General features: G+C 38.6%; 4 protein-coding genes and 2 non-coding genes across 8 annotated transcripts; 1 reads left to right on the top strand and 5 right to left on the bottom strand.

Moving 5' to 3' along the window:
* Positions 1–20,256: 20,256 nt before the first annotated feature.
* Positions 20,257–22,534, bottom strand: MARS2 (methionyl-tRNA synthetase 2, mitochondrial). Its single transcript, XM_065880904.1, has one exon. The coding sequence runs from the start codon at positions 22,502–22,504 to the stop codon at positions 20,723–20,725; it is 1,782 nt and encodes a 593-aa protein (XP_065736976.1). The 5' UTR covers positions 22,505–22,534; the 3' UTR covers positions 20,257–20,722.
* A 10,264-nt stretch (positions 22,535–32,798) lies between these two features.
* RFTN2 (raftlin family member 2) lies at positions 32,799–92,412 on the top strand. Of its 2 annotated transcripts, none has more exons than XM_065880777.1 (9): positions 32,799–33,169; positions 45,932–46,115; positions 47,686–47,800; positions 51,502–51,781; positions 54,773–54,976; positions 63,678–63,799; positions 65,605–65,708; positions 79,374–79,452; positions 92,087–92,412. In XM_065880777.1, the coding sequence occupies exons 1-9, from the start codon at positions 33,031–33,033 to the stop codon at positions 92,357–92,359; spliced, it is 1,500 nt and encodes a 499-aa protein (XP_065736849.1). In that variant the 5' UTR covers positions 32,799–33,030; the 3' UTR covers positions 92,360–92,412. The 2 variants fall into 2 exon arrangements, with proteins under 2 accessions (XP_065736849.1, XP_065736848.1); XM_065880776.1 differs by having other exon boundaries at positions 54,767–54,976.
* LOC136125736 (small ribosomal subunit protein eS1-like) lies at positions 90,505–91,301 on the bottom strand. Its single transcript, XM_065880681.1, is given in 2 exon segments — positions 90,505–91,133; positions 91,136–91,301. Coding segments are annotated over 2 exon segments (795 nt in total).
* A 12,735-nt stretch (positions 92,413–105,147) lies between the features above and the next one.
* MOB4 (MOB family member 4, phocein) lies at positions 105,148–130,884 on the bottom strand. Of its 2 annotated transcripts, XM_065880027.1 has the most exons (8): positions 130,796–130,884; positions 127,145–127,207; positions 117,939–118,039; positions 114,401–114,443; positions 114,125–114,211; positions 108,820–108,899; positions 107,346–107,457; positions 105,148–107,215 (listed from the first exon to the last, which is right to left on the bottom strand). In XM_065880027.1, exons 1-8 carry the CDS (start codon positions 130,853–130,855, stop codon positions 107,084–107,086), a joined length of 678 nt encoding a protein of 225 aa, XP_065736099.1. In that variant the 5' UTR covers positions 130,856–130,884; the 3' UTR covers positions 105,148–107,083. The 2 variants fall into 2 exon arrangements, with proteins under 2 accessions (XP_065736099.1, XP_065736100.1); XM_065880028.1 differs by lacking the exon at positions 127,145–127,207 and having other exon boundaries at positions 106,938–107,215; positions 130,796–130,855.
* Positions 128,475–128,581, bottom strand: LOC136126193 (U6 spliceosomal RNA). Its single transcript, XR_010656083.1, has one exon. It is a non-coding gene; the product is annotated as a U6 spliceosomal RNA (small nuclear RNA).
* A 4,457-nt stretch (positions 130,885–135,341) lies between the features above and the next one.
* TRNAG-ACC (transfer RNA glycine (anticodon ACC)) lies at positions 135,342–135,413 on the bottom strand. The gene has a single exon. It is a non-coding gene; the product is annotated as a tRNA-Gly (tRNA).
* Positions 135,414–141,053: the final 5,640 nt, after the last annotated feature.

Here is a 141,053-nt window from a genome sequence, read left to right as displayed (position 1 = left end):
CAGGTGTGTTTTTCTACAGAGCTATATAGATTATATGTATGCACACATCTAATATATATACATAATATGCATACATATTTTATATATATACGTGCATATATAATTCATACATATAGACTTTCTTAGAATTTAGCTTTATTTTGAGAAGCTAATCAAAACTGTGGACTTTATTGAAACCTAAATATATGGAGGATATCATCAACCTTCTTCATGGCCTAGCTTGATAGCCCAAACATGTTTTTCTAAAAACAGATTAGGAGGATGAAAATTCTCCTGACATATACTACATAAAGCTCATTTTATTTTTTTCCTTTCTGTAGGTTTTTTGTTTTTTTGTCTTTTGGGGGTTTTTTTTGCCAGCGCCGTGCAGCTTGTGGGATCTTACTTCCCCTACCAGGGATCGAACCTGGGCCACAACAGTGAAAGCTCTGAGTCCTAATTCCCTGGCAGAATTCCCTGTAGTATATCTCCTATAGGTAAATTTGAAATGAAGTTTTTACTTACTTAGTACCCATTTTGAAAAGCCAATCTTAAGACAGCTGCAGTTCACTCTGTTTTAGAATGAAATGGGTAATACATTATTAGTCCCTGTACCAGAATCAGAAGGTAATAAATTTGCAACCTATTTTTCTAAAACCTCTAATACAATCAGAGATAGAAAGATGGTAGCATGTCAAAAGATAAAGCATCTTGGAAAATTAAGACTTTAACTTCCTCTCAGCTGAGTTACAGGATAGCTTAGAAAAAGATGTATGATTTAGTTTATAACATTGCTTTATAAATTTCTGCCAATAATGGCAGTACATTATTTTCAAACACGTTTATACATGATAACTCCCATATGTTAGGAGTGTGTTTCCTGGATTTATGCTATATTTAACTATAAAATAATGAATTGGGGTCACACAAAAATTCTTTGTATTTTTTCCAGAAGTAGTGCTTCAATAGTATTAAAATATAGAATCAAAGGACTAGAAAAAGTTTTAGGAGGGCATCCAATTCAACGTTGATATCATGCTTCAACATGCCCTATTGTTATAATAGTAAATTGCTGGACCCTGAACCTATACTTCAACTAAAATGTACTCTGAAATCCCTATAGACTTCAGGGGGAAAGAGCCAAATTATACACAAAGGATGGATATAATATTCATCTTTGGTACTGTTTCTTTCAACCCTATTCCGTGTTTTCATTCCTGTATATAAATTCCTAAAACTATGCTATCAGCTTCTGTACTTGCATGTTGAGTACTACTCTCTGATTAACAGCTACAGTTATTGCTGTTGTTGGACCTGCTATGTGTGTTTCTGTCTCTCTGCTTTTATGTATTGCATAAATTTGCTAATATTTTCTGCATCCTCCTGGTTCCTCTCAGAAATCAAGTACCATTCAAGATCATTTATTTTATTTAACATTGTCATTATTTCTCCTTTCCATGTGACATAATCCTTCTTCAGTTTTCTATATACAAGATTCATGGTTATCTTGATGTTACCTGCTTTCTGACCTGTCAGGATCCACAGATATAAAATAGAAGGTGTAGATTTCAAACTAGTGAAATAACACATTAAGGATTTCCCATTTTATCATTCTTTTTAGGCATGGTGCTTAAAATAGTATCAACTAATATAATGACAAGCCTAAATCTATCAAAGTAAAGATACACAGTAACAGTATGAATAGTCATTAAGACATTTTACTTAGGCTAGTGATACCATATTGACATCTGACTTATTTTTAAAACATGTAGTTTAAAATTTTTCCATTTACTGATTTGTCAGTTTTCCTCATTTGGTATGTATTTATTAGTTAAAAGAAGCCAATACTTGATTATTTACTCGTATTTTGGTGCATAATTTTCTTAGTGAAACTAGTATGTTAACCTCAGTTTTGCATTTCTGTCAAGGTGTGTACCCATGAGTAATGGTCATTCAGTTTTTCTCTAAAGGTGATATAAGTCATAAATATCGTTGTGCACTTTCTCCCCTTTGGAAAGAAGGGGTGTAAGAAGCCACCTCTCTATACACAGGGACTAAAGTCCTTCTCTTCCTCCCCTGCTAAGAGTCTTTTCCTCAATTCAGCCCTCTTATTTGTTGGTTTTTGTTCCTCATCAAAGAAAACTGGGGGGACCCTAGATCCTCACACTCCTTTGGGATATATGTACCTACAAGATTCCAGTATGCTCTTAGGCTTAAAGAGAGAATTTCTAAAAAGAGGTTATTTTATTAGACTCTAACTTTTTTCTTCATTTCTTTCTTTGTGGAATAGAGAGGGTAAAATACATCTCTGAGAGTTTTTCTTTCCTGGGGAAAATAACACTTTTCAGGAAATGGTAGTTCTTTTGTGTTATTTTGTTATTTAAAGTGACTCAAGTACAAAGGCTTCAAAGTAAATGTCTCAAAGTTCTTAGCATTTATTTTCCTCCCATTACTTACCATCAACAGGTTTTGTTGCATTCTCTCTAGGCCTTTGTCTTTAATAGGTTTCAGTGTTTTGCAGTTTTCCCTTTGGAAAATTACAAGTGAAAAATCAAACTACAATTAACCCTTAAACAACACGGGGATTAGGGACACCGACACACACACACACCCTGAGTATAATGCATAATTATGGCCCTCCATATCCACCATTCTGTATCCGTGGTTCCTCCCTTGTTCCTTATCTGTAAATTCAACCTATGGTGGATTAGTACTGTAGTTATTTATTGAAAAAAATCCACCTACCAATGGAGCCTCACAGTTCAAACCTGTGTGTCGTTCAAAAGTCAACTATATATTCTTCCTGTCCCTTGAATTCCCTAAGCCTACCAGTTGTACTCTTTTAATCTGGAAACAATTCACTGTCTATTCACCTGAATATCTCTTTTCCAACCTGTTTGCCAAGTACCATATCCTTGATGTTTGAATCAATTAAAAAAAAAAAAACCTGAGTGTGCTGGCCATGAGAAAGACCTCCCCCTCCATCTGGCTTTCCCCCTTCTGGCTCTTAGCATTCTGAGGACCTCTATTTTCTATTTTGGATAGAATTTCTCCAAATTTTTAGGGACCCTGAGTCTTTTCTTATCCACCCAATTCAATTAATTTTCTTTTTTTTCTTTCAGACAAACTTTTTTTTTTTTAATGCATGCTCTCCTGTCTTTTTATGGCTGCGTTGGGTCTTCATTGCTACATGTAGGCTTTCTCTAGTTGCCGCAAACGGGGGCTAACTCTTCGTTGCGGTGTGCAGGCTTCTCATTGTGGTGGCTCCTCTTGTTGCGGAGCACAGGCTCTAGGCACGTGGGCTTCAGTAGTTGTGGCTCACAGGCTCTAGAGCACAGGCTCAGTAGTTGTGGTGCACAGGCTTAGTTGCTCCGCAGCATGTGGGATCTTCCCGGACCAGGGCTTGAACCCATGTCCCCTGCATTGGCAGGTGGATTATTAACCACTGTGCCACCAGGGAAGCCCCCAATTAATTTTCATTGACTGAAAATGATAGAGCTTAAGTATATTTTCTATGTAGCCATTATATGTACACTGTCACCTCTGCTTTCATTTTCAAATATGGCTCTAAAATGAAAGAAAAGAAAGAAATCAAGCATACTTAATTTTGGAAGAGTTTTGCCAAATTCCAACCATATTACTGATGATATTTAAATTCACAAGATAGTCCCAGAAAAGATGTCAATATTGGGCTAAGTACGTAATCTAATAATACTAACCTGAATTCTAGATTTGCGGAATAAAAGAAAGGGAGAAAAAAGGATCTTTCTCCTCCTTGACTTCCCTAAGAATAAAGAGAATGTTAGTTAATGCAAACACTCAATCCAATTTAGTAGAATTTCCAACAGTATAATGTAACATGAAGAAATTCAGGCAATATGGGAACGATGTTTTGGCTTAAGGAATCCAGCTTACAAGTAGCTAATTCATACTTAAGAGAATGTCATTCTTGCTTTTTCACAGCTTCCTTCCTTCTTCCATTTCTGAACCCCTTGGTACTCTTTTTTTCTTTTTTTTGGCTGCATTGGGTCTTCATGTCTGTGCTCAGGCTTTCTCTAGTTGCAGCGAGGAGGGGCTACTCTTCATTGTGGTACACGAGCTTCTCATTGCAGTGGCTTCTCCTGTTTCGAAGCATGGGCTCTAGACACACAAGCTTCAGTAGTTGTGGCACACGGGCTCAGTAGTTGTGACTCACAAGCTCTAGAGCACAGGTTCAGTAGTTGTGGCACACAGGCATAGTTGTTTCGCGGCATATGGGATCTTCCCGGACCAGCGCTCGAACCCGTGTCCCCTGCATTGACAGGCGGATTCTTAACCACTGCACCACGAGGGAAGTTCCCACTGGTACTCCTTTTTTTTTTTTTTTAAGCTGCATTGGGTCTTCATTGCTGCACGCGGGCTTTCTCTAGTTGCAGCAAGCAGGGGCTACTCTTCTTTCTGGTGCGCAGGCTTCTCATTGCGGTGGCTTCCCTTGTTCCGGAGCACGATCTCTAGGCACACAGGCTTCAGTAGTTGTGGCACATGGACTTAGTTGCTCTGCGGCATGTGGGATCTTCCTGGACCAGGGCTCGAACCCGTGTCCCCTGCATTGGCAGGCGGATTCTTAACCACTGTGCCTCCAGGGAAGCACCCCCCATTGGTACTCTTAAAGCTCCATATTGCTCACAATGCTTCCTAATAATAACAGAGTGAGCACTTTGGAAGTATGAAAAAAAAAGAGAGAACCAGTATAGCTTCTGCTTGAACATGGAATGTTTTATCCTTTTCTTTCTTTTGCTTTATGTATTATAAACATTATAAAAGGAAACTTTGAAAGATGATGATCAACCACAGTTACGTTTGTGTCTAATTCCTAAAGATCAGATGAAATTAGAAATGATGATAGTTGACCAGAGGGCAGACAGCAGAAGCAAGAAGAACTACAATCCTGCAGCCTGTAGAACAAAAACCACAATCACAGAAAGACAGACAAGATGAAAAGGCAGAGGGCTATGTACCAGATGGAGGAACAAGATAAAACACCAGAAAAACAACTAAATGAAATGGAGATAGGCAATCTTCCAGAAAAAGAATTCAGAATGATAGTGAAGATGATCCAGGACCTTGGAAAAAGAATAGAGGCAAAGGGCTTCCCTGGTGGCGCAGTGGTTGAGAGTCCACCTGCCAATGCAGGGGACACAGATTCGTGCCCCAGTCTGGGAGGATCCCACATGCCGTGGAGCGGCTGGGCCTGTGAGCCATGGCTGCTGAGCCTACGCATCCGGAGCCTGTTGCTCCGCAACGGGAGAGGCCACAACAGTGAGAGGCCCGCGTACCGAAAAAAAAAAAAAAAAAAAAAATGATCATCTCAATACATGCAGAAAAAGCTTTTGACAAAATTCAACACCGATTTATGATAAAAAAAACTCTCCAGAAACTGGGCAAAGAGGGAAGCTACTTCAACATAATAAAGGCCATATATGACAAGCCCACAGGAAACATCATTCTCAATGGTGAAAAACTGAAAGCATTTCCTCTAAGATCAGGAACAAGACAAGGATGTCCACTCCCACCACTATTATTCAACATAGTTTTGGAAGTCCTAACCACGGCAATCAGAGAAGAAAAAGAAATAAAAGGAATACAAATTGGAAAAGAAGAAGTAAAACTGTCACTGTTTGCAGATGACATGATATTATACATAGAGAATCCTAAAAGTGCCACCAGAAAACTACTAGAGCTAATCAATGAATTTGATAAAGTTGCGGGATACAAAATTAATGCACAGAAATACACTAATGATGAAAAATCTGAACTAGAAAATAAGGAAACACTCCCATTTACCACTGCAACAAAAAGAATAAAATACCTAGGAATAAACCTACCTAGGGAGACAAAAGACCTGTATGCAGAAAACTATAAGACACTGATGAAAGAAATTAAAGATGATACCAACAGATGGAGAGATATACCATGTTCCTGGATTGGAAGAATCAATATTGTGAAAATGACTATACTACCCAAAGCAATCTACAGATTCAGTGCAATCCCTTTTAAATTACCAATGGCATTTTTTACAGAACTAGAACACAAAATCTTAAAATTTGTATGGACACACAAAAGACCCCGAATAGCCAAAGCAATCTTGAGGGAAAAAAACGGAGCTGGAGGAATCAGACTCCCTAACTTCAGACCATACTACAAAGCTACAGTAATCAAGCCAATATGGTACTGGCACAAAAACAGAAATATAGATTCATGGAACAGGATAGAAAGCCCAGAGATAAACCCACGCACCTATGGTCAACTAATCTATGACAAAGGAGGCAAGGATATACGGAGAAAAGACAGTCTCTTCAATAAGTGGTGCTGGGAAAACTGGACAGCTACATGCAAAAGAATGAAATTAAAACACTCCCTAACACCATACAGAAAAATAAACTCAAAATGGATTAGAGACCTAAATGTAAGGCCAGGCACTATAAAACTCTTAGAGGAAAACATAAGAAGAATACTCTTTGACATAAATCACAGCAAGATCTTTTTTGATCCACCTCCTAGAGTAATGGAAATAAAAACAAAAATAAACAAATGGGACCTAATGAAACTTCAAAGCTTTTGCACAGCAAAGGAAACCATAAACAAGATGAAAAGACAACCCTCAGAATGGGAGAAAATATTTGCAAACGAATCATTGGACAAAGGATTAATCTCCAAATTATATAAACAGCTCATGCAGCTCAATATTACAAAAAACAAACAACCCAATCCAAAACTGAGCAGAAGACCTAAATAGACATTTCTCCAAAGAAGACATACAGATGGCCAAGAAGCACATGAAAAGCTGCTCAACATCACTAATTATTAGAGAAATGCAAATCAAAACTACAATGAGGTATCACCTCACACCAGTTAGAATGGGCACCATCAGAAAATCTACAAACAACAAATGCTGGAGAGGATGTGGAGAGAAGGGAACCCTCTTGCACTGTTGGTGGGAATGAAAATTGATACAGCCACTATGGAGAACAGTATGGAGGTTCCTTAAAAAACTAAAATTAGAATTACCATATGACCCAGCAATCCCACTACTGGGCATATACCCAGAGAAAACCATAATTCAAAAAGACACATGCACCCCAATATTCATTGCAGCACTATTTACAATAACCAGGTCATGGAAGCAACCTAAATGCCCATTGACAGACAAATGGATAAAGAAGATGTGGCCCATACATACAATGGAATATTACTCAGTCGTAAAAAGGAACAAAATTGGGTCATTTGTAGAGACGTGGATGCATCTAGAGACTGTCACACAGAGTGAAGTTAAGTCAGAAACAGAAAAATAAATATCATGGCTTCCCTGGTGGTGCAGTGGTTGAGAGTCCACCTAAAAAAATCTAATTTTTTAGATTGTTGGTCAAAATTTTTCTTTAAAAGTGTTGTGCAATTCAGCACTCTGGGAAATATAAGGAACACAAGGTGAGAAAAGCCTTCCAGAAAAACTTAAATCCCTCTGAGAGCGAAAGATACCCACCTATAGGCAGTGCCATCTACTCTATATTTTGGGAACATGGCACATTTCCACGTTTTTGAGAACATAAAGTCCACCAACAAAAACAAATGAACCGTTGGTTGCTTTTCTTCTTCCTTTCTATTCTTCTTGCTAGTAACTGTAATATAGGCATTTATCAGTCTTTGTACAGACCCTCCATGTAGTGTTTGCTATTTGGGGTAAGGGTTATTCTAGTTTAGTTATCTTTTTTTACATCCTAATGACAAGTACCAAACTCATGCTACTTTTTATACTGATAAAATGTGTGATTCCAGGATAAATGGATCACTATCATAATTGCCTACTGAAGTCTCCTTAGCTCAAAAATTCTAACAGTGCCCACAGTTAAATACAGCTTAATAACACTGAAATGAATTTTCTCACAACACTTACTTTGGTAACTATCTTTTAATTTATTTTACAATACTTTATAAATGTTTCTTTTCTGGTTAGGAGACTATTTTGTACCTTCACAAAGTATCCTTAAGTGATACAGTAAACTTTGTGTAACTGCACAGTTTAAAACAGTTTAAACCCTAGAAGCATCTAGGTCTGATATGCCATTAAAATATTACCCATTGTTTTTATGACTTACTCCTGATAGTTAACTATTCTAGCGTTGGTAAATTGTTTCTACTAAATTGTTAGTAGACATGTTCAGTCTTAAGTCAAAAGAATGGCACATATGGCCAAATCCTGGAAAGTACAATAGGTAATCAACCATGCCTCTTTAGAGGAATGGGGCTTATCTTAGAAGCTTTAGTTCATTTCCCGTAACTAAATATAAATTGCTAGTTTTTAGAAGAACTACTAGAACACTTGTACCATTTCTGTTGTCACATTCAAGCTGGGCAATTGATTTGCCTACGTGCTACTTCCAGTGTTTTATTCAGCTTTATGAGATAAACTTGGCTCCTTGATACATTCTTCTTGAATCACAATATTTAAACTCAAATCATCTAAAGCAGGCAGAGCAAATGATGAGTTTTTTTTAGACAAAAGGATTTGTCTAAACACTGATGCTGTGAAGTAGGCATTTAGTCATTAGAGATGCCTTAGCTAACATTTTCCTATTCTCAAGTGCATTGAGAAAAGCAGTATCTCCAGCAATCCTTATGTTCAGCAGTGAATGAAATAAAAATCATTTGTTGGGACTTATTCTATTCATGGAAGTTTTACTTAACAGCAGGATGTCACTCTATTAACACAAAAGTTTATTAATAATTACCTGATTTTCTCTAGTTAGTCACTTTCTCAACCATAGGATCTGCCTTCTAATTTTGTATATCACTTAAGTACCTAAATCTTTTTTTTTTTTTAACAAATCTTTACCAAAATTCAGGGCTGGCACAAAGAAGGAAGTATAACCTAATAATTTAGAAATACCATTTGATGTGGCTATTCTCAGATCCTTTGTAGTGAGCCCTTTTTATAGCCCTAAGATGCCTCCCTGTCTAGCAGTAGGTTATAAGGTAACCTACTCTTCCTAGTGGGAATTTCCTAAAGTACACCTTCTCTCCTCAGAATGCAGGACCAGTTAATATTATTTTTTAAATCTTCCCCTTAGGTAATAATAAAATAAGAGCCATTTAAAGTGCATTAAAACCATTATTTTCTTTAAATCTCTTAATAGGAACCAAGGTTACATTCTGTGAGAAGAAGCTTTTCTCAACCTTCATCTGTAGGTTTGAAACCTCGATATTCTCGAAGCCCACACTTTCATCCTAGAAAAGATTTCAGAGCAGAGGATTCAATTCTTACTCCACCTTCCTCTACTGATTCTGTTAAGTAGAGTCTTGGATAACTATTTTATCCAATAATAGAAAACAACTAGCCCCATGTGTGGTCTGGTAACAAGTATGAGGTTTTGGATGTACTTAAGGTTAAATGTTTTTGCTTTTTTAAGGGAAGTAAAGAAATCTTAGTAGCCAGAACACTGGAGTTACAGAATAAAATCATGGTTTCCTTTATTAATTCACACACACTTAAGTAACACAGACTTATAATCTGTAACAAATAGAACAAAGGTTATATCTATAAAACAAGTATCTTGATAAAGTTTGAAAAATTTGGTCATCATCTGGCTATCTTATCAACATGATAATGTCATATGCAACCACTTAAAAACGTCTTTGGTGTTTGGATTTTACAGTTTTATTCCAGATGTTTTATAGTTTTTAGACACAGCATGGCATATACAGAATATACATAGCAACAAACCATTTGTTGTAACAAGGTAAATTCAAAAAAACACTATCTCGAGAATTAGGGAGATAATATGTATAGAAGATTCTAGCTTCCGCAGTATTTTGTTTTCAGTGTATCTAGGTTTGTGTATATTTTACTTATATTGTTTTTGATAAAACATTTCAAATTCTAGGTTTACATTAGAAATTTTGCCAGATATTAATATATATATATAATTTGTATATATAATATCTGGAAATCTGTCATATTATGACCATTTATTTTATATTAATTACTATGGCCAAAGTTGATACAATTCTTAAATGTACTTAAAGATATCTCCATATTTATTTCTGGCCCTCTTGTTATTCATACTAGAAGTATAAGGGTTCTTATAGCATCTTAGCAAGTATAAGCACTCACTGCATATATTATGTCCGATTCAATACATATTTCTTCCTTTAACACAGTGACACTGTCAATATTCCTTTTTATCTTTCATTCAGGTCTTAGTTTGTGAGGTCTTTAGACTTTAAAAACATTAACTGTGACTAAATAAAACTTAACCACATTATTTTTCATCTTTTAAATACAAAGCTTGAAAAAAACAAAATACAAAGCTTGATTGTCTGTTCTTACAGAATTGGAAAAGTTTATAATTTTAAAAAGTAGCACATTAAGTAGAACTTTTTAAATTAAAAAATGGTCATGCCAACTTTTCTTTAAATGCTACCTGTTTAATATATATCCCAACTTTCTTCTGCAAAAACATTATATTCCTTTTATAGAAGGTTGGGCTAATAATAAAGAATAAAAATTGTTATATAAGTAAGCAATATTTAAATTGACTACATGGAAATTATAGCATTTATTTAAATTTGATTGCACAATGCTAGGAGTCTTATTTTTTTCACTATTTTAATTTCATGTCCACTCAAAGAACTAGAGTTGGTTTGCACTTCTGTTAGGAAAGAATAAGAATTATTTATTTTTTTAAATTATACTTTAAAACTTTCTTACAATATTAGATAACCCAGTTATAACTTGAGTTAATTTTTTTTAACCCTGTCTCATAAAGAATAATGAACTATCCATTGATGTATATATTTTTGGAGTATATCACCAAAATGTTTCTGGGCTAAAATATTTATGTTGAGGAATAAAATGTAATAGCACAGTTATAGAATAAATAATATAAAGAATATTCTGGCACATCCAAAGGCCAGTCCACCTATTGAGAGTATTTTATTTTGCTACATTAATTTTGAAAGTAGCATGCTGTATGTTATGGTCCAGTGTTCTATAATTAGAGCCCTAGTCAAAAAGATCATAAAACAGGGGCTTCCCTGGTGGCGCAGTGGTTGGGAGTCCGCCTGCCGATGTAGGGGACACGGGTTCGTTCCCCGGTCCGGGAGGATCCCACATGCCACGGAGCAGCTGGGCCCGTGGGCCATGGCTGCTGAGCCTGCGCTCCACAACAGGAGAAGCCACAACAGTGAGAGGCCCGTGTACCGCAAAAAAAAAAAAAAGATCATGAAACAATATAATACTCCACCTGTCTGGTGTTTTCAGTATACATTTTAATCCCATATTTATAATTCAGGCTTATTCAGTATATAACAAGGCATTTTTATTCTAAAACTTTTATAAATTTCTAGAGTCCAAGAATTGCATTTTGCTTCAAAAAAAGATTTACATTGGTATTTATCTTAGCTAATATATTGTAGGCAGTTGTGCTCTTTACCAAAATGTTTTGATGTACTTCCACAGTGGATTCATTCAATTCTGTAAAGATTATTTCATTTTTCTCTCCAGATATAAAATACAGAAAAAATGGAGGTAGTATGAAAGTTAATGTACCCAAAAAAACCTGTTCTGCTTATATTGTGATGTTTTCCTCTTATTTTATAGCTAATATAACATATCCATGATAGCAAAAACAGCTTTAATAACTATGAGATCAACGTTTTAGCTTTTAATTATCAAGGTCCTTTTTATTATGCCCTGATATAAAAATGAACAAAGATAAGGAAACTAAACCCTCATGCTTAGCCTCATATAGTTCTGAAACAACCAATGACAGTACATAAAGGAAATAGTATTACCTAAGAAAGCATATCTTTTTTTTTTTCCTTTGGTATTTTGGAGAAAACATCTAAAGGATAACAATTCTAAAGTATACACTAACAATTTGAGGTTATTTTTAATACTTTCAATGTGTTTCTTGCTAATGATATTTAGGATTTTTGTTTTTAACATGTCTAACTTTGGTACCAAAGCAAAGAAAGCTACACAATATCCACTTACATATCTTTAGCAACACATAGAGCAAACTTCCTAAAATCCTTATTAGTATCTGATCTATTATGCAAACTATTTTTTAAAAGATACTAATAGATGTAAATCTTTCCTACCCTATACATACCCAAATACTGACTAGTAAAGTCAACCTTAGGGTTATTTTATTCAGGCAATATCCAATTGTTTGTGAGAATGGCTCTCAATAAAATAACACATTTAATATCCTAATGTCTGTGCCAAAGGAAAAATGAAAATAAACTCAGCAACAATTCTATGTTTACCAAATACATTTTTATGCCTGTGCCCTAGCTGTGTGTCTGTATTTAAAGAATGACTTGTTTAAAACTCAAGCTCAGACTTACCTGCCTTCACATATTGAATATTTAAAACATCTGCCTCTACAAACTTACCAATGATGGGTTTTGATAACTTAGCTGAACTTGGCTAGCCCCCTTAACACTACCTTAGATGTTAAGCAGTAAGTTTTCATTATTTTTCCTTTGTTTTTCTGTCTGAGATTAGGTTGATTTCCTAATTTTTACACTTAGCTACACAGTTATATATTTATACTGGTTTTTGTGCCCCATAACTCATAGCTTCACTTCTAGATGGTCTCCATGAACTATGGAAAAATAAAGAAGTGCTATATAGTCTCCTTAGGCTAGAAAACCAATTTTATGATATTATTTACATCCAAAGATGCTTTATTTAAAATTTGTTAGGAATTAATTACCTTCTAGAAGCTGATTTTTATGTGGACAACCTTTTAATAAGAAAAACTTTATTCTTTGAGGACTGATTATTAATAGATTTTTTTTAAATGGGTCAATGTCATAATGAATGTTAAAAATATTTCCTTTATACTCAGCAAAAAGTACTCCTAAATTTAAAATGGTGTGAAAATCCAACCATCAGCTTTCATGCACTTAACTATATATATTTTCAATAATTCATTTTATTTTAGTACTTAATGATCTTCTATAATACCAAAATGGGCTTCTTACACATTGTAACTTGATTTATTTAATTACATTCCAGTAATGAGCTGTAAAATGAAACTGAACTCAGGACTAAAAAGTTTTGTTTTTTAAAAATGTAGAGAGTTTCCATAAAATAATTTTTATAGAAATTTAAATATAAAAAGTTAATGCAATAATTTCAGTTTACCAGGATTGAAGGTTCTTTGCTTTAGGAATGCCTATATAAATTCCTTCAGCAAGTGATTTTTAAAGGTAATCTTAAAAATGCTATATGTAGGGTATTTTTTATAATACATCAGTCTGATTCTATAAGCAAGTCATAATCTACCATGCAAAAAATACTGGAAAAGTACCCATCATGCCTTGCTAACTATGGGATTATATAGCTTGAATTTAAACAGAGTTCTGAAGAAATTATTTAAAACGTAAAATAAAGGTGTAGATGTTCTTAGCTTCCAAGTTAGCAAGAACTTTAAAACCTTTTGATATATTTTTAAAAATATAATTCAGATGATAGCTAAGAGACCTATATACACATAGGTTTCATCCTGAACTTCTTCAAGGTGTAGCCCATGTCCAACTTTAGCTACATTTCATTTAAAAAGTAAAATATGACAGAGTATTCTTTATGCAATTCATAATAAAGTCTCTAATCTGTGGAAGTTAAAACATGTCTTGACCATCATATATGATATATATCAGATATAATTTACCAGGAATTATCCAGTATGTGGCATTTTAGCTAACAGGGTGGTATTTGCTTTGGTAATAACTAGAGTCAAGGGCATTTAATCTGGTTTCTGCAAGCTTGTTAGGAAAGATGTCATAAGAATATAGTAAGAGATGTTCAGTAAATTCATAGAACTTAAATTGTTAATAAATAGATGAGTCTTTTAATTAGTTCATTTGTATTAAAACTGTATGTATGAAATGAAAAAATTTCAGTGTTTGTGACCTCTAATAAAATTCTCTGGCTTTGTTACTTTAATAATTAATTCAAATAAAACTCTTAAATATTGATACGTTTTCATGTTTAGAGATAAATATATAAAGTGTTGATTAGTAAAATGTTATTTTTAAATACTTAGATTTATGAATTTATGACAACATACTTTCACTTAGGGAACTGTTGGATTCAAAAATTTGGAACACTTCTGAAAATAAGAAACAATAATCTTAAGGAAAAAGAAAAATAGAGACTATAGAGTTATTTAAATTTTTAACAATTTACACTAGAACACATAAGCAGGCTTCAAATACAAAGGAAACTTGAAAGCAAAAAAAGAAATATATTTCATGATAAGGTAAGCATTTTTTCTAAGTTTCATTTTTGGCACTCATATGTTTCATAATCTAGCTATCAAGAACCAATTCCTCTTCTTGAAACACTGAATGTATTTTAATTAAGTGTTCTTATTTAGACCTTTCATCTTCAGATCTTTGGATCTGATTTTACTGCTTCCTCTTCCCCACAGTACAGTTCCCTCAGTATACACTCAGGGATTGTCGTGGTGTTGATGTTAAGGATGGTGCTGAGGCTCTGGCACTATAACAAGTTTGAGTCTAGGCTCTCCTGTTTTATAAGCTGTATAACCTTAGCCAAGTTACTTAATGTCTCTGTGTCTCAATTTCCTATCAGTTAAACAGAGTTAGAATAATACTTCATAGGGTTGATGGAAAAAGTAAATGAGAGAACACAAATAAGGAACACAGAACTGGCGGTCCTCTTCCTTCATCTTCATTTATCTTCAAGTAGAAGATTTCTTCAATTAGAAAATCTGGCAGAATTATGGCCATGGGATCCTCCCCTTTTAACAATCCAGAGAGGACTCACTGAACACGTATATTTGCTGACATTTCTATTCAAAAATCAAGTTATTATTTTCGCAGAAGCATGCATGGAAAAGATAAGGTTTTAGAGTCACAAAACCTTACCTGCTATAAATTTTTCATTTTTTTCTACACAGTGATGATACACTTGGGTAGTGAGCATTAAAGATTGAAATGCTAATGTCTAGTATAAGTTATTAATTTTTACTTTCTCATTGCCTGGTTTCTCTGAACTCACAAATGGCAGTCTCATTTCTTTCCAAATTTGAACATTTCTTGTCATTTTCAGTTTTAACTTTTTATATTTTGAGGCTGTTGTTAGATTATACAAGTTTAATTGTTATAACTTATCGGTACATTATTCCTTTTATATTAAGTCTCACTTCATCTTTAGTAATGGTTTTCCCCTCAAAATAGATTGTCTACTATTAATATTATGATACCAGCTTTCTTTTGGTTAACATATGCCTAGTGTTTCTTCATGTCTTATTTTGTTATGTTTAAGTATATACCTTTTAACTACATATAGCTAACTTTAAGCTTGAATATTGCTGTCTTTTGACAGAAAGTCCATCCTATGATATTTTGTTTTATTATAATTACTGATATATTTATATGCATTTCTGCCATCTTATTATGGGTTTTCTTTTACCATATTTTTCATTTTTCTTTGCCCTTTTTTTCACCTTCCTGTCTTCTGTTGGACTGAGTTTTTTTAAACATTTCATCTGGCTAAGAAGAAATACATTCTAGTTGTATTATTTTAATGATTAACTAAATTGTGTAATATTTACACAATTAATATTTAATTATTTAATATTTATTATTTAATATTTACAGGCTTTTAACCAGTAGACATTTCTAGATTAGTTCAAAGGAAGTCAGATTACTGAAACTATCATATTTAATGTGTTCCAGAGTAAAGGTTATTACCCTTTTAAAAGTATTTTAATCAGGAAAAAATGTGTAATGAATCATATTTTTATTGAATGTATTAAATTAAGAGAATAGAACAATGATTCCAATCTGTAACAGTCAACCATAAACTAATTTTTGAAGGTTCATCTTCCTGTTCAATCCCACAAACCAGTGACTGTCAACCAATGAGGGGGTATATGTACAAGGCATGGCCTTAAGAGTGGTAGCATAGGGAGGCTGGTACCATTTTACCCCTACCATACACTAAGAAAATTAGCAACATCCATTTCCACAGTTATTCCTAGAGCTGTCCCTCCAGCTTACCCAGTGAATCTTCCAGGCCCTCTGCAGATGTTTCATCCAAAAATCCTTAATGAATTGAAGGCAGAGCTCATCTCTCCTTGGAGTTATTTTCTTCTTGCAGATCATACATTTGGTTTCCTGAAACATTCTGACATCTCATACCATACTGTTCTTAAGTGAGGAGCTGTGTGGACTTGAAAATCTATGGTGAGTAAACTGTGTCATAAACCAAATGGGAATGAAATAGTTCATAACCAAGGATGGAACTTCTATAATATAGTCTCACCTTACTTTGGTGAAGATCCAAGTAAGGCTGAAGCTCCCAATAGCTATTCATGAGAAGAGGCACAGTAGAGAGTTTATTGTTTGTAGTTGTCAAGGCCATAGGAAGATCCTCTTGGTGTGTACCTCTCTTCCCAATCTCCTTTACTCATCATGGAAATTCAAGTAGAAACTGATTAATGTGATATAATCTTAAGCAAGGTATTTTACATATGGTCAACTATTCCGTTAGATGGTTCCCCTTAATTCAGAGGATCTATACTGGGTAACCCAGGACTACCTAAAAAATAAGTCAGTTTCACCTCTAAGGTTACACTAATGCAGGCCAACACTGGTTAGTCCCTTCTTCTCAGCTCAAAGTAGTTCTTGATGATAGAAGAAAGCAGCTTAGGCTGGGCTTCTCCTATCCTCTATCTCAAAAAAGAAGTAAGACCCTCTTCTTGAAAGGCTAAAATCCCCACTAATTAACCTTAATTAACTTGGTTGTTACTATTCTGGCCCTTCCAGCAATGTTAACCTCCAAATTTAGTGTGTTCCTATTGATAGAAGTTAACCAGTCCTATCCAAAGCTCCTACAAGAAGGGGCAGGGCCAGCTGTGTTGTGCTGAAATGACATATTTCATACTGTCTTAGTTTTGCAAGGGGCTCCAAGGCTTTGTTCTAGAACTGAACCCCCTAACTTGTACTCTTGGCTACCTCACCCTGTGCCCTAGCTCCCCCCAGGCTCTCTGAACTAGGTAACTTTCTCAGCAAAAATAGACACACGACTGCCAGTAGGTCCATACCTTTTCAGATCCACTGATATTACTCATTCTGGCAAAAGATGAGGGCAAGGACCCATCAAGGTTTACAGCGTCCCAGACCTTACCAGCAAGAACAGTTGTTCTCCATCTGGTAGAACTATGGATAGCGGGGAACTGCCTCTAGGAGGCAATTATAGATTCTCAGACAGCAGCTTTATAGACCAAGTTTTAGTCAAGAGGCATGGCTGCTTCCCCACTGTAACTCAAGGTTACACTAATGCAGGCCAACACTGCAACTACACACTCACTTAGGGGTGAAACAGCCAGCCAGGAAACCATCCCTACCATAATGCCCAAGGAGTAATCTGTTGAATGGTTGGTACTGCCACCTGCTACCCAAGCTACTTCATGATTGTAAGTCTTCCTAGTCGGAGGCCCACAACCTGACCAACTTTACTTCAATTTCGGAACTTCCCAGATCTAAAGAGTTATGTGCCAATCATAGATACAGGTATAGGGGAAAAAGAAAAAAGGCCTGTGCCTCAGAGCCCATGTCTCAGCCTGTGCCTTCTTGAGCACATCAACTTAAAATTCAATTTATCAGGCTCTTCTCAGCCCTTATAGTCACACAGGTGCTTAAGAAAAATAATGAGGCCTACTTCCAGAGTAAGTGTGAGATTTCAATGAAATGAGACTGTAACTATTTCTTGTTCCTGCCTATTCTTGACCTCCACATAACCATAGGTCTTCTGACTTCTGAGGTGCCTAATCTACGAGTTCACTTGTGGAATAGCCCTCTAATATACAATGGTGCCACACATATACACTGCCCACAACTTCTTGCATGACTTCATAGTAGACTGTAGTCTACTGGGTTGACAGCTTATTATTACTTTAATGTGACATTCCATGAACACCTGAACAGTGCTCTATCACTCATGCAACACTGCCTCCAAGAATACTCGAAAATGAATAGTTGACAGCCTTAGGGTAGTACTTGGGAGAAACTTCCTTTCTGGTCAAGGAACCCACAAGATGCCAGATAAGGTGTTAGCAATTCTGGAATAGGGGACTTCTTAGATGTCTACAAGTTTATCATCATCTTCTCCCACAAGTGGTTAGGATGTCCTCTCTTGGAAGTGCATCCCTGCCAGTTTTAAGTCTCGCCTATCCTCCACTTGCCACTCTTAAACTGCTGGATTAAATAACACATCACCTCGGTACCCAAAGGGTATTTGCTTTACCTGTTTTGCCTCCTACAGAGAATCCAACTGGTTCATCTTCCATATCACCACAGAATAAGTCATATCCAACTTACCACACTTCTTCACTCAAAATATCCTGTCTTCTGTAAAAATTATGCCCTCTCCTCTTTGGTTTCCCTGTTTTCCTGTGTCCTCCAGTACCACAAATACTCTGGTAGAAGTTAAGTGCCTACACAAATGACAGACTGCACAAAAGGAACTCTATTAACACCCAGCAAGCCAATGTCCAGTGTACTGACCAGCATTAGGCCATAGGTAAGATCATTCCAGTGGAAGACACTGTCCCTCCGTTCATGATAGGAACTGTAAGACATAATGGCACTTCGAAGGCAGAAGTTATCAATGCTGGTTTTCCAAGTCTGTTTTCCTTCATCCATGTAAACACATCCCATCTCTTTCACTACTCTGCTGTCCAGTCCTGAGACATTACACTCCATCCTAGGTCCCAGTAATCTACCCTAGTAATCCCAGCAGGTAACTGGAATATGTCATATGGAAAGCCCAGGATTCCATTATGAAGAATAAGGAGGATCTAAAGGAACTGGTAGAAATGGTCCTTCCACCTTTAGAATGCCTTCAAGCATTCTTTTCTAAGCAATGTTTCCAAGTAACCAGAAATCTTTCGCCACACCAACTAATAAACAGAAACTGGAGCTGAACAGTAGCACCCAGAATAAATCTGGGGGAACTACCAGCACAGTTTACTTCATGGTGAGCCCTCTCTGCTTGCTACCATGCTTAGAATGGATATCTCAAGGCAAGTTCTCATTTTAAACTTTGCCCTAGCTGTCCAATCACCTATGAGATATAATGCTGGCTTACTATGTTGTAGTCATTGTATAAGTTGATACCTTAACATCTTCTCTGTGATGTTCTCTTATGGAGCCTTGGAGAGATCCCTAAATCCAGTTTGAGATTCCTGGAGCATTGATCATTTCCTCCCTTCACCATCACCTTCAACAAATGCAACAGAAGAGATCTGGATAAGGTACTCAGAAACTTTTAAACTTTAATAAGTTAAAGGAGCAAAGGGAAATTAGTAAAAACTACTTGAAAGTAAATGTATTAACATTTATATTAGCTATTCCACAATTTCTATATTGTATTATAGATCCTGACTGACCAAAAGAAATCATATAAGGTAAATTATGTATGTGGATAACAAAATTAAGACCAAAAAATATAAAGAAAATATTGCCCTTTTGAACTATCTACAGATTTTTAAAATCATACCTATAAACCTAATGTTATTAAAGTTTAAAAAATTTTTAACATACCAAGTACCTCAAAAGAGCTTAATAGGGGCTTTCCTGGTGGCGCAGTGATTGAGAGTCCGCCTGCCAATGCAGGGGACATGGGTTCGTGCCCCGGTCCGGGAAGAGCCCACATGCCGCGGAGCGGCTAGGCCCATGAGCCATGGCCGCTGAGCCTGCGCGTCCAGAGCCTGTGCTCCGCAACAGGAGAGGCCGCAACAGTAAGAGGCCCACGTACCATAAAAAAAAAAAAAAAAAAAAAAAAAAGAGCTTTATAATTCATCATAGTCCAAACAAACGTGATACCTTTACTTATTAGCTTACTAAACATTTAACAGAGTAAATGTCCTTTTTCAGTAGTCTGAAAAAAACTAAGGATTCTGATCTTTCTATTGCTTACTATAAAACAGCAGTGGTTGCAGTTATCCTTATTTTAAGGAAAGCAATAAAATTTTTTCTTTAAATTTAAATTTTGCAAAATTAGGAAGCAGAAAACCTATTCTAAATATTCTGAAACCTCAATGTTAAGTAATTAAATGTGTGAGACTAGAGCCATCTACTGGTTAAAGTGTAATGTTACAAAGCACAACTACTGGATTATTAACTAGCAAAGCAGGGAGTCATGGTTGTTAAGAATTGAGAATATAAACATAGGCAAAAATCATCTAGTCTAGGACACTGGTTTTTAAAGGTTTAATGAAACAACCTCTTTTTAACCGGAGACCCAACATATATAACAAAGTAAAAGCTGAGGGAGGGGGTCTCCAACCTCCACACGCACTAATTTGCCCAGCAGAGGCCAGGCCAGTGAAAAACAAACCATGAGAGGTAGTCTGGGCAAATAACTGTGGTTTGGACAGAGGCACAATGAGAAGGAGTAGTATCAGCCAAGTTGTCTCTTACCACCTTTCCCCTGGAGACATCTTAGAGACACTGGGGTGCAAAGGACAGTGGTTAATGGACACAGAGAACTGAAGAGTAGGGAGTAGGCTCCTGAAAGGCTACAAACCTCTTTTCACAGGGACATTACTTATGTGCTCATTTGATGCAACACTTCAGAAAGCATTAGTATAACTTTCCTGAAAATGAAGAATAAGAAAATAAGATGTTTGCATTTTTACCACAGCTAATAAGAACTGAGTTTCTAGGTCTTATGGGTTTTTACCAGCCAGGCCCTGGACTGGTCCAGTCTTGGAAACAAGACCCCAGTTTCAGGTCCCAGCCTCCTCCCTTCAAAAGGGCATGGATGTCCATAGAATCGAGGCAAGAAATGGAGCTCTCCAAGGCCCCTCTCTGTGGCAGAGACCCCCAACCTAGACAGCAGCTTGTCAGCTAGGCTTGGGGTGACAGGCTGGAGCAAAGTTCCAAAGACTCGCAAACATTCCAAGGCCACATGAAGCACAGTACCCAGCCAGGGAGCATCCACTGGGCTCTCCCAGTTCAACTTCCATGGTGCATGCCTTTGGACAAAGCCATTAGTTTGCCGGACACAGCTGGATACTGCCTCCAGGGCCTTATAGATCTGAAAGTTATCATAGTGGTCTGCCACCTGCTTGGGCAAAGTGGCCACTGCGCTCACCAGAGCATAGTCCTCTGCCTGAGCACGACCTGATGGCCCCACCAGCCCTGGCTCACTGGGAAAACAGGTAGTGCAAAAAGCCGGATAGGTCCCAGAAGGATTTATTCTCTTGGCAGTGCATCGGTTCAAGAGACCTCCCAAAGCAAATGCCAGCTCAGAATCCAACAACTTAACCACCTTTTCACCATAGTAATCACAGTCCCAGTTGGGGACGCCCTGACGAAGGAGAAAGTAGCGGAAGCCATCCACAGTATAGCGGTCAAGGCATGTCCTGGGATCCACCACGTTGCCCAAGCTCTTAGACATCTTTTGACCACAGACTGTCCAGTGGGAGTGAACATAGATGCGGTGTGGTGGGCTCATGCCGGCCCCTAAGAGGAGGGCAGGCCAATAGATAGCATGGAATTTGAGAATGTCCTTGCCTATGATATGAGAGGTGGTGGGCCACCAAGATTTGAACTCAGCGTTTGGGTAGCCAATTACAGTAAGGTAGTTGACCAAGGCATCCAGCCATACGTAGATGGTCTGCGAATCGTCCCCCGGCACCGGAATGCCCCAGTGCAAGTGGCTACTCCTTCGAGAGACGGATAGGTCAGGCAGCTCCTCTTCCAGCCACTGAAGGACTGCGTGATGGAATGGCTCCGGGGTGATGGCCTGAGGGTCGCCCCGCAGCCACCGCTGGAGCGGCTCCCGGAACTGGGAAAGCCTGAAAATGTAGTTTTCTTCCTTGGTCCAGGAGACGGGATGCCCGCTCTCCAGAGATACAGGACACAAATCCCCCGACGGGCCGGGCTGCCTGGTGACCTTGGCTTCAGGCAGGAAGCACTCGTCGGAGGCGCAATACCAACCTTCATAGAGCCCCTTGTAGAGAAGACCCCGAGCCTTCAGCACCCCCCAGAAATGCTGCACAGCCATCCGATGCCGGGCCTCAGTGGTGCGGATGAAGTCGGTGGAGGAGATGTCAGCCTCCCGGAAAAGCTGCTGGAACTGGGCAGAGACTCTGTCGCACAGCTCGGACGGAGCCAGGCCCGCAGCGGCTGCTGCCTGCTGAATCTTGAGGCCGTGCTCATCGGTACCAGTGGAGAATCGCGTGGCGGCGGCGCTGGGAACTCGGAGGCGATGGTGTCGGCACAGGGCGTCAGCCAGTAGCGCCGAGTACAGGTGCCCGATGTGCGGCGCCGCGTTCACGTAGAAGATGGGTGTGGTGAAATAGGCGCGCGCGTCGCGGGTATCGTCCCGGACACCGAGAGGGTCCGAACTGTAGTGGCGTAAGCTAAAGTCCTCCAGGAGCGAGAGCCTACTCGCCCCCGTGCGTCCTAGCAGCCGAAAGGCAGAAATCCGCAGCATGATGCCTGCGGAGCTGAAGCGGCGGTGGGGGCGTTCTGGAAGCACGTGTGAGGGGCGCATGCGCAGCCGAGCCGCACCGCCGCTTCCGTCCAGAGAGCCAATGAAGTCCGGCCCCGAGCGCCGGCCCTCCGCCGCTCCGCCCGCTCTCCCCCTCCGTGGGCCTCGGTTACAGCGGTTGTGAATTGCGGGAGCGAGCAAGAACGATAGCTTAGAGGAACTGGCTGGAGGAGAGGTTATGAAGCAGATAAATCTTTATCTTTCTATATCATACTGCGTGTCCTGCTTTGTAATTTTATATTTATGAATCTGGTTTTTTTCTCTAGACTGAGTTGCTTGTGGGCAAGAATTTTGTATTCAGGCATTTCTGAAACACCAGCCAGTGGCTGGCACATTGCAGGAGTGTGCCCTCTACGTAGGCTCTGGTAAACGTAGGGATCTGAAATATCATATACATTTCCTCTCAGAGCCTAGTGGGCACAATAAATCCAAAAGGGGGGGGGGGGAAGGGAAGGAAGAAAAACAATGACCTAAAGCACTTGAGTGAAGGATAAGAACTGAAAAAGTAAGAGAAATCCTTTCTCTAAACGCAGTTTTTGTTGAATCAACAAAAGAGGTAGGCTTGTGATGTTCCCAGTCTTTGCAAAGATTACTGAGATCCAGAAAGCTGGAATGCAGTACGTTGTCACTCTGCACCTAAGGAAAAAGCAGTCTTCAAATTTATTTCTCAATGTTGTTGTTAGTAATATTCTTTTTAAATCGTTTTGAAGTTCTTCTAGAGCAGTGTTTTTCAAGTTTGCTTTAGTAAGGGAACCCTAGCTCTTTTCGAAAAGGATGACTCGGGAGCCCAGAATTGGATTAATATTAATCCTTGCTTCTTGACATACTCTCATCTTTGGTCTATCTTTTTTTTCCCCCATTTAACTTAATAATTAAAATAATAATTTAGTAATAAAATAATTTTATTTGATTAATTTAATAATAAAATTTAATAATAAAATGGAATGGAACACCTGTGACCCCACAAGCCAACCTAAAAACTAGAAGTGGTTCTCTAAATGTGGTCCCAAAAGAACAGCATTAGCAGCACCTGGAACCTTGTTAGAAATGCATATTCTTAGGCCCCACACTCCCCTCCTGAATCAAAAACTCTGGGGGTGGTACCCAGCAGTCTAGGTTTTAATGAGTTTTCTAGGTGATTCTGATGCACACCAAAGTTTGAGAACCACTGAACTAGGAGATTACCAGTGATTTAGATCTATGTGCTCTGTTTCTCCTTGTCTTCCTGTCTTCCTCCCAGAGGTAATCATTGTCCTGAATTTTGTACTTTTGCATTTATGTTATTACATATAAAGTATGTCTAAGCAACATATTGTTTAATTTTGCTTGTATGAAACATTCTAAAAAAGGATATCATGGGAATTCCCTGGTGGTCCAGTGGTTAGGACTTGGCAGTGGCTGCAGTAGCTGGGGTTCAATCCCTGGTCCGGGAACTAAGATCGCAGAAGCCACACGGTACAGCCAAAAAACAAAAAAAGATACCATACCACATATAGTGTATTCATGTTTTTGCCAGTAACTAGTTAATTCATTTTGACTGCTGCATAATAATTTATGAATTGAGACATATGGTAAGTTGGATCTGATTTCCGTGGTGATATAGAAAGTAGACCAATCAAATGCTCTTTAGGATTTACAATAGATACAACAAATATCCTTTGGCTACTTAGTTAATGTGCTATTTGATCCAGCAGTTTAAGAAGGGCAAGAGAAGGATAGGTAAAACTTAAAACTGGAGGGTATGTACGGTACCCTCCAGAACTACGAGACAAACCCAGTTTAAGTATCTGAGAAATCAGTTTCTCCAGAAATTTTTTTTTCTCCCCCAATTCTTTTTTTCACCCTTGTCCATGGAATCAATTCTTCAATGTACAAACATGCTATTTTTTCTCCCATCTTAAAAAGAAAAAAATTCTCAATCTCCACTACTGCTGCATTTCTTTCCTCTCCTTTATAGTAGAGCTTCTTAAAAGAAATGGCTGGTAATGCACACTTGAGTGGTTCAAGTTTTTTGCTCTTAGAAATCGTACTGCTATTAATTTTCTCATCTACATATATCTCCTGGTACTTATATGCTAAAGTTTCTCATGGGTGTATACCTAGGAATGCTATTGCTTGATCGTAGAGGATGTGAAAGTTCAGTTTCACAAGATAATGCTATTTTCCAACATGATTAAACAAATTTACATTCCCATCAGCAACATACCCTTAAAGAGGTCTCCCTAATTCTTGATATCATCTACTTCTTAATTTTTTGTCAGCTCAACTAAGTATAAAATGAGTTATCTCGCTAATATTCATAGAAACACTAGTCTCAATAACCAAAAGACAGAAACAACCCAAACATCTATCATCTGATAACTAGATAAACAAATGTGGTATTGAATATAACCATGCAGTGGAATATTATTCAGCCATACAAAGTACCGAATGAAGTACTGATAAATGCCACCACATAGGTAAATCTTTATTTTTTTAATTTATTTATTTTATTTTTGGCTGTGTTGCTGCACGTGGGCTTTCTCTATTTGCAGTGAGTGAGGGCTACTCTTCAATGTGGTGTGCAGGCTTCTCATTGCGGTGGCTTCTCGTTGCGGAGCACAGGCTCTAGGCGCGTGGGCTTCAGTAGTTGTGGAACGTCGGCTCAGTAGTTGTGGCTCACGGGCACTAGAGCGGAGGCTCAGTAGTTGTGGAGCACGGGCTTAGTTGTTCCGCGGCATGCGGGATCTTCCCGGACCAGGGCTCGAACCCATGTTCCCTGCATTGGCAGGTGGATTCTTAACCACTGTGCCACCAGGGAAGTCCCTAGATAAATCTTTGAAAATAACCAGACACAAAAGACCATATGTTTTAGATTCCATTTATATGAAATATTCAGAATAGACAAATGCACAGAAACACAAAGAATATTAGTGGTTGTCAGGTGCTGGAGGAAGGTTGGAATAAAGAGTGAATGTTTAAAGGATATGAGTTTTCTTTTGGGGGTAATAAAAAAGTTCTAGAGCTAGATAATGATGATCATTGTAAAACACTGTGAATGTACGGTTGACTCTTGAACAGCATGGGTTTATCCACTTGTATGCAGATTTTTTTCAATAAATACATACTACTGGGGACTTCCCTGGTGGCGCAGTGGTTAAGAATCTGCCTGCCGATACAGGGGACACAGGTTCGAGCCCTGGTCCAGGAAGATCCAACATGCCACGGTGTGGCTAAGTCCGTGCACCACAACTACTGAGCCTGAGTGCCACAACTGCTGAGCCTGCACACCTAGAGCTGGTGCTCCACAACAAGAGAAGCCACCGCAATGAGAAGCATGTGCACCGCAACAAAGAGTATACCCCACTCGCTGCAACTAGAGAAAGCCCGCGCGCAGCAACGAAGACCCAACGCAGCCAAAGATTAATTAATTAATTAATTTTTTTAAATTATCTTTAAAAAAATAAATAAATACATACATACTACACAATCCACTGTTGGTTGAATTCACAGATGCAGAACGACTGATACAGAGGGGATACAGAGGGCTGACTATAAAGTTATACTCAAATTTTCCATCATATGGAGGGTCTGTGTCCCTAACCCCCATGTTGTTCAATGGTTAACTGTACTTAACTCACTGTACACTTTAAAATAGTTAAAATGGTAAATTTTTTACTTGAATTTTACTGCAATAAAATGTTATCTCACTTTGGTCTTGATTTGCATTTCCCTAAATAGAAGTAAAGTTGAGGATCTCTTCATATATTTATTAACTACATATGTTTCTTTGCCGGTGAAGTGCCTATTTATATTTTGTGTCTATTTTTATATTGGCTTGTCTTTTTATTTATTTGCAGGAGTTCTTTACATATTCTTGATATTGTTCCTTCAATGGTTGACAAATATCATCTACCATTTTGTATCTTGTCTTTTCACATTAAAGAGGCTTAATGAATAGAAGTTCTTAATTTTAATATAGAATTTATCAACATATATCTTATGGTTGTCACCTTACAATTAATCATTTAGGACTCTTTTATGATTATCTTTTTGCCTTAAAAATACTCTTAGTACTCTGATGTCAATAAATATTCATATTTTCATATAAAAGTATAACAGTTTTGCTTTTGATGTTCAAGTTGTTTCTGTAGAATTAAAATTTTTATATATGATATGAGATGGGGATCCAATTTCTTCTCCATATAGATAGCCGATTGTCCCAGCACCATTTCCCCACCATCTACCATGCCACCTCCATCATATGTTAAATTTCCACATATGTATGTTCCCGTTTCTAGGCTCTTTATGCTATTGGATTGGTTAATTTGTCTATGCCTTGCTAAAAATAGCTTTAATTACTATGGCTTTATAATAAGTCTTAATATATAGAGAACTAATCTCTCCTCATTCTTCTTCAGAAGTATCTTGGACTTTCTTGGCCCTTTTATCTTCCACATAAATATTAAAATCAACTTGACAGATTCCATGCAAGAAAAAAAAAAGCCTGTTGGGGTTAAGGTCACCATTGTATTAAATCTATAGCTCAGTGACAGGTGTTAAGAGCTGAGAGGGAGATATACTTACAGTATTTTTTGCTGTTGTTGTTGGGGGTAGGAGTTTATTAATTTATTTATTTATTTTTGCTGTGTTGAGTCTTCATTTCTGTGCGAGGGCTTTCTCTAGTTGTGGCAAGCGGGGGCCACTCTTCATCGCGGTGCACGGGCCTCTCACTATCGTGGCCTCTCTTGTTGTGGAGCACAGGCTCTAGACACGCAGGCTCAGTAGTTGTGGCTCACGGGCCTAGTTGCTCCGCGGCATGTGGGATCCTCCCAGACCAGGGCACGAACCCGTGTCCCCTGCATTGGCAGGCAGATTCTCAACCACTGCGCCACCAGGGAAGCCCTAAACTTAGAGTATTAAGTGTTCCTAAAAATAACTATGCATATCGCTCCATACGCTTAAGACTCCTTTAATGCTGTTATAGTTTTATAATTTTCTAAGTGCAAGTCTGGCTTATATTTTGGTAGATTTATTCCTAGAAACAGCATAGTTTATCAATAATGTAAATGGTGTCCTTTTCTGAAAATTATAATTTTCTTAATTGTCTGTTACTGGTATATGAAACTGATAAAATCTTAAGATATTCTGTTTGAAGAAAGAGTGGCAGGGGGACCCAGAGCCCTGCCTGCTCGGCCTCCCCACGTGATCAAAGCCTGCTCTCTTCACCAAAGGTGGCACCTCTTTGGAATCAGAAGGCTCTGTCATACATAGTTTCAAAACTTCTGATCTAGAAGAATAAATAGTTAAGAATAGTCAACATGTTTTAAAGAATAATAATATTGTCAACTGCTGGACATTGAAAGATTATAAAGCCATAAAAAAATTTTAATATGTAATGCTGAGAAGCCCAACTATAGAACAAAATGAAAAGTCAAAATATAATTCTTAAAAAAAATTTAAAAAATATATATATAATTCTTAGTCTATATAACTATTACGTATGTGATGAGTGTAGGATTTCTAATTATTAAAGAAAGAATGGCCCTTTCAATAAGTAGTGCTTTCAATAAGTCATTACTTAGGAAGTTTGACTACATTATGAAACTAATAGTACTTTAAATAGCTAAAACTCAATGCTGGTTTGCTAGCTTGTTAATTCTGGAGAGGATAAACTGGCTTTTTCATCTTTGTGTCCATGTAGTGCCTTACTATATAGTAGGCACTCCATAACACTGTTTAATTTATTTTTTTGGATCAGAGCCACATAAAATAGATTGGATTTAAAAATTACTATTATGCAAAAACTTTTTTCTGTAGGGAATGGGTTGAATGATACATATTATCTCTTTTTTTTTTCTCTTTTTTTTAGAAGATGTTGGGGGTGGGAGTTTATTTATTTATTTATTTATTTATTTACTTTTGCTGTGTTGGGTCTTCGTTTCTGTGCGAGGGCTTTCTCTAGTTGTGGCAAGTAGGGGCCACTCTTCATCGCGGTGTGCGGGCCTCCCACTATCGCGGCCTCTCTTCTTGCGGAGCACAGGCTCCAGACGCGCAGGCTCAGCAGTTGTGGCTCACGGGCCCAGTTGCTCCGCGGCATGTGGGATCCTCCCAGACCAGGGCTCGAGCCCATGTCTCCTGCATTAGCAGGCAGATTCTCAACCACTGCGCCACCAGGGAAGCCCCATATTATTTCTTAAAAGCTTTAAGACTTTGGTAAACTCAAGTGTTCCAAACTTGAGTAGTTACTATGAGAATAATATGCTACCAGTTATGGAGAATGTTTTCATAAGGTTCATTCATTCATTCAAGGACTAAGTGAGCTCATACTAGAACACAGATAAGAACTGGTACTATATCTCCATCATATCCAGCCACATAAGAGTCTGCACTTGGGGAAACCCCCTTTACAATACAGAACTAAAAGCTGTCCCTGAAATCTACAATTGGCAGCAAATGTAAATCAATACTGAAATAATGACCAATGTTAGAAAACATTTATTCCAAAAATTTATCCTAATTACTGTAAGTACTCAATATACGACAAGCCTGGGGACACACGATTAATAAAAGATTTTCTATGAAAACAAATGTAGTTGTGACAGCTGGATATCAGTGTACGGGGGTGCGGAGAACAGACTTAGATCCACATCTTATCGTGTGTACTACAATTGCCAGATACATCAGAGTTAAGCAAGAAGTAAGGGTGTGATGACAGTGAAAACTATTCTGTATGATTCTATAATGGTGGGTGTATGTCAATATATGTTTGTCAAAACCCATAGACAGTACAACACCAGGAATGAACCCTAATGTAAACTATGGACCCTGGGTAATAATGATGTGTCAGTGAAGGTTCATTGATTGTAACAAATGCACCACAGTGGTGCTGGATATTAGTGGAAGGTTGTGCATGAGTAGGGGTAAGGGGGTATGTGGGAACTTTCTGTACTTTCTGCTCAATTTTGCTGTGAACCTAATATTATTCTAAAATATCAAGCTTATTTATTTAAAAAACAAAATAAAAAAACAAAAAACAGACATTTGTTGCAAATGGAGAAATATGTTATTGAAGAAATGTACATATTTCTGGAGATGCAGAAAATTTTTTGACTAAAAGTGTTTGTCTAAAAATGTACAAGCATTAAAGTGGCATGGAGCAAATACATGTGATAACCAACAAAATCTTACTGCCCAAAATACAGTTTTAAAGGAAAAAAAAAATCTGGGACTTTCCTGAAGGTCCAGTATTAAGACTCCATGCTTCCAGTGTAGGGGGCACGTGTTCAATCCCTGGTCAAGGAACTAAGAATCCCACCTGCTGCAGAGTGTGGACAAAAGAAAAAAATAATAATAATAAGGTTAATATCTTAAACAGTTTATGGCCAACCACATATTTATGTAAGTAATGTAAATGAATTATTTACCCATTAGAATACATTTTCTCTGCTTATTACTTTCTAACTGATTTCCTTGTATGTAAACTCTTTCCTTTGACCATTTATGAAGTAAAATCTAAGTGTTCAGGAAATAATCCAATGTGGAGAAAAAAGTAATCTTTATAAAATTCTTTACCATGAAACTTTGAAAATAGCCAAAATGCTGCTTATTAAACATAATATTAATACAATGAAATCCCATATAATTGTTAAAATAGAGGGAATGTGTGCCATATGGACATGGAAATGTGTTTTGAGACATCATTAAGGGTCAAATAAAATTTTATTTTGTTGGATTTTTGGAGAGAAAAATGATTAAGTGATGGCTTAGTTGTGAACAAAAGGAAGTGCAGTTCCTTTCACTAGAGATAAAAGAAATTCTTTAAGGACATAATAATGCATCCTATTCATTCATTTGTTCAGTCATCAACTCAACTGGACTACTGCAATACTCTCCTGAATGACTAGTCTCCCCCCATTCTTGCTCCTATTAAGACCATCTTCCTCAAAGCAGCCATAGTAACCCATCAAAAACACAAACTTATGTCACTTGCCTATTTCAAGCTCCTCGTTTGAATTTTCCATTGGATTATTTGATTCTCATTTGCTGCCTACAAAATAAAGTCAAAATTCCTTTTATGCAGCATATAAAACCCATTACAACTGGCTCTTACCTCCCTTAGAGCTTAGTCTTCTTTCAAAGAAGACTACTAGAGACGTGTTCTAGTAATTATGTTACTAGACGTGTTCTAGTAATTATGTTACTTCTTTATGTTCTAGTAATTCTCAACTGCTTCATGTTCCTTCAAGTTCATGCCATACTGTTTCATGATTCCATAACATTGCTCATGCCTTTCCCTTTTCCTGGCACATGCTCCCCACATTTCTTTATCTATGTTATGCATATTCATCCTTCAAGACAGCTCAGATATCATCCTCCAAGCTGAGTTAGAGACCCCCTTCTAGGGTTTCTATAGCAACCTATGCATACTTCTATCTTAGCAGCTACCAAATCAAATTGAAATTACCTGTTTATAAGTCTGTCTTCTTCCCCATTAAGCCTTAAGTTTCTTTAGGGCAGAGGCCATGTTTAGTCAACTTGTGTACCCAAACAGCATCTAATTTAGTGCCTGGAATATAGCAGGCGCTTAATAAATATAATGAATGTTTCATAAATAATACTCCAGGCTCTGCAATAGGAACTAGTGAACTTCAAATATTCTATTTCTGCCATCCAGGAGCTCACAGCAAAAGAGGACATGAAAAATGACAGGCATGGAAGCACTGGGAATAGTCAAGTGAGTCACACTAGGTCAGAGTCTGCTGTCTTTTTAGCCAAATTTACCCAGAAATTGCTACCGCCAACCATGCTCACCCTTGAGAATGAAGGACTATGGAATTTTCCTCTGTTAAAAAACACTTCTGAAAAGTAAATTGTTAAAAACAAGGAGGTGGAAGGAAGAGACAAGAGGTCATAGTGATATACAAACTAAAGAATCCATACCCTTTTGAGAGTTTTCATGTGCACTCTTCAATGTAATTGAAAAATAATTTCAGGCTTGTGTTCTATAAAATCTGAAATGTGAGATTTATTTTGTAAATAATGGGAATGGTGGCAGAATCACTTCCCTTCTACTACTATTCTCAACGCTGTTTTATAATGTAAGCACATCAACAAATTTTTGCTATTTGCCAGGCATAATGTTAAGATATGAGATAAGATTATCTCATTTAACCTTCATAACAAGCCTATGAGGTAAGTATTATTATTAACTCCATTTAATAGGGGCGGAAATTGAAACTTGAAGAGGTCCAGTAAGTTGCCCAAGATCACGTCTCTAGTAGGCATTAGAAGCAGTATTTGAACCCAGGCGGTATGATTCCAGGGCTCACAGTTTTGATGGGTACACCACACCACATGATGCGTAAATAGTAAAATACAATAAACACTCATTACAATTGTTCCATTAGAAATTGTTCTTGACTTCAGGTAAATAGCAATTTATAAGACTGAGTGAATCAAGTTGTCAGTTTTGCTGTTGTTATTGTTGTTGTTTTTAATTAATGATACTCTGGGACCTGTGGAAGTGTTACTAGTTATTATCATAAGCCTTCTAATGGTAGAGTTTTTTAAACTTTATAAATGTTAGGGAAACTAATTATCCACATTACTGTCTCTTCTTTGCAATTAAATAAAGTCTTTTTATTATGATATTTAAATATAAACATTTTATATGCGGCAGTTTAACTAGTACATGATTTTTCCAACCAAAAAAAACCCTTCATTTGGAAAGAAATCCTCAAAAGTGCTATCTAAAGACTAAAAGTGGGTTGTTGTTTTTTTAACTTTAACTTTTCTCCTTTTAGACTCCAGAAACAGTTTCCTGACTTGCTTTCTGGAAATGATTTTTGTTTCCAACCATATTGAGAATCCTTTTTTTTTTTTTTTTTTTTTCCATTTTCTCTCTCTCTCTCTCTCTCTCTCTCTCTCTCTCCTCTTGCTTCCTTGGTAATAGCAGGGAGGAAGGGGGGGGCAGTGGGCACAGGAAAAAGGGAAAAGAGAAAACAGAAAAAGAATTGCACACCACTATGTCTGAATATAGCCTCTACTTGTAGATAATTCCATCTGATTTGCACTTTTGCCTTTTTATTTCCATTTTTGGACACCTCCTTTATCATCCAGCTAACTGGGATAGACAAAGCACTGTTGGTGCCCTGAGCGACAGAACTCTGGTAGGGGGCTGGCTGTAAATTGACGTGGCATGGAAATTCTCCGCTAAGTTGTAGCAGCTTGCATGTTTCTCCTAAGATCAAGCCCAGCCTCCCGGAGCTGTAGCTTAATCATCATGGGTTCAACGACTTTACAGAAAAATGGATAGAAAAAGTCTTCAGCTCCTTTCTTTGGACTCAAATGTTTTCTTTTTGAGTATCTATGGTTTAGCTGAAAAAATCAAAGCAGTTAAGTCTGTAACTTTCTTTTTGCAGCTTAAACAACAGAATTTGCTGGTCTCCCTCCCCTATCCTGCAATTTAATTCCTTACAGATTTTGCCATGGGGTGCGGACTTAGAAAGCTGGAAGACCCTGATGATAGCAGCCCTGGAAAAATATTTTCTACCCTGAAGAGACCGCAAGTGGAAACAAAGACAGAATTTGCTTACGAATATGTATTGCTGGATTTTACTTTACAAGGTACTTTTTGCTTCTATTTTATTTGTAAAATGAAAGATTTCAGAGATAAGGGACTTCTAGTTTTTTTAAGCGTTGGTTTGTGGATTTTTAAACTGTTCCTCATAATCAGATTGTACAATCAATCTAACAATAATGCTTTGTTTCTTAATTACACTCTGAAAGATTTTTGGTCTGTTTGGTTTTTGTAAATTTGGCTCATATGTACTTTATAAAATTAGAAAAACTGCTTGGAAATAGTCCTTTCATTTTTAAATCAAATGCTTATTTGTAGAAGGACACATGAAAAATGTTCGCTTTCCAGCCAAATAGGTCTAGCCTTAATGACAGTTTGTGTTTTGAAAAAGATCTGAAAGGCACAAGAAGGTAGCATGTAGGAAATATTACTTGCATCATGTGGAAGAGTATTTGCTAAGACAATTCTGAGGTTTCCAACTGCGTTAATGTTGTGATTGTGGTAGTCATTTGATATTTTTAGCCAAACTAAATTTGAAGTTTGAAAATACAGAAAAAAAGATAGTCTTCTGTAAGATACTTCCTTTGCTTGCCCTGTCCCTAACAGAGAAACTCCCTGTTCCAGAAAGTTGGAAACACAAATAAACAAGCCCAGATGGCAGCCCTGTGTAAGGAACAGAGGCAGCTCAACTTCACAAATACTTTACCTCACTTCTTTTGGAAACTTTACTGTACAATCGCATTGATAAAACTGAGTTTTTATTTTTATTTTATTTTATTTTTTTAAACTGAGTTTTTAAAAAGCAGAACTATATCTTTAATTACAGGGTATTAAAAATGAAATTGAGTATCCTGCTTGCTGTTAGAATTTCCAGATATCAGTATTTTAAGTTCTTATTACAAAGTTATGCTCTTAATTCTAATAAGCCGCACGTTTTATCAGTTAATAGAAAATTTATACTAAGTAGATTATCATGTTGTATATTAATTTCTTTTCAACTTAAACACAAATTCTCCATTTTTTTTGGTTTGCTCTGTGAACAGTGCATCTTTGTGCAAGAAGCAAGAGTAGCCCATTTTTCTTTGTCAAAAACTGAGCTAGCCAGCAAGCAAACTCCCTTCCAGAGACATACACAAAGTCTGTACATATACTTTTAACATATTTACATTTCCATTTTTACCTAAGGCTAAGGCTACCAAAGGGGAAAATGTCAATATTCTTAATTTTCTTTTTAATTATGGAAGTTAAAAGCAGATTTTTTTAAAAAAGTAGATTAAGATAATGGTGCCAATCAGAGAAGTAACCATGCAAATGAATTTTTTTCTATACTTTTTCAAAAAACATCATTTGAGAAAATATTTGTGATGTGGTCCTACGTTTTCTCCATTGATTGTCCTTGTCGATTATCTTTTAGGACAAGTTTTTGTAAATCCACAGGACGCAAACACATATTTTCCTTAACCTCAAAACCCTGTCTATTCATAAAGTTTAGGCCAGAGCCATTTTGATCTGTGCTTTAAGATTTGCTGCACGACCCCCATAGGTTTTAAAGTAACTTGAATTTTTTTTTTTTTGGATTTATTTCCACCCAACCATGTTAGCAATCTCAGACAAATTTGTATAAATGCAGCCATCCTTGGATCAGAAAGATCTACAACTTTCTTCAGAAGTCATTTTGGTTTTATTATTATCAGAAGCCCTTCTCTCTGTGAAAGGAGTAAAATTTCTACCTTCCACTCTAGGTGTGTGGAGGAGTATTACACTATAGAGTATTACACTAATACTCTATTAGAGTATTACACTATAAAGTGTAAGTATGGGCATAGTTTGCCTATGTTAACTCAGTAAGTAGGCACATATTTTAAAGTTGCACCTGGTTCCTATTTGGTCCAGGGGCCCAGTCTCCTGGTGTCCCTTTTCTCTACAATTCTTCCACATGTTTCTTGTTCTGTTTTGTTTTCATCTTTGCCTTTGCCTTTGCCTTTGCCTCTGCCTCAGAAGCCAAGACTCTGTATCAGCCCAGCTCCACAAACCACCTTCCTCTCTTCTGTTGTCTCTGACGCCCACCTATTCCTCCAGTGTGTAGAGAAGTGAGTCACATGGGGGTTAAAATATGCCAGCCTTCTTCGTATAGTCCTGGCCATTCTGACCTGGGGTTGCTGTGAGGACTACTAAATAGTGGCATCTCCTGCCTCTCAGAGACCACGTGCAGTGAGCAACCTTTCAGGAAACAAGTTGGTCTAGTGACAGCTGTGTGTGCTCACGAAGAGCACCTTGTTACCTTGTTTTCCTCTGTTTCTCCAAACAGAGGACATGGGACAGAGAGTCAAGTCCCAGTGGGGCAAGAGGAGACCCTTTGAAATTTCCAGTGCCCTGTGTTATGGTGGCTATAGTTATCTTGAAAAATTTATTGATTTTCCATTTAGTTCCATTCTCTGTGTGCGTGTGTGTGTGTGTGTGTGTGTGTGCCTTTCCCACACTTTTTTTTTTTTTTTTTTGGTGGGGGGTACTTTGAGCCATTACTTATATATCTCTATGGGAGAAATAATAGCCTAATCATTAAGTGCATAAGGCTCTGGAGTCAAGTTCCTGGGTTCTGAATCTAGGCTCTTTCACTCATTAACTTGGCAAGTTTATAAACTTTGCTGTATCTCAGTTTCCTCATCTATAAAATGGGGGTTCTGATGGTGCTTGCATAATAGAGTTATTTTAAAGATTAAAGGAGATTATACAAAATAATCTCCTTGAAAAAGTACCTGGCACTTAATAAAAGTTAACTATCCCTCCTGGCTTTGTGCCAGATCTACTAACCGCACTAGTGAGATTTCAGCACAATTTTTGTGATAAATTTTCTGGATTATTGTATAGTAATCTATACATGTGTATGTATGAGAGTGTGTCAGTATATATATGAGTACATCATAGAGTTTCTTGGTGAAAAGTTAAATTAACTCTGCAAATAATCCAGAAGGGTTGGTTTACCTTCTTGTGCAATCCCAGAAAACAATCTGAATAACCATGGCCTTAAGGATTTTTAGAGCATGTATAGCTTTATGATTAAAAACAAATTTCTACAGTATTAAAAACCCAACAGAAGGACAGATGGTAACTTCCTTATTTGACTTTCTAATAGAATCATGTAAAACACATTGAGTAAAATTTTCCTGGCCCCTAGCTTGCTTTCTTATTATGAGAACAAGAAACTCTCATTGTCTTTTACCATCACTGTAACAGTAGTAAATACATTGATGTATGGATTCTGTAGAAGATGCTGATAAGTAGTGAAAACACAAAAAGGAATAAGACATAGTCTCTGCCCTCCAATATTTTATATTCTGATTGGTCAAACTGGACAAGCTCATGAACTCCTCAAGGTCAGGAACTATGCCACATCCACCTTTGCACTGCTGTGTTTTGCACGGTGTTTGGCACATGACCAGTGGCCAATAAGTTGTGTTGAAGTAATGAATGAAAAATTGCAATACGAGATACAAGAGGTATCAGGAAAAGGAAAAATCAATTTTGAATAGGATAAGTTGGAATTCAAATTAGAACTTTAACTGAACCTGAAGAAAAAAATAGGGTTTATATTATCAGAAAAAGATTAAGAGTTTGAGGTACTTTCAAGGGCTATTGAAAGGAGAAGTGAGGGGGCGTCCCTGTAAGAGACATTACCAAGAGGGACTTAGCCTGTGGCTGGCTGGATATGAAGGGACAGAAAGAATGAGGAATCCAAGATGACTTCCCTGTTCTGAGCCTGAGAAACTGTGGAAATAATGATGCCTCTTACAGTAGGAGGGGCGCCCCACAGGGAGTCAGCTGGTGAAACAGCAATTCCATTCCAGGCACGTTGCATGTGAGGTGGCAGTGGAACATCCTGGCAGAGAGAGTTACAGGTGCACGGCAGAGATGATGACTTCCAGGAGGAATTGAAGTAGATAAAGTCTTAAAGAGGAGAATATGGGCAGAGCATAAGTGTCTTGGGCTGAATCATCAGGCATATTTAGCCATATTTAGGACAACTCAACAAAAATGAAATAGAATGAGGACAATTGCGACTGTATAGCACCAGAGAACACAAGGAAAAGGAGGGTTTCAAAAAGCAAGAAATGGTCAGTAATCGTAAATACTAGAGAACTTTCAAGAATAATGAAGATGCAGCACTGAAGAGAATGCATTTAAAAATCAACAAGAGATGAATAAAGTATCAGAAACGAGGGAAGGAAGGAAAGAAGGTCAGTCCAGCTAAATTTTCTATGTCTGTCTGAATCTAATAAGTTCTTGAGTATTTCCTCAAGCAGTCAAAAGATTTTCAAATGTAAAGTGCTATGTAAAAAGAAATTTATAATAAAGATGACTAAATTTACTCAAGCATCAACATAATCTCTGTCAGATAAAAAAAACCGCATAAGGACTTTCCTTTATTTTTTATTTATTTATTTATTTTATTTATTTTTGGCTGTGTTGGGTCTTTGTTGCTGCATGAGGGCTTTCTCTAGTTGTGGCAAGCGGAGGCTACTCTTCAGTTGCAGTGTGCGGGCTTCTCATTGCAGTGGCTTCTCTAGAGCATGGGCTCTAGGCGAGCAGGCTTCGGTAGTTGTGGCACATGGACTCAGTAGTTGTGGCTCTCGGGCTCTAGAGCACAGGCTCAGTAGTTGTGGCAAAAAAAAAACTTCACAATTTCGGACTGTTGGGGGAAAGAAAGATCCCATTCTGACCTGGGGGATAGGGAATCTCTGAAAATAGCAAACAGTTGACCCACTTAAATAAATATTGATGTTGGGAGAAAATACATTTCTACTGGCAATCTACGTTATATTGGGGGTTTTTCTTACATCTGGGCGGACATTTATTTATTCTTTTTTAAAATTTTTATTGGAGTATAGTTGCTTTACAATGTTGTGTTAGTTTCTACTGTACAGCAAAGTGAATCAGCCACACATATACATATAGCCCCTCTTTTTTTGGATTTCCTTCCCATTTAGGTCAGCACAGAGCATTGAGTAGAGTTCCCTGTGCTATACAGTAGGTTCTCATTAGTTATCTGTCTTATACATAGTGTCAATAGTGTACATATGTCAACCCCAGTCTCCCAATTCGTCTATTTATTTTTTGAACTAACACTTACTGAGCACCTACTGAGCTCCGAGTGAGGAATAAAGCCTAGTCCTTGACTTCTGTGAACCTGCATCCTAGTGAGCTTCCTGCTGAGGAGCCCTGAGGAATAACCATCTGTTTACAGTGCTTACACTCTATGCTGTGATGCAAACTTTGCTAGAAGTCTGAGAGTTATAGAAGCAGAAAGAAGAGCACCTCCACCCGATTGGTGGGATCCAGAAAGACTCCTTAAAAGAAGTGCCACCTCATCTGATCTAAAGAATGAGTGAGACTTAGACAAAGATTTATGTCCAGAATATACAAAATACAACTGAAAATCAAAAAAGGAAAAGACAACCCAATAGAAAAATGGACAAGGAACTTGGACAGGTGGCTGATGAAACAGGAAATCTAAATGGTCAGTAGACATATGAAACCGTGCTCAACCTCATTAGTAATCAGGAAAAATTCATGTTAAAACCACAGTGAGAAACCACTACAAATCATCCAAAATGGCTAAAATGTCAAGCTAATACCAGGTATTGGTACAACCATTTTGAAAAAACAAAAAATGCTTTGTCATTACCTAGTTAGCGAAGATACATATACCCAGTGGAAGCGTGCACACGCATGCACCATGCAGCACATACAAGAATGTTGATAGAAGTGCTATTTGTAATAACCCCAAAAGTGTGAACAACTCAGAAATCCACGAACAAGAGACTGGAAAAATAAATTGTGGTAAACTCATACAATGCAACACTGCACCACAGAAGTGAGCCAACTTATTCTGAAAAGGGCCAGATAGTAAATATTTTAGGCTTTGTGAGCCGTGTGGTCTCTGTCACAGCTACTCAGCTCGGCCAGTGAAGTGCCAACATACCATATGCAACAAAACAGGCCGTAGGCAGTACTTTGCTGTCCTCTACTATACTGCAATGAAAACGAACAAACTACAACTACACAAGCTGCCCAAGATTAATCTCACGACCTTAATGTTCAGTGAAAGAAAATAGACACAAAATACTGTATGATTCCATTTATATAAAGCTCACAAAATTGGCAAAACTGAGCTGTAGTGTTTGCTTGCATTCTTGCATAGTAAACTAAAAAGAGCAAGGAGTGAGGACCACAAAAGTCAAGGTTAAAAAAAAAAAAAAAAAGTCGAGGTAGCACAGAGCAGGAGAGGGGGATTGTGATTGAAACGGGCAGGAAGTGAGGCTTCTGGCGTGCCCACCATTTTCTGATTTTTGAATGGATGGTGGTTACCAAATGCTGGCAGTTTTAAGTATGTTTTGTGCACCCCGTTTGTACGTTACATTTCTACCCCCACACAAGATGTTTTTAAAGGTTAAAAAAAAAGGCTGAGTAAGGAAGTGGGGGTAAGGCAAACAAGGCTGAAAGACAAGCTGTACAGACTCAGAAACGAGAGAAAATCTCATGGTTTGTCTGGGAACTACAAGTAAAACCGAACAGGCAGAGTGCAGCACATGCAGGAGACAGCGGTGAAACACAAGGCTGCAGGAGTTTTCATGGTCATAATGCAATCTTTTGCATATCTGCCTGTAATTATGAGCTCTCTCGTCCCTTGGAGTTTGAGTGCATTTCAAAACCACAGTTGTATTACTTCAATTAAATATATTAATGAGTGACTACAAAGATGGCACCTTTATTGAGAACATACAATGTTATGTAATTTGGACGTTATTTATATAGTAGTTTATCTTTCTAAGTAACTTAAAACATTTTGATAAGTAAACTGGATACTCCTTTTAATATCTGTACATTAGATTGATTAACAATTTATAGTAGTCGAAAGCTTTAGCTCAGCTCATGTCTGAATCTTCACAAATTCTGAATTAGCAGTGATGCAAATCAATGAAGCTTTACTTTCCTGTCGGTGCTCAGATGTACTGGCTCTGGAGTCATTCTGTCTGGTTCAATTACAGCCTTACCGCTCACTAATAATTTGGGCAAGTTATCAAATCTCTCTCTTCCTGAGTTTCCTCATCTGAGAATAATGATAATATCTGCCTTGTGGAGTTTTTGTAAGGGCTAATTAAGATTAGGCATGTAAAGCACTTTGCATAATGCCTGGCACAAAATATGTACTTGGTACATGTTACTTATTATTTTTTACTATAATTGCTAGATATAACATGGGGTTTGACAGTCTGTTCCCTTTTGAAAATATGGTAGAATTGCTTGCCAGTGTTTGTACATCGTGCTTTTATCTGAGGAAACAATGTTTCATAAATATTTCAAAAATACATACCAATCTTCAGAAGTAAATTGGTAGAAAGAACATATATATGTCTTGGACTGGTTTCATACAGTTACATCATCAGAGCAAACCTTTTGACATTGAACAAGTTCTTAGCTTTTTACTAGAATGTGACTTTTTTGTATTTTTAAAATTTGATCTTTGTCTATAAAGCTTTTAAGCAAAGGACCATAAAAATACTCTACTGATATTTTATTTTGGAAACTATGAGGATAAATGATAGACTTGCTTAACCTTCAGCACGTTTCAGTTTTAATCAGAAAAGTCCACTCTGCATGTATATAGTTTTCAAAGCAACTACAAAATACTTTCCTTCACCAGTTCTTCACAATAGCCTTGTAAGGTGTAATAAAGCTTTTACAAATCGTGTAGCATTGATTGAACGGCAACCAACCCCACCCATTAATGCTGTCAACAACACCATTTGTTCCTTCTCCCAAGGAACTCGCAGCGGTTGGGGAGCTAAGAAGAGCAAGATGGCTTGCAGCTGCTGCTAACTGCCTGTGCTGTTCAGTTCTAGCCAAAACAACCACACCTCCCCCCTAATTTCCTGTGTTTAAAAAGTAATAGAGTCTCTGATATTACTGCCCCAGTGTAAGGACATCAAATCAAAGGCTTGGCTTCAAACACCAAGCCTATCTTGGAGACATAATTATTCACTCTGGTGAGCACTGATGAAAATGCCTCACTCTGTGTGCACAGCTTGCCCCTTCCTCACATCTCTAAGCTGAGTCAGGCTGCCAGTCTCTTTTCAGCACAGTTTAAAACATTATTAAGAATCGAGGGGATTACCTGAAGGGAAGTTCTCAACAAAATTCCCAGATTTATTTCACCTTTCCTTGCTCCTAGGTTTACCTTTCTTGAATGACACTGGCATGTTTAAAATAAATCACAATGTAGGATAAGAAGGGCAATTTGTTAACAGAATGAACCCCAGCCCTCCTATCACCATCACCCTCCTGTCCCCACTAATGAAGATTTGGATCACTTTCTGTGTCCTAGGATGCTGAACACTGTCTAAGATGGTCCGGGTGGCCTGGCCTGGACCTGGGCAGGCTCTGGTCTGCAGAATCCCTGGGGCGACCCAGAGGAGAAGCTGCAAACCAGCAAGACATGGGCCATATTCAGCCTTTAGACAGGTCTCGCTTGGTGTGTATAGTGTTAAGATATTTGAATTAACTGTCACTTTTTAAAGTTGGGAGATATTACATAAGAATCTGGATTTGGGGGTTTTCTTAAAAAAATAGAAGATCCAGCAACACTGGGCCGACATGACCACATGGCAGCACTGGACCAGGGCTGCTGCACTCTTGGATAAGGTATTAAGTCTTCCCCAGGTCCCTCCTTCAGCACAGCCTCTTTCCTTGTTTTATCAGGCTGATACCTTTGGACATTTGAGTCTGAGACTCAATGGAGCAGATCAGCGTGAGTTAGGGACTGTTATTTGGAGTGAGTTGGCAGGGGGGACACCTAATCTATAGGGTGAGTTAGGGACCTGAGATCTACAGCATGAGTTAGGGGCCTCTGATACAGAATTCTACAGATGGTGAGCCAGGCTGGGCTTTTGGAATAAATCCAGATCTCTACAATGATCTTCCTGGAGATGTTTTTAAACCAACAATGACGTCTCGGAGGGCAACTTCATTCGAAACTATCTTTCTAAGCTGGGCCACCAGCAGACAGGCACATCACTGATATTTGAGTGTTTACTTTGTACCAGGCCCTGGGCTCATGTTTTACAATTACTATGAAAGCAACTCTATGAAGTTAATACCATTGTTTGTCCCTGTCATCGCCTGTCTCAGACAGGCAAATTAACTGGTTCCAGATCTAGTAAATGGCATGAGCTGAGCCCAGGTGATTTGCTTCCAGATCCTAATGCTCTTAGGATAGTGTGCTGCCTCTCGTTCCACAGGGGAGGACTTCATTTAACAAAGCAACCAATAGTTGTATAGCACATGCTACATGCCAGATACTTTCTAGGAACACATATAAACTTATTTAATCCTAGCAACCCTATAGAGTAGACTCTATTATTATTCTTACCTTGAAGATGAGGAAACTGAGGCACGTGGGTGCAAAGTAGCTTGCCAGGCTAGTAAGTGGCAGAGCTGAGATTTGTATCCAGGCAGTCTGGTCCTAAGGTCTTTTTTTTTGGGCGTGGGGGGGCTTGTGGGATCTTAGTTCCCCCACCGGGATTGAACCCCGGCCCTCAGCAGTGAAAGCGAGGAGTCCTAACCACTGGACCACCAGGGAAGTCCCCCTAGAGTCTATTTTCTAAACTACTGCTCCATGAGCACCCTGGAGCTCTGTTCACTGAATATGTTAATGTTACAACCAATTTTTCATTCAGTTGGTCCTTTAACAAGTGTTTCTCAAGCACTTATCATAATTGTCATGTCTATGCCGAGTGCTATTTATCAAAAGACACAGACTTCCAAATAGAAGAACATGCACATTTGAGACAGTTGAATAATTAATGTAAAGCACTGGGCCCAAAATGACATGATCTTTACAAAAACTTATGTGTAAGATATGCTTATTAGTACTGATGTACAATTTTTTTTCTCCCTTTGTAACTTTACTGGATTTCTCAGTTTGTAATTCTTCTCAAAACTTCTGTGTGTGTGTCCTTGTGTTTCAGGCATTAACATTTCTTTTGCATTGAACTCAAGACAATAACCTTACTTTATCGAAAGTGCAAGAGGATGTAGATTAGACTAGAAAAGCTGGATTTGTTCCACTGACACAAAATTTCTCTGACATTGCCAGAGAACAAGGTGTTCCTTAGAAATACATTCTCTACCTGAACAGGAACCTCTTTAAGCACCAAAGTCCTTCTGTTATAGCTATCTTCTTGTGATTCTATTTAATGTGTTACAAAATTCTGCCTTTGAAAACCTTGTTCTGAAACAATAGAACGGAGGGAATGATTTCATTATCATTATCAATCGGGCCAATGAAGTGTAGAAAGTCCTTTAAGAGACCTCAGGCTGTAAAGTTTTTACAGTTCTTTTATCTAGTTTTATAATTCGTTTTATTCCCTCTGATGTCATCTGTCCCCCTTGCTGCCATCACTGTGTCCTTGCTACTTCTATCCCAGTAGGGGTTCCAAGCCTCCACCAAAAGACTTAGCACTAGACCTGAGATGCTTTTAAGTTGTACACACAAACACAGAATTAATAACATTGAATCTCATAGTCAGAAAGCTGTGCCCTTTTCAGTTCTTTTTAAGCCTTCCAATCAGGTTGGAGTTACTACGTCTTTAACACCTCCCTAATGGCTAATTCTCCCTTTCAACAAAGAGAGAGCAGGGCTGTGGCTCAGTCCTTGGCAGATAACAGTATCCAGCTAGAATTTGATAAGTATTTTCTTTTTGTTGTATTTATTTGTAGGTAATTTTCTACTTATGGTAAGTGATTCTGGTTTTATGCCTTTAAGGAATTCTCAGTCTAACAGCAGAGACAAACACATAAACAAGTATCTATAATACAGATTGATAAGGGAACTAGTAGAATGCCAGCACAGAGGAAGGAATGATTAACTCAACTTGGGGAGCAGGAAAGGAAACGAAGTTCTGGCAACATGAAACAGTGTGCCAGGCTCAGGAGCTCCCGTAGTTCAGTCCTGCCAAAGCAAGATGTACAAGGAAAAGGATGACAAGAGTGAAAGCTGAATAAGTAGACAGAGGCCAGACTATGAAGATTCTTTCGTATCATGCTAAGCATTTCCATTTTCTACTATAAGCAATGAGATCCATTAAAAGATGGAAATTTTCTTTAAATTTTTGTAGGATTAGTATATAGTTCTAAAAATAAGTTTAGGCTATGTTTCATTCCTTAGTCTTAACAGTTTATTCTGGTTTATAGTTTTTTAGTTCCTTTGTTTGGAAATCAGGGTTGATAGTTAAAATACTAAAAAAGTAAGACCAAATGAATCACAGAGTGATTGCCACACAACCATGCGGAACTGGGTCATTTTGCAATGAAATCCAGCTGTTTCTTCCAAAACCAGGATCAGTCTCTTTGTTTTTATTCCTATTCATAATGATGAAAATATATTGTAGATTAGCTTAAATCCAGAAGAGGATGAAAATTTGAGTAAATGGATTCATGCTGGTTTATATAACTTTTCTTTGAGTGCTTTATTTTCATTTGAGAAGTTGGCATGAACCCACGTGAATCCAAGTGGTGGATTTCTGTTCCATCACGTGGATATTAATGTAAGAGGAGGTAGGGATTTCCTCTGACCCTTCTTCCTTGTCTGCTTCTCAACCTACTTCCTGTGTTTGGGCAATTAACAGCAGCTATTTTCTGGACAGCACTGACCACACTGACAGAAGGCCAACAGCCAGCACTGCCCCTACCTGGAGTTCATTTCATATGTTTTGTTATTCAAGAGATAGCCAAACTGCAGCTCCATTTCTAGTTATTAAGTCTTGGTTGTTTTCCAGAAAATGAGAAATATTGTCACAGAAAATGAAGTTGCTTTTAAAATTAATACTGCTAGAACATTCATCTTCCCATATAACACACCCTTTTCCTTTTACTAAAAACTATACAGATTGTACTATTCTATAGTTTCTACAGATTTGCCCTGCTTCAAAGGAATGTTTCAACTGCATATCAATGTTGCGTTTAAATTTCCTGTGTATTTAGAATTCTTACTTATTAAGAAGAACTTCTGGTTGCCTTTACTTTTTCAATTTCTTTACTCAAGTATTTATATAAGTGCCGTAAGAAACTGTATTTTTAGTTTCCCAGAAAAACTTAAAACACGATTTTTTTGATCCTTGGTGGCGCAGTGGTTAAGAATCCACTTGCCAGTGCAGGGGACATGGGTTCAATCCCTGGTCCGGGAAGATCCCACATGCTGCGGAGCAACTAAGCCCGCGAGCCACAACTACTGAGCCTGCGTGCCCTAGAGCCTGCATGCCACAACTACTGAGCCCACGTGCTGCAACTACTGAAGCCCACACACCTAGAGCCCGTGCTCCACAGCAAGAGAAGCCACCACAATGAGAAGCCTGTGCACTACAACGAAAAGTAGCCCTGCTCACCACAACTAGAGAAAGCCCATCGTGCAGCAACGAAGACCCAACAGAGCCAAAAATAAATAAATTTTTTTAAAAATGTGTCTTTACATAAATAAATTAAATAAAACTGCCTTATTTGAAATATATATATAGGGCATTGTATTTCTACTTTAAGACATATTGGTAATACTAAATATCTGCCAGCTGCTAAGAGTACTTTTGCTTTTTCTGAAATTAAATTAGAAAATATATAATACCTGTTAGCATAACTTTATTTGAGATTAAATCATATGGATACGTTTCCTATTCATTAGTATTATCATACGTAGATAGAAATAATATGTAATTCAACTTTATGAATGTGCAAATCTCTCTTTGCATTTGATGTTTCAGCTTCGCCAAACCCAGAAGTAATCAAGATAAATTCAATTCTGGATATAGTAACAAAAGTGGAAGACTACTATCTTAAAGGATATATTGTTGGGGCTATTCATCCTGTTATACAACCTGTTGGGCAGCAAAAACACCTGCCTGCAAGTTACCTATACAGGGTGGTGCTATCACGCTTGAAATTAAGGTAAGCCTGACGCTCCAGAAAACTGTCATACTAAGAAGCTGTTGAGAGAGACAGTTTTCTTTGGCTAAAAGCAAAGCAAGTTTGAACAAAGTGATGGAGAATAAAGGATAATTCAGGGTTTTGGCTTAAGGCACATTTTCCAGCAGTTGAACCTCGATTGGGAGAAGGAAACTTAAATCTCCTTCCTTAAAACTTCTCATAGATTTAGCCCCTTGCAGACAAACAGGTCCTAGGTAAGGATGTCAATGAAAAATGGGAAAGGAAAATAGACTCAAGAAACACCTGAAAGCTGATATAGCAACTTCATCAGATGAGGGGGTATCAATTAGCTATATCCTATCACTGGGCTAAAAGAGCTGACTGAACAAGTCCACTTTCACTGAGCATTTTTTTTGAACTGTCCTGTATTGTTTTATTAATAGTGGCAACAGAAACTATCTCTAACTTCCAAAACTTTTACAGCAAAAAGGCCTACATGCCAAGTTCTCACAAACTGGATAGATCTCTTATCAGCTTTTTCCAAAAAATAGGATGGGAAAGCCAGAAAGCCATCCATTTTAGGTTCTTTTTTAACTTTTTTAATAGCTGTTTTTCCAAACAATACTACAAACGTTTTTGCCAACCAAGCTTGTATGTTTCATAATATTCAAAATACCGTTACTCCTTCCAGTGAAGAATGAAAATAACCAGACCAATGTCTTTGATTAACACATTAAATTTTTTTTACACAACTCTCCAACTGTATCAAAATCATCTCAAAGACCAGGGTAAAAACTGTGTTTTCTCTTTATAGCGACTTTAACTATGAAAGGGCTAAGCTGAGAAGGGAAAATGAAATAAGAGAAAAAGAGAGAAAACAGGAAAATTGGGAAAAAAAGAAGAGGCTTTTTAAAATCCCAGATGTGCTTTTTAGGGACACTGTCTGCTACTGAGTAACTAACTGCCCACTTACACATGTCTGAGAGGGCGTGTACACAAGCAGCTTTCACCATGACAGGGCACCTTATCAGATATTTACTAGTTCAAGCATTACTAAGGAAATATGCCATTTACCACACCATAGCAACACTTATGTCCTAATTACAAATCTTACAAACCAAGGATAAATTATTTTTCTCTTTTCGCATTACTTCAAATAGATTTAGCAGTGCCCTGCCAGGGCTAAGAATAATCAAGGGGTGAAGATCAGAAAAGAAGAAAAAGGAAAAAGACAGGACAATATTTATCTGCACTTAAATAGGATTGTTACTTGTGCTTTTGTACAATAATGAGGTATAACAGTGATCTAAAATCATTTCTCATAACTTATCAAAACAACAGACGTGGAGCTTTTCTTTCATGTTAAATTAGAAATTAAATTAATAGAGGTTTTAATTAAGGAAATCTAAATTAATAGAAGTTATAGTGTTTTTCCAATATTTTTACATAAGAAGACAGCCATTAGAGTCGAAATAACAAAGAAAAAGGATTGCCTTGAACTTACTTGTGAGTTACTCGCTCATTTTCACATGAGCATATTAGCTGAAAATCAGCAATTGGCTTCCAACCATAAACATATTCTCTGTTACAGCACGAAGCATTCGACAGCACCCAGTGGACAAAGACGCCCAAGGCTTGTGATTGAGGAATGTCCTCTAACTTTTGAGACACAAACAAATGACGTAGCAAAAGAACTGATAGAAAAGGTACTAAAAGTATACATTTTTTCATGGGATATTGAGAAATATTTCATATTTCTTCTTCATCAATTTCCTTTCCTACTTTAAAAAGAACGGGAAAATGATAGGTGACTTAGTCCACCAGAATTTAAAACAAATTGAAGCACAGGTACCAAATTGTAGAGTTAAAAACAGAAATACAGGCCAGTGAAACAGAATGGAAATGCCAGAAATAGATTTATACATATATAAGAAGTTTCATAACAAACCTGATGAAATAAAAATGGGGGAACAACCATTACTGCGTAAGTGCTGCTGGGAAAATGGGCAATTGTTCTATAGAAAATAGACTCCACACATTTCACATGAGTTAAAGAGGTAATTTTTTTCAAGTGCAAAAAATCTGAAAGAAAATGGAAGAGTGGACATATTTAATTATGAATAGATTGAGTAATTTGAGTTTGAATATATAAATATAAGTTATATACTAGGAAAAAAAGAATCGGGGGGAAATCTGCAGCAAATGTGTCTTATAGAAGCTTCATCTTCTGAATATATATGAAATGAATACAAACGCATGAAAGTATATTCAGTCTTGAATGGACAGACAGAATCCATGGACAGAAAGGAAACACAAATAACAAAGAGACATTTGGCAAAGGGTTCAACCTAACTAATAATTTTTAATGTAAATAACTACTGAGAAGTAATAACTTAGCAGTATTAACTGAGAAATTAAATTGAAAATATTAAATTCAATGTTGGAAAGACCTTTAAGAAAACATTCATATACAATGCAATTGGCATTGTAATAAATTAGTACAGAGTTTCTGAATACCAGTTTGGTAATAAAAGCCATAAATCTTGTTTTATTTTGTGACCCAGTAATTTCCTCTTTAGGAGTCCATTCCAAGAAATTAATTGAAAAGGGAAAAATCATGTTTATACAAAGATATTTTAATCAACAGTGAATAGGGGCCAAATTCTCAACAAGTGGACAACTGAGAAGGAAGCATTGGTCTATCAATATGATAGACTATTTTATGGGCATTGAACATGACAACTATCTTAACTGCTGAGAGAAAAAAGTCTATTCAATGGAACTTAATTGAACCTTAAATGAAAAATTGAACACTATATGTATATTGATTAAAACCAAAAAAAAAGAATTGTACATTCATAAGTATTCTAAACTGACAGGATTTGATGGTGAAAGTTTGGGTTTTTTTTTTTAATTTTAGTTGCATTGTCATATGTGTAAGGTTTAGCTTTTATTTAAATGCATACTGCCAAAAACCTAAGGCATTTCCTGTCAAATAAGAAACTGTGAAATTTGTTCGCTGTTTCTATTTTTCCCAAGCTTTAAATGACCGTGTGTATAAGATTATCTGTGGTTTGTGTTTAGCCAGTTAGAGCTGCCAATGATACTTCCCATTTAGATATAAAGTCACCATTTAATAGGGTTTTTCAGGAACAGTCTTTGAAACTAGATTTTTATAAACAAGGTACACATACTATTTACTACTACTATTCTGGGAAAAAAAATTTTTTTTTCTGGGAATAAATCCACTCCAGAAACAAAAATCTAACTGCTAATTTAGTCTCAATAGATCATCATGAGAGCATTCGTTTTGTATTTGACTTCCTGGACACAAAGATCTATTTAAACAGGAAAGTACTGTTATTTCAGCAATTAGAGTAATGGGGTTATTTTATGAAAAGAAAAGCTTCAGGAAAAATAGCACGTGAAATATTTGAACATTGCCCCGTGTATGAGCAAGAACAATAGATGAGTGCCAAATATTATTTTTGAACGGCTGCCTGATGTAAAGAGTTGATTGTTAAACAGCTAGATTTTAAGTCATTTTAACATTATGTCAATGTTTGCTCTTTTTTTTAATTTAGATTTACAAGTGTTTTCCCCAGGATTTTTAAATAAAAATCACATGAAAAACATCAATCTTGCAACTTAAAAAACGGAAAAGACAGTAATACTCTGTATCATACCAGCTTTTCCAGATAAAACTTTTTAGTAATAGAGAAAGCCTTCTGCAATTTTCCCCCCAAATCAACAAATAAGACCTAGAGAAAGCACTGGCATTAAATTTACCGGTTTTTACCTTCCTCCTCACCACCCCCTTCTCCTCTCCCGGGAAACCTGAAATAAAGGACAATTTATGGTTATTTTTAAGGCTTCTTGCAGTGTCACAGTCTTAATGTGTTAATTTATAGGAGTAAATGATATTGTGCCAGCAGTGTTTGTCCAAGCTCCATACACCCACACCCTCTGTCCGTCTCAGCTAAGTTACAGCAGCCTCCATTGCTGTCTGGTTTCACCCTGCTTCTTCCTGGCCTTTTTCATTCCATTTTATTTCTGACTATAGACGTTTGCACTTGCAACCTCCATCATAACTCTTTCTTCGCCTCCCAGGTGAATTTAAAACATTTAAAATGTTTAAAACAGTGGCCGTATAAAAGATGTTGCTATTTCTTCATTTTAACTTATTAACGAGTACTTATAGAGCACCTGTAGGTACAAAACATTGCAACACAAAAGTGAGTAAGATAGTGCCTGCCCTCAAAAGAATGGTCAGCTTAACACAGGAGAAAGACGTGGACACAAAAAGAACAAAGAAATGATGCAAAAGCAGAGAAAGAGAAAAGTGTTGAGCATGAAAGTAATCACTCTTAGGGTCTCAAATTATTTCACTGGCATTATTTCATGTGCTTCCGAACCCTATTCTTTAACTGATAGGACTGAATCTAATCATGCGTATTTGGCCCAGAAAGGAGATAATAGTACCAAGATATAAGCAAATCAGAAACTTCTTAAGAGTGGTAGTGTGAATTGGGCTTATGCATTATATGTATGCATTTGTCAAGAATTAGTCTTTTAACAGTTTTCTTTACACACAAGCAAGCAAAGCTGTATGTTTTCTGCTTTTAAATTAATGTCTCTTCTTTATTATTAAGATGTATTTGTTTTTTGTTTTTTTTTTAATGGAGGAGAAAGAAAGAGTGGCCTTATTTCTTCGCCAGGCAAAGAGGGAACACAGTAGCCTAGCGCCTCAAGAACTCTGCCCCTCTCCCTGGGGAATAGGAAGCAGTCAGTAATGTTATTTTTGAGGATTTCTTGGGATAGTTTTGAATTTTGCTTCAACTAGAGAAACCATTGTTAACAGGGCTGCAAAAATCATGCTATGGAATTATCAGTTCTTCCCAAATAGTAACCTCTTGGAGAAAATATAATTTTAAAATTAATTAATTAATTTACTTATTTGTTTGTTCGTTTATTTATTTATTTTGGCTGTGCTGGGTCTTGGTTGAGGCACGCGGGCTCTTCATTGCGGCGCAGGCTTCTCTAGTTGCCGCACGCGCGGGCTTAGCTGCAGTATATGGGATCTTAGTTCCCCAACCAGGGATCAAACCTGCATTGGTAGTGCAGAGTCTTCACTACTGGACCACCAGAGAAGTCCCGAAAATATAATTCTTGTTTTCACAGTTTCTAAAATGTATCAGTTCTGTTTGAAGAAACCACCAACATAGTGTGACAGGGTCTTAGGATTCTTGCTATATTAGAGGTCATTAATTTGTTTATGAATGGGTCTTTACTGGTCCATTTACTCCTTTTCTAATGGATTTCCTTAATAAGCCTGAAGGTTAATTGATAAAGCAATCAATGCAAATGAAGTTTACATTTTGTTCTACCGTGTCTTTTTAAACTTCAGATTAATGGAGGTGCTAAAAGAGGAATGAAATTTGTTGGATTCATATCACAGCACTGTCCACCACTTAAATTCTGCAATGGAACCAACCATGATGGAGATACAGAATCAGCACTACATGTGAGACACAGTTCAGAGGAAAACTGTAAAATTTGGAATGAAGGAACATTAAGTGGGCAATCATCTGAAAGTGGAATTGAGGAAGAACTACATCATGAAAGTGGACAGTGTCAAATGGAACGAGATGGCAGCCCCAGTTTCTCTAAATCAAGAAAGGGAGAAGGTAACAGACAAGATGAGTAGAAATAGAAATATTAGTTTAAATTTAGCAAAAATATGTTTTTAAGGGTTTTTTAACAAATATGAGGCAAATTAAATCTCTAATGATTATAAAGATGAAAAAACTAGTATAAACTTGTCTTGATATTTTTTAATTATTGCACCTGGAATAAGGTAGGGCAGTTTTCCGAACAGTTATCCCTAGCATGGTCATACAACACCATCCACATAACGAAACTTTGTGTTGAAAACTGGTTCCCATTTAGTCATACACCAACTCCTCTGTAAAATGGAGGCTGTGCATGTATACCAAAAAAGTGATTCTGTAAAGAAAGCTGCTCTGATTTATGTTTCTCCCTATAAACAGTGTGTGAGAATTTTAGTTATGGCCTTTCCCATTTCATGGGTACTTTTCACCTTTGAAGTTAATTGGCTTTATTTGATCACCAGTTAGAATATTAAAATGCACATCATGATGAAACAACTAATATAACAATAGTGCCTGCATTCTTCTTCTTTTTTTTAAATTTATTTTTGGCTGCACTGGGTCTTTGCTGCTGCACGGGAGCCTTCTCCAATTGCGGCGAGAAGGGGCCACTCCTCGCTGCGGCGCGCGGGCCTCTCATTGCAGTGGCTTCTCCCGTTGCAGAGCACGGGCTCTAGCCATGCAGGCTTCAGTAGCTGTAGCTTGTGGGCTCTAGAGCACAGGCTCAGTAGTTGTGGCTCACGGGCCTAGTCGCTCTGCGGCACATGGGATCATCCCGGACCAGGGCTCGAACCCCATGTCCCCCATATTGACAGGTAGATTCTTAACCAATGTGCCACCAGGGAAGCCCGTGCCTGCACTCTTAAATAACTTTAAACAATAGTTTTATTCTTCTTTGCAGCTAGCAAGGCTTCCAAGAAGTTGAGAGTATTTTTTAATGTATTTCGGACTGTTCTAAGTTTTCTGATACATTTACGGGCACGCTTTAAAAAGCACTAATAAAGAAAATCAAAGACTATGTACACCTTAGAGTTAAGAGTCTGCAGCCAGACTGCCTCAGTGTCTTTAATAGAAAGGGTGTTGTTGTGAGTAGACATGAGATGTCTACAAAGTGCTTAGCCCAGTGCCTGGCACAGAATAGACTATTAAGTTAGCTGCTATTAACTGATCCTTTGATCAGTGTTGGTGCTAAGGCCACACACACTGGTGGCATCGGCTTTCTGGGTTGTGATGAGATTGCTCAGTATTCGTGCATGGCAGAGACCCACTGGACCACGGTCAACACAGCCTCCTTAAGAAAGGACCCAGGGATTCCCTGGTGGCGCGGTGGTTGAGAGTCCGCCTGCCGATGCAGGGGACACGGCTTCGTGCCCCGGTCCGGGAAGATCTCACATGCCACGGAGCGACTGGACCCGTGAGCCATCGCTGCTGAGCCTGCGCGTCCGGAGCCTGTGCTCTGCAATGGGAGAGGCCACAACAGTGAGAGGCCCGAGGACCGCAAAAAAAAAAAAAGAAAGGACCCAGAGCATTTCCCAACTCATCATCACACCACCTCACCACCACCAACACCCTCTCATTTTTCTACCAGTTCCCTAGCTAACAACCACCCTGATTTTCCTGCAGAGTGCAAAATTTAGGAATGTAAATTTAGGAGTGTAAGAGTTGTTGGAGTTGTGGCCAGAGAGCTACCCACTATATTCCACCCACAGCTACCTATAAACTCCTGCTGGTTCCCATCCTAACTTTGATTAGATCAGGTGTCTGTTCCAAGTTTTTTAAGTTTCAAATCCAGTATGCTACTTAATTTAATTATCAGTCTTTAGATTCTGCTTTCTATTTATTTTAAAACCCTATATTTTTTGATAACTTTTCTATGGCAGTGGTTGGTTCTTAACTTTTGGTGCTGGGGGGTAGGAGTGAGAGCAATAGCGATGGGGGCTGGGGGGAGACCAACAAAAGACCTCTTGGAGAGTCTGGTGAAATCCATGGAGACTCACCCAGAAAAACACACATAACACACATACCCCTAATACTCTGTGATACAAGTGGTGTTAGACTTCCTAAAACACAACCATAAATGTGGGTCCATAGACCCCCAAGTTAAGAATTTGCTAACTTGTAAAGTATATGATCCAGCAGTTCCATGTCTAAGTATGCATTCTAGAGTCACTCTCACATATGTGTCCAAGGAATGAATAATGTTTGTAATAACAAAAATTCAGAAATAATGTATATTTCCATCAACAGGAGAAAAGTAAACTGGAATGCTATATAGCAGTTAAACTAAATGAATAAGATCTATATGTATTAATTACACTTCAAAAGCATAATGTTGAACAAGAAAATCAACTTATAGATTGATACATACAGTATAATACCATTTTTTAAGAACTTTTTAAACTGAAAAACATTGTTTTTAAACAGCAAAACATCATTTATGTGTAAAGAAATGTGTATTAAAAGAATAAAAGAACTTGCATGAGAATAATAAACACAAAATTCATTACAGTAGCTATTTCTGGAGAATAGGATTAGGGGAGATACATCTTGAGCCTCAAGTACATCCATTTCTCATTTCCTTGAAAAAAATCTGAAGCAAACCTGGCCCAATGTTAACATTTGGTAAAGCTGAATGGTGGCTAATTTTATTATTCTGTATGCTTGTTTGTGTGCTTGAAATAGCTCATGATTAATTAAAAAAAAAAAAATTTTAGGGCTTCCCTGGTGGCACAGCTGTTGAGAGTCCGCCTGCCGATGCAGGGGACACAGGTTCATGTCCCCGTCCGGGAAGATCCCACATGCCGCAGAGCGGCTGGGCCCGTGAGCCATGGCCGCTGGGCCTGCACATCCGGAGCCTGTGCTCCGCAACAGGAGAGGCCACAACAGTGAGAGGCCCGCGTACCGCAAAAAAAAACAAAAAACAAACAAACAAAAAAAACTATTTTAGGAATCTTTTCAATAAAATTATAGTTTTCCCCTTTTTTCTTCCTTCTGAACACCTATCCTCAGATAACAAGTTGTATACAGTCTTCAATGATTTTGAGGATGAATCAACCTGCTGGACCTATCAGGAAGGCATCTTGTCAATGAAAGTAACGAGAAAAGGCTCTGTTGTTAGTACACTCGATGCCGATTGGCTGGAGTTAACTACATTTTATTATAAACAAGGCTTGTCTTTAATCGATTCTTTTGTATGCTGGGAAACATCTAAAGGTAAGTTTTATATTATGATATGTTGATATCTAAAGAATTTGACCTTGCGTCAGGGTTGGTGGAAATGTTTTTGCCTCTCAAGTTCAATGGCTAAAAGGACAGATATTATTTTTTTGAATTTTATTTTATTTACTTATTTATTTCTTATACAGCAAGTTAAAAGGACAGATATTATTCCTAAGAAAATAGATTCGAATTATTACACAACTCTGTAGCTTTAATTTAGAAGCTTAACCATCCTATGTGGTACTATTATAATGTGATATTTGCTGTTGGGTTGTGACTATCAGAAATGGACAAACCACTGTGTGATTAATTAGTAGGATTTTCCAAATAAGATGTACTACAGCAGCCCAATCAGGAGGTTTATGATGACATTTGACAATTACTATCCAAATTTATTACACTAGCCCAATTTTGGAGACTACCTACCATGTCCTCCAGTCTAAACCTGACTTCTTCTAAAATTCGTATAGAAAAATAAACTTTGGTTCAGAAAATTATATTGATCTATATTTATTTATGCCTTCCCCTTATCTTTCATCTTTATCTAACCTTCTTCTTTTAGTTACAATGGGATATGTAATCATTCATGTCTATCATAAAAACAAACAAATCTTTCCAAAAATTATTTCTAAAGAAAGTGTTTTTTAAAAGAGATTAGTGCTGGGACTTCCCTGGTGGCGCAGTGGTTAAGAATCCACCTGCCAATGCAGGGGACACAGGTTCGAGCCCTGGTCCGGGAAGATCCCACAAGCTGCAGAGCAACTAAGCCTGTGTGCCACAACTACTGAGCCTGCGTGCCACAACTACTGAAGCCCACGTACCTAGAGCCTGTGCTCCGCAACAAGAGAAGCTACCGCAATGAGAAGCCCACACACCTCAATGAAGAATAGCCCCTGCTCTCCGCAACTAGAGAAAGCCTGCGCACAGCAAGGAAGACCCAACGCAGCCAAAAATAAATAAATAAATAAATTTATTTTTAAAAAATAAAAGAGATTAGTGCTAAAAAAAAAAAAAGAACAAAGATAGTAAAGAGACTGGAAAAATGCATTAGGAAGGATGGAGGTTATGAAAATCAGGATAGTTAGGGACCATGACTCGAGGTTAGAGGAAGGAATGAAAAAGAAAATAAAATGAGATCTCAATAAACCCTATTATTATTAAATCAGCCTAGTGATACCTTAACTAATACAACTAAAGACTTTGGATGATTATTTAAAATTATCGAGTCATGTTCCAATAGGTCCCTTTAAGTAGCAACCAAGAGTAAGGATCTAGCTCATTGGAGCACCCCATGAAGCACCCCAAAAAACATCACCTTGCATAGTGCTTGGCACTTAGCAAGTGCTCAGTAAATATTTATTAGTATTTTTGGTTACTGGAAACTCCTTCCAAGTTGATCTTTTATGGAAATAGCCAGACCTGATATGAAGCGCATGGACTTCAGCATCAGACAGACCAGGGTTTAAATCCTGTGTCCTCTACTTAGAGCTGTGTGACCTGGGGAAGTTAGTTGAGCTCATTGAGTCTCAGTTTCCTAAAAGGGGGATAAAAACACTCCTACTAACTGTTGTGAGAATTTGATAAGATATATAGTACGTACAAAGTAACTCCCACGTGCCTTGCCCACTGTCAGAGTTCATTTTCTGGGGTTGATCTTTTCTCCTGCCACTTGCTAGATGCACTTACAGTACTTTTTTTTTTTTTTCCAGCAGGTTTTCCTTTTTTTTTTTAATTAATTAATTTTTGGCTATGTTGGGTCTTCATTGCTGCACGCAGGCCTTCTCTAGTTGCAGAGAGCGGGGGCTACTCTTTGTTGCAGTGCTCAGACTTCTTATTGCAGCGGCTTCTCTTGTTGCGGAGCATAGGCCCTAGGCATGCGGGCTTCAATAGTTGCAGCACACAGTAGTTGTGGCACACAGGCTTAGTTGCTCCAAGGCATGTGGGATCTTCCCAGACCAGGGTTCGAAACTGTGTCCCCTGTATTGGCAGGCAGATTCTTAACCACTGAGCCACCAGGGAAGTCCCTACAGTACTTTTAGTATGAATCATCTCTTTGAAGGTCGGTTTATGCTTCATATATCCCCTCCCGCCCCATCTCTTTCTCTTCACTCCAAATAGTCTAAGTTAGAGCCGTTCAAAACAAAGAGAGAGAAAAAAAAAAAAAAAAACAAAGAGAGAGGGGCGGTGATTTCCTGGCGGTCCAGTGCTTAAGACTCCGCACTTTCACTGCCAGTGGGCCCAGGTTCAATCCCTGGTAAGGGAATTAGGATCTCACAAGCTTCAAGGCATGGCAGAAAAAAAAGCATCCATTCCAAATTTTGGATTGTGACTAACTGCTGAAGGAAAGACAAAAAAATCCTCCTTTCACAGTGTCTTTCAGGCATCCTTGCCTTGGGCCTTGCCTGATGATGAAAATAAAATTAGCCACAGCAGTTGCCAGCCAGAGGCTCTGTAGGGCTTTTGTTCTTAAAGCCTCAGAAGCTATTTAGAGAGCCCGGGGGAAAGTCTTTCCCTCTCAGCAGCTCTGGAATGTCTCATTAGACGTTTTGCAGGCCTTGCCAAGCCCTAACAAGACACGAGCCACGGTCTGTAAGGTCTGGCAATTGGGTGTGTCACTCGGGACTTTCCTGGGAGTATACAGGGAAGCTGTGGAGGGGAAATTGTGACCAATGCCTGTGTCACTGTGAGAAGCAAGTCAGAGGAAGCAGGGCTGAATTGGTCGCTTTGTTCTGGGATATCTGATGCCTGACATCTAAAGCACATAGGGGACAATGCATATTTTGTTTTGTCTTGCTTCCATCCTCTTCCAAAATATTGTCAGAAGTCAACCCACCATGAGGAATAGAAGTAAAAAACCAAACGTTGCTCAGAAATTTAAATATATTACTCCACAAATCTCATTCTATAAATCTCACTTTATAAAATTCTCTGGAGACAGAGGGGGGAAAAAACTTTTAAAAGTTTTCTCCTTCAGGAAAGTCGTGGTGGAAAAGTTGTAAGGTTTGTGAAATTCCTCTTCAGTGCCCTTTCCCACCCACTTTCAAAGCCTTTTCTGCTTTGAAAAGTCCCACAGGCAGAGGCACCCAGGGACCCTTTTGCTGTTCGTATGGCCTGAGGGTTCTCACTGCAGTGGCCTCCTGTTCCTGACCTTCTCCAGCACTGCCCAGCCTTCACCAAACTGGTCTGCAGCTGAATTCTCTGCACACTTACAAAAAGCTCCAAATGAACACAAGGGAGGCTGCAAGAGGCTTACCCAATTGAGCCAACAGAGACAAAACACTTTATTCTACCAGAACATATAGAGATCCGGGGGGGCAGCTGACAGGGATGAGATACGCAACTTTGCCAGGTGATACAAAACACACACACACACATACACACACAACACTTGAGGTTCTCACACTTCACTGGCCTACCAATGCCCCCATCACCCTCAGAGCACAGCCTCTTCCCACCTTTAGTATACCCACATCTGAAGGCTACATTTTCATTTTTTGTGAATTCTTTTCAGACTTCAATTGATATGCATTTCAATCTCTTCACTCCTATAGAAATGCTTGTGTGGAGTTGGCGGGGGAGATGTATCAGAATGAGCGGTTAGAACTGGAACATGTATGTGTTCATTTCACACATATGTATATGCCAGGTCCTAGGCCAGGCATGAGGGGTTTACACTGATGAGCAAAATGGACATCTTCCCTCCTCTCAAAAAGCTAGCCACGGGACTTCCCTGGCAGCCCAATGGTTAAGACTCCACGCTTCCTCTGCAGAGAGTATGGGTTTGGTCCCTGGTTGGGGAACTAAGATCCTGCAGGTAGCGCAGGGCAAGGCCAAAAAAAAAAAAAGTCACATGGCATCAGGCTGTAATGGGCATCAAAACATATATACCTAATTTCAAAATTGAGAATAGTGTGTGACGTTACCCAGCAGGATATTGTAATGAGAGTAACTGGGAAGAACCAGCTTAGATGGGTGGTCACGAGGTCCCTTCTGACAGGGTAACAGTCACACTGAGACTGGAAGCCTGGAGAGGGCTGGTGTTCAGGAACCAGAGGAAACGCCCCCAAATGTACAAAAACCTAGGATGCGAGAGAGGAACTGGGAAAGGGTCTGTGTCGCTGGTGCAGGGTGTACAAGAGAGAATGGCTCCCGACAAAGTAGGAGAGGTGAGCAGTAGCCACGCCACCTAGATCTTAACAATATAAATGACGCAACAGGCACTGACACATATTTGTGCTTACTCTATGCCAGCATTGTTCTAAGCACTTCACAGTTATTCACTCATTTAATCCCCGCAGCAACCCTATGGGGTAGGTATGATTGTTCCCCTTCTACAGATGAAGAAACTGAGGCACAGGGATTTTAAATAATGGACTCATGTTCAAGCAGCTAGAAGGGGTAGGAGGTAGGTGGAGTGTGTGCTCTTAACCAACTTGCCATACTGTCAGGATTTTTATTCCAAGTCATTTGTTGAAGATTTAAGGAGGGAGTTATGACCTGACCTACATTTAAAAAATAACTTACTTGGCCTCACTTTTGGAAACGGATCATGGAGGGCAAGCATGGAAGTGGGGAGGCTGCTAAGAGGCTGTTGCAGTGATCCAGAGAGATGATGGTGGATGGGCAGCAGTAAACAGGCTGAGATGCATTCTGGAGACAGAATGCTCATAAAAGAGATACAGAATGAGAGTTCCCATATGTGCCTGCCCTCCACTTCTCAGATGTGGTCCCAGGCCCACCCTCTGGGCAGTTTAATGTCAAAAATGACACTTGGCCCCAAATACTAAAATGGGATGTTACATTTCCTCACATTTACAGAAATGTCAATGTCACATCTAGCTGAAATGAATGTGTAAGATCACATTTCCAGACAAGTAAACCATTCCCTGGAAATTCTTTAAACTTGTGCTTTGCAAACCAGGGTCAAAGTACCCTAGGGGTATGCAGCTATGTGCCCGGGAGTACACAACTTCACAGGATAAACCTCTTCCTAGAGTGTCAATATTCCTTTAAGATTGGGGGTAGGAGAAAGCAGAAGAGAAAATATTGCTTTTTCACGTCATATGAACATATTTGAATAGAATGCAAAATTTGCATGGGTTTTTAAGATATAACATTAGACTTTAAAGAAAGCTTATGCTTTGCCCCAAGTCACTTCAAACTGTACCTGGAGACCATCCTTCAGTGATACAAGGGTACTTTCCTTTGCTATTGATGGTATTTGGTCAAAAAAAAAAAATTTGAGAAGCAGTGGGTCAGACCAATGCTTTGTAACTTTTTCATATTATGCATACATAGCAAATGGTAAAATTGCAGGGCACATGGGTATAAGCGGAAAGGCTGCTCTGGGCAGGAGGGGGTGCCCTGTGCCTTAGCACACCTGTACACCTTCTAAGTACACCAATGGGCCAAGGCACACAAGGTAGGAAGCTCTGAGATAAGTGATGTTAAGAGATGACTCAGTTCACGGGACTTCCCTGGTGGCACAGTGGTTAAGAATCTGCCTGCCAGTGCAGGGGACATGGGTTCGAGCCCTGGTCCAAGAGGATACCACATGCCACGGAGCAACTAAGCCCGTGCGCCACAACTACTAAGCCTGCGCTCTAGAGCCCGTGAGCCACAACTACTGAGCCCAAGTGCCACAACTACTGAAGCCCGCACGCCTAGAGCCCATTCTCCGCAACAAGAGAAGTCACCGCAATGAGAAGCCCCCACTCGCCACAACTAGAGAAAGCCAGCACAGTAACAGAGACCCAAGGCAGCCAAATATAAATAAATAAATCTTAAAAAAAGAAAGAGATGACTTAGTTCTGGACAGTTATTAAGTAATTGTTCAGAATTATCACCTCACCCCAATACCTGGAAGATTTAACACATCAAACACCCAAATGGTCACCCCCCCCCCCCAGCCCCCATGAGGCCTTGCCTGCCACCCTCCTTAGCTGCCACTTCTGTTAGGGAGAATTTCTCAAGAGAGAAATACTCTCTCCTGTGGAAGTATCATTCTTCTCTGGCTCTAAGGACTGGCATGGTCCCTAAGAAAGCTAGCCAGGGAACCTGGGGAGCTATAAAGTGAGAAGGCAGATCTTTTGTTTTTAACTGAAGTATAAGATACATATAGTAATGTGCATTAATCTTATGTGTACCGCAGAATAGAACACAAATGTTCAAGATAAGAACATTTCCTTATATGTCAATTATATCTCAAAAAAACTGAAAAAAATGAGAAAAAAAAAAAAAGATACAGAACATTTCCAAAATCCCAGAAGGCCTCCTCATGGCCCTTCCCAATCAATACCCTCCCACACAGAGATAAGCATTATTCTGAATTCCAGCACCATAGATTAATTTTGCCTGTTTTTGAACTTCATGTAAGTTGAAATATACAGTATGTATTCTTTCTCATCTCACTTCTTTTGCTCAACATAAAATCTCTGAAATTCATCCATGTTGCATACCGGTGAGTCTTTCTTTTTTATTCTTGGTAGTATTGCAGTGTATGAGTCTACTATACTTTTATTCTTTTAAACCAAAAGAAGTTTAGAAGTACTAGGGACTCTCAATACCAAGAACAAGAAAAACACAAAGCCACAAAACCCATAGTTCTCCAATTATATAATCCTAAAGTGAATAAGAAGCAGATTACAATTAACTACATAATTATCACAGTGTATAATTATTTTTAAAGTTCATACCCCCATTCTAAAAAAGGACTTGAGGCAAATATACATTTTTAAAAATAAATTTATTTATTTATTTTTGGCTGCGTTGGGTCATCATTGCTGTCCACAGGCTTTCTTTTAGTTGCAGAAGAGTGGGGGCTACTCTTCCTTGTGATGCGTGGGCTTCTCATTGCAGTGGCTTCTCTGTTGTGGAGCACGGGCTCTAGGCTTGTGGGCTTCAGTAGTTGCAGCACGCGGGCTCAGTAGTTGCGGCACGTGGACCCTAAAGTGCACGGGCTTCAGTAGTTGTGGCAGGCAGGCTCAGTAGTTGTGGCTCTCGGGCTAAGTTGCTCTCCGCAGCATGTGGGATCTTCCTGGACCAGGGATCAAACCTGCACTGGCAGTCAGATTCTTAACCACCACCAAGGAAGCCCCAAATATACAATTTTAAAGATGGTCTTGTGATGCTCTAAACTTACAATCTAAAACAGATTTAGTTCCACTGGTCACTTTGGTATGACAGTAGACAAGTATATTAAAGGAAGTGGAACATATACTGTAATTAGAAAAACAATTCCAATAAGCCAATTAAACTTTACTGGATTGTTGGGGACCACTCTGAATAATGTAAATTCTTCATGCTATTCTGCCCTAACTGTAACTGATGTAAAAATACTAATAAGAGTGATTTTCTCTTAAAGTCTATAGCCCATTAATAAAAATGAAAACTAAAAATTACATTTAAATTACTTTTGTCTTTTTTATCTTTAAGCTTAATAGATCTTTTGAAAACTTTGTAGGTTATTATTTAGATAACTGTCAACAAGGGAAACTTTGATGTGACCTTATGCTGTATGAAACCAGAATGCTTAACCAGCACATGACCATGGGAAATTGTCTCCTATTGCAAAATAGGAGACAAAAGAACTTCCATAAAATCAGTTTAGTTTTGGCCAGCTGGTTTTTGTCAGCTATTCAAAAAAATGTCAGAGAGGCCCTCCCTTAAAACTTCCTTCCCAGCAGGAATTCTTTTGACAATGACTTCTGTTTAGGATATTCCTGTTACCATTCTTTTTTTTTTTTTTTTTTAAGCATCATTGAAGCAAAGAATTGTTCTGTGTTTATAGTTTTTTAAGTAATCTTACGTCATCTTGGTTTTAATATCACACCTGTAATTCCAAGGATTAAGATTTTTGATGTTGTTTCTCTTAATAGTATAATTAATACACATACAGCATATAGAACAGAAAGCAAAATTTGATTTCAAAGTGAAGGTCATTTCCAGATGCCTTTTAAGCTTAGGAAATCCACTTGCTTCTCACTGTATGATATTATTTTATCTTGTTTTTGTTATTGTAGTCTTCATGTTTACAGTTTAATTTTAATTCAGTTAAGTATAAAACTGTCTTGACCTTTGAAGGACTTCCTTAGTGGTCCAGTGGTTAAGAATCTGCCTTCCAATGCAGGGGGACGCAGGTTTGATCCCTGGTCGGAGAGCTAAGATCCCACATGCCACGGGGCAACTAAGCCCACCTGCCACAACTACTGAGCACTCAAGCCACAACTAGACAGCCCGCATCTAAGACCCGACGCAGCTAAAAATAAAATAAATATTAAATAAACAAACTGTCTTGATCTTTGAAAAAAAAATTACCTTCAAGGGAGATGTCATAGATTCACCTAAAACAAGTGGGGGGTTTTCTAAGATTTTTTTTTTTTTTGATATGGACAATTTTCAAAGTCTTTATTGAATTTGTTACGATATTGCTTCTGGTTTTTTTCATGTTTTGGTTTTTTGGCTGCAAGTCATATGGGATCCCAGCTCCCGGACCAGGGATTGAACCCGCACCCCCTGCCTGCATTGGAAGGCGAAGTCCCAGCCATTGGACCGCCAGGGAAGTCCCCTAAAACAAGCGTTTAAAAAGTGATATGTTTTTCCTTCAGCTTCCTACAAGGGTTATTTAAGGTTTTAGATGATCCCAAGAGACTCTGAGCATTTACAACTCTTCTTAATTGTATGTTTTTCCTCACAGGGGACCATTTGCCGAAATCTTTGGAAGGATTCTTTATCTATGAAGAAGAAGGCTCTGGAGTTCCAGGATTCAGCAGGAAAGGAAATGATGCCATCGTAGTAGAACAATGGACAGTTATTGAGGTAAACTGAAGTTTTCTGACAATTTGGCTTTACTATTGCATTTAGTTTTACATGTTAAAGGTTTTCATTGCCTAACACATACAGTATTCTTCAAACACATTTTTATTCAATGTTCAGAATTTCATCAGAATGCATCACCAACTTTCAAATTTGTTTAAAGGTGGTTTGTTTTACTCAATGTTCAGCTTTGTTAAAAGATAGCAAAATAATTATCTATACATAAATAACAGTAGATTCCCAAAGATTTAGCATTCTAGTCCTAAACAAATTCCCCTGGCACTGAGATTCTCTTTACACAATGCCATGACAACTAGCTGAAACTGAAAAAAAAAAAAAAAATCAGTCAATTTTATACCCAAGCAACCAATGTGACTGACTTTTTTTTTTTTTTGGCGGTACGCGGGCCTCTCACTGTTGTGGCCTCTCCCGTTGCGGAGCACAGGCTCCGGACGCGCAGGCTCAGCGGCCATGGCTCACGGGCCCAGCCGCTCTGCGGCATGTGGTATCTTCCCGGACCGGGGCACGAACCCGTGTCCCCTGCATCAGCAGGCGGACTCTCAACCACTGCGCCACCAGGGAAGCCCTGTGACTGACTTTTTTAACCATGTGAATTGACTTTCAAAGGCAAAAATATCCAAAGTTGTTCTTTCTCTCACCAGGCCAAATATGTACACACAGCATTGTCCTTCCTAATCAGAGATGACATTGCTGCTGTTGTCATGCACTCTGAATTCAGATGTCACCGAATGGACTGCCGTTGAGGTGTACAGACTGAATTCAGGTATACTGTGCTGTGTGCACGAGGCCCTCACTGACAGCCTCTCTCAAGGACACTTTTGCCCTTTCTGGCCTTGCAAAGGTTAGAGAGACATAGGTCATTTTCAAAGAAATTGGAAATCCGGGGTTCCCTGGTGGTGCAGTGGTTAAGAATCCGCCTGCCAATGCAGAGGATGCAGGTTCAAACCCTTGTCTGGGAAGATCTCACATGCCACGGAGCAACTAAGCCTGTGCGCCACAACTACTGAGCCTGAGCTCTAGAGCCCGCAAGCCACAATTAACGAAGCCTGCGTGCCTAGAGCCCATGCTCCGCAACAAGAGAAGCCACCACAATGAGAAGACCGCGCACCGCAACAAAGAGTAGCCCCCGCTCACCACAACCAGAGAAAGCCCGCGCGCAGCAATGAAGACCCAACAGAGCCAAAAATAAAATTAATTATTTAAAAAAAAAAAAAGAAAAAGAAACTGGAAATCCCATTGAGGGGGAAAAAAGGATTTGGGGTAAGAGATAAAGCTCCAAGTAAGAATCAATTCCAAGTGAGTAAAAAGCAGTGAAGATTCTCTGCTCCTCTCACCTTTCACTCCCCAATGCTCACTCTCTATTCCTGTCCTCACTCCCAGCCCCTACACCAGTGTTTCTGAAAGTGTATGGACTCTACTTGGATCCAAATCACCCAGGGAGCTTTTTAAAATGCAGATTCCCAGAGCCCCCCATATATTAAAGTTTGATGCCCAAGCAAGACCGAGGGAAGGTAGGCCCCAACCTTAGAGAACCACATGGAAACCTCTCTCCGCTCTGATCCCCAGTGTTTCTAACTTGGTTGAATGGTTTGAAGGCAGAGGGAGCAGAAAAGAAGCCCAGGAAGACTGCAGCCGGTGAAATTGCACTTAATGGAGCGTGAACTCCCCTTATCCTAACACCTCTCACCCTCATTGTCATCACTTGTGTCCTCTCACCCTCATTGTCATCACTTGTGTAGCTGGTTATCTTTGTCATTAGACTATGAACTTTGTGCTTATTCACACAGGGCTGTGAAATCAAAACGGACTATGGCCCTCTCCTGCACACTCTGGCTGAGTTTGGATGGCTCCTGACAAGCGTGTTGCCTACACCTATACTGAGACATGACAGGTAATGCCAAAAGTATCCTGACACACTCTCATCTCCTTGTAAAATAGAGTTCATCTGTTAGATAATTCAACCTAACAATGCTCATTTAATGCCTACAAAAAGCATTTCACTGAACTTCTAATCTGATTTCATGTGCCTTGGAGATCAGCAAATCTAACGCCCTCGAGTTATATACATCCCTCAGTATTCATGAGGGATTTGTTCCAGGACCCCCATGGATACCAAAATCCGGGACGCTCAAGTCCCTTATATAAAGTGGCATAGTATTTGCATATAACCTGCACACATCCTCCCGTATACTTTCAATCATCTCTAGATTACTTATAATACCTACACAATGTAAATGCTATGTACATAGTTGCTGGAAAAGTCAAGTTTTGCTTTTTGGAACTTTCTGGAACTGTTTTCTCAAATATTTTCCATCAGCAGTTGGCTGAATCTGAACTGCAGATACAGAGGGCTGACTGTGTAGGTACAAGCTATTAATTGCATCTCCTTCCCAAAGGCATATGAGTTCATGAGGACAGAGCCAGAGCAGGGGCAAGGTAGACCAACTCCCAACTCAGTGCTGCTTCCAGCACTCAGAAGGCTGCCTCTCCCCTCAAAGACTGTACTACTATACCTTCTTTTTTCCAACTTGAGATTCCGATTCTTCCCTAGCGTGAAGATTGGGCCGATATGAATCTGCAAACAGAAAATGCAGCCCCCTCTGTAGGACCCTTTGTCCTTCTCTTCTGCCCTGCCTGTGTGAAACTGTCTTCAGGACAGCACGCAGCTGGGGTTAGGGATGCAGCAAGGCCCAGAGCGTGGCATGGAGGGGCGTCAGTGCTTCCGCTTCCATTCCTCCCCTCCAGTGTGGGGAGTTAGCTTTCCCCTGAAGCATGGACTTGTCAGCTATTTCCACTAAAATAAATACCTACATTAGAACCAAAATGCCAACACTTCACAAATACCGGCTTTTTCTTTTCTCCTTTTCCTGAGAAAGGAAAAGACTGAGTTGTTATTTTTTGTCTTTTTGTCTGGAAAGAGAGAGACCAATTAAGCCCTCTGTATAAAGTGCTTTGCTATGCCTTGGGCTCAGAAATGTTCCCTCTGCCCTCTGCAACATCCCTGCAATGTTCCCTCTGCAACATCCAGAAAATGACTGACTGCCAAGGCTGCCCTGCCTGGCTGGTACTACCTGCAGAGGACAGTATAGTAGAGGACAATAAAGGGCCTTCCCTTTAAGCAGAGTCGACCACGGTTTAACATTGATTGTCACGTATAGCTAAGGGAAGCAGCTCCCCTTTCCTCAGTCTCATCCACCCTTTAGTTTAGCAACTTTACCCCTGGCCAGTAACCCTACCTCCCCACAGACTTTAAAAACATTTGATGGACATGGCTGTATAATAAAGCCACACCTTCTTCAGGTGGAGAGAGGGATAAGAATGGATACAGAGTAAAGACACTCAAGCTTTAAAAGGAGGGGTTAGAAGTAAGCAAAGCAATTAATCTGCTTTTCTTCTCAGAGATTTATTGGTAACTGTTCTCAAACTGTGAGTGACAACTCTCTGAATTATTACCCAACTTTTAAAAATCTGTGACATACCTGTCAGATCACAGTACAGCAGTAATTCTCAAGATCTGGTCTTCAGACCAAGCTATATGAATGCTCTGGAGTACCTAGGAACACACCCATGCCAGAGGTTCATCCCAATGGGACAGTCAGAAGCTTTGAGGGTAGGGTCCATGAATCTCCATTTTCACAAGCTTCAGAAGCTCATCAACATTTGAGGATCTTTGCAGGAGAGAGAGAAAGAAATCCCACTTCGCTGCCACCCCTCATCTTCCATCTGCCAAGCCACTGGTCTATCCCACTCCCTACCCTCCCTCAGAATAACTTGTGTATTTGGCCTCCTCACCTCTTTTCGGTGGTTCTTCTAGGTGTACACTTAGGGTTTCATTGGCCCTTTATAGTTAACCGTTCCTAAAAGTGCTCTGAGTTCTGAACATTTCATGTTCCTTTTTCCCCAATGAAAACTATATTTTTCATTCCTCCCTCCTATTCACTAAGGACTTCTGTTCCCATGAGTCTAAATATTTCCTAAAGTGACGTGAATGACTCACTAGGCACTAGGTTAGACAGCAAGACTAACAGGCTGGATGCTGAGCCATAGAACACGGGCTGGCACTCCTTGAGCATCTCCTGCTTGGTTTGGGAATGAGAACAAGACTGAGACCAAAGGTGGGAAGGAAGAGGTCTCAAGTATACTGTGATGGGGAAGGGTGGTGGAGCCTGGAGCCATGCTTGGCTTGACCACCTTGTCCTGCGTGTCAAACTGCATAAGGTCACAGGCTGGACCAAGTGATTAGGAGGCTCACTGGAGTGAAGAGTGGCTGTATGTTATCCTTGGAGCAGAGGTAGCACCACTGCCTCACCACCATTCCCAACTTCTTCAGTACCCCTGGTATCCACCAAGACACCGTGGAGGCAGAGTGGACCTTTCAGGCCCTCCTTGTGAAGGCTCATCTTATGTGCAATTAAAATAGCAAAGGGGCAGGAATTTCCTGGCCGTCCAGTGGTTAGGACTCAGCGCTTTCACTGTAGTGGCCCAGGTTCAATCCCTGGTCAGGGAACTAGGGTCCCAAAAGCCGTGCGGGGCACAGCCAAAAAAGAAAAAAAAATTAACAAAGGGGCTACCAGGACCCTCCAAGGCCCTGCAGCTAGCAGCCTCGTCACCCAGCCCCACCCACCAGTGTCTGGCAGAAGCCTCCACACAAGGCAAGGCCTTTTTATTCTTTCCAATTATGCTGACCCTATGACAGTCATATGCTGGTCTTAGCTGCTCCAGTACATACAGGATAGTAATCACCTTCAGCCAGATCATCTTTTTTTTTTTTAACATGGAAAGTAAACATTTCTCAACATTTAATACCACTATATATAATAACTATAAAATAACCAATGATAAAAGGCTGATACATATTTTTCCAGACTCTTCTCTAATCTAGAAAGTTGTGAATTCTTAAGAGCCAGCATCCAGAAGAACTGACCCTGATACTGTGAACTATGGAACATTTTTCTGGTAAACTGCAAGAGTCCTGCCAGGGGACCCCTCAGGGATGCAGGGCTATAGGGCAGGTACCACAATACTTTCCACCACAACTTTTTCGTGCAGATGATATCAGGTAAAAAGGAACACCGAGGGCAACTTCTAGTAAACCCTTTTTTGCACCATAGTCCTGTCTGGCGGAATTTGGGGCTTGAGACATGGTTTTCTTCTCTTTTTCCTCTTCACCCATTTTGTCCCCTTGCTGCAGCTCCATGTCTTTATTTGTCTTATTTTTCCCTTTAATACATTCTTCAGATGGACTGATTCCTTCCTCAAAGATGGTTTATCATTTCTGTGAGTTCATGGACCACAACCAGCATTCTTTCATGAGCCAGGTCATCTTTAAATGTAAATAAAAATATTACGTGTGGGCTTCCCTGGTGGCGCAGTGGTTGAGAGTCCGCCTGCCGATGCAGGGGACACGGGTTCGTGCCCCGGTCCAGGAAGATCCCACATGCCGCGGAGCGGCTGGGCCCGTGAGCCATGGCCACTGAGCCTGCGCCTCCGGAGCCTGTGCTCCGCAACGGGAGAGGCCACAACAGTGAGAGGCCCACGTACCACAAAAAAAAAAAAAAAAAATTATGTGCAGTTCATCTTGGTCCAGGTGGGGGATATTGCCTGAAAGTTTTTAGTTTCTGAAACTAGAAGAATGGTCCAGGCTTTGAGCTAAGCAGATCTCATTTGAATTACACCTTCACCATTTACCAGCCATATGATTTTGGGAACCTCTTTGAGTCTCAATTTCCTCATCTGGAAAATGATACAATATCAACTTCACTGGATTATCTTGATGATTAAGCAAGATAATGCAGGGCCTGTGCATACTAGGCTAATAAATTAGAGCTATTAGACAGGATTTAATCCTTTCGCAGAACCAGAATCCCTAAGAAGTTGAAGCCAATTGTAAAAGCATGATGGCTTGGCCTGTCCTAAATCAGGATATTTCAGAAAATGTCAATACTGTAGTTCACTGTATACAAAATCATCACTGAGTATTACAAGCCAATAAAAGGGACAGAAATAAATAATGACGCTATAAAGATACATGCTTACACGTTATGCTCATACCCAGAGAAACTAATGTTATCATCTTTCTTTTTGGGCCCACATGTCTTAAAACATAACTTAGAACTACTGCCAGTGAAAACTTTCTTCCTTAAATATTTTTGACTCATATGAAACAATAATGTCTTAAGTCATTTCAATTTTTTCTACTCTTCTTTCACCTAAGCTATAACTTGAATGGTCTCTACGTAATGTATTTTCCTCTCATTTCTTTCCTTACGCAAATGTATCCTGTTAGATATAGAAAACAAACTTGTGGTTACCAAAGGGAAGAGGGAAAGAGGGAGGAACAAATTAGGCTTATGGGATTAACAGATACAAACTGCTACATTTAAAATAGATAAGCAACAGGGATATACTGTATAGCACAGGGAATTATACCTGTTACCCGAAAACTGGGTTCGCCTCCTGGTAGGTGTCAAGCCAAAATATACAACCAAGCCAAGATCAGGAGAAGGAAGGATTTATTACTTGCAGCAAGTAAGGAGAACATGGGGGATCTTTCCCAAAGCAGTGTTCCCCCGAACAGCAAAACTAGGGGAGTTTCAAGCTAAGGGTACATGTGTGTTCATGAAGGGGCTGGAGCAGAGGAGAATTCTGCATAGAATTGGGGGGAAGGTTAACCAGAGTCTAAGCTTTAGTTGATTGACGTCACAAGAGTCAGAAAAGGTCCATGTCATCATTCCTTACATTCTGACCAGGCTGAGGTCATAGCCTGTAGTTACCATAATCCACCTGGGTGGGGCCTTAGTTCCTGCAGAACTCAAAGATCTCTATAAGATTGTTATGGACATCCCTTGAGGAGGACCTAGGACTGTTTTGTTGCTGAATTCTTGTTTCATGAATGCTTTTCATTTGTTCCTGCATTCCTTTTTTCCCTTAAGGTCATTATTTGCTGAGACCTGTTCAAGGGCAAGCATTGCGGCCAGGCTTAGATCACAAAATGGCCTCTCTTATGTCAAGAAAGTTGTGCCTGGTTCTCTTTTTCTGGGGACCCCCCCAACCACCCTATCTGCTCACATACTCATTATTTTGTAATAACCTATAGTGGAATATAATCCACAAAAACACTAAATCACTGTCTGTACACCTGAAACTAATACAGTATTATAAAGCAACTAGACTTCAATAAAAACAAACAAATACATCCTGTTATCAGACTGCAGAAAGTTGTTTTCCCAGAGTGTCCTTTAGGTTAAGGTTGTTGGCTCCATTACCTTAGGCAAGATCATACCACTGAGGTTTAAAGCTGTGTTACCGTGGCAACATCAAGATGTGGTAATCTGATACCACTACCTTATTCAAGGGTTATTGTTATCCGCCCTGAAAACTTGCCAGAATCCCTTTTTAATCCTTATCACTATATAATTAACTATACAAATAGGCCCAATCCTTTTCAAAAAAATCAAGGTGAAAATTTACATTAAATTCTTCAGGGCAAATCTGGTAGAGGATCAAATTAGCTGAACAAGCAGCTAATATTGCTGACCTTAAAATAATCTCCAGAAGAAAATGGAAGGAGAAGCCAAAGTTCCCTCTGTTTGGCCACCTCAGATCAGGTGCCCTCTCCCCAGTAATAACCTGGGGTGGGCAGGGAAGGGGGAATGTGCATTTTAACAAGAATACAAGGTGCTTCTGATGCACGTGCAGAAATATGGAATTATAACCTAGCATTGAAAGAGAAAGCATTTTAGAACACAAGATAGAAGAAAAGTGTACACCCTCGTTTATATCTCAGAAGACAGAATTTAAAAGTGGGGGCTTTTGGTACAATAAATCAAGTTATACTGTACAGAAAATATCAAATAGTCTAGTCATAGGGCTTCCTTGATGGCGCAGTGGTTGAGAATCTGCCTGCCAATGCAGGGGACACGGGTTCGAGCCCCGGTCTGGGAGGATCCCACATGCCGCAGAACAACTGGGCCCGTGAGGCACAACTACTGAGCCTGCGCGTCTGGAGCCTGTGCTCCGTAACAAGAGAGGCCGTGATAGTGAGAGGCCCGCGCACCGCGATGAAGAGTGGCCCCCACTTGCCGCAACCAGAGAAAGCCCTCGCACAGAAACGAAGACCCAACACAGCCAAAAAAAAAAAAAATTCTAGTCATAAAGGACACGATGTGAACAACAAAAAGAGAAAATCCTCTGCCCACTGTGGTGTCAGGCGCCCCGCCCGCCTTCCATTTTCTGCAGCCCCTGAGGGAAAAGGCTCCACAGCTCTGTGGTCACCACAGCTCAGAAGCACTAGAAGTCTTTGCAGTTATTTGAGACACTTAAGTGCACAAATAAGTTCCTCTAAGTCCCAAGTGGCAGCCAAGGCAGGAATTGCTTATTTATATAAAGTAGAGGGAGAGTCGAGGGTTTCACGTTTGGTCCATTTTCAAGACAGTCTCTTCCCTTTCTAATTTAACTTCTGTGGACACAGTATTATGTAATTCCATTGTGAGTTCAGCTTGTAGCAATCTTGCAGTGAGCAGCATTTTTATAAGGCCCGCATTTTTTAAGAAATAGTCAATTTGTCTATTACATATACTTCTAGTTACCACGCTTCTTTATCTGAACTTAAATTTCTAACATTTTGTCAGGAGGAGGGGTTGGGAGGAGCTAAATTGTGGAAGTGCCTTTTTTTGTCTTTAACACGTGCACTGATACCTGAGAAACAAATGAAGGTCATAAGGCAAAGGAACTTTGTGACTAAGGACTAGCTTACAAAGGTACAAGCTAAAATTTAATTTTATAATTCTACTTTTAAAAAGTAAAGTTTATTTCATATTTTTAAAATAAATTTATTTTTAATTTTTGGCTGCATTGGGTCTTCGTTGCTATTTGTGGGCTTTCTCTAGTTGCAGCGAGCGGGGGCTACTCTTCGTTGCCGTGCGCGGGCTTCTCACTATCACGGCCTCTCTTGTTGTGGAGCACGGGCTCTAGGCGCATCAGCTTCAGTAGTTGTGGCTCACGGGCTCTAGAGCACAGGCTCAGTAGTTGGTGGCACACTGGCTTAGTTGCTCTGCAGCATGTGGGATCTTCCCAGACCAGGACTCGAACCCGTGTCCCCTGCAGTGGCAGGCGGACTCCTAACCACTGCACCACCAGGGAAGCCCTACTTCATATTTTAAAAGCAGGATTTTATTCATTTATTTCTGAGTTGTGTTACCGAGCCAAGGGCTCATGTGCCCATGGTGCGAAAGCCAAACTAACAGCGGATGTTTGCAGCAAAGTAAGAGTTTATTTGCAGGGTGCTAAGCAAGGAGAACATGCTCCAAAGACCCGAACTCCCCGATGGCTTTCAGGCAAGGGTTTTGTTTTGTTTTGTTTTTGCGGTACGCGGGCCTCTCACTGTTGTGGCCTCTCCCGTTGCAGAGCACAGGCTCCGGACGCGCAGGCTCAGCGGCCATGGCTCACAGGCCCAGCCACTCCGCGGCAGGTGGGATCTTCCCAGACCCGGGCACTAACCCGTGTCCTCTGCATTGGCAGACGGACTCTCAACCACTGCACCACCAGGGAAGCCCACAAGCAAGGGTTTTAAAGACAGCGTTAGGACAGAGGACTGTAGGGTGCATGATCAGCTCGTGGACCTTCTGATTGGTTGGTGGTGAGGTAACAGGGCGGTGTTTTGGGAATCTCAACCTTCTGGTTCCAACCAGTCTGGGGTCTCCCTGCTTGTGGTCAGCATGTGGCCACCATCCTCCACCTGGGTGGGGGGTCTTAATTTCTACAGAACAACTTAAAGATATGCATCAGATATCCCTTCTGGAGGAACTAAGAGTCCTGTGCCTCTTGTCCTAATCTTTAACTGCTTGTGTCTGATCTTTAGAACTCAGGAAAGACCTAGAAAACTGAAGCCTTTTGTTCTACAAACAAGAAACAGGGGACACAGAGGGGCTTTTGTACCTGAGAAGGCCCCACAGGGTCCTACTTGGTTTCAACCCCCTTTTTCTTTTTTTTTTTTACAGATTTTATTTATTTATTTATTTGTTTGTTTTTTGGCTGCGTTGGGTCTTCATTGCTGGGCTCGGACTTTCTCTAGTTGGGGCAAACGGGGGCTACTCTTTGTTGTGGTGCGCGCGCTTCTCATTGCGGTGGCTTCTCTTGTTGCAGAGCACGGGCGCTAGGTGCGTGGGCTTCAGTAGTTGCGGCACGTGGGCTTCAGTAGTTGTGGCACGTGGGCTTCAGCAGTTGTGGCTCGCGGGCTCTAGAGCACAGGCTCAGTAGTTGTGGCGCACAGGCTTAGTTGCTCTGTGGCATGTGCGATCTTCCCGGAGCAGGGCTCGAAGCTGCGTCCCCTGCATTGGCAGGAGGATTCTTAACCACTGCGCCACCAGGGAAGCCCCCCTGCCCCTTTCCTTGATATGCCTCAATCCTGAGGGGAACAGGGTTGGGACAAGAAAACGAATGAAGTTTTGGGTAGATAAATTAATCATAAACTCAGTAAGGGAACTCAGTTTTAAACCATGGCAATTAATTAATGTATAAGATGATGCAAAACTAATCAGAAAATACAAATTAACCTAACAATTTTGTTTTCTCTAGTCTAATGGATTTTGAAGCCATAAATGGAATCTATTTATAAGATTTTTATTTCACAAGTGACTAAGCACTTGCAAATAAGCCACTCATTTGAAACCAGCTCAGTTTGTATTCAAACCGACTCACATTCTTGCATTTTATTTTAAACAAAGTTCTTTCAGTTCAACTCAAATATTTATTGAGTGCCTGGTAAGGCAATATTTTACCCGCTCAAGAGGCATACCCTGGCTTCCAGGAACTCATAATCTACTTGGAGAGACAATGCAGTCACAAATAACGAATGTGGAACAGTGGTCTAGAGCATATATTCTCAATAGAGGTGACATTACCACAAGGGGGTGAAAACTGGTTATGGGGGAGGTGAAAAAATCTTAGATATTACAAAGGTTTGTGGCTCTCCAAAAGGTCACAGTACATAGACAGATACATGGCATATCTTTGTTATTAAAATTTTATGGGGCAAGGGGAAGGAATTCGGGAGAAAATGTATAAAAAGGCTCCTTGGGGAAGCAATAATGAAAAAAGTTGAGTGTAAGGCAGGTGAATATGGTAGAGGACATTAGTGAAAGAGGAGAGGAGGTCTGTGGAGGCTGAGAAGTCTGAGGTGCAGGCACCGTTAAGAAAGAATAGAGCTTCCAAAAGTAGTTTTAGAGAGAATATTTCTGGTGGCAGATAGGGCTAACCAGGAACAATAAATAGGTGTCATCTCACACAGTAGCACTGGTCTGTGGGTAGTGGCTGCCTAAACACCATAAAAACAAGGATTCTAAAACCAGGATCAGCAGAAAAGAATGTGATCAGTTAATGATGTCTGCTATGAGCACAGAAGATGTAAAGTGGAAGTATGAATACCACAAAGTATCTCCTCTTTCTGGCAACCATAAGCACATAGCAGAGTCAGCAAAGTGCAGGATATATTCAAGGAAAAGTAGGTACAGGTGAATGAATTCTTAAAGACCTCTCCTAATTTAAAACTCATAGGTCTAACAAAAAAGAAACAGACTCACACAGATACAGAGAACTAGTGGATACCAGTAGGGAGAGGGGAGGGCGAGGGGGAAGGGGAGGGGGAGGGGCAAGACAGAGGTAGGGGATTAAGAGGTACAGCTACGACGTATAAAATAAATAAGTTGCAAGGATATATTGTACAGCACAAGGAATATAACCAAGTTATTTTATAATAACTATAAATGGAGTATAGCCTTTAAAAACTGTGAATCACTATGTTGTACACCTGAAACTTATATAATATTGTACATCAACTATACCTCAATTTTTAAAAAAATAGAATTCAAGACAGATTTTACCAAAACAATAAATGTAAAAGGGGAGGGAGAATTTTTATCATGTATAAATCCACAACCATTCTCCTACATATCAGCATTACATATACTCTTAAAACAATTTTGTTAATAAAACACACATATAGAAAGTGCATAAAACACAAATGTGCATAATTATACAAACCCTTGTGTAATTACCACTGGGCAAAACAGAGAATATTGCTGGCACCCTAGAAGTACCCCATGTGTTTCCCTATCACACCCACTCCCTTCACGCAGAGGCAATATTACCCCAACTTTTAAGATAATCACTTCCTTATTTTGCCTAATAGTCTTACCACTCACCTTTGAATCCCTAAACAGTACGATTTAGTTTTGCCTATTTTGAATTTTTAAAAATGGAATTATATATATTCTTCCACATGTTGCCTCTCTCACTTAACATTGTAAGATTACAAACAACTATGTATAAAATAAATAAGCAACAGGGATATATTGTACAGCACAGGGAAATATAGCCACTATTTTGTAGTAACTTTAAATGGAGTACAACCTATAAAAATATTGAATTGCTATGTTGTACACCTGAAACTAACATAATATTGTCATATAATCAACTATACTTCAATTAATAAAAATTTTTAAATTAAATTAAAAAAAAAAGCATTGTAAGATTTATCCATGTTGTGTGTAGGTATGAGTTTCTCAAGGGTGTAGACCAGGAAGTGGAATTGCTGGCTCACAGGGCACTTCTTTAGCTTTATTAGATATAAATGCCAGACTCTTTCCAAGTTGAATATTGCAGCTTACTCTCCCACCAGCAGGATGTGAAAGTTCCTATTGCTCCAACAAAAAATTGGTCATACTTTTAAATTTTGTCATTCTGGTAACTGTATAGATAGTATGATCTCAGGGTGGTTTTAGTTTGTATTTACCAAATTGCTACTAAAATTGAGCGCATTTTCATATGTCTATTGACCACTGAGATTTTTCTTTTGTCAAGTACCTGTTTAAATCTTTTGCCCACATTTAAAATTGTACTTATAGGAGTTTTTAAATAGATGTTGGATGAAACTTAATTTATTTGCTACGTGTGTTGCAATGATCCCTCTGATTCTGTGGCTTGTCTTTTTACTCTTTATGATGTCTTTCGATTAGCAGAAGTTTTTAATTTTAAAATATGCAAATATATCAATTTTTACCCTTTTTGGTGTATTGTTTAAGAAATCTCTCCCTTCACTGAAGCAATGAGGGGAGGCAAGGAGTGAATTGCTTTTAAATTTGGGCATAACATGGGACATTTTAATTTTTTTTAATTAACATAAAATTCTGTAAGCTAGAGTTGTTATAGGCTGATGTGCCTGAGAAATACGTTTCGTGAGGAGAAGGAAGAGCTAAATCTTAAAAGATTCATACTGAGTGTCAATGAGCTTCGCAGAGGTAAAGAGACCTAGGAAGCCTTTTGTCATCTCTATTCTTGTGTCCCCTTTCCCTTGACTATTTTCTCTGGAAGATATTCTTAATTCTGAGATATTTTCCTCCCACTTAACCCACCCCACATTTCATTAAACGAATGGAGGAACTGGAGGAAAATCCCATTTGCTGTGCTCCTTCCAGTGACAGGCACGGTAGAGGCTCTTCATACACACTGACTTATGTAACCATCACAAAGGCCCTGTTAGGAAATGTAAGAGAATTTTGAAACTTTGCCAAAGTCACCAGCTATGAGGTGGTATCGTCGGCTATTGTAGTGTCAACTGGAAAAAAAACCCCAACATGACATGAGAGCTGTGAGTTTCAGTTTTATTTGGGGACTTACTAAGGACTCTAGCCCAGGATACAGTCTCTCAAAGAGCTCTGAGGAACTGCTCCCAAGAGGTGAGACGGGCAGGTCAGTATATATTTGTGGTTTTGGAGAAGGGTCACGTGCAATCAGGCACACATCAGGTAGAAGGTTAGTCATGAGGAGCAGGTATCTCAGTTAATGACGTTAGATCTTTTCTAAGTATGGGAAGATGTAAGAATCCAGGTTCATAAAAAAATTTCTCCTGAAATATTTCTAGCTATGTAAGGGCTTGTTTTTCCAGAGCACCGAGTGCCTTCACCGGAATTCCTTTCACGGTGAATTGTAGGTTAGTGGCTGCAGTGGCTAATGACCTGATTCTTGTAGAACTGGGTGGTGGGCAACATTCTTTGTTTTACAGTAGAGTTGAGACTTGAACCCAGGGCTCATCTGGTTCCAAAGCCACTGCCCTTTCAAGTATCCTCCCAGCCTCCCAAATAAACCAGCCTGTTCTATACACCGCTAGTCCCTACCTGTGTCATAACTGATGTCTCCTGATGATTCAAGTCGTTCCCAAAAGTTAGGATATATTTCATAACACGTCTTTTCTTCTAATCAGAGATTGAGTCAAACTAAAATAAGATTAGACTAGAAGCAGTCTTTTAAAAATAAAGATACAAAAGAAGCGGTCTCTCATTACCACTTTGTGGGAAGATCTGCGGTTTCTCAAAATTCAATAGTATCAGTAAGTTTGGGGTTTTCAAATTGTGTGGGGTTGACCACTAGGGCCAGAGTTTCAATGTTGCATTTGTTTTCCAGAAAAGGAGCTCAGCATAAAATGCAGCTAATAGTGAGGTTTTGTTTGGGTTTTTTGCATAATAAAAGTCGTAACTGAGCAACATTAACTACAGACACTCCTCCCCATAAATCCATGGAGACTCTGTGAAAAGCATTTCAGAGAAATCCAAACCCCAAGTAGTCTTTGGCAAGGGGTAATTTGCCATGATGGTAGTTAAATAAGGAGAATATTGAGTAGCTGACTACAAAGAAGCATCTGAAAATGAAAATAGCTGTGGCTGAAGTCCCTCAATGGAAAGTGTATATAAAATTTCTCACACGTGGCAGCCCACACTGGTCTCTTCTTTTTATGAGACAAATTTGACAGTGCATACCAAGGAGCTTAAATCATACCCTTTTGGCCTAATAATCCCACTCCTGAGAATTTATCTCAAGGAAATAAGTCATAAAGAATAAGGAAGACTGTACATATTTTTAAAACAGCATTATTTATAATTAGCAGAAAACTGGAAACAGCCTAATTTTACAATAATAAAGGAAAGGCTTAGTACATTTTGGTATCTTAATTCTTTGGGATATCATGCAGCTATTAAGAATATCCTACTGTACAAACAAGAAAAAGGATAAGCATAGAATACAGAATGCAAATACGCAGAAGTTATAGACATGCAGAAATACACATGTTGATAAAGAGTAGGTGACACAAAGAGATGAAACTAAGTATGTTAGCACAGTGAGATGACAAGTTTTAAACATTAAAATTTTCTTTTGTGGGCCTTCCCTGGTAGCGCAGTGGTTGGGAGTCCGCCTGCCGATGCAGGGGGCGCTGAGCCTGCGCGTCCGGAGCCCGTGCTCCGCAACGGGAGAGGCCACAACAGTGAGAGGCCCGCGTGCCGCAAAAAAAAAAAAAAAAAATTTCTTTTGTAACGACCATATTTAGTTTTTAGGGATTTTCCCCCCCTGTTTTATCTGCTGCAACTTATATAGAATCATATTTCCTAATTATTGTTGGATCAGAAGATTATTCTACAAAGGACACATGGGGAACATTCTAGCCAAGTGTGAAATATAGAGAGAATTACTAATTTACAAATACTAATGCTATTGTTTTAATTTGCAGTGAAGGGAATTTGGCTACAAAGCAGGTTGTGTTCCTTCAGAGACCAGTTATGTGGAATTCAGCCACTCAAACACCGGAAGTGAGTAAAATTGATGCTTTATGAACTAAACGTTACACTGAAGCATTTAATTCTTAAACTCTCTTTGTAATTCTAAATGGTGAACAGATGAGGAAGTGTGGAGTTGATAAGGAAACAGTCTTCTGAACCAGCATATAACAAGGGAAATGTGCCAGCAAACAGGCATGTGAGACAGTTCTGAAGGGGATCAGAATATTACTCTAAAATATGCCACTTGGGCATAAGGGTTACTATTTTGAGCTAAAGGCAATTAAAAAACAGCAGACACAGGAGGACCTCTCTATCCTCTCCCTTTCTGACAAAAGCAGAGCATAAATTTCCCTTTTAAAAGGTGACAGAAATTTCCATTTGTAAAGTTGCCTCCCTCTCCTCTACCAGAGATGACTCTTATCACTGGAAACAACACAGACTGTAGTCCCCACAAACAAACCTTACTAAAGCCTTCTTTTCCCTTAGTTTCCCCAAATACTTGCCTCCCCACAATCTACTGCCCCTAGAAGCCCAAACCCCTTTTCCTTTGTCTAGTCACTTCACCACAATTTATCACCCCTTGTAAAATGATATATAATCTCCCGGTCTAACTGCCTGTTTGGATTTTCACTTCTCTGTGCAGCCCCCATGTGCATCCAAAACAAACCTTTTCTCCTATTAATCTTTTTTTTTAGTTTAATTTGCTGGTCTGAGAGACTGAACATAAGATGATAGAGGAAAAGTTTTTTCCTCTCCACAGTTATAAGCCTTATAAGTGAATGTGCGTGATATCTGTGTGATCTTGTCTCTCTTGACTTCTGACAGCACTTTTGTATTGTCTCCTCAAGGTCATAATTTTTCAGCCCTTTGCTGAAGGGCTATACTGAGCCTCAAGTCACCTTATCCTTAATAGACCCCTACTAGATGCACACCTAGAATAGTATCATTGAATGAAGCAATCTGTGCATTAATTAATTAAAGCATAACCTTCAAAACAGGAAGTTTGCAAATAGACCAGAAAATTATTTGAAGTGATTCTTTTTCTGTATATCAAGAAAATACTGTTTTAGAAAACTTTAAAGTTTTCTAAACTAGCAAAGCTAGACTGACAGTGTATATAATGCAGCCATGCTACGTTGTCTCACATTAATTTTGGAAAGACTCTAGCTGGCTCCATAGGTAAGCAGGTAGAGAGGTGGAAAGGTGGATAGGATATTCCTCCCACGGGAGGAGAGCAGAGTGATCAAGTACACAGATTTTAGAAAGACTGGATTAGAGCCCACAGGTGAGCAGGGCCTCCCAACCCCGGTGAGAGTGGCTCAAGTTCACGAGTTCATTAAGAAATATTCGGTTAAGAAGAAGCAAGGTGGATCTATGTAAAGAATGGCCAGAAAAGGTTTTCATTCTTCTTTCTCCTTCCCCAAAGCAACTTCTCACCATGCTACAGCCTTTTCTTTTCTCTTTCTTTTTTTTTTCTTTTTTTAAACATTCTGCACACAGCCATCATTTTTGAGAAAGATCAACAGAATTCACAGCCTCATGGGATTTTGACTAACTGAGGGCCCTGGAATTGGTGTTTGTGAAGATATAAGACCCAAATTCAGCTGCTTCATGGTCTCCTTTCTTAGGGTTAGATATCAGTTCTCTGATTCCCTGAAAATATTTGAGCTTTTTTTGTTTAACTTTAAATACCATTCAGTAGTCTAGTGGTAGCTTTTCTTTGGGTAATCTTTATATTTATATCCATTGTAATATAAAATTTCGGGCTCATTTATATAATAGTAAGGAAGTACATAAATGGTCAGTTTTCATCAATGAGAAGCCCAGGAGTAATATATTTTATAGCTTAGAATTCTACTTCTAAACGGATTTACTATTTCTTCCTTTGATAAATCTTTAATTTTCCTAGCAGGAAATCTCAGGATATTGAGATTATTTCAAGGCAGAACATGTAGGTGGTTCAGTCTGGAGCTGAAGTATGTAATAGCTATAATAGAAAACCAATTTGTAAATTCTTTTAATTCTCTCTAGTGGAAATAATTTGTTATTTTATCTCGAGAAGGTAGTAGACTATCAGTATTGCCATAGAGTTAATTTAGCTATCTCATACATATTTTGTGAAAGTTATACATTTATAACATGCCTTGAAAAAAAATTTTGTGTATTGTAGGTCTGTAATGGCACTATTCTTTGCTTGTACCTTGAAATCAGTTGTTGTTTGGGAGGGGCTGATAAGGGTATTGCTTCATTTAAAAAGGTTTTCAAAGAATTATTTCAAAGGTGTTTAGTTCTTTTTTATTTTTTTTATTATTTATTTATTTAAAGATTTATTTATTTATTTATTTGGCTGAACCGGCTCTTAGGCGGCAGGTGGGCTGCTTAGTTGCTCCTTAGTTGAACTCTTAGTTGCGGCATGCATGCGGGATCCAGTTCCCTGACCAGGGATCGAACCTAGGCCCCCTGCATTGGGAGCGTGGAGTCTTATCCACTGCGCCACCGGGAAGTCCCTAGTTCTTTTTTAAAAACATAAATTATTTTATTTTATTTTTGGTTGCGTTGGGCGTGCAGGTTTTTCTCTGGTTGTGGCGAGTGGGGGCTTCTCTTGTTGCGGAGTACAGGTTTTAGGCGCGTGGGTTTCAGTAGTTGTGGCTCATGGGCTCTAGAGCGCAGGCTCAATAGTTGTGGCACACGGGCTTAGTTGCTCCGCGGAATGTGGGATCTTCCTGGGCCAGGGATCGAACTCGTGTCCCCTGCATTGGCAGACAGATGCCTAACCACTGTGCCACCAGGGAAGCCCACAGGTGTTTAGTTCTAAAACCCAGTTGGTGGAAATTTGAGACAATTACAAACATTGCCCTAGGATCGTTAATGAGTTTTCAGTAAAATGATAAATTTCACGGGCTGGTAGAAACTGATCTAGGGTTTAACCCTTGAAAAAAAAAGTTCTCTCTTTTACTGAGATTAATGTCAAGATATAAAAGACTTTTTGTAGTCAGTTGCACTCAACATAGAACAGTACTTTTATGTTAAGCAAAGCCATTTCATGACTCTGTATAGGGGAGGGAATTGAGAATCACATGATGAAGAAAGCATATTGTTGGAATTCTTTCTTCTGAAGTTATAAAGACCTTTACGTTTGGAATTTGTTTATAGTCCACAAATATGTTTTTATACAATATTCTAGATAGCTTGAGAATTTTTTTAAATACGGAAAATATCAATTCAAAATATTTATACTCCCAATTACTGCCTCAATTTTCTTTAAGCTATTGAAAGATAGTTTGTTTTAGGAAAATTAGAAAAATTTTAGAAAAAAATTAATAGGAGAAAATCTTCTGAACTGGAGCTAAGCAAAGAGTTCTTAGACATGACACCAAAAGCATAATTCATTTTAAAAAATTGATAAATTAGACCTTATCAAAATTTAAAACTTTTGCTCTGTGAATAACACTAAGAAAATAATAGAAAAGCCACAGACTGGGAGGAAAAAAGAACTTTGCAAATCACGTGTATGACAAAGGACTTGTATCCAGAAGGTATCAAGAACTCTCAAAACTTAAAAAATAAATAAACAACGCAGGTAAAAAATAGTTAAAAGTCTTGGACATCTAACCAATGAGGATATGTAGATGAGAAATAAGCACATAAAAAAACATTTAAATCATTAGTCATTAAGGGAAATGCAAATGAAAACCATGATGAGGCACTACCATACATCTACTAGAATGACTAAGATTAAAAAATATTGACAATACTAAGAACTAGCAAGGATGAGGAGCAATCAGAACTATCACACGCTGCTGGTGGGGATGCAAAATGGTGCACCCGCTCTGGAAAAGAGTTTGGCAGCTTCTTATGGGGCTAAACATACACTTACATACGACCACCGATCCCCTCTTGGGCATTTACCCTAGAGAAATAAAAATTTTTGTTCACACAAAAAGCTACACATAAATGTTTATATGTTCTATTCATAATCTCCAAAAACTGGAAAAAATCCAAATGTGTTCAGCAGGTGTATGGATAAACGGCTGTGGTACTTCCATACAATGAAATACTACTCAGAAATAAAAACAAATGCCCTCCTCATATGCACAATGGCGTGGATTAATCTCAAAAAGCTGCTGATTAAAAGAAACCAGTCTCAGGGAGTTCCCTGGTGGTCCAGTGGTTAGGTCTTGGCACTTTCACTGATGGGGCCTGGGTTCAATTCCTGGTTGGGGAGCTAAAATCCTGCAAGCTGCATGGCACAGCCAAAAAAAAAAAAAAGCCAGTCTCAAAAGGTTATAGACTGTACTATTCTTTTTTTTTTTAATTAATTTATTTATTTATTTTTGGCTGCATTGGGTCTTTGTTGCTGCATGCGGGCTTTCTCTAGTTGTGGCGAGCAGGGGCTACTCTTCATTGTGGTGCGTGGGCTTCTCATTGCAGTGGTTTCTCTTGTTGCAGAGCACGGGCTCTAGGAGCTTGGGCTTCAGTAGTTGCAGCACGCGGGTTCAGTAGTTGCAGCACTTGGGACCTAGAGCGCATGGACTTCAGTAGTTGCGGAGTGTGGGCTCAGTAGTTGTGGCTCGTGGGCTCTGGAGAACAGGCTCAGTAGTTGTGGCGCATGGGCTTAGTTGCTCCGAGGCATGTGGGATCTTCCAAAACCAGGGATCGAATCCAATGTCCCCTGTATTGGCAGGCAGACTCTCAACCACTGCACCACTAAGGAAGTCCCTGTGCTATTCTATTTATATGACATCCTCAAAAAGACAGAACTGTACTGTGGATAACAGATCATGGCTTGCCAGGGATTTGGGGTTTGGGGAAGGGTGTGATAAAGGGATAGCATGGGGGGTTTTGAGCGGGATAATAGAACTGTTCTGTGTCCTGATTGTGATTTGTACACAAATTTATACACGTGTATTAAAATTCATAGAACTTTAAACTTTTACATATTTACTTTTAAATTTAAAATTTAAAAGACTGTATGCTTTATAATTTTATTTTTTTAATTTAAAAATAAAATAAAAATGTTATGAAAGATTGCATGCTTTATAAATCACATAGGCTATATTTTTTATACCTTTGTCCTTCAGAAAAAACTCTCCTTGGATAATGGAATTTTTATGAAGTATAATGAGATTGTTAACCTCCATTTCCTCTACATGAGGCTCTGTAGTATAAATAAAGCAAGGTTCTTTTTTGGGGGGCGGGGGGCCTCTCACTGTTGTGGCCTCTCCTGTTGCGGAGCACAGGCTCCGGACCCAGCCGTTCCGCGGCATATGGGATCTTCCCAGACCGGGGCACGAACTCGTGTCCCCTGCATCGGCAGGCGGACTCTCAACCACTGCACCACCAGGGAAGCCCCGAAAGCAAGGTTCTTTTTATCTTGCTCTTCTTTTTATCTATTTAAAAATTTTTTTTCTTTATTTTGAGGGGAGGGCTCTTGATAGACTCAAGGAAGTGATAGCTACGCTAAGCAGGGTAAGAGACTCTGACCAGGATTTTACCTCCATCTATTAAATGTTCTCAATTTTTCTTCCAAGATCTTCTTTCTTAACTTTTCTGTTTCTTTGAAGACTCAAGTAAAAAACTCATCAGACTTTTCTATTACCTAAAAATCTTTATTTCAGTTAAATTCTTCAGCCCATTTCCCTTTGATAATTATTTATAAGAAACAACAGGTCATTTAAAAGTATTTAGTTTCCACTGACTCAGAGTAGGGTTTCCATCCAGTGGTGTTCTTAGGTGACAACAAACCATGAAAGGGATTCCAGGGGATGGGTGTGTGTGTGTGTGTGTATGTATGTATGTGTGTGTGTGTATATGTGTGTGTGTGTGTGTGTGTGTGTGTGTGTGTGTGTACAAACAGCTTCTGCCAGGCTGTCCAAGCCTCCGTGTCCTCATCTGTAAAATGGACAATGTTAGTACCTACCACAGGGTTGAGAGGAGGAAACTGAAGAAAAAAATCCAGAAACTCCTAATGACCCTCCATTTTCTCCAGCTAAAAAATACCTTCAGCTAATATGTAGGAATGTAGTGCATTGATGCTTTTTGACGTTCAAAAAAACACACATGAACATATATATGTTCATATTTATATATATATAAAGCAAATATGGCAAAATATTAACAAGTTTTGAACTAGGTACATTGTAGTATCCTTTAAACTTTCTGTATATTTGAAATTTTTCATAATTGGAAAGTTGGGAAAAATTAAGCTAAAAAGCATTAGTTGCCAAAATTTTTTTTCTGTTAGTTATTAAGTGGTAAGTAATTAGTTACTAAGATGCTATGCCAAAAAGACCGATTAGAATGATTTAAATACAACAGAAGGGTCTCTCTCATAATTATCTAAAGATGGGCAGGCAATCCAGGGTGGGCAAAGCTCTGCCTCATGACTGGTCAGCTCTGCCACCCTCAACATTTGGCTTCTGCCTCTGGACCCAGGACTGCTTCTTCACTCATTGCTGTGTCCAGCCAGCAAGAAGTAGGAAATTCCAGGCATGCTTCTAAGGCACTGACCCCCAAGTCACAGACATATTTCTTCTCACATCCCATTGGCCTGAACTTTATGTCACCACAAGCATCTGCAAGGGAGGCTGGGAAATGTAATTGGGGCAACAATGTGCTGGTACCATAGTAAAATACTACATGCCCAGCTAAAAATTGCAAGGCATTGGTGGTGAGGTGGGTGCAGTTCTGTTATTAAAAGAGAGAATAGACCCTGGGAGACAGGAGTTAAATTTAAATGGTTCCAATTTACATTTGTTTTTCTCCTTTAGAGAAGCTTTGCATTCAAATTATTTTCTTATCTTTAAAATGTATCTCAAAACGAATGATTTCAAGTGGTAAAGACTTCTTGGGCACATCTATTGAATAATTTCTCTAATAAAACCCAGAAGTGAAGGAGCTGCAGTCACAGAAATGTTCTGAATTAGATCTTTTGAAGGTAACTATAAATAAAATCACATGGGGACTTCCCTGGTGGCACAGTGGTTAAGAGGCCGCCTGCCAATGCTGGGGACCTGGGTTCGAGCCCTGGTCCGGGAAGATCCCACATGACGCAGAGCAACTAAGCCCGTACGCCACAACTGCTGAGCCTGTGCTCTAGAGCCCGCGAGCGACAACTACTGAGCCCATGTGCCACAGCTACTGAAGCTTGTGTGCCTAGAACCTGTGCTCTGAAACAGGAGAAGTCACTGCAGTGAGGGGCCCGCTCACCGCAACAAAGAGTAGCCCCCCCCAGACACAGCTCCAGAAGGCCTGTGTGCAGCAACAAAGACCCAACGCAGCCAAAGATAAATAAATTCATAAATTAAGATAATAATAATAAAAAAATAAAATCACATGAATACTAAGAAATATTTAACATATACATTAATTTCTTTCCTTACTGCACGGTAAGATAATTATTTAATCAAACTTTGTTCTTACTTTTCCAGTCATTTGAAATTATTGGAAAGTCATAGGGTCATATTTCATTCACTAGCCGTTAGTATCCTCAAGTGAAATCTAATTTAGTGCCAGTATAAATAGAAGATGTCAGGTACCTCAAAGAGCATCATGTATAGATAAAAATGAAAGCATTTTGCTTTTATCATTAATGAAGTCCTTCATCTAGGGAATGCTTTTCACTCAAAGCAAATGGGCTTCTTACTGGTGTGGGCAGAAGGCACGAGGGATCAACCGCAGCCATAGGGCAGTGTTCAGGCTGGAGAGCAGCCCTCTTCTGGGCCACCCACACTTGTTTCCACATGACTTATTGGTGTCCCTTGGGGTGTAAGGGACAGAAACCCTGCTCAGATTAGCCTATGTCCATAAGGGAATTTATTGGCTTCTAGGTGGGAAGGATTCTGGCATAGCTCATAATATCAAAAAGATAGCTACCAAAAACAGTGCCTCAGGGACTGATTCCAGAGATTCAACAGCCCCAGGATGTTCTGTTTGTTTCAGCTTCTACGTATGTATGTGCAGAGGGCTTCTTATGAGGTGAGTATGGCCACCTCATCAAAAAGAAAGAACTTCTTGAAATAACTCAGACAGAGAAAGACAAATACTGTATGTTATCACTTATATGTGGAATCTAAAAAATAAAACAAATGAATATAACAAAAAGAAGCACACTCACAGATATAAAGAACAAACCAGTGGTTACCAGAGGGGAGAGGAAAGGAGGGGGAGGGGCAGGATAGGGGTAGGGGGTTAAGAGGTACAAACTACTATGTATAAAATAAATAAGCTACAAGGATATATTGTACAGCACAGGGAATATAGCCAATATTTTATAATGCCTTTAAATGGAGTATAATCTATAAAAATATTGAATCACTGTTGTACACCTGAAACTAATATAATATTGTAAATCAATTATACTTTAATTTTTAGAAAGAACTTCTTTATCCTAGAGTCAATATAGCAATCCCAGGGAAGGACTCTGATTGGATCTGATTGGGTCACATGCCCACACGGCAGTAGAGAGGAAGGTGGATAGGAAAGCTAGCTGGAAAGATGGTTGTCCACGACACCTTTTTCCCTTCCCAGGTTTGAATGATTTTGACAGCCCCAAGCTTGGATGACTCAGGAACATATTCTGTGAGCAAGAAGGGTTGGGGTTTCTCAGCATGATTCAAAAGCTCAGACTCTTCTAACTGGTACTGGATTCACACTTAGTCTTACAGTGGCTTCCTATTCCTCTTTCAACCCTGAGACACACAAGGAAGAGAAATCCTGAATGTCCACTCCATGTTGTTATTACTTTATAAACCTTATTTTTTAGCTACTCTTCCACTCTATCCATCATAACACTGTCCAAGACAATGCAAAGTCTTATGATTGCTGGTGCAATTCTGCCTTTGTTCCCTTACTTTTGTTTTTAAGATGTCAACAGTGGAAAATGAAAGATACATTGGTAGGACAGCCTAACTGAAACTGGTTTGTCACTGAGTCTCGTGTATTTGAAATGGGTCATTCATTTTTAGTAAATGAGGATGATTCTCAGAAGTTGATTGATTTTATCGAAGGGTAGCATTAGATCTGCATGCAACTCTTGGTAGAATCTGCTCTCATTCTACAGTGAAAATATCAGAAGAAAGTGAGAACCTATATGAATAAGTCTGGCAATGTTGCATGAAAAATCTCTTCACTGACATAGTGAAATACTCAAAATATAGTGAGTTTTAAGTGCAAAAGTGAGCTAGCTGTACACATCCATGTGTGCATATGCAAATACATAGTAAAACATGCCAAATTTAAACAGTGGTATCTCTGTGAGATGGGATTGTGGGTGGGTTTTGCTTTTTTCTTTATTTTTGCCTGGTTTTCTACACTGAGCGTGTACTATTTTTGTAATTGGAAACTTTTATTTGAGAAACATACAAATCTTTGACCACAAATCTACTCATATTTTTGCAGAGCAGATAATGTGAAAAAAATAAGGTAAGACACTCCGGCTCCAGTTCAAAACCAGCTACTCCCTGACCGTGGACAAATACCATCTTCCTTCTGGGTCTTACCTCTGTACAATGAGGGAGTAAAGTAGATGATCTCCAAGGACTTGGTCAGGCTTCAGTCTCCTACACTCTAAGTTATAAGAACATTGCAATTTGATTTGTTGGAAAAGCTATTATTTCATGTAGAGTGAGGGAGGCGACATCATTGCTGAACATGTATTTATTAAAAGTCACTTGGTTAAAAAAAGAAAAGAGTTTGTTCTGAAATCTTTTATAGAGTTAGGTATTTTGTCATCTTCTAATATTTAAATTTTGGTGGCTGTTTACTTATTAATACTTATTTAAAAGTGAATTACTGTCACTATCTTATTATTCTGAATAATACCCAATTTTTATTAAGAAAATTCTCATTGAGTATGTGAGAGCTGACCTCTATTGGCTGACGTACAAGAAGGAATTTATTGCAAAATTCACCTTTGGCCCTGGGGCTGGTGAAAAAGGAAAGATCCAGGCTGCCAAGTGCTCCCAGGCTCCCCCTCCTTCCCATTTCATTCAGTCAACAGGAGAGGTCATTCAGGAGTGAATGCATCCTTTGTGCCTGTGGGAAAGGAGCCAGTCGCTAGGCTTGAGAAAGGAGCAGTACGGGTCAGCCCTGCCTGCAGCCAAAAGGCTATATCCTCACTGACCAGGGTCCCAATGCCAGGGAGAATGAGACATTCTCAAATCCTCTACCCTGAGAGTAAGTCTGTCAGGTTCCACTGCTTGTATTAAATTCAGTACATTTGGTGAATGGGAATAAAAAGGGAAAAGATTTGAGATCTGAGACTTGCACTTGATGAATGCAAATGAAAATGTCCCTACCATCAAGCTATGTCTGACTTGGGCTGTGAGAGTGGGCCTTTATTGAGGCAGGACCCACTGCAGACTTGTTCCTTTCAACTTGTCCAAGGACTCCAGTAACTCAGCCAAGAAAAAGATGAGCTGCCAACACACTCCTTTCAAAGCAACACACTGAGGCCTGCATCTTCCTATACAAACAGTGCCATCAACCGTGGTTACATTCCACAGTAGCCCGCAAAATTCAGTTTAATACAGCTGTTTGCATGGTATATTTGCCATGAAAGCCAGTATGAAATCCTTTTACTTTTATTTTTTTTTAATTTTTTGCCCCACCGCACGGCATGCGGGATCTTAGCTCCCCGACCAGAGATCAAAGCCGCGCCCACTGCCGTGGAAGCATGGAGTCTTAACCACTGGACCGCCAGGGAAGTCCATGCATTTCTATTTTATACACTATAGTTCAAGAAACCTATGGATTAACAAACTTTCATAAGACTAGCCTAGGCATCTGACTTCTATATATTTTTCTGAGTTTTTTTTGAGTAAATTTAGTTCTCACATTTGAGAAAATGTAATCCTAGTTCCCAACTAACATATAAAATGAGCTTTAAGGAAATAAACTCTTTGTAATCTGGGAAATTACTGGGCTTCTTAAATGTTTTTAAAATTTTATCTTTATCTTATTTATCCTTACTCAGCTTTTGTGCCTGAGTATATGATCATGATCTAACATCTGTCATGTTATCATTTTTTTTTTTTAAATCACAAATGAGGTCTTTATTTGTCACCATTAAAAGTCTGATTTTTAAACAGATTCCTGGAATGGTGGCTCATGTCCATCAGCTCGTTCAACTTTAGCACCTGTCTCGTCCCCAGTAGCTTTTCCAGAACTACTACCTTCACCAAGTAGCTCCATGAGTTTTCCCAATTCAAACCTGGGCTTCTTCAGCATTTTTGCTTTTCTAACAAAGACAGCATGGAGTGGATAAATAGATCGGCAGGCTTTCTCTATGTCTTTTCCAGTGCTGTCTGGAATCAGTTTATTGACCACCCCTTTCGAGTCATTTGTCTGCACCTCTCGGGTCATGATTTCCATCATCTCCTTGCGGATCTGGCGGACCTGCTGGTGCTGGGCATAAGAGGTCTTCCGAATCTGAGTGCTGCGTTTTTTAGTCAAACCCACACAGAAGAGACGAAGCAAATGACCATCGGTAGTCTTGACATCAACGTGAGCTTCAGTCACGGTCTGCCATTTTTTGACCATGAAGCGCATTTTGTCACGGGTAAGATCCACGCCATGGAAATCAGTCAGGCAGTTTTTGCCCTGAACGTCCTCAGTAATAAGCTTGAATTTTCTAAATGCGACTTCTTCATCATTCTGCAGCTCAGCAAGGCTCGCTTCAAACACACGCCCCCTGAGGCCACCAGATGCGATTTGGTTCCTTGAGTTCTCGTGACTAGTGTTTTCCCAATATTTCTTATATTGAACATAGCTGGCGCTTTCACATCATACCAATCTTTCTTAGAAAATGGGTCAGCCACTTCCTTCTTGGCTCCCTTTTTACCGCCTTTCGTAAGGCGCTTGTTCTTTCCGACCGCCATGGCGCTGCTCCGAGAGCCAAAAGGATGCTATCAGTATTAAAGAAGCCCCTGTAGTCTCATCAGGAGTCTGAAGATCCACAATTCTCTCCCTGAGCTCTCCTTCTGTTGACTTAGATATCTTAGTTTGACTTAAGTTACCTTGGCAGACAGAGACCACGTCTTTCTACTGCGAACCGCATTAAGGATGAGGTCAGGCCTCAGCAACATTTCATAGTGAAAATAGCCGCAGCTTCTCTGACAGTCTGCAGAAGGAGCTGGTCCCGTTGCTGAGCAATCCCACTGTGTCAGGCAGAAGCGGCTTGTAGCAGGGCAAGGAGAGGGGTCTGCTCCTCCTAGAAAGGGGCCCCTTATTCCAATGTGACCTCAGTCTGAATCACCTGTGCAGTCTTTTCCTACAGAAATGGGGGCGAGGTAGCCTCTGGGGCACTTTTTCTGCTGCTCAGATCCCGACAAACACCTAGAAGGAAAATGGAGGTTTTAGCACATCTCTCTCCCTGCTTTGCTCCCCCAAGTAAGATCTCAGCAGGTCCCTCTCCTCAGAGGTGTCATTGAGGACCCAGACAGGGGCACGCAGCCCGCCCGCCAATGAGGAGAACGATGGGCCAGGAAGCCACCAAGTGGTGTGAACAGAGAGGGGAGCGCACCTTCGCTTGGAGGGCGGGGAGGAGGGAACGTGAAGGGCGGCCCGAGCTGGCCCTTGAAGAGAAGCGGGCAGGGAACTAGGCCAGCGGGACAAGACGGCGCCCATTCTGTTAACTCCTGGTTGCCAATCTCTTGTGTTTCAGAGGAAAGGCAGCCGGCACGTGAAAGGTGAAGACAGGAGCAAAGTCACGAGTAGGAGCGTCGGATTGGACACGGCCCTGTCACACCCTGCCGAGGGCTGGAGCCCGCCCGAGGCGCGCCTCCTCGTTCCTTCTCGAGAATGCTGGATGAAGGAGAAGAGGCTGGCCCAGCACAGCAGCTTCTCCGGGTTCAGCAACAGTGACAGTGTCCTGCGGGAAATAGATGATGGACAGTTTGACCAGGAAGATGGAGTGACTCAGGTCACTTGTATGTGAGCAAAGAAGGAACAGAGGCCTTGTAAATAATTATTAAAATAATTGCCAAGTTACTTTATTGTATTGCTTTATCTGCATTTATGGAATACTTTGAATTTTTCCAGACTCAGGCTTTCCTCTAATCTACGTAAACTTTGGCTCAACCTTCCAGGCAAGGAAGAATAACCAACATATTTGTAAATTTAGAATCATGTTTACAGTTTTCTCAACTAAAACATCTGTTTAAGCAGATGTCTTATGAGGTTATTAACCAATGTACTTCAGTGTCTCATGAACGTGTAAGGTATACTTTTCTTACAATTCCTGGTAAGACAACTAAATATCTCAACCAGTATTTTCACTTAATTAGAAAATTCTCAGGAAGTTAGAGCCTTACTTAAGCTGAAAATTCTTCCCCTCTCTCTCTCTCTCTCTTTCACATACACACACACACACACACACACACACACACACAAAGGGCTAATTAATAAAGTACCTATTTCCTGAATATAACAATTAATCTAAATTTTGTCTTTAACTATGGCAGGTATGTACAAAGCAAACCCTTATTTGTTAAAATATTCTTTGAAAAAAAATCCTTTTTGTATGTCTGGTTTTAAAGGCTCACCATGTTACCAACCTCGTACTAATTCATTGAGCTTAAACTTTCTTGTGTCTGATAGCCTAGAAACACAGCAAAGCACCATCCCTTAAAATTCAATATGAGAAGAATCCACAATCTCAATATTTAAAAACCGTAATAGACAGAATTAATTTTTTCTTTTAAATTGTAAATAGTCTGAAAAGGGAAACATCAACTTTAAATGGAAACAAGTCTTTTATCGGCCTAGATATGAATTACGCTTTTATTTTGATTGCTAAAGCATGAAGAATGTGGAAACCCAGAATTTTCAGTCCTGCAGGAGTGAAAAGGTGCTCATAGCACATGCAATGTGTACAGTGACTTATCTGTTCCATCTCTGCTTTTCTTGCTCTGCTAGTAGGGATGCCTTTGCCTTGCCCAGCCTTTAACAGGTAAAGATTAAAATTTTACAAAATAGAGGATTTTCATTTATCTATGAAAGGCTTACTTTGAAATGTGGTTTACTTCAAATGAATTACAACTGTGCCATTGATGAGTTCAGCCTATTATATATTTTTATTAGCATTGGTGTTGACATTATAAAGTCATTTGAATAATAAAATGTCATTTGTAATTGGGCTATTGTTTTATTGAACACAAATGCTCATAATGTTTTACACATATGACAGATATGTATTACATGTTATCAAATATATAGTGTAACTAGGGACTTCCCTGGTGGTCCAGTGGTTAAGACTCTGCACTCCCGATGCAGGGGGCACGGGTTCAATCCCCGGCTGGAGAACTAAGAACCTGCATGCCGCACAGTGTGGCCAAAAAAATAAATAAGTTTTTATGTCAATCTGTTATGTAAATGTAAATCAACCATATGGTTGACATGTAAATCAACCATACTTCAAAAAAAAATGTATGGTGTAACTAAACTATGTTGATCTCCATGAATTGTTGGTAAGATTGACGTGGAATTATTCTACTTCTACCATGCATAAGCATTACCTTTATGGGTATAAAGGAACTGAAGAATATTCTGCTCAGTATTATTCTATGGAAATAGCTATCAACAGTATTTGCAGAAGTGCTTTTGGTTTTGATTTTTAGATGAACCTGAGTTCCATATTCATGAGTTGGTGAATTTTTGGTAGAAATAAAATACTACTTCTGGAGCCCACAAAATGCCATGAGTTATGAAACACAGGTAATGAACTCAGAAAGATCAGACAGTTTTTCCCAATGCCAGGGTCTACAACAGGCAGAGATTCTGGTATATTCTGTTAGTGTAAAGAGGGATTTGAAGTATTAAAAACAGAGCAAGAAGAGGCTTCCCTGGTGGCGCAGTGGTTGAGAGTCCGCCTGCCGATTCAGGGGACGTGGGTTCGTGCTCCGGTCCGGGAGGATCCCACATGCCGCAGAGCGGCTGGGCCCGTGAGCCGCTGGGCCTGCGCATCCGGAGACTGTGCTCCACAATGAGAGAGGCCACAGCAGTGAGAGGCCCGCGTACCCCCCCCCAAAAAAAAAAAGAAATTTATATCGACTAAAGGAAAACTCAGAAATCTCTTTTAATTTTTTAAAAATTTGTATAAGAATACTTTCTTTTCACAATTTGTTTCTAATCTGTTATTTCTTCTTATTAAAAAAAATCTTTTATTAGAATAAACTTAGCGGTCATACCCTTAAAACCTATTTTATAAACAGTTACTCCAACAGTTACCCTTAAGTTATGTGGCAAATTTGTATGATAGTGAATAAATAATGACCAGATGGTTCTAGAGCATTTTAATTATATATAAGTAACTCTGAGTCTCTTTTAAAAAACAAAAAGTAACAAAACTTGGACTCTATATGCCTAAGAAGTTAAATGTGAGTAAACTTATCATTATCTACCAGTTGTACATTCAGTTCTTTTCATAACGCTGTGTAATTCCTTAGGGGCTCTGGCATGTGAATTTTTAATACCTATAAATTATGATGATGAAAAAATATGCAGATCATAGATGTGGGTGTGAGGTTCTGCCATTCCCCTTGGTACAGCATCTATGGCACTTCTGTCTTAGGTTTCCATAACCACCTGTTAGTTCCATCCCATTTGGGTTGAATGTCACCTGTTATCTCCATGGACAGCATTTAGCACCTAATTACCAGAGAAATTGCCACTGAGCTGGGGAGCAGCTCTATCGATGTCACTTAAAGACAACAGAAATATCACTCTTTTTAAGAGACTTGAGGGCTTCCAGGAGCCTTCAGACACCTATAGAAGCAGGAGGCAGGGCTGTGGTGAGTCCAAATCACAACTATCATCTCCAAATCATTTGTTTTATCAGGAGCAGGTGTTTGTATATTTGACTGTAAATATACCAGTTGCATTTTCATTTCTTTCATTCTGGAACAGCTAAGGAACTGTCTCTTTTCCCAGCCTTTCCTCACTACCTTAACTCCTCGCTACCATTCCCTCTAGGCTAGAAGGACTGTGGCTCTTTCAGCGTTAAGACTAAAAAGGATTTCCTTCTCTCAACTCCTCAGGGCCCCAGCAGCCGCCTGTATGGAAAGACTAAATTTCAAGTGAGCACTGAAATGGAGTGGTGCTAGCAATGGGGAGAGTCTATAACTAAGCATTTTAATTCAAAATACACTGGTGGGTATGTAGGAAAACCAGCTAAATGCAAACCATCAGAACCATTTAAATAATATTAATTATAGCAATTTATCATACCTTGAGAGCGAGTTTTACTTGTGCAATAGCCCGAAGTTTATAGAGCCAGTTCTGACAAATGATTATACATAAACATAAGATGACCAGTGGTGAGTTTCTTGGTTTTATTTTTGCCTCATGTATCTCAGACTTGGAAGCTGAAGAAACCAGCAATCAGGAAATGCCAATGTTGCAGACCAAGAAAACCCTAAGAAAAGCCTAGCAAGACAGCACATATTTAGACAATAACTGTTCTACTCCAGCCAAACACCACCACAGAAAAACCTGTGACCTCACCTAGACCTACACCAGCACAGACTGAGTGGAAAGCCTAGATTTCCACCCTCACAGGGCTATACCAAAGGGGCCCAACACCGCGGCCAGGGTGGTGTCAGAGAAAAACAGTAGGGAACTGGGGATTTCATCCCCGCGGGCCAGTCAGAGGCTCCCCACCTCACTGCACAGAGTTAGTGGAGGTCATGTAAGAAGTTTGGACTTCACCCCCATCCGTCGTTGTTGTATACCTAGACAGCAGCTTCAAAGGAAAATCAGTTCTGGTAAAATGGTAACATTTTTTTTCTTTAACTTCCTTTACCTGTTGAGTCATTTCCCTGCAAAACAGTATCTCAATTGTTGAAAATGAAGTTCCAAAGTGTACACTAAGGCATAAAAGGTCAGTGAAGCAAACCAATAAGAAATGGAAATCAAGTTATTCTTATCTTCTCATCAAAAATGTAATCACTAAATAAAACAGCTGGGGGAATTAGGAGATTTGCCTACATGGAAAAAAGTTTGAATTGACCCTCCATGTTTCAATCAAGTGTTCACTCTCTCCTCCCAGTTAATCACTGCTGTCTGAGCCACCAGGAGACCTGACTCTGGGCGGGCTAGCCAAGAACCACCCACACGGACACCTGGGAAATCTGAAGTCCAGGCTTTCCAATGTAAGAATTTCTTTGGTTGGTTATGCAGAAAAACTGTTAAATACATTTCAACTCCTTTGTGTCTTAATGGGGATACTAATCCTCAGGGACAGAGTCGTTTTCAACATGTTAAAGTTTCAAAAGTAGAACCACTCACATCACTGTAATAGATGTGGTTAGTAAAATGACTTTTTATTTAACACAAGAGAATATAGCATGTCTTCTAATTTCAGTAAATTAATAGAAAACTGAGACACACCAAATTTGGATATTTTACTTACATTTCCTTTATTCTTTCTCAGACTATAGGCATAGTTGAAAGTTTATACAGCACACACAAAAAGTGGGTTTTAACATTTCAATATTTTTTCCTGTAAACATTAGTTCCTTAGCCACATGTCATTCTTCTGAATTTGTTCTTTTGGGAAACCATGTGACTCAAGATTTTTCTCCTTGTCTAACCCCCTCCAAAAGTATTAGTTAAGAGTCCATTTTTTAAAACTTCCAGCTTTATGGTATAGCTGCAGACTGACATTTTACGTATGTTTCTCCCTTTTTTCCCACCTCTTCATGTAAAGAGCTACTGCCACGGACTTGAGTTAAAATGAATGGGATTCATACCTTATTCCAAAATATCTTACAGATGAATTAAAAGTTAAATATAAAAAACAAAACTATAAAAATACTGTAATAATATATGAGCAAATATTTAGAGCACAATTCAAAACCCAGAAGCCATAAAGGAAAAGACTGTGTAAATACTAAGACTACACGTTTAAAACCTGCACACAGAAAAACACTCCATTAACATCATCAAAAGGTAAACAAAAAATTGTAATCAAGAAATGATCAAATAACAAAGGGCGAATATTCTAAGTATACAAAGGATGTTAATAAAAAACAGATGTACAACCTAGTAGAAAAAATTGCAAATGACACAAATAGGTAGTTTATTTAAAAGTCTTTTTTTTTTTTTTTTTTGGCCACCCCGCACGGCTTACAGGATCTTAGTTCCCCAACCAGGGATTGAACCCAGGCCCTCAGCAGTGAGAGCGCAGAGTCCTAACCAATGGACCGCCAGGGAATTCCCAAGTAGCTTATTTTAAAAAGAAACATAAACAACCAATAAACATGCCCTGGTTTAAACTCACTAATAAAAAATTGCAAAACAACAAAAAAAGAAAATGTCTTTTTTTTGTTTTAAATTGGGTTAGCAGTTTTCAAAAGATTGCTAATACCCAATGTGGGCCAGTGTGCGCAGCCCGGAGGAGAGCAGCCTTCTTATAACCAAGAAATAGCCGTGAGGAAGGTGGCCATGCCCCAAGGATGGTGGGATGGAAAGTCAGGAAGAGCCTGGGACACCAATGAAGGACCCTGGAGCCACTGCACAAGCCCAGGACTGCTGACCTCTGGCCTTGTTACAAAGAAAAGCAAAACCTTATTTGGTTAAGCCATTCCATTCCAACACATGCTGCCTAACACAACCCTACTCGACATAAGAATTAAAGAAGTCTCCCAAGCATAGGTAGCAGGCAATGTTCAGAAACATATGAAATAGCAGATCAAAACAGAGAAGCCTGAGCTTTGGAGCCAGGACTGAGTGCAGACCCTGGCCCTGCTACTTGTTCCTGTGGACACTGAACAGCTACTTTGAAGCTCAGTTTACTTATGTGTAAAGTGGGGATAGAAACAAACAAATTGAATCGTATGAGGATTTAGTGCAATTATGTGGGAAATGTACCACAGTTCCTGACACCTGGTTAGGTGCTCAAGAAACTGAAACCATTATTTTTTTTCACAAGGTCCAGTTTTAAGTTCGCAAAGTTCTTTTTAGTGAGGTGAACAATCCTGTTTGGGGAAACTCCAGCACAAATACAGGGCATCTTTTAAATATGAATATAACAGCTAAAGATTTAAATATATGTCTACGTGGTAAATCAAAAGATTCACCACTACTTTGCCAACTACATTAGGTAGTTCACAGGGTCTCCAGAAGAGCCAGAGACCCAAGACCGGATACTAAGCAGCCATTATGTCTGCGGAAGACCATGCTGCTACCTCTACAGGTACAGATCATGTTAAAGGCAGATATCCCACATAAAAGGCAGAGGAGGGAGGATATATTTTAAGAATGCTTTTTAGTTTTCAGCATTCAGTCTCTTGTCAGTGATGAAACCCTCCTCCTGAAACAGATTCCCTGTGAGAAGACACAGGTTCACTCTCTCACCCATTCGTTCCTTTAACAAATATTTCTTAACTCTTGGTCAGTCTTGCACTTATGGAATCAATAAGCTAACGGAGGAGAAAGATAGTGCATGAACAGTAATAGAAATAATTATGTAATTATAGTTGATGTAAATACTCATAGGAAGCAAAGTTTGCTAGGAGGGCATATAACAGATGAACCTAATATATTCAAGGTCAGGGAAGGCTTCCCTGAGCAAATGATATTTGATAAATAATAATATTCTAGTAATAGATTGTGTTTGTGTTATAAAATTATAAACAGATCATTTTAGTCAATTTTTTAAAAACACTTATTTAGGCTGCTCCGGGTCTTAGTTTTGGCACGCGGAATCTTCACTGCAGCATGCGGACTTCTTAGTTGCGGCATGCATGTAGGACCTAGTTCCCTGACCAGGGATCGAACCGGGTCCCCCACATTGGGAGTGCAGTCCTACCCACTGGACCACCAGGGAAGTCCCATAAGCAGATCATTTTAAACTTTAGGACCTATGAACTTCTCAGGAGTGCCCCAAAATATTTGAGACCTGTTAAAAAATACATTGGGGCTTCCTTGGTGGCGCAGTGGTTGAGAGTCCGCCTGCCGATGCAGGGGACACGGGTTTGTTTCCCCCAGGAAGATCCCACATGCCGCGGAGCGGCTGGGCCCGTGAGCCATGGCCGCTAAGCCTGCGCATCCGGAACCTGTGCTCCGCAACGGGAGAGGCCACAACAGTGAGAGGCCCCCGTACCGCAAAAAACAAACAGACAAACAAAAAAAATAAATAAAAAAAACATTGGCTCCTAAATATGAAAACTGCCAAACTGAAATATTTAAATAGCTGTAATAAACGTAATATATAAAAAAACGTTATTTTCCTTCATATTCATAAAAATCTCATTAACTTTGAACGTAACTTGTAGATTAACTTTTCTCACTTCCAAGGCATATGTGATGATGGATGAGAAACACAGCCAATTGTAAACTAAGTGACCAATGGCGAGACAAATTCTTAAAATCAATTACAAAAAGCTGTTCAAATTTATATTTTTTAATATACAAATAATATTTAATGTGAAATGGGGATACATTTTAATATATTTGGTCTTATGTGGGGGTGGACTCTACTGCCCACAAAGGTCTGAAGATTGTCTGGTTTTAAGGTCTTGGGAAGCTCGGGGCAAAGCATCTCAAACCTCAAACCTTGCAGAGCAGCAAATGGTGTGCCAGGACCTGAGTGAGATTGGGGGTACAGATGGGCTCTTACCAGTAGATCTAGGGTGTCACAGGCATTGGGAGAGAGTAGGAAATAGGGAACTCAAAGATGAAAAATTCTTCTTCTGTAGGTCGAGAGAACATCTGCCTCAGGAGAAATCTATCCTATCTGTCGCTCTCCACCTGGCCTCCCTTTCACCAACATCACTGCCTTTCTAGGTCACATCTTGGCCCCTTTTCGCACTCCATTCTGATTCTACACGAGTAATGATTTTTAATTCTCAGTGAGTATATGAGCCCTTGAATCTTACACATGAGTGGAGTCTGCAGAGTACAGAGGAAATGATATCTTGGGTTTGCAGGGCTTTGACAGCCAGAAAGACACATTTCCTTCTGACACTTAAGACCTCACTTCATAGACTGTGGCCTCTCCTAACACCCCAGAAATGTGACACCAATCAATATGGTCACATTTTAATTGGTATTATCCTGCTAAATCTGAGCTTCCCACTCTGTACTGATGGATTCTTCCCATAGTGATTGCTCTGTATCTGGGAACTGGTATTTAATTAAAATAACAAGGACTTAGTCTCTACCCTTGCCCTAAAAGTTGGCATCTTATTCAGAAATAGCAAACGCCACTCATTCCAGCCATAATACCCTCACCAACAACTAAGCTCATTTTGCCATGCACCGTAACATTTCCCCTGCCCCAAGCAATGCTTGAAAAAACCCTCTCCTCCTAATGCCTGCAAATCATCACCAAGTTATTTTAAATCCTTTTGTATTAACACATTTAACTATGTTCAGATAATCAAAATACACATGAATACAGCACTAAACAAAAACCTTCATTAATTACTAAATAGACAGGTTGTGAATATAGCTTAGAAAAAACTTATTAATGTGAATAAGCAAAACGGATGTGTTCACAGATGTTGTTGCCAAGACTTAACAGCTTCTCTAACTAGATATGACATTAATATAAGCCACTATTATAAAACACAATTTACATGTTATCCAGTGAAATTGTTTTAACTTTTTAGAGACAGTTTTCACAAAGTTAACACTAAAATGTAGAATTGAAGAACTAAAAATTGTAAGATATTCCAAATTTAGTTAGGAAGAAATTGAAAATCTATAGTTAAAGATGTACTTTTCTAAAGCTAATTCCTCTCCTTTTAAGGTCACAAACATCACATTTTCCTTCTCCAGTAGTCTCATGAACAGTGCTCTAACAGCTCTTCTAGAAAGCTGTTACCTAAAGTTTATTTTCTAATTTGCATCCAAAATCATACTCCTTAAAATGTTTCATCTTCCATCTCTTCTACTCTGCCTTTCACAAACTGGTAAGCAAGGTTTCTGAACCACAGAATGATCAGTTCTATGAGTCAACTAAAAGATCATGCCAAAAATTTAGCTATCAATGGATCAATACAAGGATGTAGTTAATGGTAAGCTACAGAAAATGATTTCAAGTTCAACTTTTTCAATCAGAGACTTAAATCAAGCATGTGTGACTGGGAGGCATAAAGAAGTAGATAACATGCAGGAAATAAAAAGAACCACCATCAGAGTAAAAATTAAGTCCATAGCATGCAGAACTTTTTGACATTAACAATATGAATTCAAGAAGACTGCTGTGGTAGGCTGAATAAAGGCCCCCTAAGACAAATATGCTACTTTATATGGCAAAAGGGACTTTGCAAATATGATTAATGATTTTATTTTTTTAATATTTATTTATTTGGCTGCACTAGGTCTTAGTTGCAGCATGTGGAATCTAGTTCCCGGTCTAGGGATAGAACCCGGCCCCCCTGCTTTGGGAGTGTGGAGTCTTAATCATTGGTCCACCAGGGAAGCCCCTGATAAATGATCTTGAGATGGGGAAATTAGCCTGGATTATCCAGGTGGGCATAATGATGCAATCACAAGCGTCCCTAATTAGAGAGGTGGAGAGAGCTAGCACTACAGAGAGAAGGCAATAAGATTATGGAAGTAGAGACTGGAATGATGGGGCCACAAGTCATATAATACCAGCAGCCACCAGCAACTAAAAGAGGCAAGGAACACATTTCCCCTGGAGCCTCCAGAAAGAGATGGGAACTTAATTTTAGCCCAGTAAAACTTATTTTGAGCTTCTGACCTCAAGAACTGTAAGAGAATAAAGCTGTATTGCTTGAAGTCGCTAAGTCTGTGGTAATTTACTAGAGCAGACACTGAAAACTAATATCATCAATAATATGGTTCTCAATAATCAGAATCCAAGATCTGCATTTTTTTGTAAAGTGTTTTTTCTTTTTTAAAAAAATATTTATGTATTTGTCTGCACTGGGTCTTAATTGCAGCATGTGGGATCTAGTTTCCTGACCAGGGATCGAACCCGGGCCCCCTGCATTGGGAGCACAGTCTTAACCGCTGGACCAGCAGGGAAGTCCCTGTAAAATGTTTAAAAATATAAAAGCACCAAATATTTTTTAAGTGATTTAAATACTAATCGAAATCAAGGCAAGAACAATTTCTCTCTATAAATATACACCAGGTTTTAAAACATGATGACTTTTTTTTTTTTTTTTTTTTTGTGGTACGTGGGCCTCACTGTTGTGGCCTCTCCCGTTGCCGAGCACAGGCTCCAGACGCGCAGGCTCAGCGGCCATGGCTCACGGGCCCAGCCGCTCCGCGGCATGTGGGATCTTCCCGGACTGGGGCACGAACCCGTGTCCCCTGCATCGGCAGGCGGACTCTCAACCACTGTGCCACCAGGGAAGCCCCATGATGACATTTTTTAGGGGAGTTAAATAAGGATTTACCCTCAAAAAAGATTCTTTTGAATTTCTGGAATTGGGTGAAGGGGCTATCTCATTGCTAGTGCAATAACGACCATACCCAATGTTTCCTCTTCTCCGGGGTTGTCTTGTTCCTTGGACTCCCCTCAATCTATCTCTGAGGGAGGTAGGGGAAATAGGAGCACAAAATCCTATCATTCCTACTTCATTTAACCCCTTTTAGAACAAGGTATAAAGCATTTTTGTTGTTTTTACAGAAACTAACATTTTCTTCTAGACACTAATAAGGAAAACCAAAAATATTAAGATCAGCAAATGCTTACAAAGATGTAGAAAATTCTTTTACATAAAGTATCATATTAAATGAGAATGTTTCTTTGACATTGTTACAAAAAAAGGCAGAGAAAATCCTATTATCTGTGACAAACTACAATTTTTTTTGTTTTGTTTTTTTTTGCGGTGCGCGGGCCTCTCACTGTTGTGGCCTCTCCCGTTGCCGAGCACAGGCTCCGGACTCGCAGGCTCAGCAGCCATGGCTCACGGGCCCAGCCGCTCCGCGGCATGTGGGATCCTCCCGGACCGGGGCACGAACCGCGTCCCCTGCATCGGCAGGCAGACTCTCAACCACTGCACCACCAGGGAAGCCCCAAACTACAATTTTTAAGTGAAGATTTACAATTTTTATATAAGATACAGATGGCTTTCATAAGGTCCACTCAAAATAAAGTGGCAAATACACTATTTATGGAATTATAAACTACTTTTACCAAGGTTTATAGCAGAAGTCCAGATGAGGATAAAATGCTGATTTCATTTAAAAATGAATAAATATTTTACTAATTTTTGAATGGTGATGCTGTAATTAATCATGGACTCTATCTGACATTAACATTTGACATACTATCTTCATAGATACAAGTTCAGGATGTCAGCTGTATTTCTCTTTTGGAAATTTGGGTTATTATGAAAACTCAGTAATCTCTTTGCTTAATTACAATAGGTTCTCACACTTGATATAAAGCGTTGCGTACTATAAAAAGAAATGTAAATAGCAGAAAAAAATCAAATAAATGAAGTATTGTAATTAGATTCTTAGCCCAGAGAAAATATCCATGCATCCCCAAATGTTAGGAGTGAGGCTCCTAATTAAACCTTTTAGATGAGTAATCTAACCCACTAGTGAATTCACTTGGTAGTTATCTGGTTTTATAGTGTACCCTACACTAATAATGCATATTTTTTCAGAAAAAAAATTTGGATGTTTTGACAACCTCAAATAAATTGCTAAACATGTTGTACCGATACATCCATAGTTCTGCTTAGTGAACAATTAGCTGCATTCAAAAAATGAAAATCTTTCATGCCTAGCATGGAAGAACTATACCAAGAAACCTTTAGTACATTCAAGAAGTAGCTAAAAAATGAAGTATACAAAATGTAGCATTTAACTGTGCAATAAAATTATAGGAAGCCTGTAGGAAAAACTAGGGCAGAGTACCCAGGGAAAAGTTAATTAGTTCTATTACAATGAATTTGACATCAGTCAGTAAATGTGTTTGAGACCGTAATACAGTTCTTGCTAACAATGCAATTAATCTTAGACTTTAAATTTTATGCTGATATTAAGTTAAAATTTTAGGGAACTCGTTAAAAATTTAGGGAACTCCCTGACAGTCCAGTGGCTGGGACTCTGCACTTTCACTGCCAAGGGCCCGGGTTCAGTCCCAGGTTGGGGAACTAGGATCCCACAGCCTGGGTGGAACAGCCAAAAACAAAAAACAAAAAAACCCACAAATATATATATATAACTGAGAAACTTGTTTCTAGAAATACAAATTTAACACCTCAAGTCAGAGAAAAGAAAATGTACACACACAAAAGAATTGTAATACCCATGGGAACATAAATTATTAAAAATCAGCTACTTTCCCAGATATGGTAGGGGAAAAAGAATGAGTCAACTATATGAATCAAAATAATTTTATAAAAAGAAAATTTTAACTTCGGGATCTATACTGGGTAATCCAAACAAAAAGTGGAGCCTAACTTCCTTATTGCACAGAAATGTGAGTTTTCTATTCCCCCCTTCTTAGAACACTTACTTCATAAATCAAAGGTCTGCCAGGCTAATCAGTTTTTTTAATACCACCTAAGTACATACATGTATATTTTCAAAATTCTGTAATCAGTATTAAGGAAAAACAGTAACTGTTTCATTTAGGTCTTACCTAATGAAGTGAGTCAACTTTACAGGGCAAGAGTATGAATGAGATATCAATATGAATACAAAAGCAAGACTACAAACTGATGCTTTCTTTGGGGGATTTTTTTTTATGATCAATTCCAAACACACAGTACAGGGAAGATGGAATGAGTAAGAAAAAAATCATATTTTATTCCCCTAGTAACACCGAGTTATATTATTCAAAATATGTTTCAAAGTATTTAGCCAGATCACCAATCCCAGCCACTGCCTTAGTTCAAATGTTCACTAAGAAAATAGTCAAGCAACAGAAATCCATTGTGAGACTTTGTCTAGAGAGAACAGCTATATTATACTATATATAATTTATTAACTTAGTAGTTTAGTCTCCCAATATTTAGCAAGTTTGTGTGAAAATTACTATTCCCACTGGTTCATAGTAACATTAATATAAATGCATCATTTCAAAGTCAATATTCTTTTCACTGTGAACATAAAACTTCTTCAAAGTTAGTTATGGGTTGGGGTAATGACTGGCTGCTGGGATAGCATTGTTCAAAGCCAAATATACTGGCAGGATTGGAAGGCATAAATATATATACAAACTCTCAGGACGGTACTGTTTTCCACATTTTTGCTGTATATACTTGTCTCATAATATGGTATAAATTATTTCCTCCAATTTGAAAAAAAAATCAAGATGACTACATTTTAATCTTCATTTGAAAATAACCCACTCAAATGAAAAAGAAGTTCCTTTGTTAATTCTGTTCAAAAGATGGATTTAAATATTTTCTTCACTACATGTACAATTTTTTTTTTTACCCTTAGTGCCTTGTTACAACCAGTTTAGCAATTAAGACCTCCAGTGCTTTTGTAAAAAATTGCATTCAGTAGGTAAGACTGTAAAATCTACAGTTGAAGCCTTCTTAAGACGCTGAATTATAACAAAATCCAAAAAACGTATGAGCGTTCAGCAATACCTTTGGAACCTGTGAATTATTGCAAAAAATCTTACATGTGCATATAATTCAAACATAAACTTTGTGGGGAAGGGGTGTAAAATAAATACTACAATATTTTTCAACTCTATTTAAGTGCTGCCTAGATGGTTAGAAGAAAAGATTAATATTACTAATAGTAAGAGTCAAACTATTTTAAAGACTGTTCTCCAAGTAGTTAGAACAATTTCACAAAGCAAAGATAAGCACGAGCCTATGCCAGTACATTTTTTCCTGTAGTGTAATTGCTAATATGAGGTATAATCTGTAGGCAATTAATACAAATATAAATAGGTATAAGCCACCACTAAATCACAGTCTGGTGAAAAGCTTCTCAGCTAATGTACTTTGGGGAGAGAGTTAAGGGAAATGAAGAGAAGGGAAGGACAGGGCAGGTTTCCAGTGGGAACATCAATTACACGCTTTTATCGTTATCATCTTGTATGTAACAGTCCACTGAACAGAAAGATAAATCCTTTCCAAGTATGCTGGTCTAGAATATACTTTATGTAGCATAGTAAGATTATTTAAGTATTACTAATGCTTCATTTGCATTTATATTTGGACATACACATAATCATATATATATATCAAAAAGTATAAACAGAATTTAAAAACACTTTTATCTCACTTTGGAAAACTTAACAGTTAAGACTGAACTATGTGCTACAGAATTTTCTAGAATATCAAAACTCAGGTATAAAACCAAAGGAAAACATTACTATCTCTTTAGTAAATGGCTTGTGTGAAACCTCAAGCTCACTCATCTTTTTCATAGATGTGTTTATTTGATGAGGATTGTGATCCAATGATTGTTTAGCAGCAATTTTACCAAACTGTAAATTCTTTTATTAACGGGCATTATAAACAGATAATACTAATCTTATTTAAAAACGATGAGTGCCACACCAGTGAATATACAGCTCATGAATAACTTAAAAAGTATTTCCCATTTTAAAAGGCAACACTCAGCATACAAAAACCTATACTAAACAAAGAAGCTATAATATGGATACGTGATTGATGTGTCTAAAATGATATATATACAGTACATAATTAATGTTAATTATGTGATCAGTACATTTTTTTCTATATGATTCCCTTCATGCTTCGCTTTCCCCAGAAACTGAATTCTGAACTTCTTCTTCTAAAATTGGTACAATCAGGTTATCCTTGGACATCAAATTATATTTCATCACAAATTTAGTAAACCGATGACACAAAAATGTTTCATTCTGTAGAGAGGGAAAAAAAATATGTCATTTCAATTTACTACTCAAAACCAAATAAATGAGACATAATATCAACATTTATTATTGTCATTCTGATAAGAACGTATCAGGACAATTAGTGAAATATACTTACTTCATATTCATCAAATATCTGCCGGTGATGAAAATAAGCATGTGAAAATATTCTGTAAATCCTACGGCATACTGATCCTAGTTTTGCTACAGATGATTCCTTTATGCTAACCCTAGAAATAGATAAGAAATCATAGATTTATAGAGCTGGACAGATCTTAGGAACAGTATAGTCCAATCTTCTCAATTCACAAGTGCAGAAACTGACACCAGGGTAAGTAAGTGACCAGTCCAGGTCACAGCACTAGTAAGTGGCAAGGGCAGGACTAAAACCCCTGTTCTTCACTCCTGGGGCAGTACTCTTTCTACCTAACCACACTGCCCAAGAAATTCAGTATTATAGCTCTGAAACTTTGTTAAAGTTTAATGCAATTAAAACAAATCCTGATAAAACAAAACTTACTAAAATATATGTTTATGACATTAACACTCTGTCCACTAGAGCTAATTAAAACTACTGAAAGAATTATTGTTTTATTCTACAGAATTCAATTCTTTTTCGTGTGTGTGTGAGAAATAAAAACTGCCTACATATTTCTGATTTTTAAAAAAATGTACATAGGATACCAAGGCAAAAACTGTTATTTTTTACCTATTTTATATGAACCCTTTGAAGTCAGTGATATTGGGGAAAAGTCTCCAAATCTATCCACCTGGTAATAAATATCTTAATAGAATAAAAGGCCAGTCACAAACCTCACCAATACTATATTACAGTATGCACACACTTCCTCTCAGATCTTAAAAATCTGAAGGCAAGGATAAGGACTCCTTCAAAAATAAGCAGTCCCAACAGAGAAGAGACTGGTGGTTGCCAAGGGGGAGGAGATTAGGAGAGGGATGGATTGGGAGTTTGGGATTAGCAGATGCAAACTGGTATATATAGAATGGATAAACAACAAGGTCCTACTCTATAGCACAGGGAACTATATTCAATATCCTGTGATAAACCATAATGGAAAAGAATATGAAAAAGAATGTATATATATGTATAACTGAGTCACTTTGCTGTACAGCAGTAATTAATACAACATTGTAAATCAACTATACAATTAAAAAATACTCCAGAAATACATAGAACATACTTAGAAAAAAATATATAAGCAGTCCAACTTAGGAAAATCTGCTCTTTAGGCATGCTAAGAGGATGCCTCTCTCTACCACAGAGATTCAAGTAAGCAAGTGTGTAAAACTCCCAACTCTAAAGCATGAAGGGAGAGCCCTGGAAAATGACGCACAGCAGCAGGAACTGAACTGGCCTGTGAGATTCAGGAGCTGAGTCCTGATGCCTTTAGTTTAACCACAATCTTAATTTCAAAACTTGAATAATTCTGAACAAGTCAAAAATATAATAGGTTAAAAAAAACAGTTTAAAGAATACAATGTATTAACAAGCAAACTAGTTTTAGTTTTAAAAACAGCAATCTTTAAAATTAAATCCAAAAAGTTTAGCACCATGTTTAAGTTTTGTTTACCTGCTGGGAAAATATTTATTGCTATTCAGAAGACATGCAGCACCATCAAGTGTGTGTCTAGTATAGTCTATAGCAGGACACTATAAAAGAAAGGATATAAAAATGCATCAACAAAGAGCTCTACCTCTAAAATTAGATATATTATTACTTACGCGTCTTATTCCAAAAACCCTGAGCATAGTCTAAGAAAAAGTTCCTTACAATATCAGAATGACTGTAAAATTCAATGTTATGTCAATAAATAAGGCTTTATTATCCCCTTCAACTATAATACCTGGCTTCTAGAAAATAAGTGAATCAGTCCCCCAATTTCTCACTCTCAATATTGTACCTAGAAGAAAACAATGCTTAGAGCTGGGAAGAACACCTGATTATCTAATCTAACCCTCTGGCTATGAGGAAACTGAGGCTGATCAGTTTGCAGAATACGTACAGGTTTCTTGCCAGATCTTAGAAGTCTATAGGCAAAGGTAAGGAATACTTCAAAAAACAAGCAGTCCAACTTAGGAAAGTCTGCTTTTTAGGCATGCTGTCTAAGAGGAGGCTAACTCTGTAACAACAGAGATTCAAGTAAGCAAGCATGCAAATATCCCAACTCTGAAGCATAACAGGGAGAACCCCTGAAGAATGATGCACAGCAACAGGGACTACCCTTGACTATCGGTCAATGACTTATGCAAGATGATACAGTTAGGAAGAAGGACTTAAAAACCATAACCCAGATACCCCGATTCCTAGTCCACTGATTTATACTTTACCGAGTGGCCCAGCAGCCTCTTTCACTTCACAAATACCTCCAGAGATCACTGCCTCCTTACATCTTAAAAAGCATGCCTTATTATGTTGCTGGTACCCTGTTACCAATCTAGCAGCTCTCTCAAAAATTTTCTTCCTTTGCAATTTAATACGAAATCTGAAGTTCCTTTATATTTTAATAAACCTGTCTTAGTACTATTTCATTTATCAGAAACAATGAAACCTATTTGTCTCATGGCAAATCAGCAAACCTATTAAAGGAAAAATAAAACTATAAAGTAATTCTCTTTCAGTTCTTCTGAAGGCAGAGAGGGAGAAGCATCAAAAGAAAGGAAGACTGAGAATGAACCAGGGAACGAAGAAGGAAAAAATAAACTAGAGAAAGAAATAAAAATGACTCTAGTTCTACCTAGTAATTAGAATATTTTTCAACCGTTGAGAATGAAACTGGTGTTTAAAAATGCAGTAACTACTAAATATGGCTTAGTATAGAACATGGCAAATACATAAAGATTATCTAAACCAAAAAAAAAGTATTTTTCTAACTATACATCCACAGGAATTTATAGCTAGTAGACTCACTGCCTAAAATAGGAACATGAGCAGTATTTACTGAAAAAAGTATCTTTCTCCATATATATGATTACAGGTGACTTGGTCAAAAACAAATATCCCAAGTCACTGTGTTTCTCATTCATATTGGTCATTTGGGTGTACCATGGGACACTTTTACAACCTTTAAGTCAGCATGGAAGCTACATATTTAATTTAAAAATTTCTAGGGACTTCCCTGATGGCGCAGTGGTTAAGAATCCACCTGTCAATGCAGGAGACACGGGTTCGAGCCCAGGTCTGGGAAGATCCCACATGCCACGGAGCAACTAAGCCCAAGCGCCACAACTACTTAAGCCTGCGCGCCTAGAGCCCACGATCCATAACAAGAGAAGCTACCGCAATGAGAAGCCTGTACACCGCGATGAAGAGGAGCCCCTGCTCGCTGCAACTAGAGAAAGCCCGCGCACAGCAACGAAGACCCAACACAACCAAAAATAAATTAAGTAAATAAATATATTAAAAAATAAATAAAGTGAGAATAATGCATCTTTACTATTTGCCAAAATGAAACTAGCTTTTTGGATTCAGTTTCCTAATTGGAATTATCACATCATTTACTATACTATGTAGCCAATTTCAGTGAATTATCAATGAAACTGCTATGATTTTCCCAGACGTAAAATGTACACAACCTTAACACTGCTTCAATTTATTAACTCAAAAAAAGTAACACCATGAGTGAAGTCAGTCTTAAAAAATAAGTACTACTAGCTTAGGTATCAGATATTTCTTATTTTGGAGAATTTGCCTTTTCAAACAAAAGAACATAAAATATTGATTTTTCAACTAGAGAATTACCTGTCTTTAAGCCTTAGAGGTCTGTCAATATAATGATCACCTAAAGGTCTATAATCCTACGGCACAGGCCTAACTTAACTATTTTCAATGAGTCAATGTCAAGCAAAAACTAATTACTACAGATTAAAAGGGAATGCAGATCAAAGGAAATGCAATGCATAGTTTAAACAAACCAGTTGTAAACGACACTTTTGAGACAACTAAGGAAAACTGAATGTGTACTAGGTGTTAGATAACATGAAGGAATTATTTAAAACAAAAAATGTTCTCTAAAAATTGCTACTTCCTATACTCTCGCCTTGACAAAAACTAAATAAGGAGAAAATAACATGAATAAGTTTTTCAAGGTAAGAACAATTATGGAGAGGAAAATCATTATGGTAGGTTTCAAATAAGTAGTAAGAAATATTAATGAAATGTAGAGAAAAAATATTGACCTATAAAGTTCAAAAGTAACATTTCTACTTGACAGACTAAGAATCAACTAGTACTCACCAACAGTTATTCCTATCAAAAGACATTAAGACTAAACCAAAAATCTGAACTAGTGCATCTCACCCATTACACACCATATGACAGGTGTTATTCTGTCATAGCCAGTGAATCATAAGTTCTAGCCCATTCAATTGTCCAATTATGAAAAATGATACTACACAAATGGAAAGATACACTGTGTTCATGGATTGTAAGAATTATTACTGTTAAAATGACTGTACTACCAAAGGCAATCTACATATTCAAAGTAATCCTTATCAAAATACCTATGGCATTTTTCACAGAACTAAAACAAATAATGTTAAAATTTGTATGGAAACACAAAAGACCCCAAATAGCTAAAACGATCTTAAGAAAGAACAACAAAGCTGGAGATATCAGGTGCCCTGATTTGAATCTATATTACAAATCTACAGTAATCAAAACACTATGGTACAGGCACAAAAATAGACATATAGATCAATGGAACAGAATAGAGAGTCCACACTTACATGGTCAATTATCTATTACAAAAGAGGCAATACATAATGGGGAAAAGAGAGCCTCTTCAATAAATGGTGCTGGGAAAACTGGAGAGCTACATGCAAAAGAGTCAAACTGGATGACTTTCTCACACCATATACAAAACTAAACTCAAACTGTATTTAAGACTTAAATGTGAGGTGGGAAACCATAAAACTCCTAGAAGAAAACATAGGCAATACACTCTTTGACAACCAGATTAAAAAATGGGCAGAAGATCTGAATAGACATTTTCCCAAAGAAGACATACAGATAGCCAACAGACACAGGAAAAGATGCTCAACATCACTAATCATCAGGGAAATGCAAATCAAACCACAATGAGATATCAACTCACACTTGCCAAAAAGACTATTATTGGGGACTTCCCTGGTGGTCCAGTGGTTGAGAATCCATCTTGCAATGCAGGGGATGCTGGTTCAATCCCTGGTTGGGGAACTAAGATCCCACATGCCGTGGGGCAACTAAGCCTGCCACCACAACTACAGAGTCCATGTGCTCTGAAGCCCACACACCACAACTACAGAGCTTGTGCGCTCTGGAGCCCGTGTGCCACAACTAGAGAGCCCGCATGCTGCAACTACTGAGCCTACACACTCTGGAGCCTGTGCACCACAACTAGAGAGAAGCCCACACACAGCAACAAAGAGCCCATGCGCCACAACAAATGATCCTACTTGCCACAACTAAGACCCGATGCAGCCAAAAAATAAATAAGTAAATAAATATTTTAAAAAAGACTATTATCAGGCTTCCCTGGTGGAGCAGTGGTTAAGAATCCACCTGCCAACGCAGGGGACATGGGTTCCAGCCCTGGTCTGGGAAGATCCCGCATGCCGCGGAGCAACTAAGTCCATGTACCACAACTACTGAGCCTGCACTCTGGAGCCTGTGAGCCACAACTACTGAGCCCATGTGCCACAACTACTGAAGCCTGTGTGCCTAGAGCCCGTGCTCTGCAACAAGAGAAGCCACCACAATGAGAAGCCCACACAATGCAACAAAGAGTAGCCCCCACTTGCCGCAACTGGAGAAAGCCCGCGCGCAGCAACGAAGACCCAATGCAGCCATAAATAAATAAATAATTTTTTAAAAAGATGACTATTATCAAAAAGACACAATTGGCTATACTCCAATATAAAATAAAAAGTTAAAAAAAAAGACTTAAAAAAAAAGACAACAAATTAGTACTGATGAGGAGAAATGGGAACCCTCATGCACTGTTGGAGGGAATGTAAATTGATACCACTATGGAAAACAGGATGGCAGTTCCTCAAAACATTAAAAATGGAACTGCCATATGAGCCAGCAATTCACTCCTGGGTATTTTTCCAAAGAAAACAAAAACACTAATTCGAACAGATATATGCACTCCCATGTTCACTGCAGCATTACTTACAGTAGCCAAGATATGGAAGCAACTTAAGTGTCCACTGATTAGATGAAAAGATAAGGAATATGTGGTATGTATACACACTAGCATAAAAAAGAATGAAATTTTGCCATTTGTGACAACATGGATGGACCTAGAGGCTACTAAGCTAAGTGAAATAAGTCAGACAGAGAAAGACAAATACCATATGATTTCACTTATACGTGGAATCTAAAAAACAAGACAAATGAACAAACAACAAAACAGAAGCAGTCATAGACATAGAGAACAAAGGTGGTTGCCAGAGGGAAGGTAGGAGGAGTGAAATAGGTAAGGAAGATTAAGAGGTATAAACTTCCAATTACAAAATGAATGAGTCACACGGATGAAATGTACAACATGAAGAATACTCTCAATACTATTGTAATAATTTTGTATGGTGACAGATGGTAACTAAACTTATCATGGTGACCATTTTGCAATGTACAGAAATATCGAATCACTATGTCATACACCTGAAACTAACACAGTGTAGGTCAATGATAATTTCAATTAAAATTTTTTAAAAAGATACTAATCACAAGAAACCCTAAAGTAGCACTGTACCAATGACCTTGCAGCAAAGAACTCTAAACCAAAGGGCAAAATAAACAGTGACCTAAAAACTCAAAAAATTTGTCTACCACCATCTTAAAGAGATTTAGGTTATGATGATTTTATTAGTCATTCTATTTCATAAATTCTCACCTCTTTTGGCGTTTTATGAGCTGCACAAAGAAAAATCCATTGTTCAGTTGCTGTCATCTGAGTGCATGTATCTGGATGGCATTCACTCTGTTAAAATAGTTACATTTATTAATATGTAAAATAATAATGAAAAAGTTTATCATCTGAGTTGCTACATTTCATGTAAAATTCTAGAATAAATTAAAAATTTGGGTAAGTCTTTGTAAGCACATTAATTTACAAAAACAGAAAAAAAAAATCAGAACTTTCAATTATAGCTTTAACTTAAAATATTACCTGAAGTTTGACAGCAAGTCCATTTAGCTCAAGACAGAATTGCCTAAAAATGTAAATATATAAATGAAAAGTCTTATCCTCCATATTATTTTTAGAATATTAATTGTAAAAACAGAATCCCATCAGTACCATTCTTCCTCCATCATCATCATTATCAACACCGCCTGAACTTACATGGCACATTCCTTACAAAGACATACACATTAGTAAACGAAACCCAAAACTAACAACCCTAACAGTAATGTTCAATATCAGAGTTCAGTGAGTTGATTACTGTTACACACTGGAAACTGGTATAATTTTTCTGAGAAATACTTTGAAAATATTTACCAAGACTCTTACAAAGTATATATATTTTTAACTAAGTCATTCTCCTAAGAATCTATTCTAATGAAATAATCAGAACTGCAATGCAGACATATGTATAAAGATGTTCACTGAAACTATATACATAAAAAATTTCTTTGAAACATTATAAATGATTAGCAATTGGAGAGTAGTGAAATGTTGGTATTACATAAACATACAAAGGATATATACTTATATCACAGTAAGATTCCAGTTATGTAAAAATTCATGTGTGTGTACATATCTGTATACAGATAATCAGAAGAAAGACTAGACATTTTATATTCCTATACATTATACAGGTTTTATTCTGATTACAAACAACATGCTCCTTCTAAAAACTCCAAATAGGACCAAATACAAAATATAAAACAGGAAAGTCCTCCGTACTTCCATGACCTCTTCCCAAAAGATAGTTATTGTTTACATGCAAATCTGATTTTCTCTGGATAGATTAAAATATATTGGAATCATATCATACACAATTTCATAACTTGCTTTTTCATCACTTAATAGATCTTGGGCATTTTTTCATGACTTACTTTCCCTCTAAAATTGCCAAACTGAGAATTATAAAGCCTAGAATAATGCTTGGATTGTTCCTACAATAGTTAAGTGCTCAAGAAATATTTTTGAATAAATGAAAATGGAGCAAATTATATGACATTTAGATCATTTTTATACAGACTTGCTATTTGATATGAAAAGACAATTAATCCTTTATGTCATAAAGATACTTTATGTTGTCAAAGTACTGAATGTGTTCCCTCTAAAAATCTATCAAATTAATCGCTATGTTTCCCCATCAAACAAATGAATACACTTTCGTTCCACAAATATGCAAGGCTAAAACCTATAATTAGAAGATAAAAGAGAGTTCCAAAAGAAAAACAAAAAACCCAAAACACTGCACATATGTGAAAGGAAAACTATATTTATTTATTTATTTATTTATAACATACATTAAAATAGAAGAAAGCGAAGTAAAAAACAAGGGTCAAATTTTCAGTTGTCTATAACTGTACTTCCTTTCCAGATGCCTAATAATGCTGTTCTTAGATTATACAAATAACTATATTTCTGAATCACCACATAGTCCTCTACTGCCCCATATCTGTAAGTTGCATGTTATGTGTTTCTGAGTTGTTTTCTACTAAGTGGTAATAAAGACAGGTGGTGATAAACAAGTTTCTCATCTAGTCCAACCTACTTATGGCCAACAGGAAAATTAAGCTAACTGATTTGGCAGTGCTATAGGTACAATCTGTGGCAAATAGTGCAAACCTAACAGCTTCAAGTTAATTCAGTATAGGAATAACACACATAGTTATGCAGCTGAAAAGACAAGCCAGAGCTGAAATCTAGTCTACACTCTAGTCACTAAGCCATGCATACTAGCATGGGATTACAGCCACTCAGAGGAAGGGGCATCTTTTCCCAATTACAAATATTCAGTAGGGAGTAGTGGGAGATTTGACTGAGGTCATGATTCAATTCCCATTAACATCATAATATAATCAACTGCATTAATCAGTAACAGCAAGTATTAAGCCTCAAATCAGTAACATTAAGCACATGCAAAAAAAAAATCAAACTGCTTTTAAAACTCTTCTTGGTCAACTATAAAGATGTATACACTATAATAAAGAGACAAAACAATATATATGTCATATATAATACATAAATTATACAAAACAAAAAAGTGGTTAATATCAAAAAACCCCAAAAGTAATAACAATAGCACCAGGACAAATGGAATATGAATAAGAAAGATTTTACAAGTTTTGTATAATGCATATTTCATAGTCTAAGTTAAATAGGGAGGAAAATGTCTTTCTTAGATCTGAAATAAAAACCTTGTAAATTAAAATTGGGCTTCCCTGGTGGCACGGTGGTTGAGAGTCCACCTGCTGATGCAGGCGACACGGGTTCGTGCCCGGGTCTGGGAGGATCCCACATGCCGCGAAGCGGCTGGGCCCGTGAGCCATGGCCGCTGAGTCTGCACGTCCGGAGCCTGTGCTCCGCAACGGGAGAGGCCACAACAGTGAGAGGCCCGCGTAACGCAATAAATAAATAAATAAATAAATAAAACGAACCCTCACTTTTTAGGAATTATGCTTACAGTGAAAAAAACACACTTGCTTATTTTCATCATTAATCCCATAGGTAAGGAAGTAGTTATTTTCAAAGCTGATTTAAAAAAGACAGAGGATATATTATACTAAAGTGCTCTCTATATTTATAAGAATGGCATAACATCTACACACTCATGCTTTCAATTATCATGCATCGAGATGTATTAAAAAAAAAAAAACTCGATCAAGTAGTCAAGTGACTTGCCCAAGAAAATGGCAGATTACAAAGAAGTCTCAGCATCCTGAAACTGCTGAAAGGTTATGACAAGACACTGTCTTAACAATATCTAGACAAGCCTATAGCATCAAAACAAAACAACAGAAAAAGTACCTTGTCTACAAATTGAGGCACTCATCACAGGAAATGTGGTCTAATTTATTCAGGAAAAGTCATATCTCTACTCCACCTTATTATCTAAAAATCAACTCAAAGTAACAAACTCTGATGAACACGTATCTCATACAACACCCTCTATTTTTAATGTATCAACTCATCCTAGCTCCCATTTACAATGGAAAGTTTATAACTTCAAGAAATAACCTAGTAGCTTCAGAATACAAGTGCTTCTAAAGTTAACTCATGATTCATTAGAAATCAATTTTCTCATTCAAAGGATATTATGAAAAGCTCTAAAACTTCTTACTTCAGGATTATAATTAATCTCCATTTACCAAACAAAAGACTGGAAGTTCACACTAGTTACCAGGTAACTCGTCAGCTACCAAGTCTAGACTAGGACCTCTAGAGAGAAATAAAGTAGATAAATAGTAGGTAGTAGAAATGAGTAAGCACATGGAAATAATGCATCTGTGATTAAATGATGTAATTAAGGAAAACCATGTAAAAAGATAATAAGGCCCAAATCCATAAATATAGAAAACAATGAGTAAATAACAATGTTGAAAACTTTATAACTTAAAAACGTAAAAGCTTTAGAACTTTGCTTTTTGGTCTGTAGTTAACTAATTTATGATTCATAATCATCATTAATATTAAAGGTTATTTTTTACTACTAGGAGTACTATTACTATTTTGATACATAATAAAGACCTACCTTAAATGTTCATACTTCCATACACCTTCATCTTGGCCTTCAGGTGGTTCAAGAATTTTGTCAATATTGGAACAATCTGCTCTTATGTTCTGTTGAATATACTACAAACAAAGAAGTTCTTACAGTTAATTAAAATATACTACATGGTAAATCTTATGAGAGTTATTATTGTTTAATGGGTACAGAGTTTCAGTTGGGGAAGATGAAAAAGTTCTGGAGATGGAGGTGGTAATGGTTGCACAACAATGTGAATGTACTTAATGCCACAGAATTGTACACTTAAAAATGGCAAAAATGATAAATTTTATGTTATATATATTTTACCACAATAAGAAAAAGCAGAGTAAACACCGAACAAGAAAATCCAAAGAAATCCATGCCCAGAGGTAATCAAACTGACAAAAACTAAAGATAAAGAAGCCAGTGGGGGTGAGTGTGTGTGTGTGTGTGTGTGTGTGTGTGTGTGTGTGTAAAGAATCCAGCGAAAAGAGACAAATGACCTATAGAAAAAGGATTCAAATGAGTGCAGCTTTCTCACCAGAAAACACAGATGACAGGAGGAAATGGCAGAACACGTTTAAAGTGCTGAAAGAAAAGAAATGTCAACCTCTGTATCTAGCAAAAATACCCTTCAGGAATGAAGATAAAGATATTTTCAGATGAAAGAAAACTACGGAGGTTTACTGAGCTCTGCCCACCAGAGTAACAACCAACTCTACCCACCACCCGTACCCGCCATTAGGAAGCTTACATATATTTAAGTGATATATTTAAAGTGATGAAAGGGAAGCAACTACAACCAAGATTACTCTACCCAGCAAGGATCTCATTCAGATTCGATGGAGAAATGAAAAGCTTTACAGACAAGCAAAAGCTAAGAGAATTCAGCACCAACAAACCAGCTCTACAACAAATGCTAAAGGAACTTCTCTAAGTGGGAAATGCAAGAGAAGAAAAGGACCTACAAAAACAAACCCATAACAATTAAGAAAATGGTACAGGAACATACATATCGATAATTACCTTAAACGTGAATGGATTAAATGATCTAACCAAAAGACACAGGCTCACTGAATGGATACAAAAAAAAAGACCCATATATATGATGTCTACAAGAGACCCACTTCAGACCTAGGGACACATACAGACTGAAAGTGAAGGAATGGAAAAAGATATTCCATGCAAATAGAAATCAAACAAAGCTGGAATAGCAATACTCATATCAGATAAAATAGACTTTAAAATAAAGAATGTTACAAGAGACAAGGAAGGACACTATATAATGATCAAGGGATCAACTTTAGAAGAAGATATAACAGTTATAAACATATATGCACCCAACATAGGAGCACCTCAATACATAAGGCAACTGCTAACAGCTATAAAAGAGGAAATCGACAGTAACACAATAATAGCTGGGAACTTTAACACCTTACTTACACCAATGGACAGATCATGCAAACAGGAAATTAATATGGAAACACAAGCTTTAAGTGATACAATACACCAGATTTAACTGATATTTATAGGACATTCCATCCAAAAACAGCAGATTACATTTTCTTCTCAAGTGCACACAGAACATTCTCCAGAACAGATCACATCTTGGGTCACAAATCAAGCCTCAGTAAATTTAAGAAAATTCAAATCATATCAAGCATCTTTTCCAACCACAACGCTATGAGATTAGAAATCAATTACAGGGAAAAAAACTTTAAAAACTCAATGCATGGTGGCTAAACAATACGTTACTAAATAACCAAGAGATCACTGAACAAATCAAAGAGGAAATCAGAAAATACCTAGAGACAAATTACAACGAAAACACGATGATCCAAAACCTATGGGATGCAGTAAAAGCAGTTCTAAGAGGGAAGTTTATAGCAATACAAGCCTACCTCAAGAAACAAGAAAAATCTCAAACAAACAATCTAACCTTACACCTAAAGGAACTAGAGAAAGAAGAACAAACAAAACCCAAAGTTCGTAGAAGGAAAGAAATCACAAAGATCAGAGTAGAAATAAATGAAATAGAAACAAAGAAAACAATAGCAAAGATCAATAAAACTAAAAACTGGTTCCTTGAGATGATAAACAAAATTGATAAACCTTTAGCAAGACTCATCAAGAATAAGAGGGAGAGGACTCAAATCAATAAAATTAGAAATGAAAAAGGACAAGTTACAACAGACACCACAGAAATACAAAGCATCCTAAGAGACTACTATAAGCAACTCTATGCCAATTAAATGGACAACCTGGAAGGAATGGACAAATTTTTAGAAAGGTATAACCTTCCAAGACTGAACCAGGAAGAAACAGAAAATATAAACAGACCAATCACAAGTAATGAAATTGAAACTGTGCTTAAAAATCTTCCAACAAACAAAAGTCCAGGACCAGATGGCTTCACAGGTGAACTCTATCAAACATTTAGAGAAGAGCTAACACCCATCCTTCTCAAACTCTTCCAAAAAATTGCAGAGGAAGGAAAACTCTCAAACTCATTCTATGAGGCCATCATCACCCTGATACCAAAACCAGACAAAGACACTACAAAAAAAGAAAATTACAGACCAATATCACTGATGAATATGTATGCAAAAATCCTCAACTAAATACTAGCAAACAGAATCCAACAACACTTAAAAAGGATCATACACCACGAGTGGGATTTATCCCAGGGATGCAAGGATTCTTCAGTATACGCAAATCAATTAGTATGATACACCATGAAGAATAAAAACCATATGATCATCTCAATAGATGCAGAAAAAGCTTTTGACAAAATTCAACACCCATTTATGATAAAAACTCTCCAGAAAATGGGCATAGAGGGAACATACCTCAACATAATAAAGGCCATATATGACAGACCCACAGCAAACATCATTCTCAATGGTGAAAAACTGAAAGCATTTCTTCTACGATCAGGAACAAGACAAGGATGTCCACTCTTGCCACTATTATTCAACACAGTTTTTGAAGTCCAAGCCATGGCAATCAGAGAATTAAAAGAAATAAAAGGAATACAAGCTGGAAAAGAAGAAGTAAAACTGTCACTGTTTGCTGATCACATGATACTATACATAGAGAATCCTAAAGATGCCACCAGAAAACTACTAGAGCTAATCAATGAATTTGGTAAAGTTGCAGGATACAAAATTAATACACAGAAATCTCTTACATTCCTATACACTAACAATGAAATATCAGAAAGAGAAATTAAGGCAACAATCCCATTCACCATTGCAACAAAAAGAATACAATATGTAGGAATAAAACCTACATAAGGAGGTAAAAGACCTACACTCAGAAAACTATAAGACACTGATGAAAGAAATCAAAGATGACGCAAACAGATGGAGAGATATACCATGTTCTTGGATTGGAAGAATCAATATTGTGAAAATGACTATACTACCCAAAGCAATCTACAGATTCAATGCAATCCCTATCAAACTACCAATGGAATTTTTTACACAGCTAGAACATAAAATCTTAAAATTTGTATAGAGACACAAAAGACCCCGAATAGCCAAAGTGGTCTTGAGAGAAAAAAACCGAGCTGGATGTATCAGTCTCTGTGACTTCAGATTATACTACAAAGCTACAGTAATCAAGACAATATGATACTGGCACAAAAACAGAAATATAGATCAATGGAACAGGATTGAAAGCCCAGAGATAAACCCACGCACCTATGGTCAACTAATCTATGACAAAGGAGGCAAGGATATACAATGGAGAAAAGACAGTCTTTTCAATAAGTGGTGCTGGGAAAACTGGACGGCTACATGTAAAAGAATGAAATCAGAACACTCCCTAACACCATACACAAAAATAAAATCAAAATGAATTAGAAACCTAAATGTAAGACCGGACACTATAAAACTCTTAGAGGAAAACATAGGAAGCACACTGACATATATCACAGCAAGATCTTTTTTGATCCACCTCCTAGAGTAATGGAAATAAAAACAAAAACAAATGAGACAAAAAAAAAAATGAGACCTAATGAAACTTAAAAGCTTTTGCAAAGCAAAGTATACTACAAACAAGACAAAAAAACAACCCTCAGAAGGGGGAAAAATATTTGCAAATGAATCAATGGACAAAGGATTAATCTCCAAAATATATAAACAGCTCATGCAGCTCAACATTAAAAAAACAAACAACCCAATCAAAAAAATGGGCAGAAGACCTAAATAGACATTTCTCCAAACAAGACATGCAGATGGCCAAGAAGCACATGAAAAGCTGCTCAATATCACTAATCATTAGAGAAATACAAATCAAAGCTACAATGAGGTATCACCTCACACCAGTTAGAATGGGCACCATCAGAAAATCTACAAACAACAAATGCTGCAGAGGGTGTGGAGAAAAGAGAACTCTCTTGCAATGCTGGTGGGAATGTAAATTGATACAGCCACTATGGAGAACAGTATGGAGGTTCCTTAAAAAACTAAAAACAGAATTATCATATGATCCAGCAATCCCACTACTGGGCATATACCCAGAGAAAACCATAATTCAAAGACACATGCACCCCAATATTCATTGCAGCACTATTTACAATAGCCAGGTCATGGAAGGAACCTAAATGCCCATCGACAGACAAATGGATAAAGAAGATATGATACATATATACAATGGAATATTACTCAGCCATAAAAAGGAATGAAATTTGGTCATTTGTAGAGATGTGGATGGATCTAGAGACTGTCATACAGAGTGAAGTAAATCAGAAAGAGAAAAACAAATGTCATATATTAACGCATATATGTGGAACCTAGAAAAATGGTACAGATGAACCAGTATGCAGGGCAGAATCAGAGATACAGATGTAGAGAACAAACATATGGACACCAAGGGGGGAAAGTGGCAGGGGGTTCATTGTGGTGGGATGAATTGGGAGATTGGGATTGACATATAACACTAATATGTATAAAATAGATAACTAATAAGAATCTGCTGTACAAAAAAATAAATAAAATTAAATTAAAAAATTAAAGCTAAGGAGAATTCCTAGCCAGCAGACGGCTCTAAAAGAACTACTAAAGGAAGCTCTTTAGTTAGAAGGAAAAAAATAATACCAGAAAGAAACTTAGACTATCAGGAGCAACAGCAATTGTATTAATATCTGGGTATAAATATATATTAGACCATTCTTCTCTTGATCTTTAAAATATGTTTGGCAGATGAAAGCAAAAAATATAATATTGTCTGGTGGGGTCTTCAATGTATGTAGATGTAATATACATAACTAAAGCATAAAGGAGGAGAGTAAAATGGTCCAAATGATGACAGTTTCTACATTTCAATTGAAGCAGTAAAATACTGACTCTAAATAGACTGAAGGGTTAAGCATGAACTTAGTAATCTCTAGAGCAATCATCAAAAAAATTATATGAGATACAATCAAAATTAGAATAAATTAAAATAGAATACTAAAATGCTCAAATAACCCTTAAAAAGGCAGAAAAAGGAAACAGAAAAAAGAAGAGGAAACTAAAAACAAGTAATAAAATGGTAATTCTAAATCTAAACATATCTATCAATAACCATATTCACATTAAATGGCCTAAATATACCAGTTAAAAGACAAGGACTGTCAGAAAGACCAAAGAAATATGACCCAACTATACTGTTTATGAGAAACTTACTTCAAATATAATGATATAAGTAGGTTAAAAGTAAAAGGATAAATTTGATAATGACACTGTTTCCTGATAATAAAGGAACTGCATCAGAAAAAAAAAAAAAGTAAAAGGATGGAAAAAAATATATACCATACAAACACGAATCAAAAGAAAGCTGCAAGGAATGAAAGGTAGTTCAACATTAAAAAAAAAAAATTAACCAATGTAATACACTACATTAATATACAGAGGAAAAAACACAAGCATATCAATTAATGCAGAAAAGTCATCTGACAAAATCCAACACCCTTCACGACAAAAACAGAAAACTAGGTATATGAGAGAACTTCCTCAATATGATGAAGGGCATTTTGAAAAACCCACAGGTATGATGTTACTCATACTCAATGGTGAAAAACTGAAAGGTTTCCCTCTAAAATCAGAAATAAGGGGGCTTCCCTGGTGGCGCAGTGGTCAAGAGTCTGCCTGCCGATGCAGGGGACACAGGTTCGTGCCCCGGTCCGGGAAGATCCCACATGCCGTGGAGCGGCTGGGCCCGTGAGCCATAGCCGCTGAGCCTGCGCGTCTGGAGCCTGTGCTCTGCAACGGGAGAGGCCACAGCAGTGAGAGGCCCGCGTACCACAAAAAAAAAAAAAAAAAATCAGAAATAAGGGAATTCCCTGGTGGCCCAATGGTTAGGACTCTGTGCTTTCACTGCCAACGGCCTGGGTTCAATCCTTGGTCGGGGAACTAAGATCCTGCAAGCCACACAGCATGGCCCCGCCGCCAAAAAAAAATCATAAATGAGACAAGGATGCCTGTTTTCATGCTATTCAATACTGAAATTCCAGCGAGAACAATTAGACAGTAAATAAATGAATAAAAGGCACAGATGACATGATCCTATATAGAGAAATCCCAAAGAATCCACAGGAAAGCTCATAAAGCAAAGAAATGAATTCAGTGAAGTAGTAGGATACAAGATCAAAATACAAAAATCAGTTGTGTTTCTATACACCTTCAATGAACAATTCAAAAAGAAAATTAAGAAAGGAACTCCTGTATATTGATATATCTACATCTAAATACAACTAAATCACCTTGCTGTACACCTGAAACATTGCAAATCAACTCTACTTCAATAAAAAATGATAATAAAAATTAGAAAAAAAAAGAAAGCAACTCCATCTACAACAGTATCTGAAAGAATAAAATACCTAGGAGTAAGTTTAAATCAGGAGATTAAATACTTGCATACTGAAAACTTCAAAACTTGCATAACCTAAAGCAATCTACATATTCTGTGCAATCTCTATCAAAATTCCAACAGTCTTTTTTGTAGAAATGGAAAAGCTGATTCTCACATTTATATGTAATTGCAACGGGCACCAAATAGCCAAAATAATCTTGAAAAGAAAACACAAATTGGGGGCTTCCCTGGTGGCGCAGTGGTTGAGAATCGGCCTGCCAATGCAGGGGACAAGGGTTCAATCCCTGGTCCGGGAAGATCCCAAATGCCGTGGAGCAACTAAGCCCATGCACCACATCTACTGAGCCTGCACTCTAGAACCAGGAGCCACAACTACTGAAGCCTGCGCACCTAGAGCCCGTGCTCTGCAAGAAGAGAAGCCACTGCAATGAGAAGACTGTGCACTGAAGAGTAGCCCCTGCTCACTGCATCTAGAGAAAGCCCAAGCGCAACAACAAAGACCCAACGCAGCCAAAAATAAATAAATTTAAAAAAAAAAGAAGAAAACATAAGTTGGAGGATACAGATCTACCAATTTCAAGACTTACTACAAAGCTATAGTAGTCGAAATAGTGGGGTACTGGGAATTCGTTGGTGGTCCAGTGGTTAGGACTCTGAGCTTCCACTGCAGGGGGCACGGGTTCAATTCCTGGTTTAGGGAACTAAGATCCCCCCATGCTGTGTGGCCAAAAAACAACAACAACAAAACAGTGTGGTACTGACATAAGGATACACATATAAACCAATGGAACTGAATAGAGGAACTAAAATAAACTCTCACATATACAGTCCAATGACTTTTGACAAGGGTACCAAAACCATCCAATGTGGAAAGGTTAGTCATTTTAACCATTTTTAAGTGTACGGTTCTGTGGCTTACTTGCATTCACAATGTTGTGCAACCAAAGAAAAGCCCTGGACCTGACGGCTTCACTGGTGAATTTTACTAAATATTTAAAGAACTAACATCAATCCTTCTCAAACTCTTCCAAAAAATTGAAGAGAAGGGAATACTTCCTAACTCCACTACAGCAGCATTCCTAATACGAAAGCCAGACAAAGATACTCTAAAAAAACCAGAAACCAATATCCCTTATGAACACTGATGCAAAAATCCTAGCAAACCAAATTTGGCAGCAAATTAAAATTATATACCATGACCAAATGGGATTTATTCCTAGAATGCAAGGATGGTTCAACATACAAAAATTGATCAATATAATATACCATGTTAACAGAATGAAGGGGAAAAAAATATACAATTATCTCAATTGGTGCAGAAAAAGCATTTGACAAAATTCAACACCTTTTTATGATAAAAACACTCGACAAACCAGAAATAAGAAGAAATTAACTCAACATAATAAAGGCCAAATATGAAAAACCTACAGCAAACATCATACTCAACATGGAAGACTGAAAGCTTTCTGCTAAGACCAGGCACAAGATAAGGATTCCTGCTGTTGCCATGTCTATTCAAAATACTACTGCAAATTCCAGCCAGAGCAATTAGGCAAGAAAAAGAAATAAAAGGCATCCAGACTGGAAAAGAAGTAAATTTAGTTGTTCGCACATGAAATAATCTCATATGTAGAAAACCCAAAAGATTACACAAAAAAATAGTTAGGACTAATAAACAAATTCAACGAAGTATCAGGACAAAACTCTACTTTTAAAGGGAAAAATATGTGCACATTTTTCCTCTTAATTTTTGCCAATTTCCAGGCATAGAGCTCCAGGTTTATATTTCTGTATCCTCCACAAGGCCTATCTCTTTGCTAGCCCATTAAATATTTGCTGATTGAACAATACATTCTTTTTTAAAATAAATTTATTTATTTATTTATTTATGGCTGTGTTGGGTCTTCATTGCTGTGCACGGGCTTCCTCTAGTTGCAGTGAGTGGGGGCTACTCTTTGATGCAGTGTGCAGGCTTCTCATTGCAGTGGCTTCTTGTGTTGTGGGGCACTGGCTCTAGGCATGTGGACTTCAGTAGTTGTGGCTTGCGGGCTGTACAGTGCAGGCTCAGTAGTTGTGGCGCACAGGCTTAGTTGCTCTGTGGCATGTGGGATCTGCCCAGACCAGGACTTGAACCCTTGTCCCCTGCATTGGCAGGCAGATTCTTAACCACTGTGCCACCAGGGAAGCCCTAATATGCCATCTTAAAATGAGGTTTGATAAAAGTTTCAAACAGGTATCCCATTAATTCCATGGATTCTGGTTTGTGCTAAAAGTTACAGAAATATTTAACTATGCCAAAGGAAATAAAATGCTTAGGTTATTAGAGTTGCAAAAGCAGCTATTGTTATTACCTGCTGAACAGCTAGTGTACTGTCCATTTCATCAAAGGATTCATCAGGCCAATTATAGAAATCCTATAAAAAAAATTTCATGATTAAAGCACGTACAAAGTTACAAAGAAGATGCAATACTATTATGATTAATTTCAATTCTTAATAAAGATCCGAAGTTATACCAGAGAAGAAAAGCCCTCATACGGTAAACAATGTGATTATTAGTGAATAAGTTAAAGGAATTTTATTCAATGTTTTAAATGAACACCAAGATTTTATTTAATTGAACTATAAGCTATACTTTTTTCAGTCACAAATCCCTCAAATATGGCTCCCATAAACCTCTCATGTATTATGTAATTGATAAGCCTATCACTTTTTTGTTTGATAGTTAAATATTTTTCTAAATGTTATACTGAAAAAAAACAATCTCCAGGCAGTAAAAAACTGAATCAGTTTTTACCCAAAGAGAATAGCTAGAGTTAGTAGTAGTTACTACTCCATAAATATTATTTAAGACAGACATTATAATTCCAATTCCAAATGGTGTTTTAAATTTCTAAATCAAAATATGAGCTCCATCAAAAAGCAGTCATCTAAACAGAACAACCTTCTCTTAAGGGGAATATTTCTGTGGATCACTTTGCACTGGTTCTGAATTTCTCTATAGATAGTTCAGTTCATAGACGTTCCCCTAAGTGGTTAAGAACCTTTCCATTTGACTGCTGAAATATATCCCTTGTAGGTGCGCATTGTCCAATGCATTGTAGGTACTCAATAAATGTCTGAGAAAAGGTAGTAGTAAACCAACAATCCATAACCCTGTATCGATCAACATGGATTAAGTCTCCAAAGGCCATGAGCAAAAATTGGAGCAAGCTGCAGAATACAGTGCATGATACCACATGAATAAAAGTTTAAGAAAGTGCAAAACATACTTATGAATATAATGCATATATAATAAAAGTATAAAGGAAAAAAAAGGAATGATAATCACCATTACTGGCTGGGAGTGGGCAGAAGACAGAATATCACAATACAAAGGGATTTAACTATATTAGTAATGTCCTAGTTCTTAGAGTAGGTGATGGGTATGGTACACCTTTTTAAGTGTCTTAAGCATTTCATATCTTTTTTTAAATAGTTGCCTTATCTGAATGAAAATGAACTTTATTTTAAAATGTCAAGAAATAAAAACAACTTTCTGGAAATTGTTCTAGGATGTGTTTTCCTAGACATCATCTACATATCACCAGAAAGTAGTTTTTAAATTCTTCCTTTCTGATTTGTAGTGAAAACTGTTTCTATCAATACGCTTTGCCTATTCTTTCGTTTTTTTTTTTTTTTTAAAAATATGGAACGCTTCACGAATTTGCGTGTCATCCTTGCGCAGGGGCCATGCTAATCTTCTCTGTATCGTTCCAATTTTAGTATATGTGCTGCCGAAGCAAGCACTATTCTTTCGTTTTAAAGAAAAAGAAAAGATAGTTTGTAGAATATTTTGTTTTTAAAATATTAGAAAACACATATAGTGGTACACAGAAAAGATGTAAAAAAGTTAATTGGAAATTAAATGCTTTGCCTCATCATAACTGTGATATACTTTAAACACTTAAAAGAGGAGCCAAGGGACTTCCCTGGTGGCACACTGGTTAAGACTCCACGCTCCCAGTGCAGGGGGCCTGGGTTCAGTCCCTGGTCAGGGAACTAGATCCCACATGCATGCCGTAACTAAGAATTCACATGCCACAACTAAGGAGCCAGCGAGCCACAACTAAGGAGCTTGCCTGCCACAACTAACACCTGGCACAACCAAATAAATATTCTAAAAAAAAAAAAAAAACAGGAGACAAAAATCCAGCCTAATGAACATTCTCATCTAATTCAGTTAAACATTTACTGAAAACCAACTTTGTGCTTATAACCCAATCTAACCAATTAAAAAAAAAAAAGGAGGAAGATACTCTACCTACTCTATTATAGTTCTAAATAAATCATTTTAGAATAGACCCCTTTCACTGAAGGAAATCAGTGTGATAGACAAGGGATATGACAGAATCCTGCTTAAATAGTCCTTTTTAAAAAAAATCTTAACCTTTTCTAATACATTTTATTTAACATCCTTGATCTATGACCATCTGGAAAAAAGCAAAGGAGTTTTCTTATAGGTGACTTACTCATAACAACACAGCAAACAGGTGTGTTACAATATTGAGTTAAAAATCTATGATTCTCTAACCTTTCAAAATTAAGAACTTTTGAATAAGTAAAAATGGATGATTCTCAGAATGTGAGTACAAAAGTCCATTTCTGAATTTAAAAACATAAAAGTTGATCACTTAAAAGAATCAGAAATAATGCTGCCACAGAAAAAGAATTAAAGGTATCTGAGAAAAGATCATTTATAAAGAAAGTTTAGAAACAGTAAAAGCATAAATAATATATAAATTCCATGTAGTATGACCACAAAATTGCCAGTAGAACTGACACATGTGACTTTATAAAAAAAGGCTTCCCAATTAAACTCTAAAATTCAAGTAACTAGAAGCAACTTGTTAAAAAGAAAAGGTCATTAATGAACTAAGAATCGAATCTGGAGACTGCAACCTTGAGCAAATGCAGTCTAATCTCTGGGCTTCAGTTCCCTTTTCTGTAACATGCATCTAGGAAGCTGTCTGTATCTAAAAGTTCCCTTTGAAAGAACTCCCTTTCCAAAATTCTGTGCAAGATATTAAAATGTATTCTCTGGCATACTGTCATAGCTCTACGGTTGTTTCTGGTTTCCTCCCCCTCCGTCTCTTTCTCTTTAAAATTACATTTTTAACACATCTCTTCCGATTTTGGAGTCTGTACTCAATCGCAAGGCATTTTACCTGGCAGATTAATCAGATGAGGTCTATTTGATTTTTTTAAGAATGTGAAGCATCCCGTCTTTGGCAAATCCCAAGAATCAATACTGAAATAAGCACCAATTCACCCCAAGTACTACCCTACTAAAAGGTGATAAAATTATAATAAGTTCTTTCCCTATGCTTCACATATAGTAACAAGGAAATTCACAAGGAATGGCATCTAACAAGTCCCAGCCTGATGATGAAAACTTGCTGGACCAGAGAACAGCTACGGAAAGAAGTGGTCAATGGCAAACAGCAGGAGGAGGAGGATAAAGTAAATTACCGACTCCCGGATCCGGCTAGACAAGCTGGACGGCAGAAGTCGGGCACGTCACAGGCCAGGTAGGAAATGGAAACCAGGACGAGGTAGGCTGTTGCTTACACCCCTCCCACCCTGGCAGCCCCGACCCTAACGGAACCCCGGGGGTCTCCACCCGGCCGGCCGCGCCCCTCCCCGAAGCTGGTCACTGGGGATCAGGGGAGAAGCAAGGACAAGCAGTCAATGCTGACAGGCTCCCAGTCCCGGGCCTCAGCGGCCCCCACGCGCCCCTCACGCCCACCGTCCAATCGGAGCTCCGCAGGCCTCGCGGGCCGCCGCCGCCTCAGCCAAACCGAGGGGCTGAGGCTCCGGAAGAGCAGGCCGGGCACCAGTGCCCCTGCCCGCCCGCCTGTCGCCGCGGCCCAACCTCCTCGCAGAAGCATCCACCTTCCAGGTGCGGCGCAGCTCGGCACCAAGAGTCCCCTCTCCCCTCCACCAGAGGTGCAGAGATAGTACCTGGGCCTTGGTGCCCGGCCTGTTCCGCCTCAGCACTGCCGTCCCCTCCGCCATGACCATAGTGCCAGAGTCTGGGCGGCTGGAGTCGGTACCCGGATGTAGGGGACGGCTGCCTGCGCGGGGGGCGGGGCGGAGCGGCGCTCTAGGTCCGGGAGAGGGGGAGGGGCGACGGCTGACGGCAGAGCCGCAGCCTGCGCGGGGCAGGTTGGGAGGAACCCGAGGAGGCCGGGAAAGGACCGGCGGGCGGAGGGAGGGGCACTGGAGAAGGAATAACCGACGACTCACTGGCGGCAATGTGGCGGGAGGGAAGGACCACGCCGCGGAGGCCGGGAGTGGCTGCGAGGGAGTTCGCAGGCCATCGCAGAGAGCCGCTGCGGGAATGCGCAAGTTCGGCGTAACGCGTTGGTGCATCTCCTTGGGCTTAACTTTAACGTTGGTTAACGTTGGAAAGACAGAGTTTGCACAGTGGCGACCGTTTCAGTAAACTCTTGTGCAAGCAAATACCTAGAGAAGCGTAATTCTGTCCCGAAATCTGCCTAGGCGTGCGAAGTGGGAAGCCAGCAGTCTGGGAGAATTCCACAGACCCTGCATGAAATCTACCCAATTTCAAATCAGACTCGGGCTTAGAGTGTGAAATGATATTTCCGCTATCCACTAACTTCAAAACCAAGGGCTTTTCAGTAACAAGTTTGTGTAGATAAGAGACCCAGATGCCAGTTATCTGCGATAGAGTGGACATCTGGTATTGTGTGTCAAGCAAACAAAATTAGCTTGTAAATTTTGCAAGTCAGAAGCAGGAGAAAATGAATGCCCCTTGACAGACAGTGGCAGTTGTGCATCTTACAGGATTTCAGATTTCCTTTGTTGCAAGTTTTAAGTGTTCTCTTAAGTCATGAAATCAGTAGCATTGGCAAACTTATTTTTTGTTCCTGCTTGGAAACCTTAAATCTTTGATCTGGGATGAGGGAGGCCATAGGTTACCAGATGCGAAGACAGTTAAAAGAGTAAACAGTGTATATATAGTAGGGTGATTTCCAAGAGAGGAAAACATCAGGTATCCCATCAAGTACACATAAAGGTGTATTGAGAATGCTGAGAGATGTAGCAGAGGCTCCAAAGATGGAAGGGAGGAGTGGAGGAGAGGTTGGTTAAAATGAGTGAGTGCAAAGCTGAATAACTCATGACTTGGAATTTTGTTCAAAAGCATTTAACAACGGGAAGTCTGTTTGCCTTTGAGTAAGATTCTTTCTATCGGGAAGATGTAGAAACTGGTAACTTTTCTTTTTTTTTGGCCTGCGTTTGGTCTTCATTGCTGTGCGCGGGCTTTCTCTAGTTGCAGCGAGCAGAGGCTACTCTTTGTTGTGGTGTGCTGGCTTCTCATTGCAGTGGCTTTTCTTGTTGCAGAGCACAGGCTCTGGGTGCTTGGGCTTCAGTAGTTGTGGCACCTGGGCAAAGTATTTGTGGCTTGCAGGCTCTAGAGCACAGGCTCAGTAGTTGTGGTGCACGGGCTTAGTCGCTCCGCGGCATGTGGGATCTTCCCGGACCAGGGCTTGAACCCGTGTCCCCAGCATTGGCAGGAGGATTCTTTTTTTGTTCGTTTGTTTGTTTTGCGGTACGCGGGCCTCTCCCTGCTGCGGCCTCTCCCGCTGCGGAGCACAGGCTCCGGACGCGCAGGCTCAGTGGCCATGGCTCACGGGCCCAGCCGCACCGCGGCACGTGAGATCCTCGCAGACCGGGGCACGAACCCGTGTCCCCTGCATCGGCAGGCGGACTCTCAACCACTGCGCCACCAGGGAAGTCCAGGAGGATTCTTAACCACTGCGCCACCAGGGAAGCCCCAAGACTGGTAACTTTTCAAGAGCAAGGACAATTCCATCACTACCTCATAGACAGCAAAAAATTTCTTCATTCAACGAGTATTTATTAAGCCCCAGTACGTGTTTGGCACTGAGGTAAAAGTATGTAAAGGCGGCATCCTTAACCATAAGTTGCCTAGAGTCTAGCAATGGAGACAGCCGTGCAAATCACCAATTCTCTTACTAAATATAGTGAGGATCTAAGGCAAGCGGCACCTAAATATTGCCTCCCTAAGAGAGGTAAGGGTGGGTCTGTAGAGAGCAGAGTCTTTAGGTCTGGACAGCCTCGCCTCATTTACTCCAAGGATTCAGTTAACATTTCCAAGATTGTGTGGTAGTCCCCGAGCTGTAAATATCAGTTACCTATAGTTGAAGGGGCTCATCTTAACATTCTCTTAAGTCCAGATTTAATAATACTTAAGTAATACTGTTTCAGCCCATCTGAAAAGAACAAAAGAAAAAGTGAATACGTAGGTGTTAAATTAAGGAACAAAATACGTATTCATCTCTTTGAAAAGTCTAATCAAGTTACATTGTGATGTCACTTCTGGCCTTGTTCACAGGAAGAACCTTTTTCTTTAAGGTTGAAATGTTTCTAGCTCATAACCTTCACATTTTAATTCCTCTATCAGTCTGCAGATTATGACCTCCAAGCAAAAGTTTTGTAACCATGATAAATTTAGGGGATGGGGGAAGAAGAAGAAGAAAAATAAGCATGATCAGTACCATAACAGTTACATGTAATAATGGGTTACTTGAATATTTTGGTTAAAGAAGGAGTAGTCTTTTTAAAAGCAATATGGACAAATGAAAATAACTTTAGACTGAGATTCAAGAAATCTAAATTCTCTTGCTTGTTGACTGTAAGACTTTTAAAAATATCAAATAAAAGGGTTGGGTTTTTTTTGTTTTTTTTGTTTTTTTTTGGTAATGAAACTAGTGCACAGCAGTTCTTTCCTTCTGCCTCATAGAGTATGAAAGTATAAAAGTAAATACTCCTGGAAGTCTCTTAAAGTTTTAGAAGAAAATATTTTGTAAATCCAAAGAATCATAAGTAATTTCAAAACCATCTATCCAATACGAAATTCTCTTTGGGGAGTTTTAAAATCCAAGTAAAATAGTGAATGCCCATTGTGTGTAAGGCACTGAGCAAGTGCTAAGAAACATCAATAAGATGTATAATCTATCCTCAAAAAGCTTAAAAATGAATGGGAAAGGAGGATATGTAAATTACTGTACTACAAAGCAATATGTCTTAAGTGTTAAGCAGCCCCTGATGGTTGCCTACTTGCTATCTGTACCCGTTCACTCATGTTCTTTGCAGACAGACTTTGATCTTGCTCAGTATCCATCTCTCCGAATTTGAGCAGAGAAAGGTAAACCCATCTCTAGCTGCGGGATAAATCCTCATTGGACTAAGCCAATGTTTAGTTAAAGGGTGAGCATGTGACTCCATTTTAGCCTGAAGAGATATGAAAAGATATCTGATGGAGCATTTTAGGGAAGGGTTTTCTTAATCTTGACGAGATAATAAAAGAGATGGTCCCTTTTTTCTGCCAGTGAACCTTGTTACGTCTGAGGCTGCATCAACCGTCTTGGCTTGAAGGAAGCCAGCCTAAGAGCAAAGCTGATGCAGTGAATGACGCATGAAGTAGTTGAAATGTGCTATAAAGTAACATTTATCTGTGGAGTTGCAGGAGATTTCATTGTGGACCAAGTAAAGGTGAAGCAGCAGCGAAGTATGGAGATGTATGTTCATAGCTGAACAAATTAGTTGTATATGTAGCTTTATACATTTTCAATGTATTATTTGAAAATTAATTTCTCTTTATAAAAATTGTTATAGACAAAATTTTTTTAATTTATAAAGTTCAAACTTAGACAACTTTGACTACAAATGAGTGAGAGACTGAACTCCCACTGCACTTCATTTTTCTCTCTAGAATATTTGACCAATTAGTGATTGTGGTAGCCAGATGCCAAGATGGCCCCCAGTGATTATTATCTCTTGGTATTTACACCTTTGTGTGGTTCTCTCTCACGCTGAATAGGGCTGACCTGTTTAACCAATAGATTCTGTGAAAATGATGTTGTGTGACTCCTGATGTTAGGTGATAAAAGACATTGTGCCTTGCTCTCTTAGCTCACCTGCCCTGGGTGAGAAAGCTGTCATGTGTGAGGACCCTCAAGTAGCCTATGAGGGATCTGCATGGTGTGGAACTGAAGCTCCCACCAAAAGCAAGCATCGACTTGCCAGCATAAGTGACCATCTTGGAAGTATAACTTCCAGCTCCAGTCAAACCTTTGGATGATGGCAGCCTCAAGAAAGACCCCAAACTAGGACCACCCAAATAAGCTGCTTCCAGATTTCTGACATACAGATACTGTGTGAGATATTCATATTCAAGTTTGGGGTGATTTGTTACACAGCAATAGATATCTAATACAGTAGTTCCTGAATTTTCAGGAAGATGTGATCAGAAGAGACAAGTCACAACAGACTGTTATCATTTCCTCTTTTTAACAGGGGACCTCATGTCTTTCATGAAGTTAACGGCATTTTCTACCTTTATTTTCTTTTTTTTTTCTTAATACTTATGCATTTATTTGGCTGCGCTGGGTCTTAGTTGCTGTGTGCAGGATCTTTAGTTGCAGCATGCAAACTCTTAGTTGTGGCATGTGGGATCTAGTTCCCTGACCAGGGATCGAACCTGGACCCCTGCATTGGTAGCACGGAGTCTTAGCCACTGGACCACCAGGGAAGTCCCTACCTTTATTTTCTAGATGACAGCAATCTCTATCTAAAATTATGCTATTACTTTAGTTGTTTACTTCTGCCTCCCCCATTTTATTCATCCCTGTATCTCCAGTGCCTAAGACAGTGCCTGACACATGTTCAAAAAACAATGAATTACTTAAAAATACTATAATAAACTGACCTTTTGAAATGACAAGCCAGATAAGTGAGTACCCATTGATGTTTTTTCTAAGTCAAGTCTACAGGCTAAATGAGACTGAAAGAGCATTTTGTAAGAGTTTGGCTAAATTTTAACATGTCTTAAAGAACTAGGCTTATCTGTAAGAAGAAAGAGGGTTTGGATCCATTCCTTATCTCTTATAACAGGAAAATCTCCATATAAGCCAAGATTGAAAAAGAAAAACACCCATAAACTATAAAACCAAAAACTATAAAAATACCTAAAGAAACCAATGGAAGAAATTTATATCGGAGAAGACTTTTCAGAGTTTGAAATAATAACCAGAAGCTATAATGGAAAACATTTATTCAACTATACCAAAATGACTTCCTGCAAATTCAAAGCATAAACAAAATCAAAGCCAAATTGATAAACTGGAGGGAAAAAAATTTGTCACAAAGAAACAATTCCCCTGATAGATAAAGATATCAAATCATAAAAGGCCAGTCACCCAGTAGAAAAATGAGCAGAAGATATTAACCGTCAATAGGGACTGTCAGTTAACCGTAAAGGAAATAGAGATGGCTCTTAAACACATGAGATCCTCACCATCATTCATAATGATAAATTAAAATTATCAGTTTGGCAAAACATAAACTTTATAACATCTTGTATTATTGAGAGTGGGGAGAAATCAGCAGTCTCATACATTGCTGGTAGGACTATTAATTGATAGAACTTCTGTGAAGGGCAACTTGAAGGGGTGTGTGTGTATGTGTGTATGTGTGTACACATATATGATTAAAGTCCACATACCCTTTGACATAGCAATTACATGCCTAGCAATTTATCTTACAGATATGAAATTTATGCAGAAATTTTATTTTTTGCAGAACTGTTTCTAATAGCATAAGTTTAGAATTTAAATGTCCATCAATAGGAAATGCTTAAATAAATTTTGGTCCATCCAAATAATGAAATATCATATAGCTATAAAGAGAATGAAACTTTTATGTACTTTATAGATTAATTCCAAAGACAAATTGTTAATACAGAAAAAAACAAGGTGCCAAATGGTGTGTATGGAATATTTTATTTTTCAAAAGGAAAATGAATATATATGTATATATATTTCATATGCACAAGATACATATGTTTATACACACACATATACATATGTATACATAAAACACCCCTGACAGGAAGAATATAAACTGTAACACTAGTGCTTCCAGGAATGGAACTTTGTGGCTAGGGCACAGGGATGGGAAGGACTCTTACATGCATATTATCTAGTTTTAAAAAAATTAAAGTTTAAGGAAAAAAAAATAACAGGCTTGGGCTTCCCTGGTGGCGCAGTGGTTGAGAGTCCGCCTGCCGGTGCAGGGGACACGGGTTTGTGCCCCGGTCCGGGAAGATCCCACGTGCCGCGGAGCGGCTGGGCCCGTGAGCCATGGCCGCTGGGCCTGCGCGTCCGGAGCCTGTGCTCCGCAACGGGAGAGGCCACAACAGTGACAGGCCCGCGTACCGCAAAAAACAAAACAAAACAAAAAATAACAGGCTTGACTCAAAATGTTAAGTGACATCTTGTGCCCTCCTTTTACAGTTAATTCTTAAACTAAGAGGGGTTAGATGATTTGTCAAATGTCACTTAACTAGTATGTAAGTAACACGGGATCCAGAGCCTAGGTTTTAATGAGCTCTCTCATACAGATTGCTTAAGGGTAAAGAAAACATTTAAATAGTCTTCACATAAGTAACTAAAAAGCTCAAAACTCCATTTCTGTGTGGGTACAGAGAAAACAGCAATTAGCTTTCTGGATGAGGCATGTCTTAGTATCATGCTGGAGAACAATCTGGCAGTCCTTGCTGAGAAGCTTAAAAATGCTCACAGCTAGGTAAGTATTGTTGAGAGTAAATTGCTGTATCAGATATCAAACTTAAATATAACAGTTTATATTTATATTGAAAACACTGTGATGGAAAAGAGAGATCAATGAAACAGACTATCAAATCCAGGAATATGTTTATTTAAAACTTTAATGTATGATAAAGGTCACATTTCAAATTTGGGGGCAGGGGAGTGGTGGTGGGAAAGAATGGATAATCCAATAAAGTTGAGACAAGATAATCATTGGTTAAAAAAAAAGTCAGACACATATACTATACACTAAAATTATGGATCAATTAATTACTTACATTTCCAAAAGAAAAATGTACGAGAAGAATGAGATTTGACTAGCTAGAAACAAAACTGCACATCAAATTAGGAAACAAATGTGACAAGTTCACACCTCTATTATATAAAACCTTATGATCCATGTTGGTGGGAAAGCGGAATGGTGTGGCCACTACGGGAAATGGTGTAGAGGATCCTCAAAAAGTTAAAAATAGAACTACCCTACTTCTATTCAGGAATCCCACTTCTGAGTATTTATCTAAAAGAACTGAAATCAGAATCTCAAAGAGATATTAGCACTTCCATGTTAACTGTAGCACTATTTACAACAGCCAAGATGCGGAAGCCTAAATGTTCATCTGCTGGACGAATGAATAGAGAAAATGTAGTATATACATACATTGGAATACTATTCAGCCTTAAAGAAGAAGGCAATTCTGCAACATTTGACGACATGGAGTGAACCTTGAGGACATTAAGCTAAGTCAAATAAGCCAATCATAGAAGGACAAAATACTGCATTCCACTTACATGAAGTATCTAAAATAGTCAAACTCATATAAGCAGAGAGTAGAATGGTGGTTGCCAGGGACTAGGGGGCGGGGAAAATGGGGAGTTGCTAATCAACAGGCATAAAGTTTCAGTTAAGTAAGATGCAAAAGTTCTAGAGATCGACTGTACAACATTGTGCCTATAGTTAACAATATCATGATGTACACTTAAAAATCTGTTAAGAAGGTATATCTCATGCTAAGTGTTCTTACCACAATAAAAATGAAAAAAAATTTTGTAATCCCGAGTTTTAAAAATAAGAACTTTTTGTAAAGCATACAGTTTCTGGAGCAATAGAGGAAAAAAATCATAATCTTGATAATGGTAATACTTTCACAACAGAATAGCTCCCTGGTAACTTTAATTTTATTCTCAATTTTTCATTTGTTTTTGTATAGAATTGTGGAAGGCAGACTTTGAAGTCAGACAAACCTGAGTTCAATTCCAGCCTATGACTTAAAATATATTTCACCTTGAGCAAGTTTCTCTACCTCTCTCTGCATCCTTCACCTATGAGGCAAAGAACATCTGCCTCACAGAGTTACTATGATTACACAGGTAAGCAAGATTATACGTTAAGTGCCTAGAACAGTGCCTGGCAAGAGGTAAAAAATGGTAATGTTATGAAAACTCCAGTCAGAATTTTACCTATTTTACCGTTCTCCTTACAATTGATATTTTCCTGTTGAACAAAAGGTAAGTGACAGCATGCTTTTTTTTTTTTAATTTGTTTTTGGCTGCGTTGGGTCTTCATTGCTGCGCCCAGGCTTTCTGGTTGTGGCGAGCGGGGGTTGCTCTTCGTTGCAGTGTGTGGGATTCTCATTGCGGTGGCTTCTCTTGTTGCGGAGCATGGGCTCTAGGCACGTGGGCTTTGGTAGTTGTGGCACATGGGCTCAGTAGTTGTGGCACGCAGCCTCTAGAGCGCAGGCTCAGTAGTTGTGACGCACGGGCTTAGTTACTCCACGGCATGTGGGATCTCCCCGGACCAGGGATCTAACCCGTGTTCCCTGCATTGGCAGGTGGATTCTTAACCACTGAGCCACCAGGGAAGTCCCAACATGCTTTTCTGAAACACATGGGTCCACATCCCCAATACCCATATTTTTGGCCCAAATTTCTCATGCCAAAATCCTTTTCCCTATTAATTCCCAATATAATCTCACAATCTAAAGTTATTTCTTTAGCAGTTCTGTTAGACAGGGACAATTTCCGTGGTACAAAAAGAATTCTCCCCTCCTTCTGGTTTAGTAGGTTATGGAAGGAGCCCTGAAAATTTAGGTATAGCAGGCAACTCGAAGGATGAACCAAGGTTTGGAAACTCATCTTAGATCTCAAAACTTATTTGCTTGGGTCTTGGGAAAAAAATCTTTAATAATGGGAAAGCCATAGCCTTTGACTGGATTCCTAATTGCAATTTACCAGCTACATGGCCTTGAACAAGTTTCCTCTTCCCCTCCGTCAGTTTTCTCATTGGTAAATCAGAGGGAAATATGTGCTTACAAGGTTATGACCTCCAAAGCCTATTAGCTGTGCCTCGGGCACAGCAGGAAATTGATGAGCCACTTGGGTTCTGTAAAAATAGATTCTTTTTGTTTGTTTATTTATGGCTGCGTTGAGTCTTCATTGCTTCACATGGGCTCTTCTCTGGTTGTGGTGAGCGGGGGCTACTCTTCGTTGTGGTGCGTGGGCTTCTCATTGCAGTGGCTTCTCATTGTGGAGCATGGACTCTAGGCGCGTGGACTTCGGTAGTTATGACACGCAGGCTCAGTAGTTGTGGTGCACAGGCTTAGTTGCTCCGTGGCATGTGGGATCTTCCTAGACCAGGGCTTGAACCTGTGTCCCCTGCACTGGCAGGTGGATTTTTTTTTTTTAAACTTTTTTAAAATTTATTTTTTACAGGTTCTTATTAGTTATCTATTTTATACATATTAGTGTATGAATCTCCCAATTCATCCCATTGCCCACCCCCACTTCCCCCCTTGGTGTCCATACGTTTGTTCTCTACATCTGCGTCTCTATTTCTGCCTTGCAGACCAGTTCATCTGTACCATTTTTCTAGATTCCACATATATGTGTTAATACACGATATTTGGTTTTGAATTATTTCACTCTGTATGACAGTCTCTAGGTCCATCCACATCTCAACAAATGACCCAATTTTGTTCCTTTTTATGGCTGAGTAATATTCTATTGTATATACATACCACATCTTCTTTATCCATTTGTCTGTCGATGGGCATTTAGGTTGCTTCCATGACCTGGCTATTGTAAATAGTGCTGCAATGAACATTGGGGTGCATGTGTCTTTTTTGAATTATGGTTTTCTCTGGGTATATGCCCAGTAGTGGGATTGCTGGGTCATATGGTAATTGTATTTTTAGTTTTTAAGGAAAGCAGGTGGATTCTTAACCACTGTGCCACCAGGGAAGACCAAGAGTTTCTAATCTTTTTACCCAAATATGACGAAAGCCTTATATATCAAATGGCACTAACGCATACATTAATGTAAATACACATACGTAATACTTTACTGATGGGGACGTGATCAAAAGTTGAGACCATTATTCCATGTCACTTAAAACTTCATCTAGACTTTAATTACACAAGAAAAATATGGAACACAACTTTTAAAAGACATGATTATAGACTAGTTTATAAGCAACCAAAACTAGGCAACAAATTTGACTGCAAGGCAGAAAGAGCTGGTAGCTGAGAGGCAGTCATGTTTAGGGGTTGGTAATCAACTTTGTTGT

This window comes from Phocoena phocoena, chromosome 7 (genome assembly GCF_963924675.1).
Source record: "Phocoena phocoena chromosome 7, mPhoPho1.1, whole genome shotgun sequence".
NCBI classification, from domain to species: Eukaryota; Metazoa; Chordata; class Mammalia; order Artiodactyla; family Phocoenidae; genus Phocoena; species Phocoena phocoena.
Note: the sequence above shows the minus strand (reverse complement) of the source record. Positions and strands in the feature narration are given on the sequence as shown.

What these genes read in the sequence shown, in the direction of transcription:
- MARS2 (XM_065880904.1), bottom strand. Translation starts at nt 22,504, where the DNA reads ATGCTGCGGATTTCTGCCTTTCGGCTGCTAGGACGCACGGGGGCGAGT.
- RFTN2 (XM_065880776.1), top strand. Translation starts at nt 33,031, where the DNA reads ATGGGGTGCGGACTTAGAAAGCTGGAAGACCCTGATGATAGCAGCCCT. An exon ending in TAAATCAAGAAAGGGAGAAG is followed by an intron (nt 51,782 to 54,766) that starts GTAACAGACAAG and finishes CTGAACACCTAT; the next exon opens with CCTCAGATAACAAGTTGTAT. An exon ending in CAGCCACTCAAACACCGGAA is followed by an intron (nt 79,453 to 92,086) that starts GTGAGTAAAATT and finishes CTTGTGTTTCAG; the next exon opens with AGGAAAGGCAGCCGGCACGT.
- MOB4 (XM_065880027.1), bottom strand. Translation starts at nt 130,855, where the DNA reads ATGGTCATGGCGGAGGGGACGGCAGTGCTGAGGCGGAACAGGCCGGGC. An exon ending in TGGAAGTATGAACATTTAAG is followed by an intron (nt 114,444 to 117,938) that starts GTAGGTCTTTAT and finishes TTACATTTTTAG; the next exon opens with GCAATTCTGTCTTGAGCTAA. An exon ending in AATAAATATTTTCCCAGCAG is followed by an intron (nt 107,458 to 108,819) that starts GTAAACAAAACT and finishes ATCTATTTCTAG; the next exon opens with GGTTAGCATAAAGGAATCAT.